Genomic DNA, 144179 nt, shown 5'->3' with positions numbered 1-144179 from the left:
GAGATTACTTCATCTGTCCTTATCGGTGACTCAAGGGAGCGCGCGTTTGTTTCAGTGAGGGCTGTGACGGCGGCTGTGGCGAGATACGAGTGCGTCGCCTCCCTCGTGGGTGGGTTCCGCGGCATATAACGGCGCGTAAACTGACCGAAGTGTTGCGGCTATCATCTCGTCGTCTCTCCGTTCCTGCCCTGTGTGATCCCGGAGGGACGTAATTTTCGAGCGCTGGACCCTGGCCTTAAGCTTGCTAGCCAGTAAGCGGCCTGTCCTGTCGCCACCCACGTAGTAAGTATGTCGTAGACGCAGTGCCGCATATTCAGCCCTGTCTAAGTCGAGGCTCGCCAGTTGGGCTCTGGCCGCTTTGACCTTGTGCCATATTCTCGGGGCCCCAGTCCTGCTGTGGACCCGTTCAAGTTCGAGTACCTGGTCGGAGAGAGCCTGCCTCTTTTCCCGACGCTCCTGCGATTACGCTGCTGCAATGGCTATCAGCTCCCCGCGTACCACCGCCTTTAGTGCCCCCCATAGCGCCACCAGGGATACCTCAGTCGTGTCGTTCGTGGCAAGATACTCGGCAATGTGCGTGTTGATGTGTTGTATCACCCCTTTGCGGTGGAGGAGAGCCTCCTTGAGGCGCCATTTGCCCTTTCGTGTCTTTAGTTTGGGAATACGGACGTGTACTGTTAGCGCGTCATGGTCAGATAGCGCTGCAGGGACGATCTCAGTGTCCGCGATCAAAGCCGCCATCTCCGTGGAGCCCAGAAAGTGATCTATTCGGGCGTATGTGTGATGGACATGGGAATAGAAAGTGGAGCCTGGAGTGTTTGGGTGTTTCGATCTCCACATATCTACAAACCCCCTACTCTCCAGCCATTGCCCCCCCTCTTTGGAGATTGCCCCTGTGAACCCAAATCTCTGTCCTGATCTATCTTTGTGGGTGTCCGTTACTAAATTAAGGTCGCCCCGACTAGCGTGGATTTGATGTTGTGAGCGAGCGTGTCTGGCAAGGCCCCGGTGAGAAAGGATTCCTGTTTAGTGTTGGGTGCATAGACTGACCCTATGACAACCGACCATCCCCCTATCTGCAGTTTGTATGCAAGGAGCCTCCCTTTAATGTCCGCTACCTTGTCCCCGATTGCACCTCGGAAATGGCGCGCAAATAGAATGGCCACCCCCGCTTTTTTCTCAGTGTTGGAAGAGTAGTATTGTGTCAGAAACGCCCTAGACCGCATGCGGTGGCAATCCCTAGGCAGTAAGTGTGTCTCCTTAGTAGGCAGATTTCCGCCCCGGAATTTTCTAAAAAGGAAAGGACGGCCCTTTAATGTTGAGGGATAGAACTTGCATAGTTGGGTCTGTCTCCTGGGAGTCACACTTGCTTGTCCTGTCTCGCCTAGCCATCTTGAGCTGTGCCACCTCTTCTGCTCTGCCTGCAATGCGCCACACCGGAGCCCACCCCCCCATCCCAGCCCCAACTGAGGACCATTCCCACCCCACCCGTTCCCCCCTCCACCCTCTCCAGCCCTCCCGCACTCACCCCAACCTTCCCCAACTCCCCCTCCATTCCCCCCCTCCCGTACCCCAACTGTAGATCCCAAGATGCAAACCATAGTCCCAGGCCTATCGGAACTAGTTCAGGCCTGTGGTAGAAACGTTTGGAGGGTGGGGTGACAGTGGCAGTGGCGACCCTGCCGGCCCCCCGGCCCGTCCCCCCTGCCCAAAGGGCTTAGAGCGATGAGCGCAAACCCCTTGTCGATGCTGGTTCAGTGCACATTTGTCGCGTCTTTGGCCACTTCCTGTATGGCCGCCGCCTGTTCGAGGGCCATCGTCGTCGGGTCCAGTTTCAGTTCCATTTTGGAGGACCGCCGACTCCTCACTCGATGCCAGTCGCCTCCGGACTGCCGCAATTGTGCGGGTCCCTTTGCGCCCCATGGTGGACATCGCATCGTCAGTCTCTCTTGGGTCGAAACTGTGGCTACTAGCAGTGTTCCCTTTCTCCTTGGCAGCAAGGCCGGTTACCAAGTCATCTGGGCTCTTGTCGTCGTCCTTTGTGCTTGTTGTGGATAGTTCCTTTATTGGGGGCCAGCTCCTCCCCCTAACCGTGGATGTCCTCCCGAGGGAACTGAGCCTTTAATGCTGTGCGTGACCACCGGGCCCCCTGGCCATATTCGTGTCGTAGGCCCGAGGCCTGGGCCCTAAGATTCGTGGAGGGTAAAACACATGTTTTGGAAAAGGGGGGTGGTGATGGACAGAGTTTCTGAATGATGCAGAATACTCTTACCAAGTCAAGAGATCATGGTTTTAATCCATCACCATTTTTTAGCTCAATGCACCATCCCAGCTCAGAACCTGGCTATATGCAAATTAGTCTGTTCCTGTCCCAGTGCATGATGGGAACAGGGCAAACCAAACTACCAAGCCAATTCTTATACTGGTAAGGAAACAAGCTGCCGGGGACCGGTTTCTGGCATCACAGCCTTCTTCGGCCCGGCTTGCTTGAATCCTGATGGTGCAATGAGCAAGGGACTCACGTCTGAGCATACCCTCCCACACATAGTGTGGATAAACCGATTTTGGAAAAGGGGGGTGGTGATGGACAGAGTTTCTGAATGATGCAGAATACTCTTACCAAGTCAAGAGATCATGGTTTTAATCCATCACCGTTTTTTAGCTCAATGCACCATCCCAGCTCAGAACCTGGCTATATGCAAATTAGTCTGTTCCTGTCCCAGTGCATGATGGGAACAGGGCAAACCAAACTACCAAGCCAATTCTTATACTGGTAAGGAAACAAGCTTCCGGGGACCGGTTTCTGGCATCACAGCCTTCTTCGGCCCGACTTGCTTGAATCCTGATGGTGCAATGAGCAAGGGACTCACGTCTGAGCATACCCTCCCACACATAGTGTGGATAAACCGATTTTGGAAAAGGGGGGTGGTGATGGACAGAGTTTCTGAACGATGCAGAATACTCTTACCAAGTCAAGAGATCATGGTTTTAATCCATCACCGTTTTTTAGCTCAATGCACCATCCTAGCTCAGAACCTGGCTATATGCAAATTCGTCTGTTCCTGTCCCAGTGCATGATGGGAACAGGGCAAACCAAACTACCAAGCCAATTCTTATACTGGTAAGGAAACAAGCTTCCGGGGACCGGTTTCTGGCATCACAGCCTTCTAAAACACCTGTACCAGCCCCTGCGAGCCCAGCGCATTGTCTCTCACAGGCACGCCGTCGCTGATGCAGTGTCGATAGTGTGTGTGGGGGCTCCCTCGCCGGGGCCCTCCGGCATGCCCGTGGAGCGTGCTGCCTATCCAATTGTCTCCCACGGGCCCGAGACCGGGGCCTACAGTTCTGTTGTTCCCGCAGAGCGCCCTCTGGTCCAAGCCGCTACCTCCTCCAGTGTCGCGCTGCACCTCGGGCGGGGCCCACCTCACTAGCTGTGCTCCAGGCTCATCCTGTGCCTCCCCTCGCCTCTCCTATACTGGTGGACGCCGCGAGATGGTTAGTGGTCGCCCCTCGTCGTTGTAGGCACAAGACCGGGGCCTCGATTATTGCGCCAGCCGCTGGGCAGCCGCTGGGCACCCACAGATGTCCGCCGCCTCCGCCGCCGGCCCAAGTGCGCTGTGCGCCGGGACCCACCTTCCAGCTCTCTCGCTGGCTCTCATCACTCCGCTGCGGGCCTGCGGCAGGGCCCCCCAGGCAGAGGTCGGTGGCCGCCTCCCCTGCGCGTGGCCGCTCCTCGTCAGTCCGCTGTCTAGGCCCGGGGCCGGGATCTCGATTTTCGTGCTAGCCGCCGGGCGCCCCCAGGCAAGCGCCACCTCCGCCCCAGGTGTCGACGAGCCGCTTGCCGGGACCCACCGTTCAGCCCTAGGTCCCGGCTGTCATCCGGTCTGCCTCTCTGTGCCTCCGGCTTGCGGTGGGATTCGGCCGCTCAAGAGCCCCGGTCGCCTCCTCAGCGCATGACCGCCATCTCGCTGCTGGCCCCGTCCGGGCCCGGTCTCAGGCGACGTGTCGCTCGCGGAGGGCCCCCGGGCTGTTCCTAGTCGCCCAGGAAGGGATCAGTGGGGTAGTCAGGTCAGAGAAGCCTCTGGCCGGTGCTCCCATGGGTTTAGCAGGCCATCTTGGCCACGTCCCCCTCCCATTTTCTTTTCCCATCAGATCAGATATTTCACGCATAACGGCTACGAGACAGTGGGAGCTGGGGAAAAGACTGGATAAGCTCAATAGTCTCGGGGAAAAAGCCCAGTTAAGGTTTCATGCTACCATACGGGCAATGTGGAATAACCACATGCACATGCTACGATCCACAGAAGATGTCGATACGCTTATTCCCAGGATTCAACACAAAAAACAGGGTGGGAAGTAAGGGCACGCCACCTTACTTTTGCCTGGGAGCCTGGCTTGTCTGGCCCAAGTTATATATTTAGCTTTTAGTAAGAGAAATGTAGTCCGAGGGAGTAGCGGCCAAATAGGCATCGCCTATTGGAAGGGAGGGTTCATCAGGGAAAAGGGAGGTATGGGAGGCTCAGGGGGCACTGAGGGGGAGGAAGGGGGATGGAGGGGGGGATGCACGAGGTGGGGAGCAGAGTAGGGAAAATAATAAATAAAATAGAAAATACCTCATCTCACAATTTCAATATGGAAGCACTTCACCATTTAATGGTAGACCTTCACGGTCATGATAGGTAACATCAAAGACGATTGAAAGATTCTTTGTATTTCTTGGAATCTGAACGGCTTGAGGTGTTTACAGAGACAGAGGCTGATTTTAAAGTATTTAGAGCTCTCGGCAGCACAGATATGCCTATTGCAGGACACCCACCTAAATCCAAATGAGTTTCAGTAGGTCTTTTCAAAGATTCCATGGGTACAGTGCTTCTATGCCTCGCAACAATCATTGAGTAGTCGCGGGGTAGCAATAGTTGTAAAGAAGGGTCTCCCTTGTAGGATTAAGTCAGTTCAAACTGACCAATCAGGTAGATGGGTAATAGCCCTCCTAGATTTTGGAGGCGTGGAGTTGACTTGCTCATCCTATTGTGGGCCAAACGCTGATGACCCGTCATTTTTAGTTAAACTACAAGAGAGTCTATTAACGGTTAATCCCCCTCTAGTAATAGGAGGGGATTTTAATGTTAGGGTAGACCTAACAAAATATGGATCCAATCTAAGACATACAGCAGTAACCCCTAAATCACGTAGGGTCATGAAAAATTTAAAACCCAATATCAATTTGGTGGAACTCTGGAGATCCAAGATGTGCGACGCCCAAGGGTATACTTATTACAGCAAAAAATATAAACATTCCTCAAGGATACACTACGTATTGGTCAATAAAGAAGAACTAAATAATTTTAAAAGTATTGCAATCCTGCCATCCCACTTATCTGGCCATGCTCCCCTCCTGCTAGCATATACATTGGGTGGAAACTACTCACAATATAGATGGACATTGAACTGAGCAATGTTGTCTGACCCAGGAATTGTACTATCTATCAGCAGATCCTGTCTAGAATTATTTTCTATTAACCAGGGATCAACTTCCATTGATCATGTATGGGTCGCCTATAAGGGCAACTTGAGAGGCTTACTACATGCCCAAATAAGTGCTATGAATCGAAAAAAGACCATAGAACTGCATACTCTGGAGAGCAAGATATCAGCCTTAGAGGCAGGAAGGAGGAATACAACCATAGAGGCCACAGGGGAACTAATGCTGATAAATAGGAAACTGGAGGAGGCCAGACTAAATCTCAGGTCTTTTTTAGATCAGAAATGTAAAGCCCAATGGCATTCCAGAAATACGGACATTTTTGAGTATGGGGAAAAGGCAGGGGTCCTCCTGGCATGGAAGGCAAGGCTCGATAGGGCAAAGAACGATATCAATGAGCTAATTATAGATAGCAGCGGGAATAAATCTAGTAATCCCGATGATATACAAAAATCTTTATTATCACTTTTCTCAGAGTTATACAAGGAAGATCTAGAACCCACCCAGGGCCAGATATGGTTAAGGGATACGTCCCTCCCCTCCCTTACGGAGGCCTCCAGAGAGGCGCTTGATGCTCCAATAACAATAGAGGAGATCAAGATTCAAATAAAGAGGGCTAAAAATAAAAAAGCCGCTGGTCTGGATGTCCTCCCCAATGAGATATATAACCTATTACAAGCCGACCTTCTATCGATATTACATACCCTATTTAATGCAGTTTATTATTCAAATGGGGTAATGCCAAGATCCTGGAGTGAGGCTACGATAGTCTTAATTCTGAAACCAGAAAAGGACCCTTTGCTGACCGATTCCTACCGTCCAATCTCCCTGCTAAACGCCGATTATAAGATCTTTATGGGCGTATTGGCAGGGAGATTGGCGAAACTGGCCCTCAGTATAATCAACCCTGATCAGAAGGGTTTCATGGCGGGGAGGGTTATCCAAGAACAAACCCAACTGTTGATTGGTAATATCGACTTAGCGGAAGTAAGGGCAGACCCACTGGCAGTAGTGGCAATTGATGCCGCTATGGCCTTTGACCGGGTGTGTTGACGGTATCTTTGGGATGTTCTAGAGGGTATGGGATTCGGGCCAGTATTTGTGCAGACTGTAAAGCATTGTTATTTGGGTGCATCTGCAAAAATCCTCCTGAATGGGGCCTTGACACCAAGCTTCCCTATCCAGAGAGGGACAAGGCAAGGGTGCCCGCTGTCCCCTCTCTTATTCAACATCTATATTGAGCCTCTGGCTCAAACTATCAGATTAGAGAACACCATCACCCCATTTAAATCTTCAAGATACAAATGTAAACTGGCATTGTATGCCGACGATGTGATAGTCTACACAAATGACCCAGAGCATGCTATCCCTCAATTGGAATACCAGTTAAGGGAATTTGGTAAGATCCCAGGCTGTGTAATGCATCCTGGTGGGGAACTTGCTAAGTGCGCATGATGCTTTGGACGGGCCAAGATGGCCAGCCAACCAGTCATGCATACTTTGAGGGTGTGCACTCATCACTTCTCCCAGGCTTCGAGGCTTCGACCTCAGCCTAGCCCTAACCCAGCCCCGTATCAAAATAAATGAAGTTATAATAGCTCTCAGTACAGTGAGGGAACGCTCCTCCGCCTTACCGGAGGAGCCGCCTCAGGCTCTGGAATGACTGCAATCAATCTCAGCCGCTGAGGTACAACCATAATAAGTTAAGAAAATAACTTTGTCTTAAACTGAAGGTGGAAATAGGGTCATAAATGCTTTTACACATCAAGGGGTTGAAGAGCCGTTTCAGGCTCAACTCAAGGTACAGACCTGAAAATAATCACACATCTTTTGCAGCCACTGCAGGAAAACAAATCATAGGGGTATATGTACAAGCCCCTATCGCAATCACAACATTACTTTCAGTGACGTTGTGGTAGCGATAGGGGCATTGCCTTTTTTACAAGGCAGTGTTAAGCCACTTAACATGGCTTAACGCTGCCTTGTAAATAAGGCCCTCTTTCACGCTATACTTAGCATGAAAGTGGTGGGCAGTGGGCTTCCACCGCAACACGCATTGATTTTGACACTGCCCCCCATTTACAAGGGCAGCGTAAATGAGGTAGCGCCAAAATTAAGACCAGGGAAAACCTGGTCTTAACTTGGCGAAACGAGGAGAAATGCTTTATTTCTCCTCGTTTTTGCTTTTTCCATGTGTGCTGCCTTGTGCAGCATTCATGGAAAAAGCAAAATGCCGTTGATTGTTTATGTGTAGGAAGGTGTCCCTTCCTGCACATAAACAATCCTTTAGAGGAAATTACATTTAGTAACTTCCATGTGTGCTGCATTAAGCAGCACACATAGAAGTGACAAAATTGCATTTCAGGATTGTTTGTGTGCAGGAAGGGTCACCTTCCTACACATAAACAATCCTCCCCTGCATGCAGACACCTTTGTACTATGGTGCAAGGGTGCCTGCATTTGCACTACACTGCTTAGCGTAGCGCCAGTGAAGGGGAAAACGCAAGCCTGCAACATACCCTTGTAAATATGATGCAGCCTTGCGTTTCTGAATTGGTGGAGTGAGGCCTCACTCCGTCACTTCCTTGTACATATGGCCCTTAGTTTATTGAGCGCCGTTCACTAGCTGTGAAGTAAAATTCAGTGTGGAATATTCTTTTAATCTTATTCTGACGTCACTGCTGTTTCATCTGATGACTTTGATTTTAAAAGGTTGACAAACTATCATTTGACTTGAACCTCTGGCACTTCAGCAGCATTACAGTCAGACCTCCATTGTGGTCGGTCACACCAAATGTTGACATCCTACAACATTGCAGTTGGTGTGACGGGGAGTTTCTTGAGGCCTGCAGTTTGGTTACGTGCCAGTCTAATAATGTTTCTTAGCACACAGCAGAGTTCTTTGTCCCTCAATTCCATTTATTTAACAAGCAGAAATAATGTCTCTCATCACTTTCATTTCATTACTGATACACAGTCTTGTGAATTCCTCCTCTGAGGGCCTCTGTACTTAATTTACGTCAAACCTCTTTCAGAATTCACTGATACATGTCTTTTGTAGTAAAGATATTATGTTAAAAATTCAAATTCTTCTTACTGCTTAACATATTTGTTCATTCCCTTGTGTACTACTTCTGAGTGGTGAACCATCATCCTTTGTTTTGGCAGCTCTCTGCAGCAGCTTTACACTTCCATAATGCATCCTCTTAATGATCGCTTCTCTTACATATTTTCAAAGGTATGCGTCATGTTTTTTGTCAACCGGTACTTTGATGTGGTGTTGTTTAACAGATATATTAAGCATAATTTTTTCTGCTTTTTAGCTTTTTTTACATTACTGTTTTTAATTATATGTATTGTATTACATTGTATTGCTATTTATCCACAATATTTTTGTGTGTGAATAAATGAAGTTGCAACTACTATACGTTTATTTAATAGCTAAATGTACAGTTGCTCTTTGACACCTGTAGGATATTAGTTCAAGTAGCCATGTACAATAATCAATAGACTCACAAGAAAACGATAACTTTGTAGAAATATTATCACTCTTTTTAGTAACAATGTGGACAGCTATTAGCAGTGGCGGCTGGCAGGGAATAGGGGTGGCGGTTAAAACATGAAGTTAAAAAAAAATACTTAACTTTTCACGGCCTCCGTCTCACCTCCAACACTGCTTCCCCTCCTGATGAGACCCAGAAGTAGGAAGCACACAGGCTCCCCTAAGCCAGTTAAAATGCTGCAATGCAGCAGTGTGATTGGTCTGAGTGCCGTGGTTCAGTACTCAGACAGGCAGTGGGTGCCTGTCCATGTTCTCCACAAAGGCTGGGTATTACCAGTGGCGGCTTCTCCGCTAAGGCAGAGGAGCGTCGCCCCACTGCTTTTCAGCAGTGTAAATAAGGAAAATTGAAATGATAATAACCCGCTGTTATTGTCATTTTGTTCACAGAGCAGGGGGAGGAGTGGAGAGCACTTTGTAAGCGTGCATGACTTTTTGGGTGACCAGCTTGAGCCGGCCAAAAAGTCACGTGCCCTTTGCATGTTCTCTACCCAGGCTGTATTTACAGCCTGGGTGGAGAAGATGCCCAAGCTCCCACTGGCTATCTGAGCGCCTAACCACGATGCTCAGGCCAATCACAACGCTGCATTGCAGGGTTGTGATTGGCTTTAGGGAGTCTGTGTGTTTCCTGCTTGGTCCAGGCTGGAAGAGACGCTGAGAGGAGGGATGCAAGGAAAAGGTAAGTGTATTTATTATTTTTCTCTCCCTCGGCCCACCACCCCTTATCTGTGCCAGCTGCTACAGTGTGTTACAGCCTGGTGGAGAACATGCTAAGTGTGCGTGACTGTTTTGCCAGTCCAAGTCGCCGGCCAAACCGTCATGCACACTTATTGTGCACAAAACTCTCCTCCTCCCTGTGACACCAGCCCTGCCCTAACCAAGCCCCATAGCTACGAAAAATAAAATTGGAATAACAATGTTATTATCATTGTATTTTTCCTTTTTCTACTGCTCTGAGAGCAGTGGGACAATGCTCCTCCACCTTAATGGTAGAGCCGCACCTGGCTATTAGCCTGGTGGGTATGACTGGCAACATGGAGATAAACCAAAAAGCAGACCTCATTGCTGTTTTTCCAGTTTTAAAAAAAAAAAAAAAGCAAAAAGAGAAACATATTCTTTCCTATCTATGTGTAAAATCAGTAAAATGGAAAACTGAGAGCCTTAATTATGGAACAGTTCCCATTGTATAATTGGATAAATTCATCCCTCGTTTCTTCTTATGCACCCATAGGCGTTTGCTACTGTGAACCTCATATAGCAATATTGCAAGGTAAAATTACTACACAGTCAAATAGTGACTGTGTGGTTTTCCTTGACTCGTTATGACTTTCCTGGACGATTTTAAGTAATATTCAAGGGTGATTTATTCACCAGTTCACTGAATGACTCTCTTCTGATGCTTCAGTCACATGTAAGTGCTTCTGTAGTCTTTGTATTTCACAAGACTCTCTACAGTCCTATTGAAGGTCCCTCACAATCTTGAAGAAAGTGCCAAAACATAGACATTAGAATCAACATTTGACGTTGTGTTTCCTTGTTTGTTTGTCTACTGCTTCGTTTAGTAGTCTTGGGTATGAAAAATACATTTATCAGTTAACCTTTATTTCTCACATCAGTATCACCTAATGGATGGCTGGAGTTTTATTCTTCAGCTGTTCACAAGTACCAGAGGCAGAATTTGTTTCAAGGTTTTCAATGAGAAAAACCATTACGAGAAACGTTTATGAATATGTGGCTGTTTCGTTAAACTGCAGTCAAAAATAAAACTGAGATATCTAATGGATTCCAGTGGAGTAGGGGGGAGGGGGGTAGACCTAATTGCAACTGGCCACCATAAATCAGATTACATGTAAGGGGGACCCTCCAAGCACTATCACTTCCGACTAACCAGTATTAAGCTGAAGCTAATTTGTCCTCATCAAGTCAGTCTCTACTAACATGCAAGAGTGAATGTATTACTAAATCACCTCAGCTTTGTCTTCCAGGGAGAAAATCAGATGAAGGTCTTACGCATGTGCATAAAATTCAAAATGAAAATTACCAATTTGCCAGGCTAGTGGCCCTACATACAGATAAAAAAAAACACCAGGCTGAGTCATGAATCCTGTGCCACTCCATGGTAGTTGCTTAGGATATTATTCATATGGTACTTGTAACAGTGTTTGGGTCGGTCAGACATGGTATGGCCATTAGGCAAGTCAAAGGCAAAACAGAGGCTCAAAAAGACTGTGTTGGTGATTTTCCCATGTGCTAAACAACATTAAGGTCATTGAAAGCTGTTGCTGAAACTGACTCTCTGCCTTGTCCGAGTCTGAATTCAGCATGTGCTGAATGTAAGCTGTTGTTAGTGCTAACTCATGTGAACCCTTCTTTTTAACTGCCCATTCTATTACTTTGGTGGTAAAGGGTAGTAGGGTATCATCTTTATATTGGCACTGGCCATAGGGTCAGCCCAAGACTTCTTTAGTAGTATTGTCCCCATGGCTGCTTTCTGAATCTTAGGAACTTGACCTGTGGTTAAAGAAAAGTTGTAGACATGTGTAAGTAAAGCAGTAATACATTAAGTTGCTAATTTGACAGTTTTTTACAGGGATCCAAAGAGGGCATTTGATTCAATTCCTTGGAAATTCTCCAAACTGACTGAATTTTGATGGATTCATAAGTCCAACATAATATGGGGAACTAGAGAAACAACATCAGAACAACTGGTATCTGAACTGTGTTTCCTGAAACCAGATTAAAGCTTCTCTTAAAAATAAAGAGATAACTATAATAGAAAGCTTCTATTGGAAGAATGGTAACATCACCATAAGAAAAAGAGATTACCTTTTACTGATGCCTTATATTTCTTTGGTCAGAAACATGTTTTTGTGATCTAGTTTACGTAATACTTTGAATGAGTTTTCCCAATGGCCACTTTATATTTTTTTTGCACTTTTCTAAATCTGGCTTTTTTGATTCAAACCAACACATCCCTTCAATGTCTTACTGCCACTTTACAAGACTACATGAGAGGTACAAAAGCTTCGGAAGATCAAGGCTCATACGGCTCACCATGAGGGCAGTTATAATTTTCATTGGTGCAACTTGATTGGGGCTATGAGAAATTCACTGGTTAGAGCATGTATCTCTATTGTCTACATCTAATGTATCAGGGATAGCAGTAACAGTAAGAGCAGCCTCGAAGTTGGAACTAGTTACTTTCGAGAGCACCCTACCATTGTATATGCATGAGAGTGTTGGATGGTGTTGAGTCTGCATTTTATATGTAAAAGTTAAATAATAGTGATTGGCCCCGGATATTATAATATCTGCTTTCCTTCTTAGATCTAAAGGTAGCATCTAAAGTGTGTCCTACTAAATTCCTTAGGCTATAACCATGCCATTGAAAAGCAACGGCTTTACATATGTCAAGAAAATCTACTTGGAAGACTTATCCTCCACCCTGAAATTAAAAATCACCTCACATCATAAATGTTGCTGCTTGGTGCGCCTAAGGAGTATGAAATTATATAACAGCAGCGAAAAAGTCTGTCGGAATATGTATCACATGTGATTTGTATGTCTAAGTTAACAAGATAACAGCTAACATTATTTCTGCTAGGTGAATTTACATGTTACTTTAGAATGGCCAAGAGATCTGGGGATGCTACAGCAAAAGTTGGACGTGTCTCTGTGCCAATAAATGCCAACTCAGTATCTAACTCTAAAATATGAACTCTCAATAAAGTGTCTGCGCCCCTGATGTAATACCAAAGCGCTCCGGGGACACAGAAAGAAGGTGCCTACATCTATTGCTCATCCAGTGCACTTTGTGAAATACGGTGCCTGATGTACCACACAATTCAATTTGAGAAGCACTCCAGGATTCCCATGTCATTGTTTCAACAATATATACAGTTCGGCTATCAGTCCCTGGGCCCAGTGATGTTAAGCTGTGATGTTTTGGTTGCCGCTCACCTCCAATCCAACATAGTTATCTCACTCATTCATTGAGCTGCAATCTATCCAAATGTATGCAACACCCTTTGCTGAAATGTTTTTTTTGAACTTTTTCCATTTCTATCCACGAAAGACTCACTGAAAATGTTGATAAAGTAAAATCAAGGTAGAACATGCTTTAATTGTACTTAATGGCACGGGCATTAATGGTCCGGCTTTCCCAGACCAGTTGATTAATACTGAGAGAACTGGAAATGTCCCATGCTTGTTATGCCACTGTTATCAACTCTCCTTTCTACCATATGTTAGATCGCTGAGTTTCACCCTTGGGGGCCCAGAAATTGTATGGTTGATTTACAGAAAACAGTCTTATCATCATCCGCCCATAAAGGTTCTCCATATCCACCCACAAATGTAGGTATTTTGTCTGTATAACAAGGTGTGAATGGATTCCTGTGAATGCGTGTATAGTATCAGGATTAATCTAATATCCAGAATTATCCTCAAATCCAGCATTGAGGCCAGAAACATTTGTTAAAACATGCTGCTTCTCAGGTAGCAGAAAGGAAATCTAAACTCCATCTTGCAGCCTGCTACAAGACTGTCATGTTAGAGCCTTTTGATTACTTCTGCGTTTCTGGAGGGTTGGAATGCTCAACAAAAGTATTTTGCAAGTTGCCAAGAGCTATCCATGTCTGTTATTATTGACTTGAAATGTGTTATATCACTGCCACAACTCAACCTGAAACATAGAGCTGAAATTGCTGTCGGTCATGCCAGAAAGGAAGCTTAGAAAATAGAGAAAAATGATTTGTGCTCATTGTTTAGATAATGTTCACCAAGTGCTAAACTTTCCCAGCCCTGGGAAAGCTCTTAAGAAGAAAAGGTAACTTTATCATTTTAATACTGCTAAGATTGATTGTGGTGCGTGGGTAGGGTTACCTCCTACCAGAGAGCTGTAAGCTAGTAATTAAGTGGGTGTGTACCCCAGCTTTCATACAGTGTTGGGTGGAAGCATTTGGTCTGATCATGTTTCTGCTCCTAACAGCTTGAGCTGAGTCTTTTGCTGAATGGGAACTGCCTTTCCAATTACACACACACATGTTTGTTTCTAATGTGTTGTTCGTAATAACTTATATGGCTGAACATGTCTGCTTCATTTATCCTAAACTACTCAAATGTGTGCTGCTGTTTCACACTAGAAACAAAGAATACTCAGTAGTGCTGTCAACTTTGACATCTCTATCTGGCTCTCCAGTTACTTTATCAGAACAATGTTCTTATTTTGCAGTTGAATGTAACCGAAAGCCTAGGATGTTTGGCTAATGAAATCACATTGGTTGAAGTCTGAAGCTGTCAACTCCCAAAAATGTTTTTTTAATTTAAAATCCAAAAACTACTTTTCAGGACTAAACCAGGTTCAAGAATCAAAGATCACAATATTTCCAATAGCCGGTGACTTGCCTGCTGTTTATGCAGTTTTTCAACCCTGTATCATACTAGACATGCCCTCCTGTGAAGGTGGTCCCCAGTTTAATGTTGCGCTTTGTTGTGTTTTAATATTGTATGTATGCAAGTACTGTTAGTTACATAGCAGAAACATCCTTAATGAACGAATGATCATGGAATAACATGTTGAAAGGACAATATAAATTGGATTACAGAAGATAGAAGGGGAAAGGGGAATCTTAGTGAGAACCATCAGTGGGAGGAGGACTGTAAGAAAATGCCTCTTTTTGCATGATCATACCCAAAGTATTGGACCGATGCTGCTGATTTTTGGACTCTGAGAGAGCACTGAAGTATGCTAACCGGCAAGATGGCGGCCGTGCAGTTGGACAAGTGAGCACTCACGTCTGGTCGAACTCCCACCAAGCTCTACAGAGTGCTTTTGCAGTGATGTACAGTTAAACCAGCCTGTTCCATGAAAATTTCTTTGTAGTATTAAAGAGGTATGATCTGGGATCTTTATCTCTTCCAGTGGTGTGTAGTCCTGCTTGTTCGACTCACCCGGTGTCTCCCCGTGGTCTCCACTCGCTCTCCGCTGAGGCCGGACGTGGATCGGCTCTTCGCTCAGCCGCAATGCCACCACAGAACTCCAGAGGAGCTAAGGCAAGCACCACAGCAGATTTTAAAGACAGCGAGTCGGAGTAACAGCTGGAGTAACATCTATTGGAGAAGGTGTTGCGGCCCTTGAGTAAACTCCGGCTGCTGGTTCACCTAAGAAAACCAATCTCGTGATTTTTTTACCTGCTATAAAATGAAAGAATCAACTTGTGGTCAACAAATCTGGAAATGTATTGGCTTCCCTCACTGATACTTGGGTGGAAGAATGGGTGCAGGAGATACTTCCAGAATTGGGCAAAATAGGGAGGTGAGCTCAGCTAATAGGGAGGGATCCAGTTCAAATGTAGTTACTGGTTCTGTTGCCATCCAAGAAAGGGGTATGGGGGCCCTGATTTATGGGGGCATAGATCTGTCTGGGGAGCAAATTGGGGGGCAAAAAGAGATGGTATTTCCCATAGGATGGCATCCTTTAAAGGGAGCCTCTGCAAAAGACTCTGAAGTGGTGAAGACTGATGGGCTTGAATGCCAGAGGGCAGGGAGCGAGTTGATAGCTCTGTTGCCTGGGTAGAGATTAATTCCAGCGAACATTTTTTCTCCCTGTCAGATCCATTTAACTCATCAGTAGATGAGACATTTCATTTGTCCAAATCGCTCTCAGGGGAAGATTCACCAGGCTATCAATGGAGTGAAACTAACAGTGTACAATTGGAGGAAGAGGATTTGGGCAACCTAAACACTGCATGTGGCACTGGCACTGTGCACAAGAAGAAACAGTTATCTGGCCCAGGGGACCAAATGGAATATGCTGCAGTGCTCTCGTGGGACTATTCATTCTCCACTAGTTGGGCGGCCGAAGGGGGAGATGCATCAAGGCAGGTTGCTCTTACGAAATCTGAGCATTCAGAGGACATTTTGCTCTCGGTTATATGGCACACAGAGATGAAACTTGTACAGAAAGCCAAATAACTCAGAAGGCTTGTTGTAAGCTGCAAAACTCTGTACACTGAGTTGCCAAGTCATGTTCTGAATTTGCAAAAAGGATCACTGAAGCCGAGAACAGAAACTCCATGCTGGAGGATGAGATCATAATACAAAAAAGCTGCTACTGATACTCTAGAGCTTCAGAATAATGACACGGCATGGAAACTCAAGGACATGGAGAATCATCTTCGCCGTAATACCATTAGAGTCCTCGGTCTAACTGAGGGCGTGGAGGGTTTCGGCCACTGAAAATTCATAGTTGAACTTTTTTCAGAAGCATTCCCTTACTTACTCAATGGATCTGGGACTTAGAGGTTCAGAGAGCCTATAGGTTCCCTTTCAGGCAAAACATTCATTCAGGGCAGCCAGCCCCTAGACCTAGGGCACTCATGATCTGTGAAAAAAAGTATTTGTCTTGACAGGTTTTGTATGAAATGGCACGTCCAGACAGGAAGAGAAGGGGGAAAGGGAATTCCTTTTATGTCTGGCTGGACTACTGTCATATGACAGTTGAAAAACCCTGACAGTTTTTGCAGCTGATCTCAGAGTTCCAGAATAAGGGGGCTCAGGCCTTTCTCCTCTATCCTACCAAACTTAAAGTCATACATAGATCAAACCCAGTTTTTTACCTCTGTGGCAAAGGCCAAAGAATTCTTACTGGTAATCAAAGTTTAAAATCTTGTGATCGGTGTTGGGTCGAAGGGGGAGTCATATTAGATGTATAGTGTTGTTCCTTTTCTGGCTGTCCTTTTATTCTTTTTTCTACCTCCTCTTGTGGTGTCTTTTCTTTTTTCTGATGCAATGGGCTGGTTAAATCAGGTGGAGGGGGAAGTTCGATCGGCAGGAGTCAGGAGGCTCTCCATCAGACCTTAGGGTCCTTTTGCCTCGATGATTGGGGTGGAAGGGTGGTTCCCATCTGTAGGGGAAGTTCTAGGGTGGGTTTGGAGGGTTTCATGGGGGAGTATGGTGGTGGGAGTATTGTGGGGGGGGGTGAAATGAAAAACAAGCCAATAGGTGATGAGGTTTGAGCAAATGCTATAGATTGTGTCTATACAGCTATTATGCTAAATTGAATATCGAAGGCTTCTCAGTCTGAAAAATTCAATATGGGTTGATGTCTGACAGGCTCCGTATATGTTCTTTCAATGTTTGTGGTCTCAATAATAGGGCTAAATGGCAAAGAGACACTCAGGAAACAGGAGGAATGCGACCGGATGTGGTGTGCCTTCAAGAGACACACATACCCAGGGGGAAGCATAGGGTTATATCCGAGCTGGGGTATACACTGCTAGCCTGTACAAAGCAAGGTACTACCACCAGAGGGGTTGCCATTCTTGCAAATTCAAATACACGTTTCACTGGTAGAGTATTTGCTGATAAATACGGTCGCTAGGCGATAGTGGAAGGTGTGTCCGGTAATAGTAAATTCGTAATATGCTCTGTCTGTGGATCCAACATGGATGAAGCACAGATTTTAGATTTGATCAATCTTGGGTTGTCTTCCTGGCCCACGCTGCTGGTATTGTGTGGGGATTTTAATATCCAGTCGGAGGACATTGATGTACAAGCGGGTAAGGCTATATATATTGGTCGGAAACCTAAGGACTTCAGGGCCTTGCAGCAACTTTTAGGTGATCACTGTTTGATTGAAGTATGGGACAAATTAAAGCATTCAGATCCTGACTTTACACACCATTAATGCCTACACTAAAAGTGTGCTAGACTTGATTATTTATTTATGTAAATGTAAATGTAAATGTAAATGTACAGGAATTTATATAGCGCAAATCACCAAGCGGTTTCTAAGCGCTTGCTTAGGGAACCCGTCCTGGTAATCCCCTGTGAGATAACCCCGGCAGGGTATCCGCTAGGTGAAAGCCAGGCATCCCGCCGCGAGGGGCCGTTGTGGAGATCAAGCAAGCTATTGCCCAGAGTCGCAGAGTGTGAACCCGTGAATTGAGTAGGCACTAGAGCGAGAATTGTCGAATCCATGGACATTTTAGGACTCAAGACCCCGCCGAGCCGGGAATTGAACCCTGGTCCCGGGCTGACCTCTGCTTCCAGGTCTGCCTCCTCTAACCAGTGAGCCACATTTCTCCACTATTTATAACTAGGACATATGTGGCAGAAGCGCATATACAGGTTTTCCCTAGAGTCACTTCGTACCATAACCCCCTGTTATTGGATATTCCAAATAATACGAGGTCTGCTATGACCACTCAGGTCTTTTTCCTTTGACAGGAAACTATTGCTTGATGAGTCCTTTGTCAGTCACATCCATCAGTGGTTAAATTAATTTTTGGCTATTAATCGTAATGCTGATGCTTATACTGTAGTTGGGATGCTTTAAAGGCAGGGCTCAGTGGGGAAATTTTCAGGTTTGGTCTACATATTTAGAGACAGCAAAGGCATTTAATACAAGGCCTATATGAGGAACTTCGGAAGGCAGAGCAGAGTCTTATACAATGTGTGCAGGCAAAATTAGACATCACCCAGGTACAAACTGAAGTTGCCCGCTGCAGGGCCATAATCAATGTGCATTGGTCCAAGAAGAAAGCTAATAAATGCCACCTCTTTAAAAAGGAATGTTATGAATATGGGGAGGCAACTGGGAAATGCGTAGCAAAAAGGATAAGGTGTAAGGAGGCCAAGCATGCAGTTGCTGCTATTGAAGACCCATCTGGGATGTTGGTTGAAACACCATCTGTGATCCTAAAAATGTTTAGGGCATTCTTTGAAGACTTGTATACTGAGGACTCTAATGGTAATAAGGGACAAAAGCTATATATAAAGGATCCATATAGTAGGACTCTTAGCCCAGATGAACGAGAGGATCTGGAATATCCTATGACACTAGATGAGCTCTTTGGCAGTCGGTAAGGCTGCAGGCCCAGACAAGCTGCCTCTAGAATTCTATAAAATCTTTTTACAAGAGCTAAAATCAGATTTGCTGAATACTTTCCAGGAGGCACTAAAGGGGCAAGCCCCAGCATCTTGGATTTAGCCAATATTGTTATCTTTAAAAAGAAGGATAAGCCTCCTACATTTATTGGGTCCTACAGACCTATTTCTTTTTTAAATTGTGATGATAAAATCTACGCAAAGATAATGGCCAAGTGGCTAGCAGGAGTTATTTCTCTTTTAGTTTTAGCCCATCAATATTGTTTTATCCCAGGGAAGAGGCACTATCAACCATATTAGTAGGGTTGTCACCTTGTTAGATCTGTCCAATGTCCATCAAGCACTGTTTGGAATGATGCTACTCGACGCCGAAAAAGCATTTGATTGTGTCTCCTTGGAATTTTTATGGGCAACAAAATTTTATCAACGCTGCAAGAGCTATGTACAGAACTCTTGTAGCTCAAATCTGTCCTGGGGTTAGAATCATATCCAATACTGATCTCAAGTGGGACTAGACAAGGTGTGCATGTTCCCCTCTACTGTTTGCTTTATATATCAATTCATTTTTTAATATGCTGGAAAATAGTCCTATTATTAAATCTGTACAACATGTACAGGAACAGTTTAAGGTGCTACCCTACGCTGATGATGTAGTCATTGTCACTCCTGAACCAGCGGTAGCAATATTAGAGACTGAACGGTTAGCATCCCAATTTGGGAAGGGTTCTGGCTATAAATTATATATAGACAAAACTCAGATTATTTGTACCAAGCAAGCTTCCCTTAATGATTCTAGGGTCACTGAGGAAGCAGTATATCTCGGTGTTCAAATTAAAACATGTCTGGACAAAATGGTATCTGCTAACTGGTATCGCATGTTGCGAAAAATCAAAAGCGAGCTAGATAGAATGGATTACTTACACCTTTCACTGGTTGGGAGGTGTAAAGCATTAAAAATAAATAGGTACTCTATTTTTTTTTTAGATCTGTACCCTTGGAGCTCAATAGAAATCAGCTTCAAAAACTACAGTCGATCTGCAGTAGTTTTTTATGGGCACAGGGGAAACCACGCAGGGCAATGAAATATGAGTTTACACAGAAGTCATGGGGACTGGGCTGGGCTGTATCTAATTTTACATTTTATAATTGGGCTTGCTTTCTCCAACATATGCAAATCTTACTCACAGGTGAGGGAAATGCTGAGATGGCAGAGGCTCTATCTATTTTCCAAATGTTGTTGGGGCCTGAGGCCAAGAGAGTTTTTTTTTAAATGTCTCGAACCTAGCTACTATAAGAAAACTCGATATAAGGTTGTTCAAGCAGCTAGTAAAGTATGGCGGCAGGTTTGAAGACGCATGCAGATTAGCAGAGTCTGCCACTACATGCCCACGTACACCACTATGGCTCAATGGAGATAAAATGGTATTCTGCCTTATTCAAGTTTGGTAAGAAAGTACTCTTCATCAAAAACTGATTTCTATAAATATCTGCAGATCCAGGACTACCTACAGAGGAAATTAAATCAAGTAGCATTAGTCAAAAAAAGATATTTCATTGAGGCATTCAGAGATTATGGGAGAATCTGTATTATTTATCAAGCTCTTATTGAAATACAGCAGGATGATCTGGAGGAACCAAACCTACATTGAGAAGTGAAGTTGAGAGGCAAGATGGCGCCCACGAGAGTGGAAATGTAGGCTGACCGCTCCTCGTCTGCCTGAAAACCCAACGAGAAAAAACAGTGGAGAGACCTGACGGCGAAAAGCACTGCATTACGACTGACTGGAGCCGGACTCTTCGAGCCCCAGTATTGGGAACGCCGGTTTAAATTCATATATATAATTGCCAGGACTTGTGTTCGGGGTCCGGTATATGGCGCTTGGCGCTTGCAGTAGCATGGTCCCAGTGAAGAGAGCAGAGCGCTCACCTATTCCGGTACGGGTGCGCAGAGTGGATTCAGCAGGAAACACGGGACTCTGAGATAGAGGAAGGCTCGTCTGTAACGCGGCAGTGTCTGTTGGGCGTTTCTCAATCCCCAACCAATTGACTGCCGCTCTCACCTGCACCTGATCTGTGGTATAACGTGGCTCCGCGGATCCGGAAGAGTGAGCAAGAAGGACGGAGGACGGAGCTCTGAGGCGGAGAGGTTTCTTCGCTTTGCTTTTTTCGAGACGGGAAACTTAGCTGAACAGTGCTCCATAACACCAGGCAGGCTGTCGAGACCCGTGGAGTTATAACGGTGAGTGCCTCGTATAAACAGACTCAGAGTGTAGTCGGGTGCAGAGTGAGATAGTTGGTGTATTGTTTCAGTTACTTTGATGGTAAAGCCAGGAAAAAAGCGACTCCATGCCTCCTAAAGGAACAAGGGGGAAGCAAAAGGTTCCTGAAGAGCAGGGGGAGAATGGTGCCCCCAAAGAAGCAGGCAAGACAGCAATAGGCAAGAAAACTCAGCCTAAAATGCCAATGGAGCCAGCTAAAAAGGGAGCACAGTCAAATGCTATTGTTAATGCAACAGGATTGGGGGCAGATAAGAACGTAATAATCCCCTCCATCTTCGCAGCTGCAGCAGTACTAGGGAAATATAGAACCAAGGGGGTATCTGCGAAAGGTATAACTGTGGGTTTCTCTCCTAAAATCATCTCTAATGTTGAGGAGAGTCAAGAACTTGGGGAGAACCCTCTCGATGGTGATGGTATACCCCCTGTACTAGGAGCAGAAGGCGGAGAGGAAGATCAACATGTACAACTGGACGGCGAGTCTGGGGATTTCTACTCGTTGTCTGAAACATCGTTACCTTCATCCTGTGAGGACTTAGCAGCACAATATGCTTTCCATATGAGCCTTTAAGGAGGGAGCCCAGCAAGTAGTTTGTGTCAGGATGATTCTATAGATATTACGGAGGATAGCCCCTCCACTGTTCGCAATTTAGCTATTGAAGCCTCAGCCCAAGTAAGTGATGATGTTAGGGCAGATCGATCACAAGATAACTTTGCTGTTGGAGCGAACACTGATATTTCATTGGCCCTGATATAGGAGTCCATAATGTCGTTGCGCGACGAGACTAGGGAGGAGAGTCAAAGAGTGCAAAGTTTGTGTCGCAAGCTTCAAAATTTAGTCTGAAGGATTGCGAAATCACAGGCAGACTCCGCTAATAGGTTCAATGAGGCTGAGACTCGTATTTCAAATTTGGAGGATGCAGTGGAGCAGCAGAACGGTGCAACAGGGGCTTTACAGGGGTTAAAGGAGGACACTCTGTGGAAACTTGCTGACTTTGAAAACAGGGCTCGTCGCAATAATTTGAGGGTTCTCCAAGTGCCTGAAGGCAAAGAAGGTCAAGATCCCCATAAGTTTATAGTAAATTTGTTTAAGGATGCCTTCCCGGAGCTAACCAAGTGGGATTGGGACAGAGAGGTCGAAAGAGTGCATCGCTTCCCATTTAACTTGAAGGGGACTGCCGGTCAAGGAACTGAGAAAGCGATTGAGAAAAATATGGGCAGGCCTAGGGCGTTGTTGATCTCCTTCAATAGTTTCTTAGCCTGGGAGGATGTTTTCAAACTTGCAAGGAAAAACCAAAGGTGGCGATGGACGGAGCGTTGACAATACAAACACTCACCCCCAGTCATCTGATCTGGGTTTAATCCATCACCGTTCTTTAGCTCACTCCGCTCACTTCTGTAATGCCAGAAACCGGTCCTCGGAAGCTTGATTCCGGTCCAGGGAAGACATGGCTTGGCAGTTCGGGCTGGACTGTTCCCATGAGGCACAGGGTGAGACTGATTTGCATATGGCCATGTCTGAACTGGGGTGGCGGAGTGAGCTAAAGAACGGTGATGGATTAAACCCAGATCAGTTGACTGGGGGTGAGTGTTTGTATTGTCAACGCTCCGTCCATCATCCACTTTGGTTTTTCAAACTTGCAAGAACTGGCAAGCGACGGCCTGGCTCTGGTTTCGAGTTTTTTGTAGCCCCTGATTTTTGCAAATATACAATGGATAACCATTGGCAGCTCCGACAATTAATTACCCCGCTGCAGGCCAAGGGAGCACAAGTGTTTCTTCTCAACCCCGCGAAACTGAAGATTGTATATAAAGAACGAACACAATTTTTTACTAATGTGGGATTGGCCAAGGAATTTCTAAATAAGATTTCTGGTTAAGCAATATTTAGTATGGGGTTGAAAAGAGGAATTTGGGGGGCAGGTTAACCCAAGAGTTAAGAGGGATTGGCCACTTGTGTTAACCAAACTTTTTTTCAGGGTTCTATGGTTGCTTTACGTTTTCTTAGAGTGGATCTATTTTGATAAATATAGTATCTCTAGATCTCTAGTTAAGAAATGGTTTCTCCAGATAGGAAGGAAGGATTTCCTTTTGAAATGAGTTGTATATCAGGGGTTTTGCAGGTGGATACGGGGAAACTGTCAGCTACATCTACAGGACCATAAGTCCAAACGCCTCGTTATTGGGAAGGGTGGGGGAGGGAATAGGGGGATTGTGGGAAAAGGGTGGGATGGGCACTTGGAGGGGGTCGGTGGTGGGCTTAAAAGGGGGGAAAAAATCCACACTTTCATTCAAAAATGATATGGTACTTGCAAGAGAGCTAATAAAAAATATGTTAGGTAATTTGTCTAAAGGTTATTGTATGGAAATTGTAAGGTTAAATGGGGTCAATTGGAGGGGAAACTTAGATGAGTCATATGGCTGCTCATAGAGACCTTCGAATATGCTCGCTAAATGTTTCAGGGTTAAACAACTTCAATAAACGGAGAAAAATATCGGCCGAATTGCGCCATGTAGCTCCGGATTTGGTGTGCTTACAAGAAACCCATCTCCCTTGGAATAAACATCAGGTATTAGCAGATTTGGGGTTTTCTATCTTAGTTTCATCTCAGCAATCCGGCATGACTCGGGGGGTGGCTATCCTAGCGAAAAGGAATTTGGTTATGGTGCGACGGAACTCAGCAGATATAAATGGTAGGTGGGCTATGGTAGAATGTGGGGGGCAGCATGGGAACTTTACATTATGCAATATTTATGGCTCCAATGTAGATGATCCAGGGGTTTTGGAAGAACTACATGGTGAACTCGCTGCTTGGGCTACCCCCTTGATCATTTGTGGGGATATGAATATTAATTTAACAGCGCAGGATATTGCTGTGGGAGCAAAGGGCTATAAAGGTCGGAAACCGCAGGTGTGTAGGGCGCTCTTCAATATGTTAAAGGACTATGGCTTGGTAGACGTTTGGAGCAACCCGTTCCCGACGGACCCTGGATATACTTTTTAGTCCCATCCCCATAAAAAGAAGGTTAGGCTGGATTATTTTTTCATGGAAGTGCCCCATTTTACTAAAGTTAAAATGCAGGTTTATCCAAGAATCACATCTGATCATACACCTATTGTTTTGGCACTACCGGGTTGGGGGGCTCCGGGTATGGCGAGGAAATTTACCTTTGACCGAAAATTGTGTTTGAGTGAGGAGTTTAAAAAATGTATGACGAAGAGGTTAAGGGAATTTTAACAATAATAGAGACACAGCCCCAATTAATATCGTTTGGGATGCATTTAAAGCCTGTTTCCGGGGAGAGGTCCTAAGCTTTGGGCTCGCTCGGCAAAGAAAAGTAAAATCAGAGATGGAGAGGCTATACCAGGGACAACAGGTGGCAGAGGAGATGTTAACAGCGGGGATTGCTACTCAGGGTAATTTGGATACACTAGAGGTTGAGGTGGCAAAGAAAAGGGCAAAAATTGTGGGAGTATGGGATAGTGAAAATGCAAGGAAATATTTAGCACAACGGAAGATCTGTCATGAGTATGGTGAAACAGTAGGACGACCCTTAGCTTTAAAGCTGCATATGAAGGAGGCTGGTCGTAATATACTAGCCATGAAAGAAAATGTTGGGACGCTAAAGACGGAGCCTAAAGATATATTGGCCATTTTTCATGATTTTTACTCAGTATTATATAAGACTGAACAAAATAATTTAGAGGAGCTAGACCTCACTGTACTAGAGGCGCTCACTAAACTAGACCCATTAGTGGTTGATTTACTGGAGGCACCTATATCAAGGGATGAGTTAGCTAAAGCAGTAAAAATGCTAGCAATGAGAAAGCAGCGGGCCCGGACCAACTACCAGGGGAAATATATAAAGTGTTTTTTGAGGAATTAAAAGAGATAATGTTAGACACATTTAGGGCTGCTCAAACTGGCTTAGCGCCCAAATCATGGAACGAGGCTACTATAGTTGTCTTTAGCAAGAAGGGCAAAGAGGCTGATCTCCCAGGGTCATACCGTCCCATCTCACTTTTAAACTGTGATGGGAAGATATACTCTAAAATGTTGGCAAACCGTATATCTAAAGTCATTACTTCGTTAGTATCTATTGATCAACACTGCTTCATTCCTGGTCGAGGAACGGTGGCGCATAAAAACAAAGTTATTACTTTGTTTGATATAGCTGAGGTAGAGAAACGCAGCTTGGAGCTGATTTTGCTTGACGCTGAAAAAGCGTTTGATCGTGTGGAATGGAAGTATTTATGGCTACTTATGGAGAATATGGGTTTCCCTAGGAAATTTATGACGGCATTGCAAGTTCTGTATGAGGCACCGATAGCTAGAATAGCGTCTATGGGCGCAACTTCAGAAATAGTCCAGATCACCAGAGGCACAAGGCAGGGGTGTCCCTGCTCTCCCCTGCTTTTTGCATTGTATATAAACCCTTTTATTTATATGCTTTCTAGTAGTGAGGCCATTAAACCTTTTTGGGTTCAAAATATTCCCCACATAGTTTTTGCCTTTGCGGATGATATCGCGGTGACTTCAGAAGATCCTGCCTCCGCTCTGATAGAAATTGAACGGCTGGCCAAGACTTTCGGACAACTGTCTGGGTACAAGCTAAATGCTGCAAAAATGCAGCTGGTTTGTTTGGAAAGGTGAAAGTTAATGATTCTAGAGTAGTTGTGGAAGCAACCTATTTGGGCGTTAAGACAAGGGCAGCTATGTCTGAGGTAGTGGAGGCTATCTGGGGCTCGCTTTATAGAAATATAGCAGAGTCCTTGGAGAAGTGGGGGAGGCTGCATTTGACCCTAATCGGTCGAACAAATGTACTAAAAATGAACATTTTGCCAAGGGTAATATACATCTTTAGATCACTACCACTAGAAATACTACCAGCTCAAATTCAGAAGCTACAGGCTTTGTGTGTTAGATTATTTTGGACCCCTGGAAAGCCGCGAAGAGCTATGAGGCTTATGACGCTACCAAAAGACAGGAGAGGATTAGCGGTGCCGGATTTTGTGTTATATTAATATGTTTGTTTTTTGCAAAGGATGCACATTTTATTGCTGGGAGGAGAAGAGGACGATAGTATAATAACATTAAACCCTAGCATCTCTATTTATCATTTAACCCTAGGAATGGAAGGTAATAGGAGCTAATTTAGAGAGATAGAATGGAGTTATTTTAAAAGAACTAGGTTTAAGACGGTAGCAGCAGCCAGTAAAATATAGAAGAGAGTATGCAAATTAATTAATTTAGGAACTTTAGCTTATTATACCCCATTTAACGCGGCAAAATTGCTCCCATCCATTTGTGGGGACCGTGTGGTGAGGGCCTGGCAGGTAAAAGGGATTAAGGTAATAGGGGATTTATATGACCAAAGGGGAGCGATTAAACAATTCGCAATGCTAGCACAGGCTTATGGGCTACCGCAATCACAATTTTTTAAGTTCTTGCAAATTAGGGATTTTTTAGTTAAATATAATTTGAAATTGATTTCTAACCCTTTGATGGAGGCTTTAAAAGCTCAAAGTAGAATTGGCGGGTTGTATAAAATTTTAAGTTCGGGTAAGAATGATGATTTGGAAAAGCATAAGGTATATTGGGTGGAGACTCTCGGTGAAAACGAAACAGATATTTCAATGGAAGAAGCGATTATAAGAGCTAGGGAAGTCCTTATGTCAGCTAATATACAAATACAATTTTTTAAATCTTTATTCAGGCTATATTATACACCCGCGCCGATGAAAAAATGGGGCAGCTGCTATGATGGTAAATGTTTTCGATGCGATACACCCGATGCGGATATAGATCATATATTTTTTTACTTGTGTTAAATTGCATTCATTTATGCAAGATATGGAACGATTCTTATCTGACATATTAGGGAGACCTGTTCGTATAACTCCTGCCTTGATGCTTTTAGGGATGGGACAGATTGTTTCAAAGGAGGGGTGTTTGTACAGACATAGACTCTTTTTATTTGTAGCAATGACTGTAGCCCGCTTATGTAAACCTCCAAGATTCAAGGTTTGGCGGGCTAAGTTATACAGAATAGCTAGCTTGGAATTTAGTTTATATTCGCTAAAGGGGGCAAGAAAACGGAAATTGGGTGTCAAGATCTGGGAATTTTTTTGGGCCCATATGAATGACTGAGGGTATTAGTATGTAAATAGGCAAGGAGGTATTAAGTGTATTATAAGACTAACAGTAGAAGCAAATATAATATGGAAATGTTAATGTGTAAGATAAAGTTTATCATGGGGATATTTGTAATTTTAAGTTAATTCTATTTCCATGTCAGGCTGTTGTAATTCTCTTTTGATAGGAAATTACTACGTAGACTGTTATGTTGATCACTCTTACAGAGTGGGTTTCAGTTATATAATTACAAAACTTTAATGCAAGAATAATATTGTGAAATGTTTATCATGTCTTGGAAGTGTGGAATAAAAAAAATAAAAAATTTAAAAAAAAGGATGATCTGGAGGTAAAAAACCTCAAATGGAATACCCGATTATCCCAACGAGGCGAAATCCTACAGGATTCCATCGCATTGGGCGAGAAGATTTTGATATCCTCTAATCTTAAAGGACAGCACTACAAGACCACCTTTAATCTATATTATACTCCAGCTAAAATCTCACAATCGGGTGGGTCAAATGGCGGTAAATGCACATGATGTGGGAATGATCAGGCAGACAGCATCCATATGTTTTTCATATGTCCTAAGCTGAGACAATTGATCAGGGGCATTGAGAACTTTCTGACAGGAATAATTGGGTTAGAGATTTCTAGCAAACCGACTGCTCTTGGGAGTGCTGGATGAGTCTATGATTAGCGGTGAGATATATCAGTTCAGGTACCTGATTTTTATAGCTGTAGCAGTGGCTTGGCTATGCACAGCCTCATTCTGGCTACAGAAAGAACCTCCATCATTTGAAATATGGAGAGGAAGGATTTATGTAATATTTAATTTAGAGCATAGTCTATATACCCTTAAAGGATCCTAAAAATGTAGACTTGGCATAAAAATCTGGAGTGCAATGCTGGATCATATAGGATGATGTGATAATATACACATGGTGGCACGAAACTCCTCTCCGTTATCTTTGAATTCATGAGCATTCTGGTATGCTTAGTTTGATTGAATGAATTGTATAATGCATGATTTTTATGTAGTAGAGCTGGAATACATTATTGATGTTTTTTATGGATTTGCTCTAATCTTAAATACTACAATTGGTATATTTGTGTTATTTATTGCTTATTAAAATACATAAAAAATAAGAATATGGTGTTAGGTTTGGGGTCTCTAGTTGGCAGAGGTAGGTGTCTTTGACCAAATAGGGACCCTTGCGTCTAGTCCAGGTAAGGGGCTACACTCCTAAAATAACACCTGCTCACCCCCTTGGTAGCTTGGCACGAGCAGGCAGGCTTATCTCAGAGGCAGTGTGTAAAGCATTTGTGAACACCTACAGTAATACAGTGAAAACACTACAGATGGACACCACACAGGTTGTATTATAAAAATAAGTATTTTTATATACACTTAACACAAGACCAAATGACAAAAATCCACAATACTGTACTCAAAAATAGACTTTAAAATAGTAGATAATAGCTCAGTTCTCTTAAGTTGTAAATGCAACACTTTACTCTCAAAGTACCTTGGATGCGTAACGCAAAGCAAACATAAGGGTCGCAGGGAAGGTGATGGGTCGGTTCCTTACACTCAGGGGAGTAAATGCCTTGGTTCCTTACTGGTGCGCAGGGGAGTTGATGCTCACTTCCTTACTGTCTGGGGAGGTGATGCATCGGTTTCTTACTTCTCTCCGGTACGATGCGACAAAATGGAGACTCGGTTACGATGCAACAACGTTGATGCGATGCGTGCATGACCGACGGCCGTTCTGTGACTCAATGATCTTTGGAGCCGCAATAGTCCCTGCGACACGCTTCTCCGGTGATGCGACGGTGACCTCTGTGGTGGTGGCACGCTTTTCAGTTGATGTGACGTGCTTCGGCGATGCGATGGCGACAGCGGCAGCGGCGGCTCGCTTCTTCGGCGATGCGACGACAACTGCTGCGGCAGCGACACGCTTCTCGTCGTTGAGTTGCGCTTCCAGCTCCCAGCAACACGCAGTCTCTCAAAAAGCCCAGCACAACAGCAGGCACTTCAGATCCCAGCAAGGGAATTCAGGGGGTGCTGGTTGGTGAAGTCTTGTATCCCTGAGACTTCAGGCAGGAGGCAAGCTCAGTTCAAGCCCTTGAAGATTCTTCCTCAAGTTGATGAAAAGCTCACTCAGTCCTCTTCTCCTTTCTTTGGCAATGAATCAACCACTGCAGACCAACCCCTAAACACACCGCACAGGGGCAGTCTCCTCCTTCAGCTTACGGTTCTTCTCCTCAGCAAAGGTTCGTCTTGATTCCCAGAAGTAATCTAAAGTTCTGGGGTCTGGGTCCCCCTTTTTATACACCAAAATCCTTTGTCTCTGAAGGTACCTAGTCCAAACCAGTTCTGTTCAGTCCTGGAGCACTTTTTCTACAAGACTCCTTCTCTTCTTTGTCTGGATGAGCCAGGGTCCTCAGACACACCACAGGAGGTGGAGCCAGCATTCTGGAAGGCAGGCACAGTCCTATTCAGGTCCCAGGTGCTCCACCTCCCACAACTCTACATGCAGATGGGTCTATTCAGCCCTGTGCTGACTCACCCTGTCTCCAGCAGCCACCCCAGCCCCTGTCACTCACAAACCAGACAGCGAATACACAACCTAGCAGAGGCAGGCTTGGATGGTTGGGCAAGAAAATACCCACTTTCTAAAAGTTGTGTTTTTAAACACAGAATGTTAAAACCAACTTCACTAAAAGATGTATTTTACCATTCTGAGTTCAGGCATACTAAACTCGAATTTCTACCTAGTTCCACGAGTCAGTTAGGATTATAAGATGTTATAATCAAACTGCCCATTCTGGCCTATGGGGAACAGGTAGCCTTGCAATAGTGAAAAACGAAATTGGCTGTAATCCACTATCAGGACATGCCACACACGTCAGGGCATGACCTACCTGTTACTTACAATGCACCCTGCCCTTGGCCCTACCTTAGAGGTGATTAATATGTAGAAAAGGGAAGGTTTAGGGACTGGCAAGTGGGTGCACTTGCCAAGTCAACATGGCAGTTCCAGACTGCACACAGGCTCTGCAATGGCAGGCCTGAGACACACTTTACAAGCTGCTCCGGTGGGTGGCACTATCAGTGCTGCAAGCCCACCAGCAGCATTTGATTTACAAGCCTTGGGCACACGCAAGGCACTGTACTATAGTCTGACAAGTAAACCAAATAAGCCAAACATGGAGCCACTAATCCATACATCAATTTACCATAGGGAGCACTTGCGCTGTGGCACTGAATAGCAGTGGCACAGTGCCCAAAGCATCTAAAACCAGCAAAAACATCAGAGGCAACAGAAAAAAATGGAAGGTAGACCCACGGCAATGGTGCGAGGTCTAACATATGGTAACCAGAACTTAGTGCCAGTGTTCTAACCCATTGCAAAATGTATGTTAAATTGGCTACTCCCAATTGGCATAAGCTTACTGACTTATAAATCTATAGTGTATGGTACCAATGGTACCCTGGTTATATACGTTGGAGTGTCCACCCAAGGCTGCAGCATTGATTGCGCCACCCTTTGTGTGACAAAGTACAAAATGGCTCCCAGCCTGCGGACTGCAGCCTTTAAGAGCAATTTTAAAACTGCCTGTAAGACTTTGACATTTAAACCAATGATAAAGCCCCCACTTCCCTTAACAATATTTGTAAGTCTCCCCTAAGGAAGGCCTATAGAGCCCTAAGGCAGGAAGCTCTATATTACTATGTAGGACTTATACTTTCAATATGGCTTAACAGAAACATTTCCAAATTGTCTTTTTTGCTTTGGAAAAGTTAGTAGTCCCATTGGCTAAATCAGAGCTACTGGCTGACGCCTGAGTCCGGCTAACTTCTGAATGGGACTACTATAATGGGTACTTCAGGGTATCAAATTAACTGTGGCTTTAACCCTGACTCAATGCCCACGTCGAATTTAATGTCACTTGTAAGGACAGGCAACTTTTAGAAAGTTTCCACTATATTGCTCACTTTGTTTTGTGGCCTCACACAGTTGCTAGCCATCAGACACCCTTCTGCTCTCCCGGGGAGTAGTTTGAATGACTCATAGGCTAAGGAAAAATGAAGCCTGCTAAAGAGAGAGCTGTTACCTCCCCTTGCAGGAAGCCACACAGGGTGTTAGTCCCAAAGGTGAGCTTCAAAGGTAGAATCCGCATTTGGTGGGCAAATGGCGATAACACTCACAGGGCAGCCCCTCTGTTCAGGTAAACAGACTGTTGGACAAAGAGGAGAAAACATTGGCCAAACCAGTTTTGCCTGAGTTTGTAGCTCACAGGTTGCCACACCTCTAAGGTCGGCTCCCAAGCTCCTAGCATCCAAGGAAGGGATAAAACATCTTGAGAGTGCACTCTGGAATTGCTAGATGCCACAAATGGCCAAAGGTTTTCAGAGGGCCAGAGAGATCCTGGTTGCCCATTGGCTAGTGACCGCATCATCTCCCCACATCACTTTCTGAATATAATAATGAAATCCATGACATCCTAAACCTCAGATCAAAATGGGAATGAAGAAAAGACCAAAGAAAAAGAATGATCTTATTGCCCGCTTATCCCTTTGGAGCACCCTCCTGACGGACACAATCCTTTGGGTTAGAGTAGGCTCACCATGCCCCAATATTACCTTTTTCTTTTGATTCACAAATATGTATTTCTTGCAAATCCTCCAACGTGGTGCTAAGGCACTCCACTCGAGCCAGGTCATATTGAATGTTACGGGACAACGCAGTTTAGTATCGCAGCATACATAAAAAAACAGCACTCAGGAAACATAAACGTAGTGAAGCAGTTAATGCTTATTCCATCATGGTCCGAGAAACAGAAATGTATGGCATGATCCTTCCATCAGCAGATGTAGTTTTAAGACTGTGGAGAAGAAAAGGAATATCTTGAAAATGGCAAAGCACGGTGACAGGTGTGGTGTCCTAGAAGTATGTCACCCCTTCATGAGTGTAGTCAGGCATTTGGTATACTGTTGAGTTGTATCAGTAAAAGTGAAAGAAATGCACACACACATACACACACATATACAGTGGGGTTTGGCCCCACTACCACCCAACTGCAAGGGACCAACTCACAAAATTGGTTCTTAGGCGACAACTGCAGTAGAGCACTGAACAGGTTTTTCATTTTTTTCCTCAGAATTTACTAATCCTATGGTCAAATTATGAATACTTTGGTCTAGAAGAATCGACCTGCACATCTGCTGATTGGCGGCATGGCCTGTGCACCAGCCAGGCCTTGTGGCCAACCCACCGCAGGCAGCCAGCCCCTGCTGAGCATGTCCTTCAACCAGGCCCTGTGTCGAACACTTCATGGTTGGCTAACCCTCATGTGTAGTGGTTTGCCAAGCACACCAGTAGTGCGCTGAATAATATTTTTCCTTTTTTACATGATTCGTGAGTGCTGTACTGGACTCACAAATTCTGTCACCCGATGGACAGGGGCACCCAGGGATGGTACTGGAATCGAGAATCCAGCCTAGGATTTGTAAATGTATTAATTATTTTTTTTGTATAATCATTTTATTGCTGCTTTCCCCTGCACCACAAGATGGAGCTTTAAGGGCAGAATAAGTTTGTCCTGCCCCATTATGCAATATTTCTTTTGGTTTGCAAATATATGTTTCTTGAAAATCATCCAGTGTGGCGTTAGGCATCCTGCAACCCATTCAGGTCAGCGGTGGCTGGAGGTTGTGGAGCACTGGTGTTAGTATTGCTCAAACGGGCTGTGGTTAGCAGCTCTACTTGAAAACACAGTTGTCGGGGAAACATGAAGGGGTGAAGAAGTTGATATTCTTTCCATCATGGGCATACAAACATATATGTATGCCATGTGCATTCCATCTGCAGATGAAGTCTTAAGATTGAGGAGAAGGAAAGCAACATCAAATGTTAAAACATACTGACATGTGAAGTGTCATAAGAGCATGTCACCTCTCCATGACCGAGTGTAGCCATGTGTTTGGTGTATTTTTGAGTTGCATTGGTTATAGGGCACAAAATAATGTGAGACACAAGCGTAACCAATATCTGGTGTATGGATCCTAAATGTTCATTCCCTTATTGCAGAAACCCCAAATGTTCCTGGAAAGTCCAGTATCCACAATTCTTGAATCCCACGAATAAAGTTATATGAACACCTAAAGGCAATTTGCGATACTTCTGAGGTTTTTCCCATATATTTGTCTACTTTTACTTGTGGGCTAAACATTATTTTTTTTTTGTTGGTTTTGCCTCCAAGAGAGTATTTGGACTTTACTTTTGCTTGTGGCATTTCGGTTATGCCGTGTTAAATACTTTTACTATGGCAAGTGAGGCCACACGCAGAGATAGTTTTTACTTGGGACAGTAATGGGAACTCAGACTGGTCTGGTACATTTTGAGTACTCTGCGAAATTGACTCTGACACTTCCAGTAAGTTACACTACAGAGTCCTCTTCATAAAAACAAAAAAGCTGGTCAAATTGAGGAAAATCAAAGTATATTGTGGAATACTATAAACCAGTTGTCCATGCACACTGTGATCACTCTTGTCTGATTTGTGATCTCCCAACCGTTGCTATAACTTCCAAATAAACATCACTATTACAGTTTGTACCCTGATTTCATTAGTTGGTATCTCTGTTCTGTGTAAGGTAGCTAGTGAACATTATTTCTGCTACAGAGATGCGTGTGTTGTATATAGATTGCTAGTTTGAATATCACTAGGGATTACTTTTCCCTTCATCTTTCAAGGTCAAAATAAGTTTACAAATGTCTAAAGGCCAGATATACAAAGCATTATGATGGTCTCAAGTACTCCAATTTAGCATTTTCAACAGATAAAGCGCTTTTTCTTGTGTGCTAATCCCATTTTGGGAGTCAGAAAAGTTTTTCCAATACATAAAACGGGATTTTGAATAAACATTGATTTGTTATCTGAAAGGGGCATGTTGTAGGCTTGCCTTTCAAATACTGAATCAACAATCTATGTATCAATGTTTCCTGAGTGAAATCCAGTCACAAATCATTAATATAGCCTTATAGCCCGCTATAGCGGGCTATACCGGCTATTAAAGGCCCGCTGAATCGTTAAAGGCCCGAGCCGAAGGCGGGACTTTAATAGCCGGTATAGCCCTGCTACGAAGGGCTATAAGGCTATTAGAACATTCTGCCACTAGAGGGTAGAATGTTCTAACAAATTAAACAAAGGGTTCTCGAAGCTCGAGGGGATATAAATCCCCTCGAACTTCGAGAAGCCTTTGTAGAACATTGGAATGTTGCTTAGCGGGCCTTTACCGGCCCGTAGAAGCAGGGAGCACTCCATTGTCTGCAATGGAGCTCCCAACATTCCAATGTTCTAATATTTTATCAACACCTCAAAGAAGACGGATAGGCATTGGCAAAAGGGAAGTGGCGGCTTGAGACCTCTCCCCTACTGTGAATGTAAAAAAAAGTTTGTTGAAGATTAGGCATTGTAGGTAATGATCTAGGGGACCACTGCCAAATCTCAACAATGTAAATGTTTCTTTTTAAACGCATTTCTAGAGAAAAACAAGAGAACCATCAAGGTAATTAAGGATCTTGGGTAACAGTTATACCTAGGAACAATGGTCTTTAAAAAGTTAGATTTATGCAGGATTTATGCAGGAGAAATATAGAATAGAATCAAAACTATATTCAGAGAGTCCAGCTAGACAATCAATTTAATAATGTAATACATCCAAACACATATTCATGAACACCAATAAAGTGGGACACAATTCTGTATCCTACAAGGAACATGACATATACAAAACACACAAGGACATTTCAGGCAAGACAGGTGTATCTTATCAAATGTAAATTCTGAAAAGCTTAGTACAAACAGTCAATGCACATTTTTGACACAATGGAGTAATGTGCATGCTGTTTCATATAGGTGTACGACGTTTCGATCCTTTCAAAGAATTGGTAGGATCATCATCAGGAAAAAGAATAGTGCAAACCTGATTTTCAGAAATTGCCTCTGTTCTATGGGTGCAAAACAATTCCAGTTGATGTGGTGGTCCAGAATTAAAGGACCCCAATTAGGATCTTAAAATATGAGATCCAACAATTTAACCAGTATATCAATCGTCAATTACGATGAAGTTTCCGGCGGCATGACAATGCACGGGTAGCCGCACGGTCAAGGATGGATTCCTATTGAGTGACCAATTCGTTGAAAGGATCGAAACGTCGTCGACCCATATAAAACAGCATGCACATTACTCCATTGTTCATGAATATGTGTTTGGATTTATTACATTATTAAATTGATTGTCCGGCTGGACTCTCTGAATATAGTTTTGATTCTATTCTATATTTATCCTGCATAAATCTAACTTTTTAAGAACGATTGTTCGTATGTATATCTTTTTAAAAGCAGTCCTGTTTTCTTTAAGGAAAATGGTCTAAAGTAAAAGAAGTTTGCTTTATTAAAAAGTAATCACAGACATGGTGGTCTGCTGAACACATCAGGTCACAATCTCTTTGATTTCCTCAAGTTGCTGCAATTTTCGACCTACCTTTATTAATATTCAAGAGGTAGGTTGGATTCCAACCCATAACGATTCAGATTTTTAAGAACGAGTCAATTAGAATGTAGTTCGGTTCTTAAAATTTTTCACTGGTTGCAAAAATATTGCTCAAAATTTGCAACTAGTATTTCGTGACCAGATACTTGTAAATTTGGAACTGGATTTAATAAAGTTTTACATGCTGCAAAGCATTGAAAAGATGACATCAATTAAATTTCACACATAAATATTTTTTGCAATAAAAAGTCTCTGCTGTGCAGCACTATGTGGCATTGTGTCATTTAGTGTTAAACCCCTGATACTGTATGCAAAGTGTGTATTGGAAGGTGGAACCTGTACAAACACCCATAGAAGTGAAAGCAAATATTTACTGGCAGAGTATATACCATGTTAATGCAGGAGCCACAGCCCTAATCAGGGTAAGTCAGATACACAACCTAAATTACCTGTGCTCACCCTCTGGTAGCTTGGTACAGAGCAGTCAGTCTTACCTTAAGAGGCAATGTGTAAAGTATTTGTGCAAACTTTAAGTAAAATATTTGTGCACTGTTTAATAACAGTAACACAGTGAAAAAGCAAAAAAAGACTCCATACCAGTTTAGAAAAATATAGAATATTTATCTGAGTAAAACAAGATCAAAATGTCAAAAATACAAAAAGTTGAACTTGAGATTTGAATTTTTAAAGATTAAGTGCAAAAACAGTGCTTAGAAATCATAAGCAGTCAGAAGGTTACTTGAGGTCACAAGGAACCAATGTATATCTATAGTTTAGGCCGACTGTGATGGAGGACTGCCCAGCTACAAAACCCACACAGGGCTCGCTAAAAAAGTGCCTTGTGTGGAGCAAAGCGCCGACCCTAAGAGCACAGTGCATTAAAAATTTCCTCGCAGGCGGGTCACTGTGTTTGAATTTCCCTTGCAGGCGGGTCACTGCATCGGAGACTAGCCTCGTATATGGCGTTGAAGATTCAACGCTGTGTCGATGAGCCTCGCACACAGTGTCGAAGAATCAGAACTGCATCATTGTTCAATCTCCCAGTCAGGACCTGCGTCATCATCGAAACTGCACTGCTTCAGAGGCCACTGCATCCTGGTTCCAATCAGTGCAAAGGGGCCACTGCATCGATTTCCGAAGAAAACAGCTGCAGAACCCATTTCGGAGGCACAGGACTGGAGGGTAAACTTCAGGAAAGGGTAGGACTCACAGATTGAATAGTCCAGCAGCACTAGCAAAGTTGCAAAAAGTATTTTGTGAGCCTGAGAAATCAGGAAGGAAACCAGCAAGCCCTTGGAGAATCTTGGGTTTAAGGGTGTAGAGAGCATGTCCAATCTCTGTCACTCCCAGGCAAGAAGCAGCAGACAGCAGGCCAAAACAGCAGAGTAGATAGCAAAGCGGCAGTCCCTCGTAAAGCACAACAATCAGCAGGCAGAAGAACAACCCAGAAATTCGGGCAGCAAAGTGGCAGCCCCTCTTACAGCACAGCAGCTCATCTTCCAAGCAGAATGTCCTTGGTTCCAGCAAAAATCTGATTTAGTGGTGTCAGAGGTCCAGTACTTATACCCAAATATGCCTTTGAAGTGGGGGAGACATGAAAAGGCATTTGAAGATCACAATGTCACTGCTTTTCCTGCTATGGCTCCAGACTGGCTATAGGAGGGTATGCAGCTCTTTGTGTAGGGACAGGCACAGCCCTATTCATGTACAAGCATCAGCTCCGCTCTCCCAATCTACCTCAGGATGACCCATCAGCCTGGTGATAGGCCATCAGGATGAAAATGTCACACCCCTTCTCCCTTCGTATGACTGTCTAGAGGGAATGCAGAAAGCCCAGCTATCCAACCCAGATGTGTATTCAGAGGCAGGCAGAGGCGCAGAATGTTTGAAGTAAAAAAATGCTAACTTTCTAAAAGTGGCATTTTCAGACCTGCTATTTAAAATCTTACTTCAGCATAAGTTGGGATTTTAACTTGTGAGTCCAGTGACACCAAACCCAAAGTTTCTATCTTTTCCCAACAGGAAATTACATTTAAAAGATGTTTAGAGTCAATCCCAATGTTATCCTATGGGAGGGATAGGCCTTGCAGGAGTGAAAAACAAATATAGCAGTTTTTCACTACCAGGACATGTAAAACTCCAAAGTGCATGTCCTACCTTTTAAATACACTGTACCTTGCCGATAGGGATGTCAAGGGCCTACCTTTGTGGTGACATAGCTAATAAAAGGGAAGGTTTGGGTCTGGCAAGTAGGTCCGCTTGCCAGGTTGAAATGGCAGTTTAAAACTGCACACACAGCCTCTTTAGGGCAGGCTGGAGACATTTTTAAAGGGCTACTGAAGTGGGTGGCACAATCAGTGCTGCAAGACCACTCGTAGCATTTAACTTACAGGCCCTGGGCAATTATAGTGCAATTTACTAGGGACTTTTAAGCAATTTAAATATGCGGTTTGCGGATAAGCCAATGTTACCACATTTTAAGGAGAAAGCACTTTCACTTTACCATTGGTTAGCAGTGGTACAGTGCACAGAGTCCTAAAGTCAATAAAAAGAGATCAGAAAAAAAGAGGAGGAAGGCAAACAATTTGGGGAGATTCTGCAGAAAGGGCCATTTCCCACACTTAATAACTAAATTCTAGCAAAGCAGTATGCCCTAACTAGGTACCCAAACCAAATGAAAACAGGCACAAACAAAGGGCAACAATTGTGGTGCACATTGTTCTGTGATTTTTCTTAGAGTAATGTATACCATTCGAGGAAAGTACACAAACTATATGGTGTACCCGTGGGAGGTTATTCTGTGAAGATAATTGTATCAATTCAATGCCTCAAATACAAAAGTCACAAAAGGTTATTAAAATATATCACTTTTTCCTGAGATAAATCACAATCTATATTATTTATACAAATATCATCTAAGCTTCTCTTTTTCTACATGCTTTTACGATGTAGTAACTAAAATTCTTTGTTTTCGTCATCTTTTCTATAACGTGTGTCGGGTGCATGTTTATTATTTATCTCTTCGGAAAATGTCATATTCGGTTTCTCTTGTCATTATATGTAAATGAGATTTCATCTCCAACAGGTTCCGCTTAATAGCCGTTACCTCATGAGGCAAAGCTGAATGGCATTTTCTATCACATGAACACAGTGCTTTTTGAGTTGGCACACAGCATGTGCAAGTATGATGATACACCAAACTTCACAGTTCTTGCAAGCAGTGCAACAGGTTATTAGGCAGCTTTAGGTGATTCTTATTAATTATGCCCCCAGGTCCTTGCCAGGTTTTAAGGGCTTGTGGTGTTTGGGCCCTACCAATAGTTAAGGATATGTGCCCAAGGAATGGGTCAGGACCTCATGGGAACAGTCCAGCCCGAACTGCCAAGCCATGCCTTCCCTGGACCGGAAACAAGCTTCCGAGGACCGGTTTCTGGCATTACAGCTGTCTTCAGCCCGGCTTGCTTAAATCCAGTGGCAAAGTGAGCAAGGGACTCACGTCTGAGCATACCCTGCAACACTAATGGCGGCCAAAAGCGGTACAAAAGGGGGTGGTAATGGACGGAGCATCTGAACCAATCAAACACTCACACCCAGTCAAAAGTTCTGGGTTTAATCCATCACCGATCTTTAGCCCATTCTGCCACCCCAGTTCAGACATGACTATATGCAAATCAGTCTGACCCTGTGCCTCATGGGAACAGTCCAGCCCAAACTGCCAAGCCATGCCTTCCCTGGACTGGAAACAAGCTTCCGAGGACCGGTTTCTGGCATTACAGCCGTCTTCAGCCCGGCTTGCTTGAATCCAGTGGCAAAGTGAGCAAGGGACTCACGTCTGAGCATACCCTGCCACACTTATGGCGGCCATAAGCGGTACAAAAGGGGGTGGTAATGGAGGTAGCATCTGAACCAATCAAACACTCACACCCAGTCAAAATATCTGGGTTTAATCCATCACCGTTCTTTAGCCCACTCTGCCACCCCAGTTCAGACATGGCTATATGCAAATCAGTCTGACCCTGTGCCTCATGGGAACAGTCCAGCCCGAACTGCCAAGCCATGCCTTCCCTGGACCGGAAACAAGCTTCTGAGGACCGGTTTCTGGCATTACAGCCGTCTTCAGCCCGGCTTGCTTGAATCCAGTGGCAAAGTGAGCAAGGCACTCACGTCTGAGCATACACTGCCACACTTATGGCGGCCAAAAGCGGTACAAAAGGGGGTGGTAATGGACGGAGCACCTGAACCAATCAAACACTCACACCCAGTCAAAAGATCTGGGTTTAATCCATCACCGTTCTTTAGCCCACTCTGCCACCCCAGTTCAGACATCGCTATATGCAAATCAGTCTGACCCTGTGCCTCATGGGAACAGTCCAGCCCGAACTGCGAAGCCATGCCTTCCCTGGACCAGAAACAAGCTTCCGAGGACCGGTTTCTGGCATTACAGCCATCTTCAGCCCGGCTTGCTTGAATCCAGTGGCAAAGTGAGCAAGGGACTCACGTCTGAGCATACCCTGCCACACTTATGGCGGCCATAAGCGGTACAAAAGGGGGTGGTAATGGAGGGAGCATCTGAACCAATCAAACACTCACACCCAGTCAAAAGATCTGGGTTTAATCCATCACCGTTCTTTAGCCCACTCTGCCACCCCAGTTCAGACATGGCTATATGCAAATCAGTCTGACCCTGTGCCTCATGGGAACAGTCCAGCCCGAACTGCCAAGCCATGCCTTCCCTGGACCGGAAACAAGCTTCCGGGGACCGGTTTCTGGCATTACAGCCGTCTTCAGCCCGGCTTGCTTGAATCCAGTGGCAAGGTGAGCAAGAGACTCACGTCTGAGCATACCCTGTCACACTTATGGCGGCCAAAAGCAGTACAAAAGGGGGTGGTAATGGACGGAGCATCTGAACCAATCAAACACTCACACCCAGTCAAAAGATCTGGGTTTAATCCATCACCGTTCTTTAGCCCACTCTGCCACCCCAGTTCAGACATGGCTATATGCAAATCAGTCTGACCCTGTGCCTCATGGGAACAGTCCAACCCGAACTGCCAAGCCATGCCTTCCCTGGACCGGAAACAAGCTTCCCAGGACCGGTTTCTGGCATTACAGCTGTCTTCAGCCCGGCTTGCTTGAATCCAGTGGCAAAATGAGCAAGGGACTCACGTCTGAGCATACCCTGCAACACTTATGGCGGCCAAATGCGGTACAAAAGGGGGTGGTAATGGACAGAGCATCTGAACCAATCAAACACTCACACCCAGTCAAAAGTTCTGGGTTTAATCCATCACCGTTCTTTAGCCCATTCTGCCACCCCAGTGCAGACATGACTATATGCAAATCAGTCTGACCCTGTGCCTCATGGGAACAGTCCAGCCCGAACTGCCAGGCCATGCCTTCCCTGGACAGGAAACAAGCTTCCGAGGACCGGTTTCTGGCATTACAGCCGTCTTCAGCCCGGCTTGCTTGAATCCAATGGCAAAGTGAGCAAGGGACTCACGTCTGAGCATACCCTGCCACACTTATGGCGGCCAAAAGCGGTACAAAAGGGGGTGGTAATGGACGGAGCATCTGAACCAATCAAACACTCACACCCAGTCAAAATATCTGGGTTTAATCCATAACCGTTCTTTAGCCCACTCTGCCACCCCAGTTCAGACATGGCTATATGCAAATCAGTCTGACCCTGTGCCTCATGGGAACAGTCCAGCCCGAACTGCCAAGCCATGCCTTCCCTGGACCGGAAACAAGCTTCTGAGGACCGGTTTCTGGCATTACAGCCGTCTTCAGCCCGGCTTGCTTGAATCCAGTGGCAAAGTGAGCAAGGGACTCACGTCTGAGCATACCCTGCCACACTTATGGCGGCCAAAAGCGGTACAAAAGGGGGTGGTAATGGACGGAGCACCTGAACCAATCAAACACTCACACCCAGTCAAAAGATCTGGGTTTAATCCATCACCGTTCTTTAGCCCACTCTGCCACCCCAGTTCAGACATCGCTATATGCAAATCAGTCTGACCCTGTGCCTCATGGGAACAGTCCAGCCTGAACTGCGAAGCCATGCCTTCCCTGGACCAGAAACAAGCTTCCGAGGACCGGTTTCTGGCATTACAGCCGTCTTCAGCCTGGCTTGCTTGAATTTAGTGTCAAAGTTGGCAAGGGACTTACGTCTGAGCATACCCTGCCACACTTATGGCGGCCATAAGCGGTACAAAAGGGGGTGGTAATGGAGGGAGCATCTGAACCAATCAAACACTCACACCCAGTCAAACGATCTGGGTTTAATCCATCACCGTTCTTTAGCCCACTCTGCCACCCCAGTTCAGACATGGCTATATGCAAATCAGTCTAACCGTGTACCTCATGGGAACAGTCCAGCCCGAACTGCCAAGCCATGCCTTCCCTGGACCGGAAACAAGTTTCCGAGGACCGGTTTCTGGCATTACAGCCGTCTTCAGCCCGGCTTGCTTGAATCCAGTGGCAAAGTGAGCAAGGGACTCACGTCTGAGCATACCCTGCCACACATATGGCAGCCAAAAGCGGTACAAAAGAGGGTGGTAATGGACGGAGCATCTGATCCAATCAAACACTCACACCCAGTCAAAAGATCTGGGTTTAATCCATCACCGTTCTTTAGCCCACTCTGCCACCCCAGTTCAGACATGGCTAAATGCAAATCAGTCTGACCCTGTGCCTCATGGGAACAGTCCAGCCCGAACTGCCAAGCCATGCCTTCCCTGGACCGGAAACAAGCTTCCGAGGACCGGTTTCTGGCATTACAGCTGTCTTCAGCCCGGCTTGCTTGAATCCAGTGGCAAAGTGAGTAAGGGACTCACGTCTGAGCATACCCTGCAACACTTATGGCGGCCAAAAGCGGTACAAAAAGGGGTGGTAATGGACGGAGCATCCAAACCAATCAAACACTCACACCCAGTCAAAAGATCTGGGTTTAATCCATCACCGTTCTTTAGCCCACTCTGCCACCCCAGTTCAGACATGGCTATATGCAAATCAGTCTGACCCTGTGCCTCATGGGAACAGTCCAGCCCGAACTGCCAAGCCATGCCTTCCCTGGACCGGAAACAAGCTTCCGAGGACCGGTTTCTGGCATTACAGCCGTCTTCAGTCCGGCTTGCTTGAATCCAGTGGCAAAGTGAGCAAGGGATTCACGTCTAAGCATACCCTGCCAAACTTATGGCGGCCAAAAGCGGTACAAAAGGGGATGGTAATGGACGGAGCATCTGAACCAATCAAACACTCACACCCAGTCAAAAGATCTGGGTTTAATCCATCACCGTTCTTTAGCCCACTCTGCCACCCCAGTTCAGACATGGCTATATGCAAATCAGTCTGACCCGGTGCCTCATGGGAACAGTCCAGCCAGAATTGCCAAGCCATGCCTTCCCTGGACCGGAAACAAGCTTCCGAGGACCGGTTTCTGGCATTACAGCCTTCTTCAGCCCGGCTTGCTTGAATCCAGTGGCAAAGTGAGCAGGGGACTCACGTCTGAGCATACCCTGCCACACTTATGACGGCCAAAAGCGGTACAAAAGGGGGTGGTAATGGACGGAGCATCTGAACCAATCAAACACTCACACCCAGTCAAAAGATCTGGGTTTAATTCATCACCGTTCTTTAGCCCACTCTGCCACCCCAGTTCAGACATGGCTATATGCAAATCAGTCTGACCCTGTGCCTCATGGGAACAGTCCAGTCTGAACTGCAAAGCCATGCCTTCTATGGACCAGAAACAAGCTTCCGAGTACCGGTTCGGGCTGGACTGTGGGCTAAAGAACGGTGATGGATTAAACCCAGATCTTTTGACTGGGTGTGAGTGTTTGATTGGTTCGGATGCTCCGTCCGTCACCACCCCCTTTTGTACCGCAATTAGTATTGAACCTGCACCCAATGGGAACAGTCCAGCCTGAACTGCCAGGCCATGTCCTCCCTGGACTGGATGCAAGCATCCTAGGACCGATTTCGGGGTTTCATCCCTCATCAGCCAGGATAGCTAGACTCTAGTGCCATGGAGAGCACGGGACCCACGTCTGGGCAATCCCGTCCCACTCGGGTTGACAAATGCAAAAAGAACAATTGATGGACAGAATGCAGAACAATATCATACATTCACCCGAGTATAGAGATCTGGGCCTAAACTCATAGTTTTTTTGCTCCCTATGCCATTTCAGTTTGAACTCAGCCATATGCACATCAGTCTTGACCTTGAGCCCAATGGGAACAGTCCAGCCCGAACTGCCAGGCCAGGTCCTCCCTGGCCTGCAAACAGGCATCCTAGGACCGGTTTCATTGGCACCAAATGAATGAATAGGTTGCTGGCTTATTGTTATTGATTCTTGGTGAGTTATTTCAGTCCCTGATTTGTCCATGGAGCATCGTGCATTTGGGTAGGGGCATCCTAAGGGACACCCTTGGCGCGTCGCGACAAAACTATGGGGAAAGTGCCACACATGCCCAAGTCAGTAATCTAACAGCGTTTCTGTGAAAGCGTCTGTGAAGCACCTACATGACCTAGAGGGAGTGCGCTTGATCAGCCCTTGTATTACATTACTTTTTGACCGAATTATTCGGCATTTTTCGGCTGGCAGTGGTGACTAGCCTGGCGCAGTACAGTGCAAGTTATTGTCTAGAAAGGCAAGGGCTGTTGTTGCAGCAGCACAATTGAGAGTTTGTTTGATTTAATTAGAGGCGATTACACTGCTTTGAAATGGGTAGTTGTAGGCGATAGGAAACTGAGACTGTCTGATTTATGCCGGAACTAAAACAAGTGTTGCCACAAAGACCAGGCAGAGTTCCACATATGCAAATAGGGGCTCGTTTGTTTATAGGGATACTGTTACTCGCGCCAGTAACACGATCCCAGGTTATCTGAGATCGAAAGAGCTCCCATTTTAAAGGACCAGCAGATCCAATCTCTAACACGATTGCAATCGCTGATAGTCTGCTTTTACTTTCGCAATAATCCTGCAACAATATTTTCCTTGGCCTCGTGGGTGTAAGGATCTTGCTGAACAGTGTTCTGGCTTGCTGAAAAGGGATATAGATGTTATTATTTTTTCCGATTCATAAACGTATCAGGACTCCCTTCATTATGTTCTTCCCTCGTGACTGAAAAACAAATTGTTTTTATAGGAAATTAGCCCTGATTGATACCAACGAATTCCAAGGTCATGGCAAGTAACACAACACGTGAAAAAGATACAACTCAACGCCACTGCTATACACTGTGTTCTAGCTGTGAAAGAGACTGCTTTTGTCATGGGCAGTTTTGAACTTCCAAGAAAACACACCAGCCCCAATATTTTGCTGCATTAAGGGCCTTTTTACGTACTGGATGAATTGGGATTACATGCAGTCAATGGTTTCCTCCGGGACATTTCACTAGCAAAACCTGGAGTAATGTGTGGGAGGGAAACAGCTCGAAATTGAGGAATTACAAGGAAAAGCATTGAATCTTTCAGTTACTGACCATTTCTCAGGGCATTAAATGCGGGTGCATTTTTATCAATGTGATTCCCCGCTACCTCTAAGAATGTAGGTCTAACTAGCCTGACATGCTAGCTATCACAGAGAGAATCCTACCCATTCATCTTCTCCAGTGCTTTAAATGGGCCGGTACTCGCCGGAACTGAGTACCGGCACTTCCGAATGTTTTTTTGCCATCAGTACCGGCACTTCTCTGGAGCCAGGGAGAGTACCGGTACCGTGATCGACAGCACGGCAAGCTCAGGTTAGGTTTCTCTTCCAGCAGGGCAGAGGCCGCTCTGCTTCCGTGGAGCTAGTAATTAACTCGGCTGAAGCAGCCTTTTTGCAGATTTGCTGGCGAAGATTCCAGCAGGGCCTATTTGAATGGGCCAAACTGCAGGGGCTTGAGAGGGCTTGGGCCACGCAGTGATTAATCGGACAGGGTCTCTAGACAGACCCTACACTGTGAATCAGGTGCAAGGGACCATTCGGGTGAAAGTGCCATCATGACTTTTATCTTCTGTAAGGAGTTAATCTGTTTTTTGTTTTTTTACAGAAACACACTTCTCGTGTGCTTTAATATGTGCTGCAACTGGTACAGAAGTACTTATGTATGCTCAAATGTTGCCCTTAGCCCCGCCCACTTGCCACAACTCTATTTTAATGAGTACCTGCACTTATTTTTCCCCATTTAAAGCACTGATCTTGTCTTAGCAACAACTCCCTTTCTGTGGCCTTCTCCAGGGCCAGCAGCTCTGGACCTTACGGTCCTACCTCTTCCTCAGCCCAAGGAAATTGATTCTAAGTGTAACTTGAGAAATCTTGTACTAAGCCGCCTTCTCTGGTGCATGATGACCAAAACACAATAAATATCCCCTAATTACCCAAGCTTTACCTTCCATACTAAAATCCAGACAATCTTACTGGTAACGCACCATAAGTCCAAAACACCATTATGTACTGCACAGTTGTAGCAGCAAAATAACATTTAAAAAACTTATACTAAGTTTTAATATTTCAATCTTGTCCACAAAGCCACAGTGTCCCATGCAATGGCAGCAAAACTACTGTCAGGAGCTAGACTAGGTCAAATTCACCAAATCGGTTTTAGGACCCAGCTGTCCAATGCAAACGCTCAGTCCTGAATCTATTCGTTATCCTCATTAGTTTCACCAGTGGAAGGGCAGTTTATTCTACAGATATGTAACTCCACCTTCAGTTTTGTTAGTATTCTATTATGAGGTAACCAGGGTCATTTTAAAATAGTTTGTTTATACGTTCTACTTGCAAGCCGGAGAATGAAAACAGAGTACACATCATAGTTCCATTTTTAAATAGGAGGGAGAATCTCTTGGGCATCTGCAGTAAGGTTTCTAAATAATAGACAGTATTAGCATTGTTTGTATACATATATTGATGAGTTAAACGGCACAATGAAATTTCGATTTGTGATATGCGTAATGCTTTTATGGATTTATGGATTCCGAATAAAAATGTATGACTGACTAACTGACTGACTCCACCTATCCTGGTCAAGTAACTCAGGGGTATTGAACACTACCTATATTGCCCTAGGGTCACTCTTGTTCATTATCTTCAACACCACGCAAACTCCCAGCACCATTTTGTGAATGCTTTTTACTCACTAATCAAGGAACAAGTAGGTGTTCTAGTATGTACATTATCAACAAGGAGTGCCAAACTTTTAGCTATGATTATTCCTAAAAGTGTCTTTGAAAAATCTCATATCTAAAGATCATGGCCCTTCTAGTGCAAGATTCTCTTCCAAATACAGATGTATCTCAAATATGTTATGGAAGGTAGAGAACAATACATTAACAGAAAATTGAGTGTTTGTGTCTCTATTTTGGGATGTACGTCATGACAACGCGGGCTTTTACACCGCGCTGCCATTACGACGCATCCATTACAACTCAAGTTGTTACAACCACTTGCGCTGTAGGCGCTGGATTTTGGAATAGTATGATTCACTATTCCAACTCCAGCCTACGCAACAGTAGGGAAGGTGTTGGAATAGTAAATCTACTACTCCTTAGTATCTAGCGCCATCCAGCGCAAGTCGTTGTAACGACTTGCCTTGTGATGGCAGCGTTGTAATGGCTGCGCGGTGTAAAGCCTGCGTTGTCATGGCTGTCTCTCCTATTGGGTGATGTGTCCCGCACGTGGTTCCATCGCCCTCTGATGTCCACACTGAACCTTGCCCATTTCTACAAATACTCAAAACACATTGACGCACCAAAGGAAAAAAATTCTACCCTTCCAACTGATTTTCCATCACTATCAACATTTAGGCTGTGGCAAACTTTATCCTAAGATAGCCACTTTATTTATATATTTTTTTGTTTTACATACCGCTAACTAGACCCAAAGGTATCAGAGTGCTTTACAGGTTATGTGAACAAGTTCGCTAGAGGAAGAAGTGGGGATTTGCATGGGTCAAAAACAGTGGGAGGGAAGAGGTTATAGAACAGTACAGCATTAGGTGGTCAGATAGTCAAGACAGTATGTAACAATACAGCATTAAGGTAATGGCATTGGAGACAGATTGGAGGCTGGAAGAGTCAGGCAACCTTATCCATAGATCCTGTTGATGTGGGTTGGGTCTTTGTGAAACATTGTGGGTTGAGTCTTTAGGAAATGTGATTCTCTCAGCCCCCTCTCTCTAATCACACATTTTCTAATGTACTAGAAGCTTCCTCAGTCAATTGCACTTCTAGGTCTCTCTTCCCCTAAGGTGACAAAATAAATCCTTCGTTAGCAATGATGTTCACCCATAACACATTGTGACAATTGTGCTCATATGCAGATAATACTGATAATTCACAATATATCAGCAGTTAGGAAAGCTCAAAGAAGCTAATTTTTGTAATTCTGAAGCAGGATGGAAACTAAACATTTTATAGGATGAAAACAAATCAAGACACTTTAGTTTGTGATCTGCAAATGATAAATATTCTCAAAAGGCCGATTTTAACACAACATCGTTTGCGTGCTGCATAGTTTAATCGGTAAACTGTATGTCTGCCTTTTTAGTAGCCATTTGAGTGGAGGAGGATTGAGTTCTTCTCTATCCTTGAAGAGCCTCTCTCATACATTATATAGATCCCATTCCAAGATGGTTATAGTTCACTTCCAAGTTAAGCACAAATTTATCCTTAAAGAATACCTAAAAAAGTTACAAAAGGTAACATTTTCTATGTGAATGACAGTGTTACAGGATTTTGGTTTTGTTGTGGTGGGATGCTTTTGTTCTGGTTCCATTTGGTCTTATTCTTATTTTCTTTTGTACATTGTTGTTCATTTTAAATAGAGCAGGTAGTTTGTGGCCTTGTTTTGCTATTTCTACTTCTAGGTGCATAGTTGCCCTTGCAGTGCTTTATGGATATTTTATAATTTTTTAAAGGGAGAAACTTGCAGCAAACAAATACCATTGGCATCTTACACTGTGCCACTTGGTGATTGCTCAAGGTATTCTTAAAGTTGACAAGAAGCCATTGGAGTAGTGAGGCCTTAATCATAGTCCCAGAAAGCAAAAAAATGAAGGCAAAGGACGAGGTAAGACCAGCCATATAATAATAACTGCAATATTCTGACATTATCTAGAATATTCCGAGTTACATGTAACATCATTTCAGAAGAATATGTTCAGTGGGTCCTAGATTGTGTAAAATATGAGGACTGGGGAAACAGCAAGAATTTGGATACTCTCCTGAATACCAGATATCTTTACATTTTGCTGGTACACAGTTAGTTAATTGTAAGTCCATTTCAAAACTCAGCGACTAACATATTTCAGTGTTACTCTACATCATCAAATGTACCATTTTATTCACATGCCTCCTTGGGTTAGAGTCTAATGGACTTGCACTGGACTAGCTGCATTACATTTTTCAGGGATAGTTGTTTTGTTATGATTTGTTTTATTATGTTACTTTGTGGATCTGTAGGAAATTGGGGTACTGACTGAGGGGGGCGAAACCCTACTCAAGCAGCAACCACAGCTCTTGTCATGGCAGGGTTGGACTGGCCTAGAGAGCCATCAGGTAGTGCCCGATGGGCTGGTCTGACAGATAATTATGTGGGTCTTTTTAGGTCTTGGCTCTAGACAGCGTACATACACTGTCTCGAACTGAGACATGGTGTATCTACTTCATGGGCTTACAGCCCAACTATAGCTTACTATTTGCTGACTTCCATGTCACTCCATTTTGCGTTCCCCCATTTGGCAAGGGCATGCATAAGTCATGCCTCTTCCAGTGTTTAGCCATCCCCCAAGCTCACCACCCAACTACTGTGAAGCATACACAGCGGGCATTGTAGTGCATTGTTTAGGGATGACTTTTTTAATATTTTTAAATAGGTGACCAGTCCCGCCATGGGGTGCTGTTATGTGACTCCTGTCTAACACCATTTGCATGTGCCCCTGGCCTCTTCGTTACCATCCTTCTCCATTCTGTGCCCTGCTCACCTTTGCCCCTTCATCCACTTGTCTCTTATGCCTGACCTGTTTCTCTGTGCCCATTCCAGCTTTTTCTACCTTTCCCGCTCTCCCCTTTTCTCTGAGCCCCTCGGTGTTTGCCTCTCCTTTCATGTCCATATGTAATTATCTCCTCCCCTACCAGTGTGATCCAAAAATACTTTATTGACATGGCAAGTCGTAGGGGTATTACTGTTTTGCACATTGCCTCCTGGCTGTTTGAGAGACTGCCTGCATGTCATGGTCACCATGTCACCTCTGTGGTAGGCAGGGAGCACTTTGCATCCCTCTACACATGCATATGTGTTCAGCCAAGTAGGAAGCAGAGTTCTGCCTCTTTTGGAAATGGTATTCCTCACAAAGGATGTGGCAGTCAGAGTTCCTGCCAGGGGTCTCTGTGCGCCGGGCTGCGAGGGAGAAAGTATACTTCTAGGTCTCACTGCTAATGGCAGACAGATCCCTCGTGGTCCGGCCCCTCTCCTAGCTGGGAAAGTTCAGTTCTGTCCAGTGGCTCTCCACCTTCCTCCTCTTCCTTTCTTCATTTTCGTTCCTTCCAACTCATTGATGCCCCAGCTAATACACACTTTCAATTCCGAGATACCTTATAGACTGTGTTGTCGGGGCTTTGCTTGCAGCATCCTCCCTTATACGTTTATAAGTAACTGGTGTTGTGATGAATGTCTTTTCTTTGGCTTCAGTGACTTTTCTCTGCCCTTACAGCTCACTATGGTTCCTTGATCCACCCTCCTATTCCTTGGCCCTCGTCTGTCCCTGCCATCCTCTGATTCTTCGTAAACTCTGTGTCACATGCCTCTTCCGTTGTCCCTCCCTTGGCCCATCCAGTAATCCTGCCTGTCCTCTATAACCTCGCCACCATTCTCCCTGGGCCTCTTCTGTCTCCCCGGTGCCTCTTTAAACTGGGCTGTGCTGCAGCCCGTCCAGCCCAGGCTGGGGGTGTCCCTCTGCCTCCTGCCACAACCTGGCCTCTTCCTCTGCTCAAACCTACTGCAGAGCATCATGTTGAAAGTTCAGGCAGAGCCTGGCCCAGGGTCAGAGGGAGGACACCGTGCATTCTCTGCAGAAGTAGGTGACAGCCTCCGTGGAAGGATCAGCTCTGGCGTGAGGTACTGCCCATGTGTAAAGTGTGGTGTAGGCTGTAAGTGACCCAGGTTCTGTACTGGAGTCTCAGTGTGCTGTGGAGTTGAGCAGCTGTTGGCGTGTCTTTCTCTGAGCGCTCTGTTCTGAACTCGAGGTCTGTGTATGCTCCTGTCTCTAATCTTGAACCCTGCGACTCTCTCTTTTTTTGCCTAAAGCTGAAGGTTGTGTCCCTTTTTTTAAGAGTATCTAAGGGGACGTGCTCAAATCTTCGCCCCTGTGTCCGTATCCCCATGTGAGTGAATTTGTGTGTAATGGATCTTGCCAGTGTATCTGTGGTTGACTGAATGCGCTTGGTAGATGTAGCCTTGCACGTTTCTGGACATCCCTCCTTGTGTTTCTCATTGTGACCATCTGATGGATGGAAGTGCATCTGCATTAGGTTTTTTGTATGCATTCTAAGGTGACTTTGTGGTGGGTGGATGCATTTTTAATTCTTAGTTAACCCATTGTGTAACTGAGTGGTTTTGTATTTATGACTGTATTTTGGGTGGTTATGTCTGCATGTATGTCTATATAGTTTACATTGATAGTCTTGATGACATATATTTGTCTCATTATTTGAATGTCTGCCTTTATGTTTGTTTGTGTTGTCTCACTGGCTAAGTCGTCTCAAACTTTGTGCCTGCCTGTTTCTGTGGGTATGTCATTTTGTGACCCTATCAGTACATGGTGAATGTGCTTCTTGTGCTGTGTTTATGCGCTGGCCAATACTACTACTGTCATACAGCGGCATTGAGAGTGGTGCTTTTTTATGTCTTGGTTCTATACGGCGTGCATGTGATAAAAATAACCATTCACAATCCATCTGCACTAAATTAACTGACTGCATCCTCTCTTGCTTAGACACAGTTCACATAAAATGGCTTCTCATAAATGAGGTGACACCAATGCACAGCACTTTATGCAGGGAACATTTTTTACAGGGTAACCAAACTCAAGTAGTGTCACTAATTTAGTGCTTCTTCCTTAGCCCTAGTTAGGCACTCCAATTGCTGAGACTGATTGGCTATGCCAATGCTTGTTTTAGCAGTTGTGGGCCATTTTATGGTCAGTTAGGCTGGTTTTTACTGTTGACTTCAGTGATATCGGCATTCTTTAAGCTATCTGCTTTGCTAATGGGGGCCAAATTTATTTTGGTGCGCAGACCTATTTTTTGTCTCAGTCTGACCCTATGTCATGGTGAAACACTGGCAAACCCCAAATTCACCTGTGCCTAACTCTCTGGCAGATTGGCACAAAAGCAGCAAGGCAATGTATAAAGTATAGATTCAGCCCTTCAAACAGTAATAAAATGAAAACACAACACATGAAAAATTCCACACCAATTTTGGAAAATAGAGTAAAATATAATAAATATTTTGACACCAAAACAACAAAAATCCAACCAGTAGAACCATAGATTTGAAATATAAAGATTTAAGTTAAAACAGTGCTTAGAAGCACAAATTGTCAACTGTGGTTATATGATTGCACCGGACGGGGACAAAGTTGTAAGTTAGGGCTGGCCGTGATCGTTCGTGGGCTGGATACAAGCAGCAAGTAAGGCCCACTGAACAAAGTACCTTAAATCCTGGTTGCGGATTGTTGCAAGATCCCACGTTGTAGATGAGTCATCCAGCAGTAGTTCCAATGAAGCCATTGAAGGGGCTTTCGATGTGAGATCCTGCATTCTCATCGAGGATGCCATAGTCGAAGGCTTGCGATGTGAACGTTCTATGTTAGGGATGCCTTGCACTGCAGGGGTTCCAATAAGCTGTGATGCGAGGTCCTGTGTTGGGGATACATTGCACAGTGGTGGCTCTGATGCGAAGCTGCGAGCAGATCCACCGCGCTGTATCAGTTCTGCCCAAGAGGCCACAGCTGGGCTGGCAGAGCACCTACTTTCAAGGGTCGAGGCCTTGGGTGCCACAACTTGGGGGCAAGACTCACAGCAGCAAAGTCCAGGTGATGGGTTCAAGGTGTTTAGAGCCATTTCTGTCCCTGAGGCTCTGATCAGGAGGCCATCTGACTAGCCCCTGGAGGCACTCTAGTGGTCCTGGTTTCAAGATGCAGCTCCAGTCCTTTTCACTCAGGCAGCAGGGTAGCAGAGTAGCAGGGCAACAGTCCTTCTGAGTCTTCTACAAGTCAGAGGTGCACTGAAGAGTTGGGTCTGAGGGTGTAGAATGTATACTTCTTTCCAGCTTTGAAGTAGGAGAAGGATCTGGAGGTTTCCACACCCAGATGTGTTTGGAATTTCCTGCCTCCCTGCCATGGCCCCAGCTTGTATGGGGGCGCAAAAGACTAGTGTCCAACCCTTTGTGAGTGTGCTCAGATAGAACCCCTGTGATGAACAAGTGTGGTAGGTGACAGCTACTGCCCCCCCGCATCAAGCCAAAGACAGCACATCTTGTCAACATATATTCCACTGTTGTCCCACCGTCTGGGTGCAATACACAAAGACCAACTGCGAGCTACACTTAGTCATGTGATCCAGAATACAGACTGCAGGCACCAAAGTGATTGGACAAGAAAATACCAACTTTTAAAATTTTGTATTTTGAGAATTGCGACTTAAAATCTGACTTTACCATTAAAGAAGGGTTTAAATTGCAATTATTTAAACACCACACTCGATATTCCTACTTGCTCTCAATTGAATGTTATCACTTTAATATCTGATGCAGATGATGCAGCACCACTGTTGAAGGTTTGGAAGCAAGCTGATCATTGTCAGTAAAGGTGAACTCCTTGAACTAGACTAATATGATGAAGTATGGTATGCCCTTCAGAGATTTGCCCCTCACATAATGAATGCCTCGGTGTCAGTACAGACTTTCATCAAAGTGGTGAAAGCCTTTCTTAACAGATGGTGGTGGGGGGGAGAGAACATACAGTCAGACAGGTTCAGCAGCAATCTTCCATCCTCAGACTCATCATTTGAACAGGAAGACCTTCTAGTTTATAATGGAGGGATTCAGGAGACCTGGGGATGCCTTGGTGTTGGTACAGACTTTCATCAAAGTGGTGAAAGCCTTTCCTAAGAGGGGGGGTAGGGCATTCGGTTAGGCAGGTTCAGCAGCAACCTTCCATCCTCAGACTCATTTCATTTGAACAGTAAGACGTTCCAGTTGATAATGGAGTGATTCAGGAGATCTGTTTGCCTTCCCGAAAATCGACAAGCCCTCCAGGCCTAAGGGTGTTCAAAATAGGGAGCAATGGATATCAAGACCTGTAGCAAGCTTTCAACTTTTACATTGTATGTAAGGCACAGTTTCAAGTTTATTGTTTGATTAATTAAAATCATCACAAACACCCTCCCCCAACATAAAGTGAATAAAAACATCTTCACAGGCAGCTAAGATTGTCATTGTGCAAGCGATCATATTACATCTGTGCTCTGTCTGCCGTGTATTTCGAATGTTTAAAATACTGTTGTTATAAAATCACACTAAAACTGTGTTAAAAGTCAAGTTACAGCAGAAGAATAAAAAATATATGCCCCTAAGTAAGAGTATGGGGATGTTTTACATATGATTTTGATTAGTCATCTCTGCTTGCGCTAGGCAACTGTTCACGAGTTTCATGTACTTGACTCCTCGACAAGCCAGGATGCACGACGAGCCCTCCAGCCAGCTTATCACTGCTTGTCTGCTAGAGCGGATGTTCAGGTTGATAAAAATTGCCTTTAGGTACTGTCTCCTTTGGGTTAGCATAGCTGGACATGCACACAACAAATGGGTCAGGGTTTCTTTTTGGAATCCGCATAAGCGACAACCTTCTGAGTCAAAACCTGTCACCCATGAGGGGGATAAGTCCTTGGAGACATGTACCCCCATCCTGAACTTTAAGAAGCACATCTTTAAGTACTAGCTAAAATGGGCGGATAAATAGGCTTGTGGCTTTGAAGTCCTATATGATTTAATGACTGTCCAACAATGCCGCCTCTTTGTGAGTGCCAGTTTATCTTCCAGTAAAGATTTCTTTTTGCTCGCAACGTTCACAATTTTGTTAAAAGAAACTCGATCCATCTTGTTGTCCCAAGCTGGTTGAAGTTCCAACGTGGCCAGAGATGTATTCAGGTAACTCCCCCAAGAGTTTAAAGTTTCTTGCTCGTTCTGTGACCTAACTTCGTCCCAGCAGAGTCTATTCAGAGTGTCCGCTTCGGCTGACCGGAGAGTGTGGCAGACTTTAATAAATTTGCTCATTGCCCTGTATTTATGGTCCTGGGGTACAAATTCCAGTCTTACCTGGGCAGGTGAGGAGCATTTTGGCAGTTCAAAAACCGATTTGTAGATTTTTGACTGTAATTCATTCTGAAAATGCGAATCTTTGCCACACCAGGAGACAAGGCCGTAGGACAGACTTGGTTGGATTTGGGCAGCCATAACTTTTAACAGATGAGAATGGTTTGGGCATTCCAATTTTCTGTCAAGGATCTATAAGCGTAGATCAGGGACTGGGTCTTTGCTCTAAGGGCCAGTTTATGTTCTTTATGGCTTGTAACCTGCCCGATTATTAAGCCCAGGTATTTATAAGAGCTTTTTACTTCTACATGAGCCCCCTTAACCATCCATTTGAACTTTAATTTCCCACTATCAACTAAGCGAACAACTTTTGTTTTATCTTTGTTTATCTCTAGCTGTTCCGAGTCCAAGTAGGATGCCAGGTTATTTATTGATCTTTGTAACCCCACAGGGGTTTGGTTTAGCAAGACTATGTCGTCTGCGTATTGGAGGATTGCGACTGGCTCATTTGCCAGTTTCGGGGGGTGCAGTCTGGGTTTTCGAAGTGTCGGGCAATGTCCGATAAGTACAGATTGAAAAGGCTGGGGGCCAGAACACAGCCTTGCTTCAGACTGCTCTGTGTAGGAATACTTGCGGTGGTGCTCAAACCATTTCCCACCTTGACTCTTGTCCAAGTGTCAGTATACAGGGTTATGATGGCGGTGAGGAGTGCATTTGGTAGGCCCCATCTTTTAAGTTTGCTCCATAAATGATTTCGAATCACTCTGTCAAATGCTGATTTGATAGCCACGAAACAGGCGAAGAGGTGGACTTTCCTTCTTTGCGCCTGTTCCGTCAAGAGGGCTAGAGTTGCAAGATTCGATTGGGTGCCCATGCCTTGCCTGAATCCTGTTTGAAATTTCGGGATGATGTTATTTTCCTCCTTCCAACCTTGCAGTTGGTTCAGTAGGCACGAGCCATATAATTTTTCTTCCACATCAATCAAAGAGATTAGTCTATAGTTCCCTGGCTTGCCGTGATCTCCCTTTTTGTATATGGGTGGATGACAGTCCCCCTCCAGGAAACTGGGATGTTAGAATGTGCATAAATCTCATTGAAGACCGGGGTTAGCATTTCCGACCACAACTCTGGATTGTTCCTGAAAATTGCGTTATGTATGCCATTGGCCCAGCCGCTCCCTCAGACTTTAGTTTCTTTATAAGTCTTTTCAGTTCTTTCGCATTTGTCAAAGGAGTCTGCTTGTTGAAAAAAGAGTTTGAGTGGGCTGAATTGTCTGTTGATGTTACATGACTGGGTCAGACTTGTGCCTCCGTTTGTTCATGGTGTGGCCCCTAAAGTGGTTGTTCTAGATCCCTCGTGGGTTTATTAAACACGGAGTTTCCATGGTCTATCCAAACTTCTGCACCGATTCCTGCCTCTTGCTGAAATGTTAGACCAGCTGTTAGAGTGTTAATGATCCCCCAGAAATCACTGCTGTTAGATTTTTTACTAGCTGTTAATAGTTGCTGCCAGATAGATTCTTTATACACTGATTTTGCTTTACCCAAGTTCTTTCTATAGGCACTCCTTAGTGCCTGCAACTTTATTTTTTCTTTTGTTAGACCTTTTACTCCTTCTCGGGATAGGCGTCGCACTTTCCTCGCGATCTCTCTTTTGCGCATCTTGAGATCTTGATTAAACCATGGCTCTCTTCTCGCTGATTTTGATAACCTCTGTGGCTTGAGCACCGGGAAGGATTGAAGCAAGAACTTGGCCAGTTGCTCCCAATGATTTACGTAAGCCCGTTCTTGTGCTGGGCCTTGGATTTCATTACAGGCCTTAACTTTCTCCACCATGGCTTGTGGGGTCACTCCTCGCCATTTTACTTTACGCAGGTTGAACGTTTCTGGGTGCTGAATAATGGCATTGATCTTCTGAGCAATTTTTGTTCTATTCTTCAAGTTTAGGGTTAGCGGCAGGTATGTGGTATGTAAGGCACAGGAAATATTTCGAAAATTGGTGCCAAAAAGAAGGGGATAGATAAAAGATCTTGTGGAAAAAGGGAGGAGCTTTTAGGACTGTGACTTGGAGCTCCTAATTTGGAGTAATGAAGATTCCTAGTAAATAATAGGTTCTTTTTTCAAACTACTTCCGCTAGATCATGTACCAGTATGTTAGCTTTTGTACATTAGACTATATGAGGGCAGCAGAAAAAGACTGGAAGTTAATACTGAAAATAATCAACATTAGCTACAAATATCCAGTTCCTAGATGCAACTGCCATGAATTGGCACTTTCTTTATAGTACTTTGCTAGGTGTCCATACCAGTAGCATTACCCAAAATGATTGGGCCCACTTGCAGATTGTGGTGAGAGGCCTCGGAGCTAAGAGATATTCATTGGCCCTAGGCCGAATGGGCCCCCTGAAGAAGTGCGGGCCATGAAGGTTTGGGGACCCCTGCACTACAGAGGCTGCAGGAGCTTGCGTTACACCCGTGGTTCATATCTGCATATGTCACCTGCTACATCAATTTGTAACTGGTTAACTGCAATTTCTGCAGGGATCCTGCATCAGGTTAGTCTTTGCAACTTTCTAGTGGAGTATGTCACTACACCTTCATGCATAAATGTGCAGAATGTACTGAAATAATTATAATATTCTGTTGTGTCAATTAGCTGTTTCATATATGGGGTACCTTATGAACTTCATTAGTCAACCTTACCTATCCACTTCTTTGAAATCACCAAGGCCACAAGTAGTACCCCAAAATGTGCTGTGGTATTTATGTCCACTGTCAAATACCGCCATCGGAGGGCAAGGTTATTACCAGCTGCCATAAATGGCTCCTATTCCTAGCTGACAATCGATAATTAAGGAAAGACATGGGAAATTTGATGCTTACTGCACTGAATTCGGTATGCTTTTGTATTCAAAGGGCATTTTCCCATGATAACTAATGCCAGGTTTCACCTGCCAAACTTTAGCAGGTGGAAATTGCAAGGGTGTGGCAATGATGGCAAAACCTGGAATTCCAATATGTATGATAACAGAAGCTACCATACGTATTGGAGAAGCGAGTGTTCAGTGGCATTTTTGAGTGTCTATAGTACACGTTGCTCTTGGCAGTTAATTTGTGGTTTGGTGTTTTTAAATTTCACACCTCAAATAGGAGGAAGCGGTTCAGAGGCAAGATGGCGGCCGCAACTGTGGCCGTGTGAGGTGCTCTGCTGTGTTCCCCGCTCGAGTTCCCCGCTGATGGAGATTTTTCCTACCTTCTAGATTGGCGAGCAGCGGTTCTCACTTTTCCTGGCTCTCCTCCGTTTTCTGCGACGGTACCTCGCAGTTCTACACCAGCAACTTTTTCCGTTTCTGTGGAGCAGTCTCTAGGCTCACTGCCGTATGGCGGACGGTGTCCTCCGGTCGATTTCAGCAGCCTCAGCTGTGTGGACTGTCCAGATCGTTGTAACGCTCCGAGCCGACGCCCGCTCTGAACCCGCCCCGACGCTGCGCTGAGACATTCCGCTTGCCGTCCTGTTACTGCAAAGCGTCTAGAGAGCTCGGCTGGCTTGTTTGTTGAACCAAGCGAAGTGATTAGAGTGGACCGGGGGCAATAAAAAATAAAATAACGCTGCTGCTACTTTATCGCTACTCTGTTGCTATTTTCGCTGCAACTGTTGCATATGTGAAATACAGAAGACGGAGCAGGGTGCCCGAGAGGATATATTAAAATACTGTCGAAAACGAGGTGAGAGTGGAACATTTTCCGTTGGGCGATACCATTAGGCTCCATTCTTAAAAAAAAATTTGTAAAATATAAGACGTTAACTTAGTACTGACTTTGCTCTTATAGTATTTGTGATGGCGCCGAAAGGAAAGGGAAATGCGAAGAATAAAGGCGTGGGAGTAACTGACACATCGGCTGGGACCCCCGCAAAGAGCATATCTGCCGAGGAAACCGTCAATGGAGCTAAAACGAGAGGGGCTGCTTGTAAGTCTGTCCCTGATGTAGATAGCCGCTCGACTCGGGTGGTTACAGGAGTTGTCACAGTTGGGAAGACTAATGGTCCAAATGGTCTAAATGCTAAAATGCAGCCCCCTCCACAGTCACAAGCACGTAATCGGCAAGGAGCCTTGGGAGACTTACAGAGTAATTACAGAGATTCAACTGCTCACCAGTCTCAAGAGACACCAGCTAAACAAAAAACAGTTGCAGTTGCAGCAATTTTTGACAAGAGACGGGGAGCCAGGCCGAAAGAAAATTCGGAATGGACTAGTGAGTTGACTAGTGTACCTATCGATAGCAACGATGTAGTAGGAGTTGGTGGTGAATTTAATGCATCTGAGTCAACCATGCTGCAGGGTCAGACAGAGGCAATTACCCCAGTAATCAGGGTTGAAGATGTGGCTTTTCAGCCCAGTTCAAAAGCGGATCTACCTGCAATGGTGTTGGATAGAGAGCTCGAATCTGATGCTGAAGGGAAATTTTACTCTATGTCTGACTTGACAACTTTGTCTGACAAGGAACAAGAATTAGACAGTGCCAGCAATCCTGGTGACTGGGGGGACCTTCCAGATTATGAAGAAGGAGAAGACCCGGAACAATCTCAGACTCAGGTCACTGTGAGGAAGATAAAGGATATCAGTGAAGCTGTACTGCGTGATCCCGCACTACCATTTGTCCAGATTAACTTGGATGAAGAGTTGGAAGAGGAGGCAATCACACTTGGTCTTATCTATAAGACTATTATGACACATCGTAGTGAGACCAAACTTGAGGGGCAGCGAACGCAAGGTGCTGTAAGGAAATGACAGAACAACGTACGGCGCCTAATAAAAACCTGTGCGGAAGTTACTTCATGTGTCGTGGAAGTAGAGGACAGAGTGTCCTCTGTAGAATATACTTTGGTGAAACAACAAGCTGTGGTAGAGTCATTACAGAATTCCAAAACTGATGTAGACTGGAAGCTCACGGATTTAGAAAATCGATCACGTCGTAATAACTTGCGTATTCTAGGGATTGCAGAAACAAAAGAAGGGGCAGACCCTCGCAAGTTTATTGTTCAGTTGTTTAAGGAGACATTTCCAGAACTGTCTACTTGGGACTGGGAAAGGGAGGTAATACGCGCGCACAGATTTCCGTTTGCAGTACGACAACGTGGGAGAGACAGACAGGGCGATCAAAATTCATATCCTAGGGAGATATTAATTTGTCTGAATAACTATCCGCTGCGAGAAGCCCTTTACGATCTCGCTCGCCCTGGGAAAAGATGTATTGGTTTGGGCTGCGAGTTTTTCGTACGTCCGGATTTTTCCCCAACTACTGTTAACGAACGTTGGCAAATGCAGAAATTATTTACTCCCTTCCAAGCAGTAGGAGCTCAGGTCTTTTTGCTCAATCCCTCCAAACTAAAAGTTGTCTTTAATCGACAAACAAGGTACTTTATATCTAGCCGTTTGGCGCAGGTCTATTTGTCAGATCTTAAAAAGAAAGAAGGAGAAAAAAACTGATCAATGTTAAAAAATCATAAAGTGGAAAAGATGATATATCTAGTATCTGAATTTCGATAACGAGAACTTTAACTCGTTATAGCTCTGGAGTTTTCTTGGGATTTGGGTGGCGGGTAGGGTTAATCACAATCACAATGCTTATTATTGTTTGAATCTTAATGAATGGTAAAGAGTGTGTCTCTCTTTATGTAGAAAGTATCGGTTGGTGTATTGCATATACAAAAAGGGGTATTCTATTTGTTTAGTCAAAAATTGGTCCCTAGGAGACAATGATGTTAATTGTATCTCGTTTATGGTATAGAAGGAGTAACTTTTTTGTTATTATCATTTCCTATAGGTCTTAGGGATATTCGATTAGAATGACTTAATACCGATACCTGAAATTAGAAGTTATTTATGCTCAAGAAGTATAGTTAGAGAGTATCATATGTGTGGTGTAGGGAATTCGATGTGTGGGGAACGGATGCTGCATCTCAACATCACTGAGGACAACGTCCTTAAGCCTATTTTTTGGGTGGTGGTGTGGGGGGTGGGGGGAGTGTTTTGCTTGGGGTGGTATTGGGGGAGGGAGAGTGGGGTACCAAAAAAAATTGAGACTTATTTTTCAGAATTGGCTATACAAATTATTTATGTAATGGTAGATAGGCATTATAGTACATTATACATGCTGAGGAAATCACATCTGGGTTTTTTCTTTTTTTGCGCTTAAATGTGGCAGGATAAGATAGTTATTGGTACTTGGAATATCTGTGGTCTCAATGACGCTAAGAAGCGGGCTCTCTTTCGTAAAATTGTTGATTTTATGCATGTAGATTTACTTTGTATACAGGAGAAACACATTCCTTGGGGGAAGCGGGAATGCTTAAAGCTTCCTGGATTCGAGATACTAGGCTGTTCTAAACAGACATCTATGATCAGAGGGGTCGCTATATACGCTAAGTGCGGTCTGGGTATTTGCAAAAGGGCACTGGCCGACAAAATGGGTAGGTGGGCTATAGTGGAATTGTGCATTGGTGGTAAATTATTAACAGTCTGCAATGTGAATGGATCGAATTTAGATGATCCCGATGTGTTTAAATATTTAAATGTTGAATTGGCAGCACGGCCCAGCCCACTACTTCTTTGTGGTGATATGAATATTAACATGCCAAGTGATGTGGATTTCACAAATGTTCGTAATTATGTGGGGAGAAAATTAAAAGTTTTTAAAGCCCTTCAGGCTCTTCTTCAGGAGCATGGTCTTACAGATTTATGGTATCTTCATAAGAGAACAGAAGATGGCTCTACGTTTTACTCTATACCCCATAAGAAAAATGTTAGGTTAGATTTTGTTTTTTTGTCTAAACAGGAGGCAGCTGTCAGTACTATCTTTTGCTTACCACGATGTCTTTCAGACCACAATCCACTGATTGCTGAATGCCCTTGGCCACGAGTTACAAAACCACCAAGAGAATGGACGTTCGATAAGAAACTCTTATTTGATGAGGGGTATCGTTCACATATTCAAAAATGGGTAGTCCAATTTCTGAATATTAACAGAGGATCTGCTACAGATCAAGTGGTCTGGGACACAATGAAAGCGGGCCTACGGGGCGAGACTAAAAGTTTCTTTTCCTATAGGTGGAAATTAGAACAAGAACGTATGCGAAATGGTGTTAGAGAACTTCGGGATGCTGAAATAGCATTGACTTTAAATATTAAGGATGGGAACGATATCGCCACCTGTTTACAAAAGGTGGCGATTCTCAGGGCTGGGCTGCTGGAGCCTCTTGGACAGGATCTTGCGGTAAAGTTTTTACAATATCGTACAGAAATGTTTGAGTTTGGGGAGAACTCGGGCAGGGTCCTAGCTAAGAGACTCCGACAGCGAAGTATTCAGAGTCATGTGGTGAAAATACAAGACGAACATGGAATAGTACATGAAACACAGGAGAAGGTTAATGAAGTCTTCTTGAGATTTTATTCCTCTTTGTACAGTGAAGATACCACTCGGTTTAACTCTGAGACAGAAGCCGCAGCTTTCTTAGCAGATCTTGAGACTGTTGTTATTTCTCCTGAACAGGCTGAGTACTTGGCCACCCCCATCCAATGGGAGGAGGTTGAGATTGCAGTAAAATCTTTGGCTAATGGCAAAGCCTGTGGACCAGATGCAGTACCATTGGAGTTTTACAAGTTGTTTCTACCTGAAATTGGTCAGTTATTTTTGGAGGTATTAAGAGCAGCCCAGAGGGGTATAGTACCTGAATCGTGGCAAAATACAATTATAGTCCTGTTTAAAAAAAAAAGACAAACCTGAGTTACTACCAGCATCATTTCGGCCTATTTCTCTAATTAATAGCGACTCTAAAATATACTCAAAAATAATGGCCGGGCGTCTAGTACAGGTGATCACCCCTCTGGTTTCGGTGTTCCAGCATGGTTTTATACCTGGTCGGGACACTGCTGACCATGTTAGACGCTCCATAGCATTATTAGACTGGGCTCAATTTACGAACTCACCCCTCGGGTTGATCCTGTTGGACGCCGAGAAGGCGTTCGACAGGGTCTCCTGGGGGTTCATGTGGACGGTCCTGAAGTCGAAGAGATTTCCTAAAGAATTTATTCAGGTGATTTGTGCGATGTATATTTCCCCAAGAGCTCAACTTCATATCTCCGGCCAGCAGACTCGTTCTTTTCTTATTATTAGGGGCACACGACAGGGGTGTCCATGCTCTCCCCAGCTGTTTGCCCTGTATATTGACCCCTTTCTTTCTAAGATTATGGCCAATCAGCGAATTAAACCCATAAGAGTCAGCAATACGTCCTATAATCTGCTAGCATATGCAGATGACATAGTTGTTATAACATCTGAAGTCTCATCTGCTTTTAGTGAACTTAAGCAAACTGGCAGGGCAATTTGGGGCGGTGTCGGGCTACAAGTTAAATGTTTCAAAGACGCAGGTGGTTCAGACATCTGGTATGCTCATTTCAGATGCCCCAGTGGTTCCTGATGCAAAGTATTTAGGGGTGCGTATAACATCTGCAGTGGATACTATACCTGATTTAAATATCCTTCCGGTTATAGAGGATACGAATAAAAAACTAGAAAGACTAGATAGTCTGCATCTATCCTTATATGGACGATGCAGCATTATTAAAATGTTAATTCTCCCTAATTTTTTATATTTGTTTAGGACTATTCCTCTTTTATTTTCTCAAACAAGTTTGGCAAAGGCAGATAGAGTTTGTTACAGATTTTTGTGGGGGTATAGGCGCTCACGCAGAGCAGCCAAGTGGATGTATCTTCCTAGAGACCGAGGGGGCTGGGCTGTTCCAAATCTCGCTATGTATTATTGGGCTGCAATGATGCAAGCAATGGGTGTGTTGTTATGTGGAGATAAAGCGAGCATACCAATATGTAATACCCCTACTATTTATGAGATTGGACTGGGCTCTGCTGCAAGATGTATCTTACTCGAAGTTCTTGAACCCAGTTATTATAAGAGAACCCGCTTCAAGGTTTTAATTGCTGCACATACTATTTTGCGAAAAATTAGGAGAAAATTGTCTATTCCAAATATGAACTTATACACGTCTTTTACAGCTACGCGAATAGTTCCCAGCATCCTTCAAGATCATGTTATGCTTAGATGGCGAAGTAAGGGTATCCTTGGGTTGGGAGATATGGTTGTGGATGGCGTTGTCTCATCATATAGTGAAATAAGGGATAAATGTCAGTTATCTCCACGTGACTTCTTTAAGTATTTACAGATCCAAAGTTTTATCCAAAAGCACTTGAAGATAACTCCCAGCATTTTGGAGAAAGTGCCTGTCATTGAATTGATTAAAAAAAGAAGCAGAATTGGCATTTTGTACCAATATATTTTGTCAACATATCCGGATGATTTGATTGTTCAAAATGCTAAGTGGGATGTAAAGTTCGGTCGGACAGGTGTAGACTTAAACTCGTTGATAGAACTTGCTAGTCAGGTTATAGTATCGGGCTCGCTCAAAACCCAAAGTTACATGTCAATGCTGGATTTATACTATACGCCTGCTAAAATTGCAAAATGGGGGGCCACTAAAGGTAATACATGTGCACGATGTGGGTTACTAGCAGCTGACGCAATTCATATGTTCTATTCCTGTCCGTTGCTTCGTGCTTTTCTAGCTGATATTTAGCACTTTATTAACGCCACACTTAACATTCAATGTACAATAACTCCGGCACTTGTGATACTTGGGGTCGAGGTTGGTAATACATTAGCTGGTGCTAATACCTTTAACGAATCAGCCCTTATATTTATTGCTATGTCGCAGGTTCACCTATGTATTACTTCTCAGTGGCTTTCTTCCGAAGCCCCTACATTTGTACAGTGGCGTGCAAGATTGTTAGCCTTACATCATTTAGAATTTTCTGTATTCTCTTGTAAAGGGGGGAGACGGCGACAACTCGCGACTCAATTCTGGGCGCCTGTGGCGGAATGGATTGGTTAAAAGAATCGCGTTGTTTGGACTGTACTTTAATACCGGTATCTTTTTTATCTGTTAAGGGTGTGCTTTTCTCAGACTTACTTGATTGGAACATATTTGTGTTATCCTTTGTCTAATCTGCTCATTCATTGTTTATGGATCTTCTACGTATTATGTATGTACAACCAATTCTGGTGTTTAAATTGTTAATTGGAATTGTTTAAATGCTTGGTCTCAATAAAAATAATAAAAAAAAATAAAAAAAAATCAAATAGGAGGAAGCATTCCTGACCTCCTGGGCTGCACTGGCCTATAAGGCAGTCAGGCAGTGCCTGACTGACTTATTGGCCTCAGCCTGTGGGGCTTTTTTTTTTAGGTTTGTGGGCCTGTTTTATGGTCGGCTTTTAACTGGTGATATCACTGATATTACACAAATATTGCCTGCTGCAAGCATAAATGCATGCAGTCTTCAATACTGTGCAAAACACATATACAACTTATCTATACAAGTTCAAAACAGCCCCGTTTGCAAATGTGGGCTGCTTTTTTAGCTATCTGATTTGCTAATGGGGGCACCTTTATTTTGGGGCCTTTTTTATGATATATATCATAAGTGCTGCCATTGGAGCTTTGGGGGACAGCCGAACGAAGGGAGATATGTTCCCCGGGGGCATTGGGCTAAGACAGGTGCAGTCTAGACTGTGCTTGTTGGGCTACATATGGTAAAGAATGCAGCCCAAGGGTTATGTATGCTGCCATTTTGGACTGACACTTTTGTTGGTAGGTACACACGCTGGCAGCCTATTATCACAGTAAGGATTTTTCTATTTTTCGGGTTCGTTACTGAGTCAGGTCCAGCCTCAATTTGGATGATCATTTTGCCCTGTTTTTTACCGTAGCATTTGTAGGTGTTTCATTCAGGATGATAGGGTTGGCACAGCACTCCGGCTATTGACTGAAGCTGGGCACCTGTATCTTCTTGTGGAGGGTAACGTGTCCGCCAAGTCAGGGGGACTGGTGTGGAATGCCTCCAGGGGGGTGGCAGCTGCCACCTTGGCGTGCTCACCGTCTAGGGTCCCTCCGGTGGCCCATGTCTGTGTTGGAGGCCACAAATGAGCCTGCAGAGTGGCCCCTGCAGGACAGGGAGGGAGGGGGTGAGGGAAGGGCATCGGGCAATAAGCGGCTTTGTAGAAGAATCCAAGGGGTGGAGGGGAGCCACACCACAACTGCTAGCAAAGCTCAATTTAGGTGCCTCGGGTCGTGGCTATATAGAGGAGTAGAACGGTCTGTCATGGCCAGGAAGGGGGGCGGGGCATGCAGAGATTGCGATACATGAGGATGCAGGATTTTTAGTGGGTGTGAGAACAGTAGGCCAGGTCGGGGGCAATGAGTTGATCAAATTAGAAATATCTGAGGATAAAGAGGCAATCATGCTGCCCTTTAGGGAGGCAGTTACATGCTGAACCGGGGGACGAGTGCCACCTGAGCATAGTGGGGCCAACAGGGAAGAAGTGTGGTGCTGTTTACGAACTGTAAGGGAAACTGGAGGAGAAAGAAGAAGACAGGGTGGGTTCCCCCATTTAAGGATTGTGGAAGGGATTGGACTGGGTGGAGCAGGTCTGGTAAGAGAGCACGGGAGATGGCGGCCTGTGGCCCCAGCATGTAACAATGGCCTAGGGACAGTTGCACAGGATCACCGCCAAGGGATGTTTCTGGGATAGTGACATCAGGCAGGTGGCGCACCGCGGCAAAGACTCCATGTCATCCTGGAGATTTCCTACAGCGACTCCCGTGGCTCGAGAGAGTTGCTTGTACAACCCATTAGCACTGTGAGCAGCGAGTAAGAGGAGGAGCAGCGAGCAGCAAGCGAGAGGAGGAGCACTGAGGCAGTGAGCAGCGAGCAGGAGGAAAGGCTGTGGAGCAGCGGCGTTTCTTAGTAAACCTCAGCTACTCCTGTACTCTCCTCAAGAAGCAGCCCTCATCTTTCGTCCGCCGGCGGAGTAGCTGCCCTCCCCCGGGATGATCGGCACGTCAGCGCACAGCACACAGCGAGCACAGTGAGGGACGGAGGTTCGGAGGTAAGGGCTGGAAAATCGACCGCGAGTGCGGCTGCCGTTAGAGGCAGCTGCGAAGTAAGAGCCCGGGGATCGACCGAGGAGGCAGCTAGAGTAGGTCTTCTAGCCTGCGGTTCCCCCGTGAGCTCCGCTCGCCGCTCTTCTCCGGCCTCCTCCGGCCAGAGGTTCGCTTAAGGTTGAATCACCTCATTGTAGCGACTGCTGCCCCGCCCAGAGGCTAAGCACCGGCGGCTCGTTAAACCCCCTGACTCGCTATTACTTCACCTGAGGCCTGCAGGAATCCTGCCGGAGCCCCAAACCACAGCTCTTCCGCAACAATCGCCACTTTAAGAGCTACTTCACGAGCCATTAAGTCATTAAGATTCATTTCAACAAATAATTTACTATTTACTGTTTACTATTTACCAAGCCAATTGCATCGAGAGGTCACTGCGGACACTGCGCAAGGGGGCCCAAACACAGGTGGACAAGCTCAGTTAGAGCAGAGCAGAGCCCTCTTGTACAAAGTATCTTCACTCAATTGCGAATTACTACCAATCTAATAACCAATAAGCCAAAAAGTTAGCAGCCAGAAAGAAAATAAATATCTCAGACTCCAAAAGATACCTTTCCTCTCGCATTGCCGGCGCGGGACAGAGCGGAGCAAAGACAGCTGGAGGCATACGGAAGTGGTGCGGGAGTGGTGCAAGAGGCAGATGAAGTGCCAATACTACGGGTTTAAAGTGCACCCCTGTCATTGAGTTTGATAAACCTCTCTCGGTCTCTCGGTCTGCTGTGGCCCAACTCCTGGTGGATTGTGGTCCCTGTAGTTTTTCTTCTTCTACCACTCCTGGGCCATTGATACGGATCTCCGACATTGCCGACTTTGCCAAGATCATAAACAATATTCAGAGGGGGCTTCATGGAGGGGCAGGCCACTAAGCCACTTAGGAAACTTCCTCGGAGAAAGGGTACTACCCTTCGCAATGTCTCCCCCGGGGGTGTTCAACAACAGTCGTCGTCAACTAAAGACAAAACGTCATACCCAGGTGGCCAACTTTTACAAGCTCGGATCAGTGAGTTTTTCGGTAAACCTACTCTTCAAACTGGCTCTCCCCCTACTTCAACACCACACCATGACGCGGATGTAGATGCTGACGCGAACGTGGAAATCCAGGACTACTACAAGATTCTTCTTTCTCCCAGCCCTGTTCACATCAAACGATCACTCTCGGAGAGTCTCCGCTTATGCTCGCCTGAAGTTCATGTTTTACATGAGAGCTACCAGCAGCACAGGCTCTCCCAGGAAGATGTCATCATAATTCAGGATAGCCTTATTGACCCTGATAGAGTCTATTCCACTGGCCCGGGAAATTCCTCTGCATCAGTTCCTGGCCTAGACTCTATAAACACTACAGTAATAAATACTGTAGTTAAACTACAAGTTCAAGCCCAAGTCCACGGCATCATCCTGTCCACTCCTTCAAATCGTCCAGATAGTGGCAGAGACCAGGCAGCTGCTAACTCAGTATCAAAGTCCTCACCACAATGCAGTCCAGGTGCTCCCCAAATTAACCCCACAGACTCTCTGTTTTCAAAGAAGAGCCCAAAGTATGAAAGTCCTCTCCTATCTAAAAACTTATCTGACCGATTCCTGGCTTCTTTAGAAGCCCGAATCGAAGATTCCCTCACTCATACACCGGGCCTTAGCCCTCACTTCAACTCTTTCAGCACAGTGCAAGAAGAACTGGATCCACCTGTGTTTGCCCCTTCGGGATGTACAAGTTCCATCTCGGTCTCTCTGACATCCCATCACGTAAAGCAAGACGCAATTGTAACAGCCTTGCTATGGCAATCACAGATAATGGAATTACAGATTGACCTAATTCAAACTTTGGCCTCAGCATTGTCAGACCTGGGCTCCAGGCTAAGCTCTCTTGAAAGTTCAATAGGGCCTTCGGATAGTTCGAACTCTTGTTCCTGTTTTCCACTAATCAACAAACTCTCATCCCTCCCAGAAATTCTGGGTGCGCTCTTGGATAGTGTGAAGTTTAACAACAATGGAAACGGGACATTGAAATCTACTCAAGAGTCTCAAACCTCTTTTTCTTCCGAAGAGCCCTCGTGTACTGCAATATTGGCTGATCCAATATCAGTGAGAAGAACTACTCCCCCTTCCTTTGATCCAGACCTTAAAATTTCAGCTTGTTCGTCATTGGGGACCAGCCTAGGCAATCTCAAAGCTGGCTCGGAGAGCACTAACATCAGCAGCCTAAAGTCCATCCCATTAGCGAATTCCCAGTCTGATCTCACTGACACAGTCCACATAAATACGGTTCACATGCCACCCAACTCTCCCATGAAACCTCTACTGTCCAGGAGGGCGAGAAAGAAACTTAAAAAACAATCCAAAAAACAACATCTTGCGAAAAGGAGAATGGGACATGATGGGTCAGGGGCACCCAGTACGCCAGTTACCAAAGTAAGGGGGCTCTCCTACTTTCCCATTTTCAACCTGGCCTTAAAACCCAAATCGAAAATCACTGAGACCTGAATGACTCCCGTGGTCAATAACAAGGCCACTGAAAATCTTGGGCAATTGACGCAGACAGTGCCCATCAGAACACCCCCGGCTCCCAGAGTCACCGAATTATACTCTACAATGGCAACTCATGGATCTCAGCCAATTAAAACTAAAGTAACAGCCACTCTTGACCAAAGCCTAGGCTGCCAAAATAACACAGCACAGCCCCCAACGGAAGTACTAAACATACGGAACAGCCCGATCAAAGGCCCGGGAAAGGCACAACGAACGAATGCAGAATCCTAAACTACAACAGAATCTGAAGCCAGGGGCCGCTCCTTGCGCCACTCGCTAGGTGTCCCAATTGAACCCCAGTGGGATCACTCTATACAAATGCAGAGGTCTCTTCAGTCCCAACTGATACATGTCCCGGGATGGATAAGTCATCTAGGGGGGAATAATCATCTAACTGAAGTACGACCCCAACATCTTAAGGTACCTGCATCTCAAATCGAAACAGCTAGGAGACAGAACGTTCAAAGTCCAGAAAAGGAAGCAGAACTTGTTTTTTTTCCACATTATGACCACAAGGGCCCACAAGACATCCTCAATAGAAACAACCTTATCCGCCTATTCAGCCACGTCCCGGCGCTCTCCGGGGTCACCTCTTCAGATCTCACACTGGTCAAGTTTGTCTCATTACCAGGCAAAGGGGGCTCAGAAGCAACTGTCACAACGTGGTCCCGAGAATCCCTAAGGGACACAATTCTCGGGAAAGCCAGCAAATTTGAAAACTGGGGCATAGAACTGTGGGTTCCTAAACAACAAAAATATCCCCATGTACTTCTTCAGGTAGACCCTGTGAGGCCGTACATCAGTGTTCTGAAGGGGACCCGGGGTGCAACCCATGCCTGGCTTCCAGACGCTTCGAAAGTGGATAACTCTATAAACATCTCATGTACCAATAATTAACGTCTGGTAAGCTGTAAACCCATGAAAACAATGTTCTGGGGAGAGAACGCTACTCAGCAGAATGCGCGCACTATAAACTTGAAACCGTGGTTTCTTCACAATGGTTCTTTTTATTGGTTTAAATAATTTGTTGAATGTTTCAAACACATTTCTTCATGATGTGTACTTCAAGTTCATCTTTTCAAACATAATGGAATTCTTATGTAGTAATTTTCAATGCACTGTATCCATAAATCATATCTGCACCCAATGCATTTCGGGTCAACAAACAGGACCCTTCGTCAAGGGTCTGTAAAAAAGTCAAAACAGGACCAGTTCAAAAACTCCTCATCTTATATCAACACAACAGTTCATGAACTCACAAGTCGACGTGCAAGTGTGATTACGAATAGTGGAAGGCTCTAGAGGATACGTGCAGTTAAAGATGTGGTGCGTATGGTGATAGGATTAGGGACCACTAAGTAGAGTGATTTATGCAGCATGCGAGTGAATTAAACATAAACTGGTAAGTGGAAGAATAGAAAGTATCCTCGGATGGAAATAACGCATTTGGACTTTACCAACTGCCGTGATAGTGAAAGCAATATACACCCGAACGAAAGCTACACCCATTAGTTACTTACTTCAGATCAAACAGTGACCGCGTCTCCCGCGTTTCCCGATTTGAAAGTGTTACCTGACAGGCTATTCTATTGGGTGATATGGACGGATAGGAGGACATGTGACCAGTGTGAAGAACCAATAGAAAACACCAACAGAATATCATAAGTGTCATGTGATCGTGAGCTCAAAATGTCAACAACATATTGAAGTTTATACGAACAAATACATTACAGTCTTAACGTAACGAATACATGGCAACATCAGCGCTATCTAAGATGTAAAGGAAAAATAAGGAAAAATAAACGCTGTCAAGGATATAAAGGAGAACATCGTCTGTTCGAACGGTAATATATACACAGTGATGTTAAATGGCCCGTGATGTTTACGAACTCAAATTACGGGGCACAGGCACACACATATCGTCAATGCTGCAAAAAGAAGGATAAATTATAAAAAACATGAATATTCAATACGATCTTTCATCCCAATCGGATGCATGGAATTTAATTTCTTAATCCAAAAGTACTCCATTCTTAGTCGCTGTTTTAAGGGGTCCATGTCGCGACGTTGTGTGATCGTCTCTAAAACCATGAATCTCAGTTGTGAAATTTGGTGACCAGCAGCTTTCCAATGGGTGGCTATTGTGGATTTCATGTTTCCCAAACGAATATTACTTTTATGTTCTGTTATCCGAACTTTAATTTTTCTCTCAGTTTGGCCCACGTATATTTTGCCACACGGGCATTTGATGGCATAAATACAATGAGTAGTGTCACAGGTGCTTGAATGTCTTAGTTCTATTTGATGACCTTGGGTAGGGTGAGTGAATGTAGTGCCCACTATCACATTGTTGCAATGAGTGCAGTTCAAACATCTCTGCATTCCTTTCCAAGTGACTTTCACTTTTTCGGCAACATTCAATAGTTCCTTCAGATTTTTCGATCTTTGGAATGCAAAAGTTACTTTTTCACTGAATAGATCTGTGAGGTCAGGTTCCATTTTTATCAATGACCAATGTTTATTGATGATCTTTTTAATTCTAGCGGACTCTGTAGAGTATTTTAACACACATACAGTTTTTTCTTTCGAAATTTTCTCTTTTTCTTGTAGTAACGTCGCTCTTGGTAGTTTAGAGATTGTTTTAAGCGATGCATCCAAAACATCCTGAGGATAACCTCTTTGTTGGTACTTAAAAGTTTGATGGTCAAGAGAATCTTGTAAATCCTGATCATGTGTGGTGATTCTTTTGAGTCGAATATATTGGGAAGTCGGTAGATGTTTGATCAGTGATTCAGGGTGGAAGCTCTGAAATAATAGGCTGAAATTTTTGTCTGTCTTTTTCACAAAAACTTTGGTGGTGATGTTATTTTCACACAAAGTCACTTGTACATCTAAGAACGGAATAGTTTCTGATGAGATCTTGTGTGTAAATTTGATACGGTCATTCACAGTGTTGAGTCTTTGGATGTTTTCTTTCAATTTGTCTTTGGTACCTTGCCATATTAAGAACAAATCGTCAATGTACCGCTTGAACATGATAAGATCTTCAGTCCAATTTCGATCATTCAGGATGTGGTCAGTTTCGAATTTATGCATAAAAATGTTAGCATAAAAATGTTGATACCACCCAGACAGAAACACACGAGCTGACTACCTCAGCCAAGGTCTCCAAGTATTTGAAAGCCATGAAAAACGACGGTGCTCCCTGGCCCAACAGCCTTCCAGCAGTGGTATTTAAATATGCTCCGGAAGAGTGGGCCAAGCTTTTGGTCCCCCTATATAACAACGCGTTTATGACCCGTCGGCTACCAGACTCATGGCTGGGCTCGATCCTATGCCCAATTTTTAAGAAAGGAGATCCCTCGCTACCAGCTAATTACAGACTCATTGCCCTATTAGATCTTGAGGCCAAGGTATACGCCCGGTGTCTTCTTAGGTTATTAGAAAAATGGGTAGCAGAAAACAACATTCTACCATATTTCCAAACAGGGTTCCAATCTTCAGCCTCTACAATAGATAACATCACGACTCTAGCTATTCCTCTCTACTGCTGCTTTATAGACTACAGTGCCGCCTTTGATAAAGTGTCGCGCAACACCTTATGGAGGAAACTGGACAATTGGGGGATTCCACAGAGTTTGCTAGTAGCTCTTATCTCCTTGCAAAGAACACATGGGTGCGAATTAAAACTGGCCCAAAGACAGTCTCTGCAAAAATTGTCACCGGAGACGGTCTAAAGCAAGGTTGTGTTCTCGCCCCCCTCTTGTTCAATCTCTACACTGCTGACCTGGGAACATTCTTGGAGAAAAGTAACCTCCTCCCGCCAAAATTGGGCTCTGCAAAAAGGAACTTGCACATTTTACAATATGCCGATGATATTGTAATAATAGACCAGGCATAATCGGGCCTCCAAAGAGCGTTAAGCAGGCTCCACAAATATAATGCTGCCAATACCTTAATTACCAATCAGGAAAAGACTAAGGTTTTGATATTCGGCGGCTGTAAGAACAAGAAGAGCTTAAGGTGGTACAGCCTGCAAAGATCAAGACAACGACAAAACATAATTACCTGGGGGTATGGTTTAGCGAGTCCTCTAGACCAGCAGCCCATCTAGCCGCCTTGAAAAAGAGAGCAGGAGCTATAACATACTCCCTGATCCGACTCAATCAGTCCCTGAGTAGTCCTTCTGTAGAACCCATCCTGAAGGTGATTAAAGCTACTCTTCTCCCCGCCTTAAATTATGGGCACCAGGCCTTCCCCGGCGCATGCTCTGCCAGCCTTGACCTAGCCCAAGATGCCATTTATAAAAAAATCTTTATCTTCCAAACTTCATTCATAGGGCAAGATTACGACTGGAGCTGGGCTTTCAAAGACAATCTATTTATTGTGAAGCTGACACCCTGAAATACTTTATAAGGACATTAAAAGCCGCAGGCAATACTTTAAAAGCCCGGCTAAAAGAAACCTTTGCTAACCCAGGAAATCCATGGAATTGTCAAGTTACAAAGGCTAGAAAAGGCTAGAGATCGATAACTCATTACTAACCTCAGACACCATTCCATACACAGTCTGGAAAAAGGTTATCAATAAGCAGGTCAAACAAATCTCCCATCGGATGGACTTCCAGGCTTTAAAAACATCAACAGTTCTGCTCCCCCTGAACAACTCATACCTCCCCGGGGCACCCCAACATGCCCGATGGGCTCCAACAAGTGAGGAGGGGGCATGCCGACTGTGCAATTACCAGTCTGAATAATGGCTGCATCTCCTGTGCTGCTGTCCTGCCCTGGACGCCCCCAGAAGACTTCAGTTAAAACCCTTATATTTAAAATGGGGCATCAGGTCGTGCTGGGAAGTATCTGCCATGTGCTTCACTTCCTCAGACACTCAAGTACTGGCAAGGACTGGAAAATTCGTGAGACTCTTGGACAACCTTTTTTTACCCTCTTTGGCCCCCGTGCTTCCAGTTCCCCCCCAAAAAAAAAACTTATCACAGACTTTTTCTGTCCTCTTACTTAGCATTCCTATACTAATCTATTTTACTTTAAGTCCTGCACTGTTTTCTCGATTATACGGGCACCTACAAGATTGACTTTTACTTGTACAGGACTTCAAATCTTGATTGTTTTTTTCAGTTTTTGCTTTTTTTAATTGTGCTAATGTTGATATTGTATAGCTATGGTTTTAATTAACTGCGCTAATACAATAAAAACCTGAAAACCTGAAACCTGAAAGACTCCATGATTGTGCAGCCATGCTCGAGTGGGGTGACATAGAAGACACGTGGTTTGAGTTGGAGCCTGCACCCAGGAAATTCCACACGGTTTACACTAGGCCGTAAAGGGGGCCTACAAGGTGGGGCGTTGGAGTGATAGTACAGTACAGGCTTTTGGGGAAGGTACAGACCAGAATCAGATAGCAGGTTTCTCAGGGTGCGGCACATCAGGCCTACTTTCTTTGTGGCAGGAATCCTGCTTATGGCAGGTTGCAGACATGGGAGAGCACATTGCTGCTTGCATACCACAGGAAGTAGAGAAGGCATGGCCCAGAACGGTCATCCAGACTGTGCCAGGGGACCTAGAGGCATGCAGCCGGGAGGGTCTTGGGAGGCCTCGCCATCGAGATCATTGGAGTTGAGGGGAGCATCTAAAACATGGTAGCAGCACGGATCCAGATGGCCCGCACTGGTGGAGCGCCTAAAAGGGTATGGTACAACCCCTCAGGTGATGGTGGAAAGCAGGCCCAGGGTAGGGCAATAGGAGAAACAAGGTTTGGCTGTTATGGCAAGTTGCCCGGAAGTGCTCACATGGCATGAAGAGGTTTTGGATTATGGAGACAGGAGTCTCAAAGAGGGAAAGATTGTGGACACAGAGGTGCAGGGCCTCTCTGTGCTGCTAAAAGGGTATATAGGCACCACGTTGGTGGGGGGTTTCTCCAATTTCACCTTTAGTGCTGTTTTTCAAGTTCCACCTCAGGATGCAAGTGGCGCAGAAGCAATACACACTGGCAAGGTGGCAGGCTTAGGAGATTACACTTACCGTACAGCCAGGTAAGATTATAACTGCAGCTCAGGTACCAGGGCCAGTCATGGTGTCAACAAAGGTAGATGCGGGGTACGTGTGGGAACAGGAGGAACATTTGCAGAAAGGTAGATATGCCAAGGACACTGGGGTAGGTAATGAGGCAATGAAGCATGACGAGGCAGAGACACTGACAAAGTTACATTTTGACAAGGAAGGAATACAGAAAGACAAGGGGACACACGCAAAAGCAGCAAAGGCTCAAGACATGGCAACAGATATAAGTGAGGAAGATATCAAACATCGATACGAGGAAGGTTGAGGATGCAGAAGGGAAGGAGGGTAAAGAGTTCAAAATACAGAAACTCCCATACATGGAGGTTACTAAGCTATAGGTGGAGTCCACTTAAGAAAGGAGAGTATGTAGAAGTGTTTAAACTCCTACATGGAAAGCTCAGGGCCAAAAAAAGCTCAAAAGAGGTATTAGCTGGCGGGTACCTATGACCATTGAGAATTGGACGGTGGTGCTCCTTATATACAACAGCGTCTGCTGTGTCAAATACCCCAAGAGTGTAGCTTTATTTAAGTGTATGGATGTAATACGTCAGGCACAAATTTCCTTTAGCACTAACGATTGGGCTCAGTCAGGGCTTTAAGTGGGATGAAAAAACTGGGAAGTCTATCAAGGGGCGTGGCCAATGTTATTAAGGGCATGCCTTAAAAACACATAAGCTAAAAATCTGTGCTTACCATAGTGTGCTGCCCGACTTGTATTTTGCTGTTTCTGTCATTGCATCCAAATATATAATACAAGTAACATCATACCTACAACAAGGCAGGACTATTGACTTTGCCAATGGTTGTTAGTTGCATAGGATAAATAAGCAGCAACTATGGCTTGTATTTAATATTGAAAAAGCTTCCGCTTAAAGCCCTGGTGACAGCATGACAATGCTGCTGCTCCTGAGTTTCAAAAAGAAAAGGGAAATCCAGAAAGAAAAAAACTCTTTTAAAAGGATTTCCCTTCCCCTACAATGCTCACCTGGCATGACATCATGACGTAGCTTCTCCACTAGTGAGAAGTGAGCAGTGTGAGCAGCGCACATCCATGTGCCTGCTGTCAATGCAGTCCGAGCACAAAACAGAGCCCGATAGAGAACCATTTCAAGGCCCTCTTAAAAAAACTACCGGTGCTCAGCACCGTTGAGACCCGACCCAATTAAAGCCCTGGGCTCAGTATGACGAGGAGTTCAGGGCACGCATGGCCTACGACCCTGAAGCAAGAGGGGGGTAGCTGGATAAAGACTTATGACAGCAGACAATGGGCACAGTCAAATTCGGTAAGACCCTCTAAACAGCAAGTAGTCTGCCAAACGTATGCCAGCCCTCTCAGGCCAGTCCCACCCAGGGAGGGGTGAAAATATCCAGTAAGAGCCAGGGAGACACACAAGGTGCTTGTTGGGAATACTCTAAGAGGCTGTGCATGTGGGAGTATTGTCGATTCAAACATGAATGCTCTTAGTGCTCAGGGAGGCGCCCCTTCATCAACTGCTATGGGAATGTGGGGGGCAACAGGGACACAGCTGGGAGGTCACAATTTCCAATGGCAACTGAGCTCAGGGGAGCAGGAGCAGCCAACAAGTGTTATTATGGGAAGAGGAGGAGGAGCGTTGGGACCTCCGCGGAAAAGCTCTTATGCAGGGCAAGTTAGATAGAATCACATTTTGGTTGGGATCTTACCTGAACATGCAGATGTATGTATGTTGCAGGAGGGTTTCACATTGGATTTCAGGTTGGGACACACCGGCCTGAGAGTGAGGGGTTGGGCGAAGATTTTGAGATTGGTTAAAGCACATCCACAAGTGGTGTGGAACAGTTATGCAAGGAGGTGCAGGAAGGAAGGATGGCAGAGCCATTTGACAAGCGGCCATTGGAAGCCTTGATTGTTTCCCCTATAGGGGTAGTGCCCAAGAAGCAGGCAGGGAAGGTTAGGCTAATTCAACACCTGTGGTTAGAAAGAATTTCACATCAGGGTCTTCTTCCTCGAACTTTGCCACTGGATTCAAGCAAGCCGGGCTGAAGTCGGCTGGAATGCCAGAAACGGGTCCTCGGAAGCTTGTTTCCGGTCCAGGGAAGGCATGGCTTGGCAGTTCGGGCTGGACTGTTCCCATGAGGCACAGGGTCAGACTGATTTTCATATGGCCTAGTCTGAACTGGGGTGGCAGAGTGGGCTAAAAAACGGTGATGGATTAAACCCAGATCTGTTGACTGGGTGCGAGTGTTTGATTGGTTCAGATGCTCCGTCCATCACCACCCCCTTTTGTACCGCTTTGTTCGCCATAATTTGGCAGGGTATGTGTGGTGATCTGACTGGATTGCATCATCACCCATGTCATCTGAATCTAGAATGTATAATGTTTTACTTGCTTGAGACATTCTATGTGACACAGTTACTTGGGACCTGCAACAGCTGTGACCAATAAATAGATATAGCTACAATTACCCTTGTTTCCTGATATCTATATCTTTACAAATTGGCGATGATTTGGTCACAGCAAAGAATCCACGCATCAAGAGAGAGATTCAAAACTTAAAGCGACAATTTTACTAAGGAGAAGATTGTTTTATATGAAAGATTTGGAACAAATGAAAGATTTGCAACAAACTCGCTTGAACACAAAAGGAACAGGCCTGTATAACCTCATTTTATTCTACAACTCAACTTAATGCCAGACACAACCCAAATGGCAGACCTTGTCCTGCGAAGAGTGTGAAGTGTAAAGTTTGTAATAAAGTTGAGCATTTTGCCAAAGTGTGTCAGACTCCAAAAGATAAAATAAACTCTGTTAATAAAGATGATCAGAGTGACACTTCAGAAGATGAACGAACTTGTTATAAGGGAGTTAAGGACATGATAGTTGTTGTCCATGATGATGAAGCAGATTGCATAAATCCTTATGAGATCATAGAAACAGATGGAAAAAAACTGAGATTACTTATAGATTCTGGTACCAGAATGACAATGATAAGTAATGAATTGTGTAATGAGGTTTGGGGGAAACGTGATTTACTTCCTCCGGACAGAAATCCAGTCACATATGACGAGAGAAAGATTGAATTGTCAGGTTATTTTGAATGTGAACTCAAGTTTAAGGGGCGCGTGATTTTTGGTAAAGTGTATGTTGCTAAGAAAGGGTTGAACATACTGGGATGGTATCACCAGGGCTTGTTTGGCATGACACTCAGACCTGGGAGAAAAGTCCAAGTATCTTGGGTGACTGATGACCTAGAAAATGGAGATAACACAGTGAAATATGAGAACAGTGATACAATTAGTAAACAGGGTAATGATCGTAAATGGTTCAAAAAGTTTCCAAAGGTTTTTGAGGACAAACTTGGTAAGATAAAGGGATTTAAGCATAAAATAAAAGTACAGGATAGGGTGACTCCAACCAAACACAAGTTAAGAAATGTACCTTTCAGTGTACGTAAATATTTAGGAGATATTCTTAAAAAGATGTGTGATGATGGAGTAATAGAACCAATTGAATCGTCATTATGGTTAAGTCCATTGGTTATCGCAAGGAAAAAAATGGCAAGTTGAGGGTATGCATTGACTTGAGGAGCTTAAACAAAGTAATTTGGGTTGATTCACACCCATTACCTAGAATTGATGACATCATCAGCACATTCTCAGGCTCTAGTGTTTTCTCAAAAATCGACTTAGCATCAGCTTACCATCAAGTTGTACTTGAGGAGTCTTCAAGACATCTCACGGCATTTGTGTCTCCAATGGGTTCCTATCAATTAAAAAGGATGCCTTTTGGGTTGTCATCTGCGGCATCCGTGTTCCAACGAGTATTAGAAAATGTTTTGGAAGGAATTGACGGGGTGGTAACCTATCAGGATGATATTTTGGTTGCAGGAGAAAATGAATTGATTCATGACAAACCTATGCTTGTGGTTCTAGAAAGATTACAAAAATTTGGTGTTGTTGCAAATCGAGAAAAATGTGAATTTGCAAAAGATTCTATAGAATACTTGGGACACGTAATATCTAAACAAGGTGTGGAACCTAGACCAGGTTTGATTGATGCTATATCTAAAGCCCCCATGCCAAAAACAAAAGAAAATGTGGGTTGATTTTTAGGACTTTGTGAGTTTTACTCTAAGTTCATAAAAAAATTTCAGCAAAAACACCAACTCTGAGAGAATTGTTAAAGAAAAACAAAATATTTGTGTGGGGTGAAAATTGTCAAAAAGAGTTTGATAGGTTAAAAAGTGAAATTGTGTCTGCTGGGGTTCTTGCACCGTTTGATCCATCTCAGGAATGTATTATTACGGTAGACCCAAGCAATGATGGTCTTGGTGCAACTATTACCCAGTTGATAGGGGGAAAAGAAGCGACTATTGGTTTTGCCTCGAGATCTTTAAAACCTAATGAAAAAATATTTTCTGTAATTGAAAAGGAACTTCTGAGTTGCTGCTGGGCGGTTGAGAGATTAAAGTGTTTCATCTGGGGGCAAAAGTTTGCGCTTAAAACAGACCATAAACCTTTGGCCAGTATTTTAAGTGGTGTCACCATAACAGATCATACCCCAAGAATTGCACAGTTGAGCTCGAAGTTGTTACAGTACAATTTCACCATAGAATACATCCCTGGTGGTAGGAATATAAGGGCTGATTATTTGTCACGTTCACCTATAAATCACACATATTATCGAGATAATACTGATGACTATGACGAAGACTGTTTGATTGCGAGTATCGACTTGTGTCACGATACCACCTTCGGTGAAAAGGAGTGGTTTTCAGAATCTCTAAAAGACTTTGATTGGAAAGTGTGAGGGAGTATGTCATGCCGGGGTGGCCAAAAGAAAGGATGCCTCCACAAAACTTACAACCTTATTTCAAGGTGGCAGATAAATTGTCTATTGAGGATAAAGGGATGTTAGTACGTGGAGACAAGTTTATTCCCCCAGTTTCATTAAGAGATAAGATTATTATGTACGGGCATGAGAGACATTTAGGTCAAACCATAACTAAGAGGAAAATAGGAGATAATTATTGGTGGCCCAAAATGGACTCTGATATTATTGCTTGTGTCCGTAATTGTGTTGTTTGCGCTACAAGTGATAAAAGCCTAAGAACAGAACCAGTTCCATTGCAACCTGTTGGGCTGCCAAGCACAGTTTGGTCAAAATTAGCAATAGATTTCATTGGCCCATTCAATACACTTCCTAGAAAACTGAAATTCGCAATAGTGGTGGTTTACTATTATAGCAAATGGTGGGAGGTAAAATCTGTAGAGGAACCCAATACTCTCAGCGTAATTACTTTCTTGAAAAATGTATTCATTAGAGAAGGATTTCCTAAAGAAATTGTGTCGGACAATGGTGTCCAGTTCGTTTCTAAGGAAATGAAAAAAAATTTGGACAGTAATGCTATCAAACATAGATGTGTGGCCTTATATCACCCACAGGCCAATGGCCTTGTTGAGAAAATGAATCGCACACTAGTAGAATGCATTCAATGGAGAATCCAGAACAAATTTGATTTTTGTAAAGCTGTATAAGAAATGTTATGGTCCCACAGATGCACTCCTAATGTTGTATCTGGTATCTCTCCCTTTGAGGTCTTACGAGGACGGCCACGTGCTTCAAGACTTTGTCCTGCTTGGCTGAGAGAATTTAAAAATAAAAATGATCACATGACTAATGTGGATAGAGTTGTAAGACCTAAAGTAAAAGAATACCAAAAGAAAATGAAAACTCATTATGAAGCCACACATAGGGTGAAACCACTACAAAACAAACTTAAGGTGGGTGATTGGGTTCACATTAAGGATCCAAATCACGTTATGAAAGGGTTGTCAAAGTTCAAACCTCCGGTTAGGATTGAGGTACTGACAAAAAATGCAGTAAGAACTAGTAGAAAGGAATGGTGGAACAAGGGAAGAGTAGTTAAAGTCCATGTTAATGATGTTATTTCTCAAGATCATGATGTTTCATCCCATGATCAGGATCATGATGTTTCATCCCATGATTTAAATGTTTCATCTAAGACATCTTTCCATTCTGTTCCTCCTACTGTTGTCTCTCCTGATGCTCAAGTTATCGAAAAAAAGTCTAACTCCTATCCTTTATCTGTATGCCGAACCGGTAGGAGGAATATAGTCAAACCCATGAGATTTCGTGATTGATGTGTTATGTATTTTGTTATTTATATGATTTAGTTTTTCTCTATCTTTGTATTAATCAATTTCTTTACCATTATCATTTTGTTTTATCCCATTGCTTATCTGTAAAGAAGGGAGATGTTGTGGTGATCTGACTGGATTGCATCATCACCCATGTCATCTGAATCTAGAATGTATAATGTTTTACTTGCTTGAGACATTCTATGTGACACAGTTACTTGGGACCTGCAACAGCTGTGACCAATAAATAGATATATCTACAATTACCCTTGTTTCCTGATATCTATACCTTTACAGTATGCTCAGACGTGAGTCCCTTGCTCACTTGGCCAATGGATTCAAGCAAGCCGGGCTGAAGACGGCTGGAATGCCAGAAACCGGTCCTCGGAAGCTTGTTTCCGGTCCAGAGAAGACATGGCTTGGCAGTTCGGGCTGGACTGTTCCCATGAGGCACAGGGTCAGACTGATTTGCATATGGCCTAGTCTGAACTGGGGTGGCAGCGTGGGCTAAAGAACGGTGATGGATTAAACCCAGGTCTGTTGACTGGGTGTGAGTGTTTGATTGGTTCAGATGCTCCGCCCATCACCACCCCTTTTTGTACCTCTTTGTTCGCCATAAGTTGGCAGGGTATGCTCAGACGTGAGTCCTTTGCTCACTTTGCCAATGGATTCAAGCAAGCCGAGCTGAAGACGGCTGGAATTCCAGAAACCGGTCCTCGGAAGCTTGTTTCCGGTCCAGGGAAGGCATGGCTTGGCAGTTTGGGCTGGACTGCTCCCATGAAGCACAGAGTCAGACTGATTTGCATATGGCCTAGTCTGAACTGTGGTGGCATAGTGGGCTAAAGAACGGTGATGGATTAAACCCAGATCTGTTGACTGGGTGTGAGTGTTTAATTGGTTCAGATGCTCCGCCCATCACCACCCCTTTTTGTACCTCTTTGTTCGCCATAAGTTGGCAGGGTATGCTCAGACGTGAGTCCTTTGCTCACTTTGCCACTGGATTCAAGCAAGCCGAGCTGAAGACGGCTGGAATGCCAGAAACCGGTCCTCGGAAGCTTGTTTCCGGTCCAGGGAAGGCATGGCTTGGCAGTTTGGGCTGGACTGCTCCCATGAGGCACAGAGTCAGACTGATTTGCATATGGCCTAGTCTGAAATGTGGTGGCATAGTGGGCTAAAGAACGGTGATGGATTAAACCCAGGTCTGTTTACTGGGTGTGAGTGTTTAATTGGTTCAGATGCTCCGTCCATAACCACTCTCTTTTGTACCGCTTTGTTCGCCATAAGTTGGCAGGGTATGCTCAGACGTGAGTCCCTTGCTCACTTTGCCACTGGATTCAAGCAAGCCGGGCTGAAGACGGCTGGAATGCCAGAAACCGGTCCTCGGAAGCTTGTTTCCAGTCCAGGGAAGGCATGTCTTGGCAGTTCGGGCTGGACTGTTCCCATGAGGCACAGGGACAGACTGATTTGCATATGGCCTAGTCTGAACTGGGGTGGCAGGGTGGGCTAAAGAACGGTGATGGATTAAACCCAGATCTGTTGACTGGGTGTGAGTGTTTGATTGGTTCAGATGCTCCGTCTATCACCACCCCCTTTTGCACCGCTTTGTTCGCCATAAGTTGGCAGGGTATGCTCAGACGTGAGTCCCTTGCTCACTTTGCCACTGGATTCAAGCAAGCTGGGCTGAAGACGGATGGAATGCCAGAAACCGGTCCTCGGAAGCTGGTTTCCGGTCCAGGGAAGGCATGGCTTGGCAGTTCGGGCTGGACTGTTCCCATGAGGCACACGTTCAGACTGATTTGCATATGGCCTAGTCTGAACTGGGGTGGCAGAGTGGGCTAAAGAACGGTGATGGATTAAACCCAGATCTGTTGACTGGTTGTGAGTGTTTGATTGGTTCAGATGGTCCGTCCATCACCACCCCCTTTTGTACCGCTTTGTTCGCTATAAGTTGGCAGGGTATGCTCAGACGTGAGTCCCTTGCTCACTTTGCCACTGGATTCAAGCAAGCCGGGCTGAAGACAGCTGGAATGCCAGAAACCGGTCCTCGGAAGCTTGTTTCCGGTCCAGGGAAGGCATGGCTTGGCAGTTTGGGCTGGACTGTTCCCATGAGGCACAGGGTCAGACTGATTTGCATATGGCCTAGTCTGAACTGGGGTGGCAGAGAGGGCTAAAGAACGGTGATGGATTAAACCCAGATCTGTTGACTGGGTGTGAGTGTTTGATTGGTTCGGATGCTCCGTCCATCACCACCCCCTTTTGTGCCGCTTTTTTCGCCATAAGTTGGCAGGGTTTGCTCAGACGTGAGTCCCTTGCTCACTTTGCCACTGGATTCAAGCAAGCCGGGCTGAAGACGGCTGGAATGCCAGAAACCGGTCCTCGGAAGCTTGTTTCCGGTCCAGGAAAGGCATGGCTTGCCAGTTCGAGCTGGACTGTTCCTATGAGGCACAGGGTCAGACTGATTTGCATATGGCCTAGTCTGAACTGGGGTGGCAGAGTGGGCTAAGGAACGGTGATGGATTAAACCCAGATCTGTTGACTGTGTGTTTGTGTTTGATTGGTTCAGATGCTCCGTCCATCACCACCCCCTTTTGTACTGCTTTGTTCGCCATAAGTTGGCAGGGTATGCTCAGACGTGAGTCCCTTGCTCACTTTGCCACTGGATTCAAGAAAGCCGGGCTGAAGACGGCCGGAATGCCAGAAATTGGTCCTCAGAAGCTTGTTTCCGGTCCAGGGAAGGCATGGCTTGGCAGTTCTGGATGGACTGTTCCCAGCGAAAGTCATCGAGAAAGCCATCAACAGCCAACTCGCCACATTCATTGAAGAACACAACATCCTCGACTCCTCCCAATCCGGCTTCAGAAAAAACCACAGTACGGAAACCGCCCTCCTTGCCGCAACAGACGACATCCGCACCTTACTGGACAAAGGAGAAACAGTAGCCCTCATCCTCCTCGACCTATCAGCGGCGTTCGACACAGTCTCCCACCGCACCCTAATACGCAGACTCTACGATGCAGGAATCCAGGACAAGGCCCTCGACTGGATCTGCTCCTTCCTCTCCAGCAGGACGCAGCGGGTCAGACTCCCCCCTTTCCTCTCGGACCCCACACCTATCACCTGCGGAGTCCCCCAGGGCTCCGCCCTCAGCCCGACGCTCTTCAATGTCTACATGGCTCCACTTGCCCCCATCGTCAGAACCTACGGACTCAACATCGTGTCATATGCAGACGACACCCAGCTCATCCTCTCCCTATCCAACGAGCCCAACACCGCCAGACGCAACTTTCGAGAAGGCATGGAAGCCGTCGCCAAATGGATGAAAAACAGCTGCCTACAACTAAACACCAACAAAACAGAAGTACTCATCATGGGCCCAAACCCCGACGCCTGGAGTGACACCTGGTGGCCCACCGCCCTCGGAAACCCGCCAACCCCCACAGACCACGCACGCAACCTGGGAATCATCCTGGACTCCGAGCTCAAAATGGACCGCCAGATCAACTCTGTCTCATCTTCCTGCTTCCACACCCTCCGCCTCCTTCGTAAGACCTTCAAATGGATCCCCCTCGAACACCGAAAGACAGTCACTCACGCCCTGGTCACCAGCAGACTCGACTACGGCAACGCACTCTACGCCGGAATAAACAAAAACCTCATCCGCAAGCTACAGAACATCCAGAACGCCGCCGCAAGACTGGTCCTCAACCTGCCAAAACACTGCCACATCTCCCAGCACCTGCGCACACTCCACTGGCTCCCCGTCGAGGCGAGAATCACCTTTAAGATGCTCACCCACGCACACAAGGCCCTCCACGGCACCGGACCAGCATACCTGAACAGCCGACTCAAATTCCACGCATCCCAAAGGACCCTACGATCAGCCCAGCTTTCCTACGCTGTGATCCCCCGCACCAGAAAGACCAGATCGGGAGGCCGCTCCTTCTCCTTCCTCGCGGCCAAAGCATGGAACGCCCTTCCGCTCCACCTCAGACAGACAACATCGCTCCCCATCTTCGCAAGAAACCTCAAAACCTGGCTCTTCGACAGACCCCCTCCTTGATGGAATGGAACCTGCACCCCCCCAAACCCCCCCCACCCCTGGCACCTTGAGACCCTTACGGGTGAGTAGTCGCGCTTTAACAAACTCCTGATTGATTGATTGATTGACTGTTCCCATGTGGCACAGGGTCAGACTGATTTGCATATGGCCTAGTCTGAACTGGGGTGGCAGAGTGGGCTAAAGAACGGTGATGGAATAAACCCAGATCTGTTGACTGGGTGTGAGTGTTTGATTGGTTCAGATGCTCCGTCCATCACCACCCCTTTTTGTACCGCTTTGTTCGCCATAATTTGGCAGGGTATGCTCAGACGTGAGTCCCTTGCTCACTTTGCCACTGGATTCAAGCAATCCAGGCTGAAGATGGCTGGAATGCCAGAAATTGGTCCTTGGAAGCTTGTTTCCGGTCCAGGGAAGGCATGGCTTGGCAGTTTGGGCTGGACTGCTCCCATGAGGCACATAGTCAGACTGATTTGCATATGGCCTAGTCTGAACTGTGGTGGTATAGTGAGCTAAAGAACGGTGATGGATTAAACCCAGATCTGTTTACTGGGTGTGAGTGTTTAATTGGTTCAGATGCTCCGTCCAAAACCACCCTCTTTTGTACTGCTTTGTTCGCCATAAGTTGGCAGGGTATGCTCAGACGTGAGTCCCTTGCTCACTTTGCCACTGGATTCAAGCAAGCCGGGCTGAAGCCGGCTGGAATGCGAGAAACCGGTCCTCGGTAGCTTGTTTCCGGTCCAGCGAAGACATGGCTTGGCAGTTCGGGCTGGACTGTTCCCATGAGGCACAGGGTCAGACTGATTTGCATATGGCCTAGTCTGAACTGGGGTGGCAGAGTGGGCTAAAGAACGGTGATGGATTAAACCCAGATCTGTTGACTGGGTGTGAGTGTTTGATTGGTTCAGATGCTCCGTCCATCACCACCCCCTTTTGTACCGCTTTGTTCTCCATAAGTTGGCAGGGTATGCTCAGACGTGAGTCCCTTGCTCACTTTGCCACTGGATTCAAGCAAGCCGGGCTGAAGACGGCTGGAATGCCAGAAACCGTTCCTCGGAAGCTTGTTTCCGATCCAGGGAAGGCATGGCTTGGCAGTTTGGGCTGGACTGCTCCCATGAGGCACAGAGTCAGACTGATTTGCATATAGCCTAGTCTGAACTGGGGTGGCAGAGTGGGCTAAAGAACGATGATGGATTAAACCCAGATCTGTTGACTGGGTGTGAGTGTTTGATTGGTTCAGATGCTCCGTCCATCACCACCCCCTTTTGTACTGCTTTGTTCGCCATAAGTTGGCAGGGTATGCTCAGACGTGAGTCCCTTGCTCACTTTGCCACTGGATTCAAGCAAGCCGGGCTGAAGACGGCCGGAATGCCAGAAATTGGTCCTCAGAAGCTTGTTTCCGGTCCAGGGAAGGCATGGCTTGGCAGTTCGGGCTGGACTGTTCCCATGAGGCACAGGGTCAGACTGATTTGCATATGGCCTAGTCTGAACTGGGGTGGCAGAGTGGGCTAAAGAACGGTGATGGATTAAACCCAGATATGTTGACTGGGTGTGAGTGTTTGATTGGTTCAGATGCTCTGTCCATCACCACCCCTTTTTGTACCGCTTTGTTCTCCATAAGTTGGCAGGGTATGCTCAGACGTGAGTCCCTTGCTCACTTTGCCACTGGATTCAAGCAAGCCGGGCTGAAGATGGCTGGAATGCCAGAAACCGGTCCTCGGAAGCTTGTTTCCGGTCCAGGGAAGGCATGGCTTGGCAGTTTGGGCTGGACTGCTCCCATGAGGCACATAGTCAGACTGATTTGCATATGGCCTAGTCTGAACTGTGGTGGTATAGTGGGCTAAAGAACGGTGATGGATTAAACCCAGATCTGTTTACTGGGTGTGAGTGTTTAATTGGTTCAGATGCTCCGTCCATAACCACCCTCTTTGTTTGCCATAAGTTGGCAGGGTATGCTCAGACGTGAGTCCCTTGCTCACTTTGCCACTGGATTCAAGCAAGCCGGGCTGAAGATGGCTGGAATGCCAGAAACCGGTCCTCGGAAGCTTGTTTCTGGTCCAGGGAAGGCATGGCTTGGCAGTTCGGGCTGGACTGTTCCCATGAGGCCAGGGTCAGACTGATTTGCATATGGCCCAGTCTAAACTGGGGTGGCAGAGTGGGCTAAAGAACGGTGATGGATTAAACCCAGATCTGTTGACTGGGTGTGAGTGTTTGATTGGTTCAGATGCTCCGTCCATTACCACCCCCTTTTGTACCGCTTTGGCCAAGGTGGAGCAGGCATGGCTGGGAGCTTACATGCATAATTTGACAATAAACTTTGAATTCTGTTTATTACCTGTGCACTCCGATGAAATTCAATTGCAAAGTATGCAATTTGAAGGGTTATGGTATGTGGCTAAAGATCTCCCAATGGGATGCTTGATTTCGCGCTGGCTCTTTGAGCGTTCTAGCTTTTTTCTGTTGTGGCTTTTGATGCAAGCAATGGATCACAAGAAGGTGAACCACTACCTCGATTACTTTTTCATGGTCATGAAATCCAGTTCTACAGAAAGCCAGCATCTGCTTGTAATTTTCTAGGAGCTCATGCAGTACATGTTTTTTTGACACTGTAAAAAATAGTGGGACCACCATCTCAATTTTTGGGAATTCCTTTTTATGCAAGCATTAGGTCATGAGAAGGTGGCATTCTATTTCACTGACTGTTTTAGGGTCACGGGCTCCAGTTCTGCGGACTGCCGGTATCTGCTGGTAAGCTTCCAGGAGCTCATGGAGTGCATGGGGGTTCCCTTGAGACCAGGAAAAAGGGTGGGACCGTTGACCACTGTCTCAATTTTGGGAATTGAGCTGGTCAATGGCTATGATAGATTACCTTCCACCTCCAAACAGGTTGAAAATGCAGGTACTGTTGAACAAGATGCTTGCAAAGGCTAAGGTCACAGTTCAAGAGGTACATGTGCTGTTGGGACACTTACATTGTGCATGTGGAGTTGTGCTGGCTAGCAGGACATTCTGCAGGATATTGGGTTTAGTGCTTGGGGGACTTTCCTTCCCACACCATAATGTTAAATTATCTATGGGGTGAAGGCTGATGCTTTTTAGATTCCTTACTGGCATTCAAATTACAGCACAATAGGTGTTGATTGGGATGGTCAGATTTATTTGGATGCATCAGGTGACAGGTTTTGGACTGTATTGGCAGGGACAATGATGCAGAGGAATGGCCGGGTGATTGGAAAAATGGAGGATAAAATATAGCTTTTCTTGACTTTTTTCCATTGCTGGTGGCTGTCACATTGTGGGGAACATGGTTGCAGCACAAGAAGGTACTCTTTATAATAGACAATATGGCTGTGGTTCAGCATGGGCTGGCCACGGAGGTGGACAGAAACAGGACTCAGATGCCACTGGAGCTAAGGACAGTGGGAGACAGAGGATGCGTCAGCAGGTAGTGGAGTCCCTGGCATATAACCAGGCTTGGGGAGAGTTTTTGAGCACAGGAGTTCATTGTTGCTCGGGTGACTAGGACAGAGTTGAGGATGTGGTGCAGTTCATGCTACAGCTGACAGAAAAAGGTTTATCCAGAGTGACCATTGCAGGACAGTTGGCAGGAATTGCCTTCATGGGGAAATTATTGTGGGGGTATGCACCATCAAAGAGACAGTTGGGCAGGAGGTTATTAGCAGGTTGGGCTAGAGAACAATACAGGGTGGGTCATACAAGAAGGCATCTTTCTTGGCAGGTCTTTTGTAGGGTAATTCATAGTTTGCCAAAGGCGTGTTATTCCCAGGTGGAACCCGTTACTTTTTCCACATTAATTACGTGAAGGTAATTTGGGGTTGTTGTGGTACAAATAGGGAGGCTTGATGGGGAGGTCTTCACCCACCAGCAGGGGGTTTGTGTCACTTCCTTTCAATTATTGGCAGTTTTGAGGAAAGTAGTCTTGTAGTTAGAGTTGGTAGCTACAGATTTTGGGACTCATTGTTTTAGGATTGGTGCAACGATGGAGGGATGGGAGATGGTGGTGTAGGCAGCAAATAATAAAGGCCAGGCAGGTGGTTGTCAGTTTGTTTACAGAGGTATGGCAGGAGCAATGAGGGGGAGGGGTGTGATTGTTAATGGGATGATGTATTTATTTATTTTATAGTTTTATAGAGCGTGAACCAGACCCGTGAGTGTATCAGAGCACTTTACAAGCTTGAGGGGAAGGAATACAAAGCGTGAGGATGGGAGGGATCACATTGGGAGAGCTAAGGATACATTGCAAGGGAGGAGCACGCAGTCTTAACTCCAAGCTACTTGTGGGATGAAATTAAAGCAAGGAAGATAAAAAATACAAGGGGGCTGCATTATTCAGGAGGTGCACGCCGTCAAAGGTCTAAGCTACATGTGGGATAAAAAATTAAATCAGTTAAAAATTAAAGCAGGTAGGTATAATATACATGCAGTCTCAACTCTTGGGAGGATGCCCCGGAGTGCAGAAAAATGTGGCATCCATGGAGGTCATGGATAATGTCGAGGAGGAGGGTGGAACAAGACGATGAGGTGATTGAAAAGTATTTGTTAGATGAGGTATTTTCCCATTAAGAATGTTTTGGTCTCCTTCTTAAAGTGTGCCAAGGACGGAAGTCTTCTGATGGAGGGAGGAAGAGAGTTCCAGATTCTTGGTGCGGCCCCAGAGAAGGCCTGATTGTAGGTTTTTTCTTTTAAAAGCATGCTGGTTGCAGCAGCAGGTCTTTTGCAGATCGGGAGTTTCTGGGTCCTCCGGATATCAGGAGTTTATGTGCGAGAATTGTAGGGGAATTTGAGTATAGAGCTTAATGAGTAATGCAGGCTAGTTTAAATTGTATTATGGCCTCTAGGGGAAGCCAGTTCAGACCTTTGAGGTGGGGAGAGATGTGGTCAAATGTTCTTAAACCCGTTAGGAGTCTCTGGCGGCGGTGTTGAGGCAGGCTTTCAATGGGGCCAGAGAGTTCTTGGGTAGCCCTGCAAGAGTAGAGTATCCATATTCAAGTCTGGAAATGACTAGAGCCTGGGTTGCCCTTTTAAGGTCGGAGGCATCGAGGAAGGGTTTTAGGTTTCTTAGGTAGTTCAGGTGGAATCTAGCCGCTTTGGCCATAGAGTGTATATGACCTTGCATATTCAGGCTGCCGTAAAGGGTTATACCAAAGGATTTCGCCGAGTGAACAATGGAACAGAGGGCAGTTTAGTGCTGTGATGGTCTTGATCCATTCCTGGATGTCTGGATTGGGAGGGGAGATAAGAAGAAATTTGTTTTTTTTTGCGTTGAGTTTCAGCTGGTTGGCAGTGAGCCAATGGACTGTCAGTTTCATGGCCTCGTTTAGGGAGAGAATGACCTCAGGGGAAGAGATTTTTATGTAGACCCGAGTATCGTTGGCGTACATAAGGTAGGAGATGTTGGTGGCACGAAGCACCTCGGTGAGAGGTTCAAGTTAAAGGTTGAAGAGGGTGGGGGAGTGGGTTGAACCTTGGGGGACTCAAACAGAAACCGGAGAGGAGGCGAATAGATCACCGTTGATGAGGACTCTCTGTGAGCGGTTTTGGAGGAAGGGTCTAAACCATTCAAGGATGGTGCCATCCAATCCCATCCTGAGTTTGAGGCTTTCTAGGAGAATTTCGTGGTTCACCGTAGAAAAGGCGGAGGAGAGGTCTAGAAGGAGTAGGAGACAAGTTTTGCCTAGATCTAGGGCATGGAGGGCGTCATCCACAATGTGGAGGAGGGTGGTTTTCGTGCTGTGCCCAGGTCTGAAGCCAGATTGGAAGTCATCTAGCAGGTGAAAGTTGTTGATGTGGAGGCTTAGCTGCTGTTGCAGATATTTTTCCAGAACTTTGGCAAAGAGTGGGATGTTGGATATGGGTCTGTAGTTCTCAGCGGAGGCAGGGTCCAGCGTGTTTTTTTTAGGATGGGGACAACTTGGCCAGTCTTAAGCAAATCAGGAATTGAGCCCTGTAGGAGGGAGGCATTGATTATTGCGGTCCAGGAAGGGATGATAGCCTGAGAGGCGGCAGCTAGGCAGTTAGAGGGTAGGGGATCATTAAAGTCATTGTTCGGTTTTAAGGAGGCAAGAATTCTTGAGATAGCGTGATCCTCATAGGATTTAAAGTTGGACCAGTGCGCTAGGTTTTTGGATGATTTTAGGGAGGACAACGCGGAGGGAAGAGGTGGAGCAGGCTGATTTTGATTTTGGTGGTGGGGTGCGGATTTAAGTTTATTTCCTAGGGCAGAGATTTTGTTATAGAAGAATGAGGAAAATTCCTTGCTTGTTATTAGGGGTTTAGGTGTTTCTCTTGAAGTTTTCACTAGTTTGTTGGATTGGTGTTTGACCAAGTAGAACAGTTTGCGAGGTTGATTTTTGGCGTTCTCCAACTCGGTTCTGAAAAATTATTTTTTTGTGCTAAGGATTTTCTTATTGTAGGCATTTCTGGCCTGTCGAAGAAGTTTTAGATGTGCTGCAGATAGGTGTGGTTTCCAGATTCATTCCGTCTGTTGAAGGGATCTCCTCTCATTGTTGAGGGATCCGCTGAATCAGGGATTTCTGTCCTTGATCTGGGTTATTTTTAGTTTTAGAGGTGCCAGGTCATCGAGAATCTCGGATATGGTGGCGGAGTAATGGTCCGCTAGGTTGGTGACCGATGTGCACTGTGGGGGGGGAGGTCAGACTCACAACACGGTTCTAGTTTCTCGTGGTCAAGTTTCTTGGTGTCCCTAACCCATCATTTGGGAATCACAGGTTGAGGTGTCCATGATTTGTGGGTGCTGGACAGGAGGAAGGTGATGGCGTGGTGATCAGACCAATCACAAGGATCAGTGGAGATAAGTTTGACCGCTGATTGCTTGGCAATGATCCAGTCTAGGGTGGCACCTTGCGAATGAGTAGGGTGGGAGCAGGCTTGGGTAAGGGCTTGATCGACCAAGAAGTCTCTGATGGCATTGACCTGAGAGTCCTTAGGATCGTTCCAATGCAAGTTAAAATCGCCAAGGAAAATGTCGTTAGAGTTTGGGGACACCTTGGCTGCTGATGATTTCCATGAGGAGGTCCGTAAAGGTGTTGTTCTTGCCAGGGGGTGGTAAACAATTTGAAGTTTGCATAGCTGTGAGGTGTTGTTGAAGATGGCAAGTGCGAGGTATTCGCAGGAGCCCGTGGGGTCTACCGGCAGTTCCGTAACAAGGAGGTTGGAGCGGTAGGTACAGGCAATACCACCCCCTTTTTTTCTTTGAGGGCCGGTCCATCCTTACGATGTTATAGTCGGGGGGACTAAGAGGTCAAGGTAGGGCGATGAGGAATCCTTGAGCCAAGATTCAGTCAGGATCGCTAGGTTCGATTTATGACTCAGGATGAGGTCGGCGATATCAGATGCATGCTTTACAGCTGACCAGCAGTTTATAAGGAGGCCGGCTAGGGAAGGATAGGCGTGGGTGTCGTAGGTAGAAGCGGAGGTGGGAACTTTATCTGGGTTGCTATTGACCACCCCTCTGATGCCGGTGGTTGCAGATCAGTTAGGGTTGGTTGCAACCGTGCAGATAGAGTGTTCTCCCATCAGGTCCAAGGGGCATGGGGTTGTCAGGGCCGAGCCATAGCTACTGAGGAGGTCAGCCACTTCTTCCTCTGTAAATTCTGGGGGATTAGACGTGCTAGGGGTAGGTTTGTAGGAGTGGAGGAGAGCAATAATTTCCTCCTCCGAGAGGTGGCAGGGTTGCTTACGAGGGCGCAAGTGTCTCAGGGATAGTGGTAGAGGGTGGAGGAGGGGTATCATGAGGGGGATGTGGGTCGCATTCTGTGAGAGCCATAAATTAGAGAAGGAGAGTTCAGTTATGTGAAGGAGGTGCTTAAGGTTCAGAATTGATTTGTGGATGCTCAATGTTAACTCGGAGGATCTGCGGTGAAGAATACCAATCTTTCTAAAAAAGGTATGTTCTGGTGGGCTGGGGTCCAGTTGCCAGGGAGCGGTTCTGATGGTATGTGCAGGTAGTCTAGAGGTGGGTACAGGCGGGCTGGGGGCTGGTAGGAGGAGAGCTATTGGGATGGAGTGAGGGGGGCTAGGTCAATCCGCATCCCTATGGGAGGGGCTAGCTAGACTAGAGTTCTGGGTCAAATAAGGCGTTTCCATATCAGTGTTGTGAACCCTAGCGGGTGTTACAGTAGGCTGGTAGCAGGAGGTTAAGGGTTTAGGGAAGCTTCTGGTGACATGTGCTGGAATCGTGATGGCGGAGCTGGGTTGACATGTGAGGTGGGTCCTAGGAGGAGTTTCGGAGTTCGACAGAGCGGGGATCACTCGGAGGTCTAGGTTCTGTGGTAAGGGCGCGCTGTGGATGGCATGCGTGGGTGACAGGGTGACAGGGCTGGGTCGCCCAATGACAAGGTCACTGGCAGGAGTGGTTGGTGAAGGGCCAGGTATACTTGGCGGAGTGGGTGCGAGGAGGAGCGGTGGTAGCATAAACTGAGATGGGTTGTGAACATGTTCTTTAAGGAGGGTGAAGAGGTCCGCAAATTTGATGAGGTTTTTGGGAGGCCCTTGAATTAGGATAGTGCCGCTATTGTATAAGGTGATTGTGAGGTCTGCACGAAGATTTGCAGACAGAGTAATTGTGAGTTTTTTTCCGTGAGGGATGTTCCTTGTTTCTTGTACTTTGAGGAAGCTCAAGAAGGCATTACGCCAGCGAGACGTTTTCCTGGAATGGAAGATGAGGTCGTTGAGTACAGTGCCCTTGGTTACGCAGAGCCGATGGTCAGATATCAGCATCTCCTGCTGACTTTTCAGAATGGAGTGTTTAAGTGTTTTGGAGGCAGATTTAGTGAGATTTGAAGGGTAGATAACGGTGTAATAATTGGCTCCCCTGGAGGCCAAGTGTGGCTCAGCCATGCTGGGGAGAGTGATGATGTTGCAGCCCCAGTGGTCGGTTTGTGTGGCAAGATGAATCCGCAGGTCTGCTCTACAATCATGGTTTGCCTACGGAAAGTTGCTACGGTGACAGGATGGCCTGCCTTAGATGAGTAGCGAGAAGCAAAGTGCAAGGGCAGGTGTGGTCGGTCCACTTTCACTAGCTAAGAATAGTGCAAGTGGGAAATGTGTTCATACCTTTTTCTTTTTCAGGTTCAGCACCAGTGCCGTTGGCTGCTGGCTTGTCAGTGTGGATTGTCGGACATTCCTTCATAAAGTGGACAGATCCGACTACAGAGAGGAGTGCAAGGGGTAGGAAATGTAGGCTTCCACACAAGCTTGTTCCCAGTTGTGTGGTTTGTTAAAGGTAGCATGAGGTGGAGGGAGTTGTTACCCAAGCTCAAAGTGTTTATGTCCAGGTATACTTGCCTGGATATTCTGGTGATTCATTTCCAGGAGCATGACATGGTGGTGGAAGAAGGTCAGGCGATTTTACAAGCCATGAAACAAGATTGGAGGGCGATACAATCACAATGGCCATGTTGTTTTATAGCATGGAAGGAGTTAATTTCCAGGAGATGTTGCAAAGGTGCGGCCAAACCTTAGCCATAGATAAAGCCAGGAGGAAGGTAAATATGGAAATGCAGCATTTTAGCCAGGATGAAGGTTTAGGATGAATACAACATGTTGACTTATGTTATGAAGACGTTGAGATTTTAAGGGACGATGGAGTGCATCTGTTAGAAATGGGGGCATCTAATTGGCGGAAGTATGCATCTTTGTCTAAGTAGGGACCCTTCCATCTAGTCAGGGTAAGGGGATTACACACTTCAAATAACCCCTGCTCCACCCTTTGGTAGCTTGGCTCAAGCAGACAGGCTTATTCCAATGGCAATGTGTTACGTATTTGTACCCTAAACACACAGGGCAGACGTGCGCCGAGTAAGAAGCCTATACTCTCCGTTATAACTGCCTAATGTGTTCACGCATTTTAATTTTAATTGTGACCTGTCTTTTAAAAATGTGAACTTGTTTTAACTTCTGTTGCCTTTTACCTGCATTGCTACTTTGCACTTAATACCGCAAAGTTCTAAATTTGCTGCTTCTTTGCACTTTCATTTTTTAACCTCGCCACACTTGCTTCTATACCTTGAACTTATCTGTAGCTAGGGACTCCTGCTAAAGCCACTTCACCCTTTTCTCCTCTCTCCGGATAAGCAGGCACCACTGGTTTTCCCGATTAAGTGGAGGAAGCTGGTGGCATTCAGGGCTGTTGATTTCTGGTTCAAAGGTGGGGTGGAGCTCTGTTCAGTCAGCAGTGTAGCTGCTGCCCCTATTTAACTACATTCCATTCACAACGTGTAGCGGACGCGCCACCTTCGTGCAGGAGGCATGCCAAAGGCAAGCCCGTCTGCGCCCCTCCATGTCAGACCGGGGCCAGAAACCTCTGGCTCTACCTGCCCAATCTGTGATTTTGCTCTTGATACACAGTTTTGTAAAAGACATAACTCAACTATCACAGTTTTTAGCAATAATGAGATTCAGGATTACACTCCTGCTACAGGTAGGGCTCTATCTCTTAAGGAATTTACCTTTTTATACATTAATTGCCGATCTCTCCCCAAGCATTAGACCAACATCTTTGACCTCCTGATGACTGAACAGCCCAATGCTATTTTCCTCACCGAAACATGGTTAAACAGGAGATCTGGCCCCGATGTAGCATCTGCTCTGCCCCCCAACTATACGATAGTTAGGAAGGATCGATGAGTTAAAACAGGAGGTGGCATTACGGTTATCTACAACAACTTGTACTCATGCAAACTGGAAGATTTACTCTTTAAGGGATGCGAGGCCAGTCTATTTAAGCTTGCCTTGACCCCCCAGTTTACACTCTCAGGGATTTTGCTTTAGCGCCCACCTGGGCCCGCTGGGCCACATCCTTTTCTGACCTTATTGCCCCCCTATCTCTTAGATGCTGCTAACTTTACCATTTTGGGCTACCTGAATATTCATTTTGATGACCTAACTTGTGCGTCAAGCACTTCATTTATCTCTGACTTGGCAGAAATGAATATTCTACTTTGTAATGCAGGTGCTACCCATGCGGCGGCCACCTACTGAACCCTATTTTTTCCCATTTATCTAACATTCTTTGCTATGAAACTCTCCCAGTTCTCTGGTCAGATCATGTTTTGGTCGGTTTCAGGGTCAGGAATGAGTAGCAGAATGCACCTACGCCAAATCTGGGTGGCCAGCCAAAATCTTTAGACTGGAGGAAATTAGATATAGAAGTTTTTAACAAGCTCCTAGCTAAAAATAGGCCTGCCATTACTTCAGTTGGTCTGTCCGACCTGGACACCATCCATTCTTGGATTTAAAAATCCATTGAAACATGCCTCCCATCTTCTATCAAAAAGGTGAACAATCATCGGCCTCTTGCCCCCTGGTTCTCTGAAAAGCTAAAAATAGAAAAAAGTAAATGTAAAGCATTAGAAAGACGCTGGAGGAAGGACTATGCACCTGATTCTAAACTCACATCTAAATTGGCAAAAAGAGACTACCACTCTCTCTGTAATATGGCCTGAGCCGAATATGTGATCACTACCATCACGATGGCACAGAATAGCTCCAAAACCTTGTTTAAATTGGTTTAAGAACTATCTGGTGCGGCGTGCCAACCCACCCCGTACAAACTGAATCCCAATGCGATGATCTAGCCAAGTTTTTCCTCTGTAAAGTGGAAAAAATAGACTCGCATTGAATGCTAACACAGCAAACATGGCACAGCAAACGAAAAACTCCCCTCCTATACCGGGAAATACTGCTTTCCTGGATTGTCAGACTATAGTACCCTCCAATACCCTGGAAAATTGGTCACCTCTTGACATAACCTCTTTTACACGGCCATAAATCTGGCTCTCCTAGAGATCCCCTGCCCTTTGCTGTACAACAGAAGTTGGAGCTGTCGTCGCTAAAGGTAATCATGGAGTTGCTCAATGCCTCCTTACAGGAAGCAATTGTTCCATCTGAATGGAAGCACGCCATGGTGCTCCCATTTTAAAAAAAAGCCAATGCTGACCCGGCAGACCCAGCTAATTTTCACCCGACCTCCCTATTCCCGGCCTTCTCTAAAATATTAGAAAAACATATTAATTGGCAACTGATGCACTTTGTTGATTCCCAAAAATGTTTACACCCCTCACAATCCGATTTTAGAACTGGTTAATATTCTTCCTCACCACAAAACGGGCATCCTTGCTATCATCTCTCCATTCGGGGCTGCGGAATATTGCAGGTTGGATGCAAGCAAACCTGCTAAAACTCAATGGTGAAAAGACTGAAGTACTAATTCTTGGGAAGAACAAAGATCTTTGGGATCCTAAGCACAGGCCTCACGAAATGAGTGTACTTCCCCAACCTACGCACCAGGTCTGTAATCTAGGTGTTATCATCGATGACAAGCTTACAATGAAGCAACATGCGGTCAAGGTCACCTCAACTTGCTTCACTATCCTAAAGTGTCTCGAAAAAATTCTTTGGATGCTGCCTGGCATCACTCAAAGAACGTGGTCTAGGCTCTTATTACTTCCAGGCTGGACTATGGCAACGTCCTGTATCTAGGTGCCAATAACTAGACTCGCCAAAGATCAAACGACAGAAACACATTAGATGTATACTACTCAAATGTCGATCAGCAAAAAAACACGCTGCAGACATAGCCAACCTCATATTAAGTCAAGAAATAGACCTAACTATACTAATAGAATCTTGGCTATCTGACTCTACTTCCCCATGCCTAGATCTAGTAGTCCCCCCAAACTATTGCATTATGAGACAAGACAGGCTAGACAAAAAGGGAGAGGCATTGCCTGTATACATAGATCTGACATTTCCATTACAAAAATACAATCTGACCATTCAGAGTCATGCGAGTATCTTGGCATATCCTTAAGATCCCCGGACAATCAAAATTGTAAACTTTACGCTCTCTACCACCCCCAGGGTACACTAGGTTCATAGACCAGCTGATCGATATCATCACAACTCCTCTCCGCATTCCAATGATATTTTCTTAGGAGACTTCAATTTATATTGTCACCTACCTACCTACTCCAAAGGATCTACCTTAGACTTGATCATAGCTAAAGAAAAAGCTATTAATAAAATTAAAATCACCCCCTGCGATTGGTCTGATCACCACATCATTACCTTCCAAATACCCTTCATAAAAACTAGTATGTCTTCACAGCCAACTAATCCCTGAAAATGGACATGTGATTCTCGAGGACTAAATTTGGTTAACGTTGCAGCACACTGTGAAACAGAATTGCAACCCCCTAGTAATATGGTTGACGTCAGTGACCTCAGAAAATACTATAACCAACACAATGTTGAGTATTATTATGGACATAGCCTCGCTAAAATTCAAAAGGATCCATGACACAGATAAAAACCCTTGGTTTACCAGTGCCCTAAATGAAGAAAGATGCTCACTCAGACTCTCTGAGCGAGAACGGAGACAACACCCTTCCTCGCCCCATTTAATCCAACTAAGACAGTCCAGGAAAGCCTACAATAAAAGCATTCTAAAGTCAAAAAAGACTTCTTCAGGAAAGAACTGGATAACGCAAAAAACAGACTGAGGAAACTTTTCGATCTGCTAAAAGATCAATCTATTAAAGCTGCTAAATCCGCTCCAACTACTGCAAAAATGATCTTAAGCAGAGAAGACTTCTCCTCCTTCTTCACAGCGAAAGCCAAGTCAATGGAGGTGGAGTTCAAAAAAGCAGCTGAATGCCCTGAATTCATCAAGAGCACCCTAGATGAGCATCAATGTCAACCAGAGTTGCAAAAACCTAAAAATAATGCTAGGTGGTCAGAATTCAAGCCTATCAATGAACTGGACATTGCAAAGATCATTTTGACCATGAAACCTAATAATCATTACAACAATCCCTTACCTGCAATGTGCTGGTCCTCAATAAACCATCTACTCATCCCGTCATGGTCAAAGATCATCAACGCGTCATTAGCACAAGGCATAATTCCGGAATGCTTAAAAACTGAACAAGTTATTCCAATCATTAAAAAAACAACAGAGAACCCCTCTGACCCAAACAATTTCAGACCAGTAACAAACATCCCCATGTAAATGTAAATGTAAATGTAATGTAAATGTAAATGTAAATGTACAGGAATTTATATAGCGCAAATCACCGAGCGGTTTCTAAGCGCTTGCTTAGGGAACCCGTCCTGGTATTCCCCTGTGAGATAACCCCGGCAGGGTATCCGCAAGGTGAAAGCCAGGCATCCCGCCGCGAGGGGCCATTGTGGAGATTAAGCAAGCTATTGTCCAGAGTCGCAGAGTGTGAACCCGTGAATCGAGTAGCCACCGGAGCGAGAATTGTCGAGTCCATGGACATTTTAGGACTCAAGACCCGGCCGAGCCGGGAATTGAACCCTGGTCCCGGGCTGACCTCTGCTTCCAGGTCTGCCTCCTCTAACCAGTGAGCCACACTTCTCCATGCTAGCCAAAGTCCTAGAAAAATGTGTGCAACAATAACTGAGCCATCATATCTTCGGATTCAATCTACTATATGACTTTCAATCAGTATTTAGACCTAACCATATACAGAAACTGCAATTCTGCACCTCATGGACGACGCGCTACTTGCCCTCGACCATAATGAAACATGCCTCCTTATCCTGCTTGACCTATCGTCGGCGTTCGACACGGTAAACCATGCCAAAATTCTAGATTGCATGAAAAATAGAATGGGAGTAGAGGGTACTGTCCTAAAATGGTTTAGCTCTTTCCTAGAAAAAAGATCGCAAAAATTCATAGTCAACCAAACTTTATCAGTTTCTTCCGTAAATACAATCGGAGTTCCACACTATCCCTGGCGTTATTCAATCAATACATAGAACCACTCATGGAAACACTACAGCAAGCAAGCAACTCTTTCCACATGTACAGAGATGACACTCAGCTGTACATCAAAGTCACATCGACAGAAGAGATAGGTATCATGAACCGGCACTAAAGAGAACCTGGCTAACCAGGGGGAACATCCTTTACAACGCAACTGTTACAACGAAGTACCTTTACGACACAACCATCACAACGCAACTTTTACAACGGCTTGCGCTGGGGAGCGCTCTAGGATAGGGAATAGTTTCCAACACCGTCCCTACTATCGACGGGGACTGGAGTTGGAATAGTAAATTAAACTATTCACTATCCAGCGCCCCCAACGCAAGTAGTTGTAACGACTTGCGTTGTAAAACTTGCGTCGTAAAGGCATGTGTTGTAATAGCATACGTTGTAACGTCATACATCCGCTAATCAGTAACCATCTAAAGCTTAACCCATATAAAACCGTATTCCTGCTGATCTCCCCCCAGAAAAGCTCCACGAACATTATAGAGTGGACCAATCTGATCACGGCATTAAACTGTACTACGAAGATTGTTTACTCCACTAAATCCTTGGGAATTATTCTGGACAAAAACTTGAACATGCTATCACATATTAACACAATGGCAAAAAACGCCTGGTTCCATGTAAGTACCTCAGAAAACTGAAACCATTTTTAAATAAGTCAGTCCTCAAAACAGCAGGCACTTGTCATTTCAAGGATAGAGTATGGTTGCACAACGCTGGCCGGTCTTCCCAAGATCTCAACAGCCCCACTGAAAGCTTGTCTTAATGCGGCCACAAGACTTATAATGGGATCCAAGAAATTCGACCACATTACCCCTAATTTAAAAGCTCTCAACTGGTTGCCCTACAAAGCAAGAGTACAATTTAAATTGGCATACATAACTCAGAAGGCAGTACATTACCAAACACCTGTGTACCTAGCTCAAAAAATCACTCTATCTGGAGGATGCCGTATCTCTAGGAGCCATGAAGATTTACTACTGAAACCGGCCCGTTTTCGCAAGAAAATAACTTATGACTGAGCATTCTCTGGCACTGCTCCTCGAATTTGGAACGCTCTCCCTCCCAACAATAGAAACATCCTGTCCATCTCTGCATTCAAAAACGAAGCTAAATCCTTTTATATGAGTAAATACCTCCCATAATCTCAACAGGCTCACCAGCATCATGGATCCTGCCTGATCAGTTACACGCTACCTTTCTTTGAACATTAACCTTTTTGTGGTTTGTATATATGTACATTAACATTAATGTTTTTGCTCTAAATAATTGTACAATAACTGATGACTTGGTAACATAACTGTTTTTGAAATGTAAATGTAAGGGTCATGTTCGCGCTATTTAAAACAACAAATAAATAAATAAATAAGGAGGTGACAAGTAAACTTCAGGTGGTGCAGAACTCTGCTGCCAGCTGCTCTGCCAGGTTCCTAAAAGGGTTCCCATCTCAGGTTTGCTTTGTGACCTTCACTGGCTCAGGGTGGAGAACAGCATTAAATTCAAAGCCCTGAGCTATATGTACAAAATCAGGCACGGCTTCTCAGTACCTGCATGCCTTAGTCCACACTTACCATCCATTGCGCCTTCTCCGTTCTTCCACTCAGGCAACATTTTCGATTCCCAGGACTAGTCTGTCACGAATGAGGGGGTGTGAGAAAGTGGATCTATATATACTGGACCAAAGTATGGTACAGTGTGAATAGAGACCACAAAACCCAGAGGTATAATAGAGGTTAAAGTCAGGGCTCACCTTACGCTCCAAAGTGGTAGTACCAGAGGACAGTGTAAAGCATTTGTTGTACACACTCAGCCAGCAAAAGGTTTCACACACTCATAGACTGAACTCCAGGCCAATTGTTTTTATATCAAAAGATATAGTTGTTTTATTTTTAGAGCCAAGAGGTTTCAAAATATACTTTTCTCAATTATGAGTGATCTCAGGTAATTACTTTGCAGAAAGGTAGTAACTTTGTAAACACAATAGGTACAGGGGTTGGAGTAGGCAACACAATTCTAAACACAATTTAACATTGAGCTTAATGGGTGTTTCTACAAAAATGCAGTTGATTACTTTGTAGATTACTTTTGTAAATCCAGGACTAGATCCTAGATTCCGTCCTGGGGTCTAAGCTGAAAACAGTTTAGTAAAAACGTCACAGGTAAAGTACGTTCCTGTTACTTTTGTAATCCAGTACTGGGCTCCTAGGTCCAGCACTGGGATCTCTACTTACGACAGGTGACTCAGGGCCGGCTTTAGGCATGTGCAAGCTGTGCACCTGCACAGGGCCACCAAACCCCAGGGGCCACCACGCCAATATATATCCTTAATATATTAATCCTCTGAGGATGGATACATATTTGCGTGGTGGCCCCTGGCAGGGATTTGGCGGCCTCCGGCTCTGTTCCACTTCTAAACACCCTGACCCCCTCCCCTCTTTACTGGCCTCCGCGCTCCGGTCCACCTGGACCCCCTCTTCCGGGCCCCCTACCTACGCTCCCTGCCCAGGGCCACCATGAGCCTAGAGCCGCCCCTGGGTGACTAATTATGGTTCAGTAGTTGGTACGATTTTTAAGGAATATTTCAAGTTTTCAAAAGTAGACAGAAGAAATTTCACAGAAACGCTGACAATAGATTCCTAAGGAGAAAATTCAGGTTACTAGTAAACCCGTTTAGGATTACTTTTGCGGTTCAGTACTGGGCTACAAGGTACAGTACTGGCTTATCTCCTGATCACAGGTGAGTACTTAGGAATTCGGTATTCAGCTGATTCTTTAGGAATATTTTAGAGTTTCAAAACGTCACACTTTGAAGATTTTTCAAGTCAAACCAGTCAATGTTATCCTATGGCAGGTAAGTGAGTTATCGGTTTCCAGGTGAGTACTCGACTGGTGCAGTTAAGGTTCTGGGCATAGACTCAGGGGTCCCCCAGGGTCAGGTAGGTACAGTTAGTACACCCTCAGCGGCACAGGGGCAGCCGGGTGCAGAGGGAGTTAGGCCCAATGTTATCCAATGAGAGGCAGGGGACCTTCGGTTGGTGGCTGCGGGATAGCAGGCCACGTGGATATGGGAGCTGGGCTCCTGGTCACTTGTTCAGGGCAAATGGGGAAGTAGAATAGGACACAGGGTGCACTGCCAGATGCACCCGGGCAGCTGGGTGCAGGGTGCTTTTGAGCCTATGGGCGCTCAATGTTATTCAACGGGAAATGTAAAAAGGGAACAAAGGCTGCAGACTCGGGGGCGGTGATTCTTCAGGTGTGACCACCACTTCGAGAGGTAAGTTGGGATCTTGGAGAAGAGATAGGTACCCCAAGGGAAGGCACAGGGAGCCGCAGGGCACTGGGTGCAGGGGTGTCTTTGGGCATCGGAAAATCTTACCCTCAGCTGGTCGGAGGGGTCCCTGGTTCTAAGGCTGCAGGCGGCGTCTGGTTCATTGAGGAGGGTCTTTGGGCACTGGACTTTGGGTCCCAGTCACCGGGGGGACGTCCTCATGGTCTTGGATCACTCGGGCACGAGCCGGGCTCTGCGGGTGCAAAGTGGGTTGGTCTTGTGCTTCCTGGCTGGCGCCAAGGGTATGGATGTTGAGGCAGAGCCTCTGCTTATGGAAGTCCCACTCTTTAAGAGGGTCAAGGCAGGCAGGTCCTCCGGGTGTCCCAAGGTTGCTGTCCGCAGGAGTCACCAGGATTAAGCAGGAGCAGGTTCCAGGATCGACAGGGCGGTAGGGCTGGGGCCAAGTCAGTGGTGTCATCCTGTTGTTAGCAGCTGCATAGCGGGTCTTCTTCTTCTTCTTGATCTTCTTTCTTCTTTTCTTATTGGGATCTGCGGAAGGAAGGTTCAGGGTGCCCCTAAATACTAAGTTTAGGGGTGCTACAGGTAGGGCAAGGGTGGGGACCAATAGGTCCCTGTCCTGGGGTGGGTACACCCCCTAGCCTGCTCCTCTCCTTTGGGAGGGGGCAGGTGCCTAGCTGTGATTGCGCAGGGCTCCCCATCTTGAAGATGGCTGGAACCCAGGGTCGTGCTTCACCTCGCCTCACCCACCTGAGGGGTGGGTTTGGCACAGGCTGGCACAGCCCCCTTCCTGATTTAGGGTTTCCCACCAGTCTTCCCACCAGAGTGGGGGTTAGTACTGGTGGGGGCAAGTTGCTGAGTACAGCAAGTGGCCTGGAGAAGCTCATAAAGGCGGCATGCCTTTGAAGCTTCCCCCTGCCCATCCTGGGGGGAGGAGACCTAGCACCTCACCCAGGATGTGCATTGTTGCAGGCCCAGGAGAGTGGGGGGCTCTCCACCCAGGGGTCCAGCAACATGTCTGCTGTGTGGCAGCCTAGGCAGCCACTCAGACCAGATGTGGATTGTAGGTTAGGTTTTCAGGGGGCATCTCTAAAATGCATTCTGGTGCATTTCACATTAAATCCTACACTGGCATCAGTGCGGATTTAATGAGCTGAGAAGTTTGGTATCAAACTTGTCAGTCTTCATTGTAGCCATTATGGTGCTGTGGAGTTCGTAATGACAACCTCCCAGCACCATATACTCTTAATGGCATCACTGCACTTACAGTGCTCAGGAATTGCCCTGGGCACTGTAGGGGTACAGGGCTCATATACCTGTGCCCACACCACTGGCATAGGGCATCCAGCTAGAGGGGTGACTGATGTATGCCAAGGCAGTGGGTCTTGTGGGCATGGCACACAGGGATATTTGCCATTTCGACTCTATCTTTAGGTTTGTACTTAGACACTCAGCCTGCAAAGGCAGTGTGTGAGTGTCAGAGTACAGGGCGCCTAAGGGTGGCACATTAAGTGCTGCAGCCCTTAGGGGGTCTTCACTGGTCACCATGCCCTGGGTACCAAGGGTACCATTTTCTAGGGGCTGACTGGTGGCCAGAGATGCCAATTGGGTTTTAGTTTCAACACCGTTTTAGGGAAGGAACACAGGCCCTGGGTACACTCAGTCAAAGCACATCAGCAGTTCAGCAAAAAGTTGGGGCATACCAATGCAAGAAAGATGGCACTTTCTCACACAACCCTCCCCCCAAACGAAAGGTAATGAGACTAACCTTGCCCTAGGGAGTCTTCATTGTCTAAGTGAAGAACCTTGAAAGTCCATCTGCATTGGAATGGGCAGTCCCTGGTCGGTGTTCCACTTTAAAGTCTATTCCCTTTAGGGGGATGGACCATCTCAGTAGTTTTGGATTTTCCCCTTTCATCTGCATTAGCCATCTGAGAGGTCTGTGGTCAGTTGGAACCAGGAAGTGAGTTCCAAACAAGTAGGGCCTGAAATTCTTCAGGGACGAAACCAGAGCAAAGACATCCCTCTCAATGGCACTCCAACGCTGCTCTCTGGGGAGTAGCCTCCTGCTTATAAAAGCAACAGGTTGGTCTTAGCCTTCCTCATTGATCTGGGATAAGACCGCTCCTATCCCCAGCTCTGAGGCATCAGTCAGCACTATGAACTGCTTGGATTAGTCTGGTGCTTTTAGAATGGGTGCTGAGCACATTGCTTCTTTCAGTGTGTCAAAAGCCTTTTGGCAGCTAACAGTCCAGTCTACTTTCTTGGGCATCTTCTTGGAGATGAGTTCTGTGACGGGAGTCACAATGGACCCATATCCCTTCACAAACTTCCTGTAGTACCCAGTCAAGCCAAGGAATGCCCTGACTTGGGTCTCGGTTGTTAGAGCTGCCCAGTCCATGACACTGTGGATCTTGGGCTGTAAGGGTTGGACCTGGCCTCCACCAACAAGGTGGCCCAAGTACACCACACCACAGTGCCCTGCCCTACCTGGCATTTGGATGCCTTGATAGTCAGTCCTGCAGATTGCAGGGCTTGTAGAACCTTCCCACGGTGGATCAGGTGATCCTGCCAGGTGAAGCTAAAGACAGCAATATCATCAAGATAAGCTGCACTAAAGGACTCCAACCCAGTCAGGACTTGGTTCACCAACCTCTGGAAGATGGCATGGGCATTCTTTAACCCAAACGGCATTACAGTAAACTGATAGTACCAATCAGTGGTGGAGAATATTGTTTTCTCGTTGGCTTCTGTGGCCATGCCAATCTGCCAGTACCCTGCAGTTAAGTCAAAGGTACTGAGAAATGTGGTTGCCCATAACTTGTCTATCAACTCATCTGCTCTTGGAATGGGGTGAGCATCTGTCTTGGAGCCAGAGACTAGCCCTCTATGGTCCACACAGAACCTCATCTCTCTCTTTCCACGCTGTTCATGAGGCTTGGGGACCAGAACCTCTGGGCTAGCCCAGGGGTTCTCAGAGGGTTCAATAACCCCTAGCTCCAGCATCTTGCTGACTTCAGCTTTGATGCTTTCCTTGACTTGGTCTGATTGTCGATAGTTGTGTTTTTGACAGGGTTACTGTCACCAGTGTCCACATCATGGGCACACCAGTTGGTCAGACCAGGGTCAGGGAAAAGAGACTAGCAAGCTGTTGCAAGACGTGCTTGCAGTCAGTCTGCTGTTGGGTAGTGAGGGTGTCTGGAAAGACCACTTCATCCACTGACCCATCTTTTGGGCTGTAAGAGCGGAGATCAGGGAGAGGTTCACTCTCTGCTTCCTGTTTCTCATCAGTCACCATCAGCATGGTGATGTCAGCCCTGTCATTGTAGAGTTTAAGGCTGTTCACATGGATAACCCTTTTGGGTGTCCTGCTTGTGCCCAGGTCCACTAGGTAAGTGACCTCACTCTTTTTCTCCAGGATAGGGTAAGGGCCACTCCATCTGTCTTGGAGAGCCCTTGGTGCCACTGGGTCCAAAACCCACACCTGTTGCCCAGGTTGAAATTCAACCATGGCAGCTTTTTGGTCATACCAGTGCTTCTGTAGCTCCTAGCTGGCCTCAAGATTCTTGGATGCCTTCTATATGCCATATACTTAGCCATTCTGGACCTTAGGTCAAGCACATAGTCTCACAATGTCTTGCTTGGGTTCTTGGAGAGGCCTCTACCAACCCTCTTTTACAAGACAAAGTGGTCACCTTACAGGATGACCAAACAGAAGTTCAAAGGGTGAAAACCTTACTTCTTTCCGTGGAACTTCCCTATAAGCGAAAAGCAGGCATGGCAACAGGACATACCATCTCCTTCTGAGTTTTTCAGCGAGTCCCATGATCATACCTTTCAATGTCTTGTTGAATCTCTCAACAAAACCTTTGCTTTGTTGGTGGTATGGGGTAGTAAAAGTGTACTGCACACCACACTCCTTCCACATGTGCTTCGGGTAAGCAGACATGAAGATGGAACCTCTGTCTGAAACCACCTCCTTAGGAAACCCTGCCCTGGTGAAGACACTCAGAAGGGCCTTGGCTACTGCAGGAGCTGTAGTAACCCTAAGGAGAATTTCTTCAGGGTACCTAGTAGGATGATCCACTACTACTAGAATGGATTTGTTCCCTGAGGCTGTGGGAGGTTCAAGTGGACCCACAATGTCCACACCTACCCTTTCAAAGGGTACCCCCACCACTGGCAGTGGTATTATGGGGGCCTTTGGGTGGCCACCTGTCTTGCCGCTGGCCTGACAGGTAAAACAGGAGCTCACAAACTCCTCCACCTTTTGGTGCATCTGGGGCCAGTAAAAGTGACTAACTAGCCTTTCCCAAGTTTTGTTCTGCCCCAGATGTCCAGCTAGGGGGATATCATGAGCTAAAGTTAGGAGGCACTCCCTGTACTTCTGTGGCACTACCACCCTCCTGGTAGCTCCAGGAGTGGGGTTTCTTGCCTCAGCATACAGTAATCCCTCTTCCCAATAAGCTCTGTGGGTACCACTGACATCTCCCTGTGCTTCTGAAACAGCTTGCTGCCTCAGGCTTTCAAGAGTGGGGCAGTCTCGCTGACCCTGGCACAGCTCTTTACTAGTGGGTCCCCCTGGGCCCAGGAGTCCAACCTGGTAAGGCTCAAGCTCCATCGGCACAGTTCCCTCTAGGGTTTCCAAGTCCTCTCCCTGAGGAGAGGGGCCCTGAGAGGCTTGCTGTGTAGAAGCTGGTCCCCCAGTCTTCTTGCTCTTTCTCTTGGTTTCTTGGTTGGGCCGCACTTTCAGGCTCCAAACCTACTTGTTCACCCTTCTTTTTGCTCTGTGCTCTGGTTTGCACACACACCAGTCTGGGGATACCCAGCATGGCTGCATCGGTTACTTGTTCAACCTCAGCCCAGGCTGAGGTTTCCAGGTCATTTCCAAGCAGACAGTCAGCTGGCAATTGTGGAGAGACCACTACCAGTTTCAGGCCAGTAACCTCCCCCCAACCCAATGTCGCCACAGGGCGTTGGGTGGTAATGCTGTCAGCATTGGTGACTAGGTAAGTTCTCCCAACCAAGTATTGCTCTGGGGAAAACCTGTATATCTTTCACCATAGTCTAATCAAAGGAGAAAGGATCACTTGTCCTGATCAACCTTAGGTCTGCAGGATGGTGGGGGGGGTTTTCTCGTCCCAATATTAAGACCCTCAGGCACGTGATGGGTATGGTGGTGTCTTTAAGCGGTATATCTTGATTCTCCGCTTATGTTTCACGTGTGTGCATAATCATTAGGTCTATTTAGGTTATGCAGCCTCCACCAGGAGGTTATTACCCAAGGTTGGTGCAGTAGTGAGCCAGAGATAAAAAGACCGAAAAGCCAGGAGGACGAAAAATTTATTAGGTCTGGTTTTGGGTCTGGTAAACTCAATTGTAGTGCATCCGGTTTTACTGGTTTATGAGTTACAGTTGCACTTTGAGTAAAAAAAGGTTAAAAATTTGGTCGACATGTTTCTGCCTCAATTGCCTTTGTTCTAGGACTTACGGGCATTCATCAGGACCGTGAAATAACGTGCAAAAAAAATTAAATATAGTGTTAAGTGAAAAGGAAAAAGGTTATTGACCTGTTCCTATGTCTTGGAGGTCTTATGGTACCTGTAATGAGTAAACACATAATTGTAACACACACACTCGGGGTAGGGGGGGGCGGGGGAGGACACACACCCACAGCAGAATTCTGCTGTTGACTTTTACCAATAAACAACTACAAAATGGCAATACTTTTTAGACTGTTTTCGTTCATTAAAGTGTCAACTCTCTCTTATCCTCTCCATACTCAGGCACCGTCCTATAGCATGCTTGCAAAGGGACAGAGTATGTTTAAAATAGTATCGTGCATTCATATTCATTGTGAACTCTAGTGATGCTGATGGCAGTGAATGTGTCTGCTAATCAATTTCTATCAGGGCGAGTGCGATGAAGGTTCGACCTATGGTCGTGGCATGCAAGGCATATTTAGCGCTTTGTGAGCTGAAACGCCGTTCTCTTAGGAGGCGTCATGAAACATGCATACGCCGTTTTTGTGTTGCTAGCGTTTACCTCGCGCATTATTTGTGCACACTTCCTTCAGCCGGTAGAGATATTGGAGCGGACTAAAGGGGAGGTAAAATGAGGCATTAATATCAAGGCGGCTGTCTTATACTTGCGGTTTTGTAGACGTGGTGAGTCTATCTCCTCGCTACCTATTGCGCCTCGTCCTCAGCTTGCTGTTGTGCGCGCTGCTCTGCTCTTACCGAACCGGAAGTGGTTCGTCTGGTTTCCGGGTTATTTTTGAGTAGCTGCCCGGAGGGCGGTGCTAACGTCCTCATTGCGTGCCTATTGGACTGATAATGTTTACTACGATGTCGGTGACATTCAAGGCATACATTTCCTAATTGTTAGCCTCTCTTTTGTGTAACACTCGTTTCGATTTTTGCGCAAACCCTTTTATTAATTTTGCTAAACTGATTGGTGACAGTAGCGTTTTCCCATAGACGGAGTGGTTTTTAGTCCGCATGAGTACTAATGGGTAGTTTACAGATAATGGCTACGTGTGGTTCTGTATTTTACTTTGTGCAGATCTTCACTGATAGACTTTTGTTCTTTACATGGTAGGGTGAATCTCATTCACTGATGAGAACGTTTCTGCTATGTATTACGTACAATTTCACCTTAAGGGATAGAAAAAAACGAGAATGGGCTGTATTCTCTTTTATGGAAGGTAACCCAATATCATATTACTGTTACTGTGTATATTGTTGGGGCTGTTATTTCCAGGGGGCAGTGGTTATCAATATTGAGATGGCTCTTTTATTGGTTTCAATCTGTAATCGGGCCTTATTTTTGGGGGGGTTTTGTTTTTTTTGAACCGGGTTGCATTGTTAGCTCGTGGAGAGCTCCTAGGGTACTCATTTTCTTGCCACCGTGAGCCAAGGTATATTATCGTTCAACCCTTCGGTATCTGTCTTGAGTCTGTGTACCCATCTTTGCTCTTTTTCAAAGAGAATTCTTTCAGCATTATGGTCTTTGTGTGGTAGTGTTTCCAGGATTACCCATTGTAAGTCCGATGTTGTATGGCCCTTCTCTAGGTAATGGGTAGCCATCTTCGTGGTGCTCTTTTTGCATTTGACATTGCTCTTATGTTCGCATAGTCTTTGCTTTGCTTTTCTGCATGTCATTCCGATGTAGTTCATTTTACATGGACATGTAATCATGTAGACCACGTGGGTGGTGTTGCAGTTTGTGTGGCTGTTCAGAGTCCATTTGAAATTCGGTAGGAGTTGCAGTTCTTTGGTTGCTTTCGTGAGGTTGCAAACTGAGCATGAGCCACATGGGTAGTGACCTTTCACTTGTGGATTGCCCCATAGATTTAAATTATCTTTTGGTTTTTTTGGGGGTGGCCTCGTGTGGACCAAGATGTCTTTTAGATTTCTGCTCCTCTTATTTGCAAATCTTGGTTTCTGCCAGTTCAGATCCCCCGATGTGAGTATCCGCCAATTCTTATTGACCATCTTCTTTAGATTGTTTGTCATTGGGCTATACGTGGTAACGCACGTAAGTATTTCTTCAGCAGGTGTCTTTGGTGTGTTCTCAAGGAGTGCTTCTCTGTTCTGATTTTTGGCACGTTTTTTGCATTTGTTGAGGATCTTTTTTGGATAATCTCGACTCTCTAGTTTTTTACAGAGGTCATCTGCTTGTGCTTTGTATTCTCTGGTATTGCTGCAATTGCGCCGCAGCCTGAGGAACTGGCTGTAAGGTAAGTTCTCTCGTAGCGGGCGTGAATGAAAACTGTTAAAAGATAAAAGGCTGTTTTTTGCAGTCGTCTTGAAGAAGGTGCGCGTTTGGAGAGTGTTCGCCGCAGCATAGATGGTTATGTCTAAGAAGTCAATGCTCTTGTTATTTGCACAATGAGTAAACTGTAGACATTCATCCTTTTGGTTCAACCATGTATGGAATTCTGACAGACTTTGATGGTTACCTTCCCAGATCACAAAGATATCATCAATGTATCGTTTCCAAAAACGTATACAATGATGATAAGGGTTATTGGTTTCATTGAGGATGTGTGTCTCCTCAAAGGAGCTCACGTATAGCCCTGCCACGCTCGGGGCAAATGTACTGCCCATCGAGGTCCCGTGGCACTGTAGGTATAGTGTGTCTCTGTATTGGAAAAAGTTTTCCATCAGGGCCAGCCGGCAGCATTCTAGAACGAAATGTCTAGGAGTTTTGTGTGACCATGTGGTGTCAAACAGTATGTCTTCTAGAGTCGCCATGGTCTTCTCCTGGGGTAGGCTGGTGTACAGACTTTCAACATCGAAACCCACCAGAAGCATGGTCTCTGGTGAGTATTCGATGTCTTTTAATTGATTTAGGAGGTCCCTTGTGTCCCTCAGATATGTTGGGGTATTTTGAACAAGTGGTCGCAGATACTGGTCAGCGAACTGGGAAAGAGGTTCAAGGATTGAACCTATCCCCGAAACAATGGGGCGTCCTGGTGGCGGTATCCGTCCTTTGTGTGTCTTAGGGAGTGAATAGAAGTATGGGGTTCTTGGTGTTGTAGTTCTCAAGTAATCCCCTTCTTTTTTGGAGATCCAGTTATTGGTTTCCCCTTCCTCTATCATCATAGCTATTGTTGTTTGTAGTCTAGGTGTCGGGTCTATTGATAAGATTTTGTAGAATTTGTCATTAGACAAAAGGTCCATACACTGTTGGTTGTATCCCGTACTGGTTAGGAGGACCACCCCTCCGCCTTTGTCGGCTGGCTTGATGACTATGTTGTTGTCACTTGTCAGTGCATTCAATGCTAGTTGTTCTGATCTCGTGATATTCTGGAATGGTTTCTGTATATCTCGAGCCAGATCGTCAATCCCCTTGAAGATAGCCTGTTCAAAAGTCTGAATTTCGATTGGGACCTGAGAGTTTAGGGGGCAGAAGGATGATTTATTTTTTAAGTTTGTATCTCCTTCTTTGTTTCTGGGTCCATCTCCCTTGAAAAAGGCTTTCAATTTTAGTTTTCGGCAGAATTCTGCCATTTCGCATTTAGTCTTGAATACGTCCAATCTTGGTGTGGGAACATATCCCAATCCCTTGTTGAGTATGCTTTCTTCATCTTTGGTTAGGGTTCTGTCTGTGAGATTCACGATGAGGGATTCGTTGGTGTTCCCGTTTGGGCCTTTGTTACGCTCCTTGTTTGTACCTGTCTGGTCTGGTCGGACCAGGTCACTCCTCTTCTCCGTGTTCTCTCGGACGTGCGGCCATTCCCTAAAAAAGGAATGCGCGGTTGGAAATTTTGTCCACCATGAGGTTGCATCTGATGATTCATCATCTGTGGGCCTTGGAAATAAGGATTCATCCAACCTTGAAAATGGGGATTGAACGGCTGGAAGGGCATCCCTTGGTTGTCCATTTGAAAGAAAGGTGGGCGCCAGGAATTCCGTCCACGGCGGTTACCTCTTTTGTTCTGTTGGTAGTGTCTTGGGTTGTTATGGTTGTTGCCTCCTTGGTCAGAACTGGTACTCGATGCACTGCTGTTTGACCCATTGTTGGAAGCATTGTCATCTGCCTTGTAGTCCTTGCTGCTATAGGGGTGCACTTTTTCCATAGAGAACTTTTTGAGTTCCTTTGCTAGTTTCTGTAGCTTGGTCTGTATCAAGTATTCATGAGAGTCACTCATTTCTTTGTTAATTTCATCTAATTTGGTTTTGTATATGGTGATGTCGACCGTGTTGTTTAGACTCGTTTCCAGGATACGGATTTTTATTGTTAATTCATCCGCCAATCTTGTGGCTGTTTTTATAATCAGGACTAGATAGTCTCTTGTACATTTCCATGAAATGGCGGACCAGTCTTTTCTGAAAGCTAGATCCTTCAGGAAAATTCTTGGAGCTGTGGTGACCCAGAGGCCTCTGGGTGCCGCATTCACTCTCAGGTACTCCGTCATAATTATGCCATGTACGGCGGTCCTGACTCTTTCTTTTTTTACTTCGGTCAGTTCATCCCATTCAGTTGAGTTAGAAAGGGTTTGTGAGAGGTCACTGTTCATGAACGGTGCTGGTCTTGCGAGTATTGCGTCAATCTCTTCTATGGAATAACTTAATCCTAGATTTTCTGCCATCCTGGAATGTCTTCGGCAGTCAATAGGATTTCTTGATCCAATTTTCGTAGAGACTCCCACAGCTGTGCGCTGCTAATAATCTTCTAATCAGAAGTGGGGGAGATGGAATAATGATCCATTCATTTTCCGAGGAATATAGTCTAATCAAAGGAGAAAGGATCACTTGTCCTGATCAACCTTAGGTCTGCAGGATGGTGGGGGGGGTTTTCTCGTCCCAATATTAAGACCCTCAGGCACGTGATGGGTATGGTGGTGTCTTTAAGCGGTATATCTTGATTCTCCGCTTATGTTTCACGTGTGTGCATAATCATTAGGTCTATTTAGGTTATGCAGCCTCCACCAGGAGGTTATTACCCAAGGTTGGTGCAGTAGTGAGCCAGAGATAAAAAGACCGAAAAGCCAGGAGGACGAAAAATTTATTAGGTCTGGTTTTGGGTCTGGTAAACTCAATTGTAGTGCATCCGGTTTTACTGGTTTATGAGTTACAGTTGCACTTTGAGTAAAAAAGGTTAAAAATTTGGTCGACATGTTTCTGCCTCAATTGCCTTTGTTCTAGGACTTACGGGCATTCATCAGGACCGTGAAATAACGTGCAAAAAAAATTAAATATAGTGTTAAGTGAAAAGGAAAAAGGTTATTGACCTGTTCCTATGTCTTGGAGGTCTTATGGTACCTGTAATGAGTAAACACATAATTGTAACACACACACTCGGGGTAGGGGGGGGCGGGGGGGGGGGACACACACCCACAGCAGAATTCTGCTGTTGACTTTTACCAATAAACAACTACAAAATGGCAATACTTTTTAGACCGTTTTCGTTCATTAAAGTGTCAACTCTCTCTTATCCTCTCCATACTCAGGCACCGTCCTATAGCATGCTTGCAAAGGGACAGAGTATGTTTAAAATAGTATCGTGCATTCATATTCATTGTGAACTCTAGTGATGCTGATGGCAGTGAATGTGTCTGCTAATCAATTTCTATCAGGGCGAGTGCGATGAAGGTTCGGCCTATGGTCGTGGCATGCAAGGCATATTTAGCGCTTTGTGAGCTGAAACGCCGTTCTCTTAGGAGGCGTCATGAACCATGCATACGCCGTTTTTGTGTTGCTAGCGTTTACCTCGCGCATTATTTGTGCACACTTCCTTCAGCCGGTAGAGATATTGGAGCGGACTAAAGGGGAGGTAAAATGAGGCATTAATATCAAGGCGGCTGTCTTATACTTGCGGTTTTGTAGACGTGGTGAGTCTATCTCCTCGCTACCTATTGCGCCTCGTCCTCAGCTTGCTGTTGTGCGCGCTGCTCTGCTCTTACCGAACCGGAAGTGGTTCGTCTGGTTTCCGGGTTATTTTTGAGTAGCTAGCAACACAAAAACGGCGTATGCATGTTTCATGACGCCTCCTAAGAGAACGGCGTTTCAGCTCACAAAGCGCTAAATATGCCTTGCATGCCACGACCATAGGTCGAACCTTCATCGCACTCGCCCTGATAGAAATTGATTAGCAGACACATTCACTGCCATCAGCATCACTAGAGTTCACAATGAATATGAATGCACGATACTATTTTAAACATACTCTGTCCCTTTGCAAGCATGCTATAGGACGGTGCCTGAGTATGGAGAGGATAAGAGAGAGTTGACACTTTAATGAACGAAAACGGTCTAAAAAGTATTGCCAATTTGTAGTTGTTTATTGGTAAAAGTCAACAGCAGAATTCTGCTGTGGGTGTGTGTCCCCCCCCGCGGCCCCCTACCCCGAGTGTGTGTGTTACAATTATGTGTTTACTCATTACAGGTACCATAAGACCTCCAAGACATAGGAACAGGTCAATAACCTTTTTCCTTTTCACTTAACACTATATTTAATTTTTTTTGCACGTTATTTCACGGTCCTGATGAATGCCCGTAAGTCCTAGAACAAAGGCAATTGAGGCAGAAACATGTCGACTAAATTTTTAACCTTTTTTTACTCAAAGTGCAACTGTAACTCATAAACCAGTAAAACCGGATGCACTACAATTGAGTTTACCAGACCCAAAACCAGACCTAATAAATTTTTCGTCCTCCTGGCTTTTCGGTCTTTTTATCTCTGGCTCACTACTGCACCAACCTTGGGTAATAACCTCCTGGTGGAGGCTGCATAACCTAAATAGACCTAATGATTATGCACACACGTGAAACATAAGCGGAGAATCAAGATATACCGCTTAAAGACACCACCATACCCATCACGTGCCTGAGGGTCTTAATATTGGGACGAGAAACCCCCCCCCACCATCCTGCAGACCTAAGGTTGATCAGGACAAGTGATCCTTTCTCCTTTGATTAGACTATATTCCTCGGAAAATGAATGGATCATTATTCCATCTCCCCCACTTCTGATTAGAAGATTATTAGCAGCGCACAGCTGTGGGAGTCTCTACGAAAATTGGATCAAGAAATCCTATTGACTGCCGAAGACATTCCAGGATGGCAGAAAATCTAGGATTAAGTTATTCCATAGAAGAGATTGACGCAATACTCGCAAGACCAGCACCGTTCATGAACAGTGACCTCTCACAAACCCTTTCTAACTCAACTGAATGGGATGAACTGACCGAAGTAAAAAAAGAAAGAGCCAGGACCGCCGTACATGGCATAATTATGACGGAGTACCTGAGAGTGAATGCGGCACCCAGAGGCCTCTGGGTCACCACAGCTCCAAGAATTTTCCTGAAGGATCTAGCTTTCAGAAAAGACTGGTCCGCCATTTCATGGAAATGTACAAGAGACTATCTAGTCCTGATTATAAAAACAGCCACAAGATTGGCGGATGAATTAACAATAAAAATCCGTATCCTGGAAATGAGTCTAAACAACACGGTCGACATCACCATATACAAAACCAAATTAGATGAAATTAACAAAGAAATGAGTGACTCTCATGAATAATTGATACAGACCAAGCTACAGAAACTAGCAAAGGAACTCAAAAAGTTCTCTATGGAAAAAGTGCACCCCTATAGCAGCAAGGACTACAAGCCAGATGACAATGCTTCCAACAATGGGTCAAACAGCAGTGCATCGAGTACCAGTTCTGACCAAGGAGGCAACAACCATAACAACCCAAGACACTACCAACAGAACAAAAGAGGTAACCGCCGTGGACGGAATTCCTGGCGCCCACCTTTCTTTCAAATGGACAACCAAGGGATGCCCTTCCAGCCGTTCAATCCCCATTTTCAAGGTTGGATAAATCCTTATTTCCAAGGCCCACAGATGATGAATCATCAGATGCAACCTCATGGTGGACAAAATTTCCAACCGCGCATTCCTTTTTTAGGGAATGGCCGCACGTCCGAGAGAACACGGAGAAGAGGAGTGACCTGGTCCGACCAGACCAGACAGGTACAAACAAGGAGCGTAACAAAGGCCCAAACGGGAACACCAACGAATCCCTCATCGTGAATCTCACAGACAGAACCCTAACCAAAGATGAAGAAAGCATACTCAACAAGGGATTGGGATATGTTCCCACACCAAGATTGGACGTATTCAAGACTAAATGCGAAATGGCAGAATTCTGCCGAAAACTAAAATTGAAAGCCTTTTTCAAGGGAGATGGACCCAGAAACAAAGAAGGAGATACAAACTTAAAAAAGAAATCATCCTTCTGCCCCCTAAACTCTCAGGTCCCAATCGAAATTCAGACTTTTGAACAGGCTATCTTCAAGGGGATTGACGATCTGGCTCGAGATATACAGAAACCATTCCAGAATATCACGAGATCAGAACAACTAGCATTGAATGCACTGACAAGTGACAACAACATAGTCATCAAGCCAGCCGACAAAGGCGGAGGGGTGGTCCTCCTAACCAGTACGGGATACAACCAACAGTGTATGGACCTTTTGTCTAATGACAAATTCTACAAAATCTTATCAATAGACCCGACACCTAGACAACAAACAACAATAGCTATGATGATAGAGGAAGGGGAAACCAATAACTGGATCTCCCAAAAAAAAAAAGAAGGGGATTACTTGAGAACTACAACACCAAGAACCCCATACTTCTATTCACTCCCTAAGACACACAAAGGACGGATACCGCCACCAGGACGCCCCATTGTTTCGGGGATAGGTTCAATCCTTGAACCTCTTTCCCAGTTCGCTGACCAGTATCTGCGACCACTTGTTCAAAATACCCCAACATATCTGAGGGACACAAGGGACCTCCTAAATCAATTAAAAGACATCGAATACTCACCAGAGACCATGCTTCTGGTGGGTTTCGATGTTGAAAGTCTGTACACCAGCCTACCCCAGGAGAAGACCATGGCGACTCTAGAAGACATACTGTTTGACACCACATGGTCACACAAAACTCCTAGACATTTCGTTCTAGAATGCTGCCGGCTGGCCCTGATGGAAAACTTTTTCCAATACAGAGACACACTATACCTACAGTGCCACGGGACCTCGATGGGCAGTACATTTGCCCCGAGCGTGGCAGGGCTATACGTGAGCTCCTTTGAGGAGACACACATCCTCAATGAAACCAATAACCCTTATCATCATTGTATACGTTTTTGGAAACGATATATTGATGATATCTTTGTGATCTGGGAAGGTAACCATCAAAGTCTGTCAGAATTCCATACATGGTTGAACCAAAAGGATGAATGTCTACAGTTTACTCATTGTGCAAATAACAAGAGCATTGACTTCTTAGACATAACCATCTATGCTGCGGCGAACACTCTCCAAACGCACACCTTCTTCAAGACGACTGCAAAAAACAGCCTTTTATCTTTTAACAGTTTTCATCCACGCCCGCTACGAGAGAACTTACCTTACAGCCAGTTCCTCAGGCTGCGGCGCAATTGCAGCAATACCAGAGAATACAAAGCACAAGCAGATGACCTCTGTAAAAAACTAGAGAGTCGAGATTATCCAAAAAAGATCCTCAACAAATGCAAAAAACGTGCCAAAAATCAGAACAGAGAAGCACTCCTTGAGAACACACCAAAGACACCTGCTGAAGAAATACTTACGTGCGTTACCACGTATAGCCCAATGACAAACAATCTAAAGAAGATGGTCAATAAGAATTGGCGGATACTCACATCGGGGGATCTGAACTGGCAGAAACCAAGATTTGCAAATAAGAGGAGCAGAAATCTAAAAGACATCTTGGTCCACACGAGGCCACCCCCAAAAAAACCAAAAGATAATTTAAATCTATGGGGCAATCCACAAGTGAAAGGTCACTACCCATGTGGCTCATGCTCAGTTTGCAACCTCACGAAAGCAACCAAAGAACTGCAACTCCTACCGAATTTCAAATGGACTCTGAACAGCCACACAAACTGCAACACCACCCACGTGGTCTACATGATTACATGTCCATGTAAAATGAACTACATCGGAATGACATGCAGAAAAGCAAAGCAAAGACTATGCGAACATAAGAGCAATGTCAAATGCAAAAAGAGCACCACGAAGATGGCTACCCATTACCTAGAGAAGGGCCATACAACATCGGACTTACAATGGGTAATCCTGGAAACACTACCACACAAAGACCATAATGCTGAAAGAATTCTCTTTGAAAAAGAGCAAAGATGGGTACACAGACTCAAGACAGATACCGAAGGGTTGAACGATAATATACCTTGGCTCACGGTGGCAAGAAAATGAGTACCCTAGGAGCTCTCCACGAGCTAACAATGCAACCCGGTTCAAAAAAACCAAAAAACCCCCAAAAATAAGGCCCGATTACAGATTGAAACCAATAAAAGAGCCATCTCAATATTGATAACCACTGCCCCCTGGAAATAACAGCCCCAACAATATACACAGTAACAGTAATATGATATTGGGTTACCTTCCATAAAAGAGAATACAGCCCATTCTCGTTTTTTCTATCCCTTAAGGTGAAATTGTACGTAATACATAGCAGAAACGTTCTCATCAGTGAATGAGATTCACCCTACCATGTAAAGAACAAAAGTCTATCAGTGAAGATCTGCACAAAGTAAAATACAGAACCACACGTAGCCATTATCTGTAAACTACCCATTAGTACTCATACGGACTAAAAACCACTCCGTCTATGGGAAAACGCTACTGTCACCAATCAGTTTAGCAAAATTAATAAAAGGGTTTGCGCAAAAATCGAAACGAGTGTTACACAAAAGAGAGGCTAACAATTAGGAAATGTATGCCTTGAATGTCACCGACATCGTAGTAAACATTATCAGTCCAATAGGCACGCAATGAGGACGTTAGCACCGCCCTCCGGGCAGCTATTCAAAAATAACCCGGAAACCAGACGAACCACTTCCGGTTCGGTAAGAGCAGAGCAGCGCGCACAACAGCAAGCTGAGGACGAGGCGCAATAGGTAGCGAGGAGATAGACTCACCACGTCTACAAAACCGCAAGTATAAGACAGCCGCCTTGATATTAATGCCTCATTTTACCTCCCCTTTAGTCCGCTCCAATATCTCTACCGGCTGAAGGAAGTGTGCACAAATAATGCGCGAGGTAAACGCTAGCAACACAAAAACGGCGTATGCATGTTTCATGATGCCTCCTAAGAGAACGGCGTTTCAGCTCACAAAGCGCTAAATATGCCTTGCATGCCACGACCATAGGTCGAACCTTCATCGCACTCGCCCTGATAGAAATTGATTAGCAGACACATTCACTGCCATCAGCATCACTAGAGTTCACAATGAATATGAATGCACGATACTATTTTAAACATACTCTGTCCCTTTGCAAGCATGCTATAGGACGGTGCCTGAGTATGGAGAGGATAAGAGAGAGTTGACACTTTAATGAACGAAAACGGTCTAAAAAGTATTGCCATTTTGTAGTTGTTTATTGGTAAAAGTCAACAGCAGAATTCTGCTGTGGGTGTGTGTCCCCCCCCCGCCCCCCCCTACCCCGAGTGTGTGTGTTACAATTATGTGTTTACTCATTACAGGTACCATAAGACCTCCAAGACATAGGAACAGGTCAATAACCTTTTTCCTTTTCACTTAACACTATATTTAATTTTTTTTGCACGTTATTTCACGGTCCTGATGAATGCCCGTAAGTCCTAGAACAAAGGCAATTGAGGCAGAAACATGTCGACCAAATTTTTAACCTTTTTTTACTCAAAGTGCAACTGTAACTCATAAACCAGTAAAACCGGATGCACTACAATTGAGTTTACCAGACCCAAAACCAGACCTAATAAATTTTTCGTCCTCCTGGCTTTTCGGTCTTTTTATCTCTGGCTCACTACTGCACCAACCTTGGGTAATAACCTCCTGGTGGAGGCTGCATAACCTAAATAGACCTAATGATTATGCACACACGTGAAACATAAGCGGAGAATCAAGATATACCGCTTAAAGACACCACCATACCCATCACGTGCCTGAGGGTCTTAATATTGGGACGAGAAAACCCCCCCCACCATCCTGCAGACCTAAGGTTGATCAGGACAAGTGATCCTTTCTCCTTTGATTAGACTATATTCCTCGGAAAATGAATGGATCATTATTCCATCTCCCCCACTTCTGATTAGAAGATATCTTTCACCATAGCAATACCGGCCCCTGTACCCCTCAGGGCTTCTATTCTAGATCCATTAATAGAGGGGTATTGCAAATACTTTTTAAAGTTGGGGGTCCAACCAGCTACATTGACAAACTCCATTTCCCCCAAAGAGACTAGACTAGCTTGAGTGTATTCCCAGATTTGCTCTGGGCACTCTTCTGATCCCATCTGCCGACTTGCTGTCCCTGGAGTAGCTATACTGGGTGCCATAGGGGCTTTGCTGTAGGGGCAGTTTTTGTCTACAGTTAAATGTCCCAACTTCTTACAGTTGTTACAATAGGCCTTGTTAGGATCAAAGTTCTTCACCCTCTAGGGCTGAGGCGTATAGGGAGTAGTTTGAGACCCACCCACCTGTACAGGTGGGTGCCCTTTGGAAGACTCAGACTTTTTATCTTGAGGATTCTCACCACCCTTCCCCTGGGGAGGTTTTGTAACCACCTTCTTTTGGTCACCCCCAGTGGTTGTCCTTGTCACCCTAGATTTGACCCAATGGACTGCCTTCTTTACCAATACTTTGGGAGAAATTAGACCTAGGTCTACCAAATGCCGATGCAACTTTTCATTGGTGCAATTACTCAAAATGTGTTCCTTCATAAACAAATAGTAAAGTCCAGAAAAGTCATGCACATTATGTCCAGTTATCCAACCATCCAGTGTCTTTACTGAGTTGTCTACAAAATCTATCCAGGATTGGGTCTGGGTTTTGTGAGCCCCCCCTGAACCTGATTCTATACTCCTCAGTAGTCAGCCCAAATCCCTCAATCAGAGTTTTCTTCATGAGGTCATCGGACCCTGCATCTGGCCCAGAGAGGGACAGAAGCCTGTCTCTTCAGTTACCAGAGAACAGTTCCCACCGGAGTGCCCCCCAAAGAGGTTTCTTTAATCTTCTGATATCACAAGCCCTTTCAAAGTCTGTGAACCACTTGGTGATACCATCACCTTCCTCAAATTTAGGGAAAATGCCTTTGGGGATTTTAGGATCATAGGATTGCTCTCTATCCTTATTATTGGTATTGCTGCCACCAGAGATGGGGGCAGCACCCATCTCTTTCTTTTCTTTTTCCAGAGCCAGGAGTCTGGAATCTAGCTTTAATCTCTTTGCCAACTTTGCTAAGAAGTTGTCCTCTTCATTGGGGCTCTCCCCACTGTGTTCTCTGGGGCCCAGCTCACCTGTGTGGTTCCCAGGCCCCCAGAAGCTGACTCTTGGAGTTAAGGGTGTGGAGACCCTTACTTCCCTAGAGATGGGGGGGTTATTATTATCCTTCTCCTCTTCTTCCTCTGACTGGGTGTCACCCTGTTCAGAGGGGTGGCCCTTTGCATACTCAGCCAGGAGCTCCTGGAGTCCATGTTTGGTTGGAAGCAGGCCCATGACTATGTTTTGAATTTTGCATAAGGACCTCAATTCCTTGAAATTCAAGTGCAAGTAAGGTGTGAGGTCGCGCTCCTCAACCACCAGGTCCATGGTGTCATCTTCACTAATCGCAGGTTTCTTTTGAGTCATTCCAACCTGACAGTTCTAAACCTCTACCCTAGCTGTAGTGACTTTTTTTTTTCTAAAATCCTAATGGGACTTAAGCAAGGCCCTACCAGATTTTTAGTAATTTGAAAAAAACAATTTCAGAATTCTAAAGGCAATTTATGAGTTCTGTCGTGTGATCAGATGGTAACCAAGTAGTCCAACAAATGCAAGTTTGTATCCCACCGCTCATCCACCAAAGTGTGAAAATGGCTCTATATATACTGGACCAAAGTAAGGTACAGTGTGTATAGAGACCACAAATCCCAGAGGTATAACAGAGGTTAAAGTCAGGGCTGACCTTACTCTCCAAAGTGGTAGCTTGGTCGCGCAGTAAGGCAGTACCAGAGGACAGTGTAAAGCATTTGTTGTACAAACTCAGCCAGTAAAAGGTTTCACACACTCATAGACTGAACTCCAGGCCAATTGTTTTTATATCAAAAGATATAGTTGTTTTAATTTTAGAACCAAGAGGTATCAAAATATACTTTTCTCAATTATGAGTGATCTCAGGTAATTACTTTGCAAAATGGTAATAACTTTGTAAACACAATAGGTACAGGGGTTGCAGTAGGCAACACAATTCTAATCACAATTTAACATTGAGCTCAATGGGTGTTTCTACATAAATGCAGTTGAATACTTTGTAGATTACTTTTGTAACTTCAGGACTGGATCCTAGATTCAGTCCTGGGGTCTAAGCTGAAAACAGTTTAGTAAAAACGTTTTTGTTATTGCAATGATTTTTAAGGAATATAAAGGTATTTCAAAAGTTCACACTAAAAAACTTTTCAGTGAAAATCTAGCAATGTTATCCAATGGGAGAAAGTTCACGTCACAGGTAAAGTACGTTCTTGTTACTTTTGTAATCCAGTACTGGGCTCCTAGGTCCAGCACTGGGATCTCTACTTACGACATGTGACTAATTACGTTTCAGTAGTTGGTACGATTTTTAAGGAATATTTCAAGTTTTAAAAAGTAGACAGAAGAAATTTCACAGAAAAGCAGACACAGATTCCTATGGAGAAAATTCAGGTTACTAGTAAACCCGTTTAAGATTCAGTACTGGGCTACAAGGTACAGTACTGGCTTATCTCCTGACGACAGGTGAGTACTTAGGAATTCGGTATTCGGCTGATTTTATAGGAATATTTTAGAGTTTCAAAAAGTCACACTTTGAAGATTTTTCAAGTCAAACCAGTCAATGTTATCCTGTGGCAGGTAAGTGAGTTATCAGTTTCCAGGTGATTACTCGACTGGTGAAGTTAAGGTTCTGGGCATAGACTCAGGGGTCCCCCAGGGTCATGTAGGTACAGTTAGTACACCCTCAGTGGCACAGGGGCAGCCGGGTGCAGAGGTAGTTAGGCCCCATGTTATCCGAGAGGCAGGGTGCCTTCGGTTGGTGGTCTGCTGGCTACCAGGCCACGCGACTGTGGGAGCTGGGCTCCTGGTCACTTGCTCAGGGCAAATGGGGAAGTAGGATAGGACACAGGGTGCACTGCCAGAGGCACTCGGGCGGCCGGGTGCAGGGTGCTTTTGAGCCTTCGGGCGCTCAATGTTATTCAATGGGAAAGGTAAAAAGGGAACAAAGGCTGCAAACTCGGGACGGTGATTCTTCAGGTGCGACCACCACTTCGAGAGGTAAGTTGGGATCTTTGAGAAAAGGTAGGTACCCCAAAGGAAGGCACAGGGAGCCGCAGGGCGCCGGGTACCGGGGTGTCTTTGAGCGTCGGGAAATCTTACCCTCAGCTGGTCGCGGTTGTAGGGGTCCCTGGTTCTGAGGCTGCAGCCATGTCTGGTTCGTCTATGAGGGTCTTTGGGCACTGGACTTTGGGTTCCAGTTGCACATCCTCGTGGTCTTGGATCACTCAGGCACGGGCCGGGCTCGGCGGGTGCAAAGTGGGTTGGTCTTGTGCTTCCTGGCTGGCACCAGGGTTATGGTTGTTGAAGCAGAGCCTCTGCTTATGGGAGTCCCAGTCTTTAAGAGGGTCAAGGAAGGCAGGTCATCTGGGTGTCCCAAGGTTGCTGTCCGCAGGAGTCGCCGGGATTAAGCAGGAGCAGGTTCCAGGATCGACAGGCCGGTAGGGCTGGGGCCAAATCAGTTGGTGTCTTCCTGTTGTTAGCAGCTGCACGTCCGGTCTTCTTCTTCTTGATCTTCTTACTTCTTTTCTTATCCGGATCTGCGGAAGGAAGGTTCAAGGTGCCCCTAAATCCTAAGTTAGGGGCATTACATGTAGGGAAAGGGCAGGGACCAATTGGTCCCTGTCCTGGGGTGGGTACACCCCCTAGCCTGCTCCTCTCCTGTGGGAGGGGGGCAGGAGATCCCCATCTTTAAGATGGCTGGAGCCCGGATCGTGCTTCACCTCACCTTTCCCACCTGAGGGGTGGGGTTGGCACAGGCTGGCACACTCCCCTTTCTGACATAGGGTTTCCCGCCAGTCTTCCCACCAGAGTGGGGGTTATAACATGTGGGGCCAGTTGCTGAGTACAGCAAGTGACCTGGAGAAGCTCACAAAGGCGGCATGCCTTTGAAGCTTCCCCCTGCCCATCCTGGGGGAGGAGACCTAGCACCTCGCCCAGGATGTGCATTGTTGCAGGCCCAGGAGAGCGGGAGGCTCTCCACCCAAGGGTCCAGCAACATGTCTGCTGTGTGGCAGACTAGGCAGCCACTCAGACCAGACGTGGATTGTAGGTTTGGTTTTCAGGGGGCAACTCTAAGATGCCCTCTGGTGCATTTCACATTAAATCCTACACTGTCATCAGTGCGGGTTTACTGTGCTGAGAAGTTTGGTATCAAATGTATCAGTCTTCAGTGTAGCCATTATGGCGCTGTGGAATTCGTAATGACAACCTCCCAGCACCATATACTCTTAATGGCATCACTGCACTCACTGTGCCCAGGAATGACCCTGGGCACTGTAGGGGCACAGAGCTCATGCACCTGTGCCTACACCACTGGCATAGGGCACCCAGTTAGAGGGGTGACTGAGGTATGCCAGGGTAGTGGGTCTTGTCGGCATGGCACACAGGGATGTGTGCCATGTCGACTCTATGTTTAGGTCTGTACTTAGACACTCAGCCTGCAAAGGCAGTGTGTGGGTGTCAGGGTACAGGGCCCCTAAGGGTGGCACAATAAGTGCTGCATCCCTTAGGGGTCTTCTCTGGTCACTATGCCTTGGGTACCTATGGTGCCATTTACTAGGGCTGCCGGTGGCCAGAGATGCACATTGGGTTTTAGTTTCAACACAGTTTTAGGAAAGGAACACAGGCCCTGGGTACCTGGTTGGCAGGAGCCCAGGGCACACTCAGTCAAAGCACATCAGCAGTTCAGAAAAACGTGGGGGCATACCAATGCAAGAAAGATGGCACTTTCTCACAGGGGGTCGATCTTTTTCCTGTCTGGGCCCCTCTCTGTGGAATTCTCTCCCACTGCCACCGCGTACCAAAACCATCTATGCGATCTTCAGGTTTAAAAATGTGGTTATTCAATCAGTAGCTCCTCTTCTACTCTGTTTGTGACTGGCGGCGCCGGGAAACCTCTGGGTAGCTGTGCGCCTTATAAAATTAAATATAATAACAGTAACCCAGGGTAAAAACAACACAAATGGACACTCCATCAATTTAGAAAAATAAAGTATCTTCATCTAAACCAAACAAGACCAAAACGACAAAAATCAAAATGACATGTTTCACAATATCACTTTTAAAATTGGTACTTCAAAAATAGAACTTGTAGAAACAAAAAGCTCTGTCTGGGGCTATTACGACATTGTGACAGGCGCAAATCCAAAGTACGGCACATTGACACCCTTTTTAATGCAGGAGTCCATAGAGGAGTCCAGGAGCTGGTCAGTGGGTGCAGGTGAAATCTATGTGGCCCTGAGACTTCAGACCAGGAGGCAAGCACACACAAGCCCTTGGAAATTCTTATTCAAGCAGGTTCACAGGAAAGTTCCAGTCTTTGTCCTCTCCTTGGCAGAAGCACCTACAGCAGGACAACCCAGCAAAGCGCACAAAGCAAAGGGGCAGTACTCCTCCTTACAGCTCTCCTGCTCTTCTCCTGGGCAGAGGTTCCTCTTGAGTCCAGAAGTGATCTAATTCTCTGGGGTCTAAGGTCCAATACTTATATCCCATTTTCTCTTTGTTCTTTTTGTGGCAAGGGCCTCTGAGCCCAGTTCAAACCAGTTCTGTCCTCTCTTTCCAAGCTTCCCTACAGGAGGTGGCGCCAGCATTGTACAAAGGAGACACAGCCTATTCGGGTGCTAGTGAAACTCACCCACTACTCTGAATGCAGACTAGGCCAGTTATTTCTTCTCTTGGGCACCTATCAGAGCCCATGTATTTTTGTTCAGTATTTCCACTGTAACTTAGGAACAGCAGATAGTTTAGGATCTTATGCATTTTTGCTCAGCAGGCTTCATTGAAGTTTGTGTATGTTCCTTACATGGAGTGGTTGAGTAGTGTGGCTCACTGGTTAGAGGCGGCAGGCCTGAGAGCAGAAGTCAGCCTGGGACCAGGGTTCAATTCCCGACGCGGCAAGGTCGTGGACCTTGGTCAGCGGACTCGATAATTCTCGCTTCGGTGCTTACTCTAATCAGGGGTTCCACTCGGCAACTCTGGGCATTAGCTTGCCTAATCTCCACAACGGCCCCACCAATTCCGGGGTGCCTGGCTCCACCTTGGGGACTCCCAGCAAGGGACCATCCCACAGGGAAAGCCAGGACGGGTTCCCCAGAGTTATACAGCGCCGGGACGCCCCGTTGCTGGGGCAGCTGTGCGCTTTACAAGTATACTACATTTACATTTACATTTACATCCTCCGCTTTATTTTATTGTGTCATCTGCTAGGCAGCACCCCCTTTATGAAAAGAAATATTCTCTGTGGGCCGTTTCAGCTGGGACTGTTTCACTCAAGTCCCTGCCACGCTAAGCAACGTAGGTTTTTAGCAATGGTTATCCGTTTTATTTTCATTCCTGTTTTCATCTTTTCTTGGTACACTACTCTCTTTTGCGTGTTTTCAATTTTACGTAAACCACTGAATCCACTATCTTTACATCGTGAACTCTTCCTGGGGTATAACTACATCCTTTGGATTCCTGTGTCATTGCTCCATGTGTTTTTGTGTTATGTAATATGTATATATTTACTTTAGTTTTCATTGTTCCCACAGATTATTTTTCAATAAAGTTAGCAACTATTGTACAAAAGAGCTCTTTGCACCATGTGCAACATATGTTTCTTTGATGCTTGGATGTTCCTTGACCACCAAATAAGTCACCTATCCGCTGCTCCCTGACGAAGGAACTCTGGGTGTCATCCCCACTCCGAAACGCACGTCTGTGCTTTCTCCTCTTCAATGTATTTATGTAATGAATTATGTCATGATATGATGTGTTCAGTTCGGTTTTGAGAAAGGGTATGATTGTGTTGTGTATGTTTGTTGGGTGTGTGCTTTGTGATGTTTTGATTGTGATTTGAGATGTTCTTCACATGCTATTGGGGCTCCAAGTCTGCCTAAATTATGTTACAGATTGACGTTGTTAACATATTAATGTATTTATATCTATAAATTCAAAAGCAAAAAAAAGATGATATTTTTGATAAATAAAAGATGAACCATTCATGTTGTAGTGGGACAATGTATTTTTGAGGTTGGATATATTAATTGTACACAAATTAATTGCTAAGGAGAGGTTTCCTGTTTTCCTGCTCTCCTGTCCTTACATTGATTGCTTTCGGGGACCCTCTTCTGTTCTTGATTGCAGACCAGGTCTATTCAACCCAGCTATGAGTCACCTGTAAAGGCAGGGCATAGCTCAGCCCCCCTTGTGACTGTCTAGAACGAAAGCACATCCCCAACCCCTGTCACTACAAAACCAGACAGTGAATACACAAACAGGCAAAGGCACACAGAATGTTCAAGTAAGAAAATGCCCACTTTATGTGACATTTTCAAGCACCCAATTTAAAAATCATCTTTACTAAAAGGCGTGTTATTAAATTCTAAGTTCAGAGAACCTAAACTCCAGTGCTGCTCCCATGTTCGCTTATGGGACAGACAGCCTTTCAATGGAGAAAAATGAAATACACAGTATTTCCCTATTGGGACATGTAACACACCAGTGCATGTCCTACCTTTCACATACACTGCACCCTGTCCCTGGGGGTACATTGGGCCTTCCTTAGGGGTGACTTACACGTAAGAGAAAAGGGAAAGTTGGAGCCTGGCAAGTGGGTGCACTTCCAGGTCAACATGGCAGTTAACAACTGCGTGTACAGACACTACAGTGGGAGGTCTGAGACACATTAGCATCAGAAGGAGCAGACTGGTCAGACCTGCACTTAGGAACACTGTATTTTAAAATGTGTACTTTGTTTTAACCCACTGTGCCGCACCTCTTACCTAATAACTCCCCAGTGCTGCCCCGGTCTGCCGCGGCTTGCCGTTTGTGCAGAGGGCACGCACACACTCTCACCAGCACGGAGCCTCCGTAAGTCAGAGGTCAGCGCTCCACCCTCCCCCCGCTGCTGCAAGTCCCTCCGACTTCCCTGCTCACAAAAGGAACTGCACCGAGTGGACTCACAGCCTACTAGCATCAGAAGGAGCAGAGAGGTCAGACCCACACTTAGGAACACTGTATTTTAAAATGTGTACTTTGTTTTAACCCACTGTGCCGCGCCTCTTACCTAATAACTCCCCAGTGCTGCCCCGGTCTGCCGCGGCTTGCCGTTTGTGCAGAGGGCACGCACACACTCTCACCAGCACAGAGCCTCCGTAAGTCAGAGGTCAGCGCTCCACCCTCTCCACACTGCTGCAAGTCCCGCCCACTTCCCTGCTCACAAAAGGAACTGCGGGAGCGGACTCACAGCCTACTAGCATCAGAAGGAGCAGACACGTCAGACCTGCACTTAGGAACACTGTATTTTAAAATATGTACTTTGTTTAAACCCACTGTGCCGCGCCTCTTACCTAATAACTCCCCAGTGCTGCCCCGGTCTGCCGCGGCTTGCCGTTTGTGCAGAGGGCATGCACACACTCTTACCAGCACGGAGCCTCCGTAAGTCAGAGGTCAGCGTTCCACCCTCCCCACGCTGCTGCAAGTCCTGCCCATGTCTTTGCTCACATTACACCAGACCGACGCTAGACACACTGCCCATTCTCCCACCCAACACCCCTCTGCTCACTCATGGCCATAATACAATACTCCATCCAAGAACTATGCCCAATCAACAGGCCGACCCCTCTGGCAGCCAACATCACACCCATTAGAATGTCCAAGAGCCCACCAGGTCATAAACACTCCGGCCAATGTAGTGTACCTAGCCCTCCACCAGGCCCGCGCACTGGAGCACACTCCCTAAACAATTGGACAGGACTATACTGTAATGCCCGCTCACTCTCCAAACATGTTTATTTATTTATTTATTTATAACGTTTTATATAGCGAGGACATGACCCACGGGGGTATCAGAGCGCTTTACAGTACTCAATTATCACAAGTTATACATACAATCGCATATAATACAAATGAGGTAAACATTGCTGTTTGATTAAAAGCGGTGGTAAGTAGGCTTCTAGGAGTTAAAGGTTTAAGATGATAATTTGTTCATGAGAAACATTTTAGTTTCCTTTTTGAAGGTGGTGAAAGAAGGGATTCTGCGTAAGTCTGGGGGAAGGTTGTTCCAAATCTTCGGTGTGATACCTGAGAAGGCTCTGCACCCAGTTCTCTTTTTGTGGAATGATTGAGGTTTTAGTAGTAGTGAGCTTGCACTTCGCAGATGTCTACCACCTACCTACCGCTCTAGCTTTTTAGCTAAGTAGCTGGGGGTGTTGCTATGTAAGACTTTATGTGTCATGCAGGCGATCTTTAGTTGTATTCTCGACCCATATGGTAGCCAGTTCAAAGCCTTCAGGGCCGGGGTGATGTGGTTATTTCTTTTTATTCCGAAGACCAGCCTGGCCGCGGCATTAAGCGATGTCCTGAGCGGTGCTAGATTGTATTTTGGAAGACCGCAAAGAGTGGTGCTTCCGTAGTCCAGTCTTGATAGTACTAGGGCTTGGACCGCCATTTTTAGATCAATCTGTGGGAGGAAGGGTTTAAGTTTCCTTAAGATACTCAGCTGAATGTTGGCTCCTTTGGTAGTATTGTAGATTTGTTCCTGCATCTTTAAATGTTTGTCAAAGGTGACTCCCAAGGATTTTGCGGAGTCAATGATGTGAGGGGCGCAATCAAAGGAAGTAAGATGCTTCAGCCATAAGTCTATGTTGGGTGCATGATTGGGAGGGGAGATGAGGAAGAACTCAGTTTTTTGGGTGTTAAGCATGAGGTGGTTGCCATTGAGCCAACTTTGGGTATTATGAAGAATGGCGTTGAGGGAGATGAAGTCATCTGGTGAGGAGATTTTCAAATAAAGTTGAGTGACGTCTGCGTATAGATGATATAGAATGTTTGCAGAGCTAAGCGCATTAGCAAGGGGTTCCATGAGTAGATTAAAGAGAATAGGTGATAATGCTGATCCCTGTGGGACTCCTAGTGTGACCATGGAAGGTTTAGAGAATGATTGCTTCAACTTGATTCTTTGGGTTCTGTTGCTTAGGAGTGAGGTAAACCATTGTAACACTGGACCGGATAGGCCCATCCTTCGTTCAAGTAGAGACAGTAAATTGTCGTGTTTAACCGTGTCGAAGGCGGAAGATAGGTCAAGGAGTATCAATAGGCACTATTCATTGTGATCCAGCATTTTAAGATGTCATCCATTATGTGGGTGAGAGCTGATTCAGTACTGTGACCTTGACGGAAACCGGATTGGTGTTTATCTAGGAGGTTGAAGTTCTCTATGTGATTGCAAAGTTGAATTTGTACACATTTTTCCATTAACTTTGCCAGCGTGGGGATGCTGGATATAGGTTGATAGTTGTTGAGGTCTGTGGAGAGGGTGTTGGCTTTCTTTAGTATAGGTGTGACCTGCCCTATTTTCAGACAGTCCAGTATGGAACCTTGCCTAAGAGAGGCATTGACAATTTTTGCCCATAGAGGTAGAAAAGAGGACTTTATCATTTTGAATACAGATGGGGGTAGGGGATCGGAGAAATGATTGGCAGGGTTGGTTGCTAGCAGGGTGCAATATAGTTTTTGTTCAGTGATGGGCGAGAAGGAGTGCCAGTTGGCGTTGTTCTTTGGAGCTTCGGTCGGCAGGCAGAAAAGTTCCTTGATCTGTGAGTAGAGAATTTTTTCTTGGTCAGAAGATAGTTGGGGTTCTTTCTTGGATTGAATGTCATTTTCAATGGTTCTAGTCTTTTCTAGGAAGAATTTGGCCAGCTCGTCGCAGTTAGGGATAGCTGGGTTGCTATGCTCCACTACGTTTGCTGGGTTGTGCGATTGTTGTTTTACGATTTCGAATAGCTCGAAATATGGGCTCTACTTGATTCAGAGAAACCAGACCTATTTTTTATCACAGAGACATGGCTGCACAAGGCTTCCAAACACGATATCTCCTTAGCCCTCCCTCCTGACTATCAGCTGATCAGACTTGACAGGAAAGGCAAGAAAGGAGGCAGCATAGGCATTGCCTTTAAAGCCAATACTGGCATACAAACTATTGACACCGTCCAAGCTTCTTGGGGAGAACTCTGTATTTTTTAAAATATATAGCAAGAAGGGAACATGGAGAGGGGCCTTACTTTACCGCCACATCCCCCCCGGCAACAAAAGTCTCTTTACCAGCCATTTAATGGAGGCAATTGCACCTCACGCCCTCGCCGCGGACAATTTTCTTCTTCTGGGGGATTTTAATTATCACGCTGAACTACCATCTGACCTCCACTCAGAGGACCTTGTCACAAGCCTCAACACTCTCGGCATTGACCAACGGGTAATTGGGCCCACCCACACAGCAGGCCATACCCTAGACCTCCTATTCACTAATTCCCCCCAAGTAAAGGTCGCCCAACCAGTCCCTGTCTTATGGTCTGACCATTATGTCCTTAAGTTTCAAATACCGGGTACTGCTGCCCAACCTAAAGCCATCGATAGAGTCACGACCTAGCAGGCCACGGAACAAAATAAACGTACACTCTTTCACCACCAATTTTGCCCTCCTCCCACCACCCAAGCCAGAGAGCCTTGATGAGGCGGCCAAGTCACTCGAACAAGCCATCTCATCCACGCTCAATAAAATTGCCCCATTCAAATCTACAAAATGCCCCCACAAACTTTCCCCCTGGTTCACACCTGACCTAAAAAATTACAAACTAGCAACCAGAAAGGCGGAACCCAAATGGAGACACACACAAAGTCCCTCAGATAAACTGGTTTATAAAACTAGTCATTGGCGCTACCTGGAACAAATTGCTGCCGCTAAAAAAAACTACTTAGGGGACAAAATTAACTGAGCATCCAACTCACAAAAAGAGCTCTATAAAATCCTGAAATAATTCACCAATCCCCCCTCCTGCCAACCAACTCTTACCTCCTCACAAGAGTGGGTCGACTCTCTCTCAGTCTTTTTTGTGAACAAAATCAACATCATCCACAGCTCTCTTCCACAATCTGGAAGCACACCTCCTTCAGCTAAGAATCCTGACACCCCATCTCATAACCCTCAGAGAATTCCTCCCCATTACAGAGGAAGAAGTCCTACTAACCCTCTCTAGGATCAAATCCGGCTCCCCCACTGACCCTGCCTCCGCACAGATCATATCCAAAATCGGCCATAGTGAAACCCATTCTTAAAAAACCTAACTCTGACCCTAAAGTGCATAATAACTACAGACCCAACTCCCTCCTACCTCTCTTTGGGAAGGTACGGGAGACAATAGTAAACAAGCAATTGTATGCGCACCTTGAGAATAATACCCTGTTTGACTCCTCACATTCCGGGTTCCGAGCTTTCCACAGCACCGAAACGGCACTTCTGAAGATGGTCGACAACATCAAACTCGCCCTCGATGCCAAACAATCTACCATCTTGGTACTATTAGACCTATCGGCAGCCTTCGACACCATCTCCCACAGCATCCTCTTGGATCGACTGTATGAGCATGGTGTCGAGGGCACTGCGCTTAACTGGATCAAGAACTACCTCACCAACCACACATCGAAAGTCCAAAAAGGATCTTTCACATCCAGTAGCCAGCCTATAGATAAGGGAGTCCCCCAGGGTTCCATATTGAGCCCCACTCTTTTCAACTTGTATCTATCCCCCCTGGCCAAAATATTCAAAGCTCATGGCTTTGATACGGTGTCGTACGCTGACGACACCCAACTATTAATCACCCTTGATCCAGATCCCACCTACACGAAACTTAAATTCAAACAATGTTTGACTGACATTAAGGACTGGATGACCACTAACCACCTCCAACTTAATGCCGGAAAAACCGAGATCTTACTGTTCGGTAAGGCCCAGCAACTGTGGGCCGACGACTGTTGGCCCTCCACGTTAGAGCCCTGCCCGTCTCCTAAAGAGGCAGCACGCATCCTAGGCGTGACAATTGACACCAAACTCTCAATGTCGGACCACATCAACCAGGTACTGCGCACTTGCTATGGCCTAATGCGAAGCCTGAGAAAAATCTTTAAATGGATACCTCTCTCCTCACGTATGCCATTAGTGTAAGGACTGATCATCAGCCGCCTTGACTATGGTAACGCTCTGTTGGCATCCATAAATGAAGCTCACCTTACCAAACTCCAGGTCCTGCAAAACACTGTGGCCAGACTGGTCCTCAATCTCCCCACTCGCTCTCCCTCTGCCCCCAGCTTGAAGTCCCTTCACTGGCTGCCCATTAAAAAGCGGATCAACTTTAAAATATGCTGCCTTGTACATAACACTCTAAACAAAAAGGGACCCCGCTATCTAGCGCAGAAACTAATCACTTACCAACCCACTAGAACCCTTCGCTCAACCAGTAAACATCTTTTAACCATACCAAAGACCCGTACCGTCAAATACGGCGGCAGATCATTCTCCAAAAACGCCCCCACCATCTGGAATACTCTGCCCATACACCTTCGAATAGAGAGCGACCATAAGAAATTCCGTAAGTCCCTCAAAACTCTATTGTTCTAATTTCACTCACCCGCAGCTCGCCCTCTCTGTCACTTACTGGTATTGCTAGAATCAGCGCTATGAGACCGTACGGTGATATATGCGCTTAACAAATATCAAATAACAATAAGAATGACATTAACTTGGCTACTCATTTGGGTGGTACAACCAGTGCTGCAAGCCCACTAGTAGCATTTGATTTAGAGACCCTGGCACACTCCGTGCACTTTACAAGGGACTTACTGGAAAATCAAATATGCCAATCAAGGATAACCAATCTTAGTTATAATTTACACTGGGAGCACTTGCATTTTGACATTGATCAGCAGTGAGACGATTAGAGAAGTCAAATAGGTTAAATTGTCAAAGTTCAAGGGTATTCATACAGGGGGTGGGCCTAGGGGAGTAGAGTAAGGAATGTAGGTTATTGAATGTATAGTGAGGTTTAAGTTTGGTACAGTCGTGGGACGCAGACATTTATGTTATTGCACACCTGTTTCAATAAAGCAGCCTTTTCCACACATACAAGGAGTCTGTGGTCTGTAATGTGCCCCATTTTCACCCAATGACTCTTTGGGGGGCAGCTGACTGAAGGGAAGTCTGTCTCCCTGGGACACCAAGGATAGTCAGGCGCAGTCTAGATGACTGTGCTTGTTGGGTTACATCCGGTAAAGGATGCAGCCGAGGGTTCTATATGTCACCATTTTGGACTGCCACCCACCATTTTGTTGGTCGGTGCACATGGTGGCCACTCATTATCATAGTGAGGATTGTTCTCCCTCCCTTCCTCGGTTTATCAATTTGGTGTCAGAATAGATTGGTTTTAATGGACACAAATAGACCACACTAGTTGCAGCTGGTTCGTAGGGGCAGACATTGTTGTGGTTGTCGCTTGAGACAGGTGCAAGAACAGGGAGATTGGCCCACAACTTTGCAGGCCTTCACTTAAGGTCATTGTTGGTTAATGCAGGCTAAGCAGGCAGAAAGGGAGGATCTCAACAAGCCCACGCGAGAGGTCCTGGAGTTACAATGTTACATCATAGGAAATGCAAGTTGAGTACAGGTTAATTGGTTCACTCCAAATCAGAAGGAGATGTTTAAAGTGAGACAATTAGAAAAGCCAAAAAGGTTATGATGTCAAAGTTGAAGGGTATTTATACAGGAGGTGGGCTTATAGAGGTTAGTAAGGATGGAATGCAGGTTATTGAATATATAGTGAGGTTTTAGTTCGGTAGAGGATGTTTATGTGATACGCAGCTGTTTCAATAAGGTGATGCCCTGAAACCTGTCCCAGGATGCAGGTTTCTGGTCCAGGGAGGACCTGGCTTGGCAGTTCGGACTGGACTGTTCCTACCAGGAACAGGGTCAAGACTGATTTGCATATGACCAGGTCTAAACTGGGGTGGCATGGTGAGTAAAAGAATGATGGATTTAACCCAGATCTCTTGACTGTGGGTGAATGTTTTGATTTGTTCTGCATTCCGTCCATCAATTGTGTGTCTTTAGCTGTTTCAATAAATCAGCTTTTTCCACAAATACAAGGAGTCAGTGGTCTGTAATGTGCTTCAGTTTCACCCAATTCCGGGTTGCATGGGTGCAGCCTGTAGTCAGCAGCAATCTTTGGGCCTCTTTAATCACACCATAGTGCACGAGGTCCCCTCAGCGAACGGGATGCGCGATTTAAACAGCTCCCTGCTACATTCACGTCGCCACCTTTTTTTTTACACTGGAAGTTTTACAACATTCACTCGTCCTGCAAATAACTTGTTTTAATTTGTTAATCCTCTTTAAGTGCGATTTCAGGAAACTGGACACTTCAGGAAAGCAGACAACAAAGAAGCGAACATGTCCGGCTACTTGGAGTAAAACCCAACAATTACCCCTAAAAAGGCCGGGATTAGCTCAGATAATCATTTGTAATAGAGTTAATGGGTGTGAAAGGAAGGACGACCGTTTCCAATCACTCCGGGATGAGCAGCGTATTTTTGGATTACAGCATCGCGCCGCCTGCCTCCTCATCGGAGTTTCACACACTCTTCGGTGACAGCAGTGGGAAGTGGAAGCAATGACTTTGGCGGTTGTGAGCGGGGTCTTTTGTGCACGTTGTCCAAAGATCAGGTATTTCTCACCAGCAGGGTTTGCTGCCCCGTCATTAACTCTTGTCTCAGAATTAGAGCACATTCGCGCCATCTGACCCATGCAGCAGGCAGGTCAAGCTGCCGCTCCCGCTAGGCCGGGTCGGTTTGCAACGAGCAGTATGAAAAGCCCGCCGCGCAGGTGTGCAACGTTTTTTAAGCAGCTTCAACTGAAGCGCCCACATGTACAACCCTCTGGGCGCCCCGTGACAAGAAAAGACAGCAGCAGGGTCAACCGCGAGCAAATCTGTTCCATGTTCATAATTTGAGTTGGCAAAAAAACTTAGGCCGGAGCAAAAAAAAAAAAGATAAAAAGCTACAGTTAAACTTCTGTCAGGCGTTATCATATTTTTTTATCTTTCTGTGTGACATTTAGATTTTGTTTGAAAGCTGAAATTATCGGAGCAGTCACTCCGAGTGTAATCCTGCCCAGGGGCTGAGCTTTACATCTCCAGGCCCGGGTTTGTTCTTCTTTATTGAGCCATTCTTCAACTCATTATCCCTAAATTAGCTCCCTTTCTCCCTTAGCCTTTCTTCTCCTTTTTTTCTCCTTTTCCCACATGTATGTCTTTCAGTGAACCATGAAAGAATGCCTGCGAGCTCTGCGCAATGTACTGTGCGCCGGTCCTGTGCCACAAGAGGGTATTTTTTTTAAAATTTGAGATAATTGAAAACTGTCAACAGCAAAAGAAAAAAAATAACGATTTTTTGCCTAACTGTGTTTTCATGACGATATGGCGCACATTCTCGAGAAAAAAAAATTGAGCGGCTTAATGTTTGAATTCAAGCGAACTGGAGAGGTTAAAAAGCCAGAGTCGTACGATTCTCATTATGGGTTGTTCACTGCAGATTGGATATTTTCAGGAAGACAGATGGGCTAAAAAAAAAATGGGAGTTGTGATCACTGCTGAAGAATCAGGAGTAACCGGGTTATTTTATGCACCAGTACTGTGTAGAAGAAAAGTAAGCCATCTTGATACCCATATTTCTTTTATTTTTTCCGTTCAGACTGTCATCTAAACCTGCCTCAAAAAAGCGCCCACAGGGCTCAATATTTCAGTAGCTACAGAAGTGTAATAAATAATCTGAGACACAGCACACACCGCGAGAAGGCAACTTCTCTCCCACCCCGGTAAAGTGAAAAACCTTCATGTTTTTGGTCTCACTGCAGAGGCACACCTATGATGCTTTTCACTTACATTTATCAATCAGTGTGATTTGTGATGCGTGAGGTATGAGTGGGTACGCTCTGGCTTCTCCTTATATTAGTGACTCTCAACACTTTCATATTACTCCAACCCTGATGAGCAGTTGTTAAAAGTCAGGCCTTTCAGAGAAGCTGCGTGACTGATAACAATTGACTGATAACAATAATTAACAAAAAGAAACCCTGACTGTCTAAGGGGCATATCAGCAACAACCGGCGATAGCTTGCTGATAGGGCAGGGCAGACTCAGCCATGATATCCACCTTCCATTGGATATCATGGCTAAGTCAAACTAAAAGCAGGCGTAAGGAAAGTAGCGATAACCAAGGTTAGCGCTACTTTTCTTATTGCCATGCTTATTAGCGTGCCCATTGATAATTGGATAAATGTCGGTTAGCGACATTTCTCCAGTTATTTTGAGCTGGAACACCCACTTTTCTTATGCCAAAACGAATTAAATGGGCCTGAAAGTATGGCAGCAAAAGTATTAAGGGTTCCCAATATCAAATGTCACTGTAACGGCATACCACCAGCTTTCTGGGACTGGACATTATACAAAGTATTTTGTAGAATTAAAAGACTCAGTCTCTTTCTAAACAGGATCACAAATTTGGAAGTGGTGGAGGAACAGTCATCTAAGAAAATAGAAAGATTAATGAAATTCTCCAAGGCTTCCTTGGTTCTTTTACCAAGGCCAACTTACACCTCTACCTTTGCGAAAGCTCAAATAGGACTTTTGGATTCTGATAAACATTTGAAAAGCCTTGAGGAAGTTACTTTTGAGTAACGATAACACGTGTCGGCTGCCCATTGTATATATTTTCTCTTAGAAGAACTTCTACAAACAAGTTTTGTCAATTTGTACTACAGCATTAGTCAAGATTTATTTATCTGTACCAACAATGACATTAAATTAACAAATATATCTTGTGTCTTGGATGTTCTCTATATACAGCTGAAATTTCTCTGGACTATACACTGTGATTATTGCTAGTCATAAATCTTTAAAAAGGTTAAGACAGATACATTTCTTCCACCGAAGCATTTGCTCCTATGTGCAACAAATATTTGAGTGCTTGATGTACAATTATAAATTTAAAAAATGGTTCATATTTGCTGAGCAGAAATTGGATTCTCACCCTCCATTTTAATTCTTTACCATAAGTTAGATACTGCCATTCTTTTGGGGTCCTCATTTGGAATTGTAACACACTGAGATCAGTGATCTCTAGCAGCCGCGGTCGTTAGTAGGAGTTCCTGCAGGGCGGTGACGTGGGGAGAGGGAGGGGCAGGGTGAGGGTAGTAATGTATGGATTATGGAGTTTAACAGGTAAGTAAACATATAAATAAATAAAACAAATTTCATTGTGTGCACTGCATCACCAAATGCGATGCAGTGCGCGCAACGAAATTCGTGTTATTTATTTATATGTTTACTTACCTGTTAAACTCCGTAATCCATACATTACTACCCCTCCCCCTCCCCACATCACCGCCCTGCAGGAACTCCTACTACCGACCGCGGCTGATCTCTAGTCTTTTTCCAGCACTGCCATGAAGTCATGCATGTGCAGCATCACTCTGCTCAGGGTGTTCCATTGTTTCTTTTTGCTTAAGTGAAAAGCCTATTACTTCCATTAGGAATAGCATCTTTGTGTAGGATTGTGATAAGAATAGAATAGCTTTATTGTACAGTTAGTTAAAACTCACAATGTTAAAACTTCCATCATTAAGAATCATTTTAAGCTTGTTTTCACATGTATTATTAAAACGGAAGAAAGGTGTTTAAATCCCTATAAAATCATTATTGTGATAAGGAAAAGCAATGACACTGTATTCTATTGTTTACTTACCGCTAACCTTCATTACTGTAAGTACTACCCTTTCTCGCTGCAGGGCTTTCATCAGTTCCCCTTGTTTACTCTCTCTTTTTAAGTAGCTTCTTGGATGGCCACTATAGGACGTTTGTTGGGCTGTGGTCCTTTATATAGAGACTGGGAGTTTGTTCTTTCTTCAAATTATTTGTATTAAATTACTTTTACGTTTTACATGCCCTGGTAGTGAAGCACTCACACAATTGTTTTACACTACTGTGAGACCTACCACTGGGTTACCTTAGTACATTTACTAAGTGATAACGTTTGTTTGGGAGCAGGTGGAAATATCATGTTTGGTTTCTAGGGAACTGCAATTTAAAATCCTCTTGAATGGTCAAGTCAGATTTTAAGTGACAATTCTGAAAATGCCACTTTTATAGAGTTGCCATTTTCTTCTCCTAACCATTTGGTGCTTACAGCCTGTTTGCTGGGTCACATGACTAGGTGTAGTGGCAGCTGGTCTTTGTGTATTCCTCGCAGACAGCCACACAATAAAGGTACTGAGTGTTGGCAGGATAGGACTTCCAAAAGCAGGAAAGGCGGGCGGAACTGTGCACAGTACTACTTGCACTTCAATGACACTGCCTCAGCTCACACACAAAGGACTTTACACACTGGGCTATTGTAACTTCAGACTGGACCAAGGCTAAAAGGCAGGACATTCCAGACACTTCTGTGGGGGGAAGCCTTTAGAAGTTACTTCCTTTTCAAAGATGTCATCAGGTACAAAAGTAGGGCCCTTAGAACTACTTTTCAGATCACATCAGTACCTGAGGAAGGACTCTGGGTGGCTGCCCTGCTGCCTGTGTCATATTGTGTGCTTAAGATTACTGCCCTCCTGCACCCAGAGGACTGCCCTGTCCTGTGCCTTCAGAGGACTGTCTGCCCAAGGTTCATTGCCTGTCAACCTGACTCTGTGGCAACTACCTCTATCTTCTTCTCTGCAGCAGCAAATCTTGTTCAGCAGCTCCTTTCAGAAGGGGTATCGGCCTTGTGTAGCCCTCATCAGCTACAGCCTGCAGCTTCATTCTGCTTGAAATGTTCAACTTCAGAAAAAAATAAAATTAGTCCAAAAGAAGACATTTTCACCAGCGGCTCCGCAATGACAATGCTTTGTCGTCGGACACCGTTCATTGCCTTCCCCGCTGAACTTTACCATCTTAGATATTTTTAGGCAAACATTTTTCGAAGTTCAAAAGTAAGCGGAGATCTGTTCCAATCTACCTCATGTATCCAAACCACGCTCCATTGCAGTTGACCATTACTTTGAACTTTGCCTTGGTCTTTTGTGACTAGGTGTCTGTGGTTGGCACTTTGATCTTTTAGGCGCAATTTTTTACTTTAAACTTTAAAAATTAATAACTCTTTCTACTCATTGGATTGTTGTTGTTTTGGTGTCAAATAATTTATTAAAATTGACTCTATTTTTTAAACTAGTGTGGGATTTTCCTTATGTTTTGTTTTCACATTATTGCTGTTTAAGTGCAGCATACACACTTTACATATTACCTCTAAATTAAGCCTGGCAGATTTTGTGCCAAGCTACCAGAGGTTTAAGCACAAGTTAATTCAGTGACTTTTTGTGGTTCACTCTGTAAAGGATTGTGGCTGTTGCTTGTGTAGGGTCTTACCCCCCCCCTCCGTCAACAACGCAATTTCTCACAAGACTGTATTTCCTTTGACTTCTCTTTGCTGTATGTTGCAGGTACCAATGCTCCGAAAAAGAAACGAAGTTCGAACATAGAAATTTTCACCAGTCGCTCCGCAATGTCAACACCTTCTCCTTGGTCACCGTTGGTTGCCTTGCCCCGCGGAACTTCGCCTTCTTAGACATTTTTACACAAAATGTCTTTGAAGTTCGAAAGTAAACGGGGATTGGACCCAATCCTCCTCAGGTATCCGAAACACGCTCTATTGTGGTTGAAAATAACTTTCAACTTTGCCCTGGTCTTGGTTGACTAGGTGTTGGAGGTTGACACTTTGATCTTTTAGGTGCTATTTTTCACTTTAAAATGTAAAAATTCATAACTCTATTTCTACTGATTGTATTGTTGTCGTTTTGGTGTCAAATAATTTATTCAAATTTAATCTATTTGTCTAACCTAGTGTGGGATTTGTTTTGTGTTGCGTTTTCACTTTATTGCTCTTAAAGTGCAGCATACATATTTTACACATTGCCTCTAAGTTAACCCTGGCAGATTTTGTGCCAAGCTACAAGAGGTTTAAGCACAAGTTAATTTAGTGACTTTTTGTGGTTCATTCTGAAAAGGATTGTGGTTGTTGCTTTAGTAGGGTCTGACCCCCCTTCGTCAACATATCAATTTCTCAAAAGACTGTATTTTCTTTGACTTCTCTTTGCTATACTTTGCAGGCACCAATGCTCGGATTTCATTACAATAATTGCTTGTCATTTGTCCTACATTAAACTACTGAATATTAAAGTTTTGTAGAAATAATATTGTTTTGCCGTTTAACATCTAAACACCAAAGTGAGGGCCCCACCTAAAAAAAAACTGGAATTTGCGTAGTCCCCTGGCTTAAATGTCCTCTGTAATAGCTAATGGGTGGGTCAGTCAACCCCTGTCTGTTCTTCCCACTTTGCCAACTCCCAGGCTATCTACAGGTGTCTGGATGGGAGCTAAGAAAGGTTTACTGGGATGATTAAATCCTCACCTGACATCATACTATTGACAACTGCGTCATGGACAATAATGAATTCATCCATTTTTGTCTTGGGATAACACCAAAATTATAACACGCACAAATGTGTTTATTATTGAACTATAATCAGGCAACCAGCACCATGCCAGTTTGGCTATTTCTGGTCTTCCATTTCTGTGGAACGTGTTAGAAAGCTGTGTCTCTTCTCAACTCTTAAAATATATTCTGATCAACCAAGTGTTCTTCAGGTCTGAGCAGCGCTATATATTCCCCTGATGCAGGTAATTCATGTTTTGTAGTGCTTCTTCTTGACCTCTGGGTGGCATTTGATTAGGTCAATCACTCCTTGTTGGCTAAAAGATAAAAACATCATCCCTGTCTATTCAGTCCCAAGTTAAAATTGAGAATTAGTTTTCCATCTCAATACAGCTAGAGCAAAAGACTAGCCTTTCTCCCACTTTTTTCAACTTTACATCTCTCTCCTCTCTAAAATGCTGGAGACTGTGCAAAGCTGGTTATGTTCCTACACACGAAGCGCAGCCCTTAATAAACCACATTTCTACTAAATTCTCTATCGTTGACAGCAAACTAAAGGTCCAGTTCCAAATTAATTCCATGGTAAAGTGTGCTCACTATCAACTCCGATTACTTGGGGGTATCAGGCAGTTTATTCCTGAATATGATCTGAAGTCCTTGGTTCAAGCACCAATTCTCTGAAGATCGGACAACTGCAACATACTCCTTACAAGATTACCTAGAGCA

Source organism: Lissotriton helveticus, chromosome 2_1 (assembly GCF_964261635.1).
Source record: "Lissotriton helveticus chromosome 2_1, aLisHel1.1, whole genome shotgun sequence".
Lineage (NCBI taxonomy): Eukaryota > Metazoa > Chordata > Amphibia > Caudata > Salamandridae > Lissotriton > Lissotriton helveticus.
Note: the sequence above shows the minus strand (reverse complement) of the source record.